This window comes from Marmota flaviventris, chromosome 14 (assembly GCF_047511675.1).
Source record: "Marmota flaviventris isolate mMarFla1 chromosome 14, mMarFla1.hap1, whole genome shotgun sequence".
In the NCBI taxonomy this organism is placed as follows: domain Eukaryota; kingdom Metazoa; phylum Chordata; class Mammalia; order Rodentia; family Sciuridae; genus Marmota; species Marmota flaviventris.
The window spans coordinates 30,163,226-30,307,404 of record NC_092511.1 but is presented as its reverse complement, the minus strand read 5'-3'; the positions used below and the strand labels follow the sequence as shown (position 1 = coordinate 30,307,404).

Genomic DNA, 144,179 nt, shown 5'->3' with positions numbered 1-144,179 from the left:
TTTTAGTACAGCTTATTGGAACTTTCCATCCACCAGGAAAGAATTGGCTGGTGACTGATTATGTAATTATACCTAAATAATACATGAGAAAATAAGGATTTGTTTTATATTTTACTTAACATTTCAGTCAACTTTTCTGAAATATCTTTTCCATAGTTTTATTAGTGCACTATGGTTGGGCATAATGGTGGGGTTAGTTGTTACATATTCATACATGTATGCAACATAATCATACAATTAGGTCAATGTCATTCCCCAGTATTTCTCTTTTCCTTTTCCTCCTTCCTCTTCCTGGTCTCTTTACCTCACTTTACTGATCTCCCTCCAGTTCTCTGAAATATTTATTTGATCAAGTAGTGACACCTATGATAGATAAATCTGGGAATTGGTGGAGTGTTTTTTATAAATCAGATGTGATCTGAATGTTCCCCTACCTAGTCAACCCATCAGAACCAAAAGGTCACATGAACAATGAATATTTACCTCAGACACTTCAACAATGTCCCTTCACAAAATCTTCACCTGGTCACCTGGGAATTGTGATTAGATTTTTTGCATGCTCTTAGAATAAGTCTGCTACTGTTCTGTGGTGGTCAGGTGTCCAGGTGGGAGTCCCCTGTTCCAACCATGTTTGATGCAGGCACTGACCCTGTAATTTCTGACCACGTAATTTCTACTTTGCTTCTCCATCTTGCACAGCTCTTGCTGTACTTGCTTTGCTCTGCCCATACAGAAATGAAGTTAATGCCCCCAGCCCTCTCCATCCTTAACTACCTGGGCCTCAAAAGAGCACTGTCTGCAAGGAGTTTGACAACATAAGCATGAAAGAGTTTCTTCAACTTTTAACTGCTTTTCTCCAAGACTTAATGGGTCCATAGAACAAAACTAGTTGGGGTTAGCATAGAGGTGGAAGGGTAATAGGCCAGGTCTTCCAGCCATGAGCTAGCTATGCCATTAACATGGAGCAAACATGTTTGCATCTTTCCACATGTTATAATTTATTGAATAACAATAAATTCACAGTCTATACCTCTTTTATTGGTTGCATTTCACTGAACCTGATCAGGTGGGTCACTTGATAACCAAAAGCCCAGTTTAATCTTAACTACTAATATCTACACACTCAAATCACACATCACATTTTATACAAATATGTGGAGTGGGTGGGGAAGAAAGGGAGAGAGATAACAGAAAGGCTAAGAAAGGATTAGGGTGGCTGCAGGGGGCTCAGGAGCCTGAACTGAGAGCAAAAACAGAGAACAGACACCAAATGCAGGGTCACTGCAGGTGGTCAGATAAGATGAAGAACTTGTTCAGAGTACAGAGCTGTCAAAGCACAGAACTTATTCTAGGCCAGGGTCTGGACTCTCAGGAGTTTCAGAATGTCACTTTGAGATGTCAGATTGGAGTGGGCTGGTGTGTGGTCGACATGGGTGGAGAAACATGAAGCCAGAGAACAGAAAATCAGAGGTTCATTGTTGCAGTGATTTTCCTGGGCAGGCTTGTGACAAGTGACCAGGTAACAGAATCAGTGCCCCTCTGTGTCTAGTCTCAGTGTGCTCCTCCTTTTATGGGTCTCAGATGAGGGAGTGGCTTCATTTGGTGGTCTGTTGTGTTTGATAAGTTCATGGGCCTGGGTTTTCTGTTATGAGATTGATATGCCACACATTCATGTGCTTCTGATTAATTCCATAAGTTCACAGGTGGTCATTTTTATTAGCACAATTAATTTATCAGTTTGTGCCTTATGGTTTTGCCAGGCAGGTGTGGTTCTTTACTTGGACAAGGTGTACAGTCAATCTACCTTCGCACTTGCACTCAAAATGGAATGTCTTATGGAAAACTACTGCTTTATAAAATGGAACAACTCAGGGCCAGGTGCAGTCTGAAAACTACTGTTCTTTACATCACGGAGTAACTCCGGGCAGGGCACAGCCTGCTCCCCACACTTCCTCTCCACTGTCTCCAGATTCCTGCTCATAATCTTCTCCCTTTTCCTTTCCTCCTTAGTCTACAAATTCCTAATGCCTCTAGGCATAACTCTTCAAGTCAAACATTAAACAGCTCTGTCCTTGTTTATTGATTCAAATATGTGCCCCAGAACAGAAGACAGTGTGTGTCTACCATTCACACGTGCCCCTCTGCCAAGGTTCAGCCCCACTGGGTCACTTGCTTCTCAGAATAACATTATTCAGACGTGCAAAACAAGTTCACCTTTTTGAATGGAGCAAGCAACATAAAGGTTATATGTCAACAATGGTTTTATACTTTCCCATTCCAACAATGTTAGAGTAGCCTACATTCTCTTTTTTTCCTATGTTACATACTTCTATTACTCAGCACATGTTCATAATTGAGGTTCTGATTCTTGTACTCATATCCATTAGAGAAGAGAATGAACACTGTGTTCTGGAAATATTACATGCTGTAATCCTTAATACTTTTTTTAAAAAATAGAATTGGGACTTGTCAAATGTTTTAAGTAACTTTCTCATTGATGCCAAACATACATTTAGCTTACTCAAATCTAGTGTTGGTTATCAGTGATGAAATAAATTATGAATTCATTTTCTTGCATAAAATTTCCTTCAGAATTGGTGATAATTCTGAATTTGGGCAGGCTCCAAGAAGCATTCAGCAGAATGGGAATCATGTCCAATATTAATGAGTCACTCTGTTCTTCTCTCTCTGAATCACATACCAGTTTTTGGTTTTAAAAAAATGATTTCACAATCATCTAAATAAAATTTGATGATATTATAGTGGGAAGATAAAAATCATTTTTAATAATGAAAACATGTAGCAATCTTTAAAGATTAAAACTCCTCAGAAGAGTTCATGAATCAAAACAGTACTCAGGTTTTATTTTAACTCACTTAATATTACTATTGTAAAAAATAGAAGGAGACTTCTTAAAAGAATAATTTTATCATCTTAGCTAAAATGTTCTTTTAAATTTTTCCAAATTTCCTTCCAGCTTTGTCCATACACACATGCATTTTACATAAATGAAGTGGAAGTGTGGAAACATTTGTGACTGATACTATTGGGTGTAGGTGGTGCTACTTGAAACTAGGGGGTAGAGTTCGAAGGCTGTTAAACATTCTACACTGTACAGCTCTTAGCAAAAGATTATCTGGTACAAATTGTCAGTGGTGCCATAACCCTTATATAAACACACACACACACACACACACTCACAGACACACACAAATGTTTTTGTGTTATTAAAAATTATTGTTTATTACAAGGATCTTATAATTATTCCTTAGTACATCTAATCTAGTTGATAATTTAATGATTCCTCTACCTTTCATATCATAGATGATGTTATGCTTATGGTTTCGACAACAGTCTGGATTAAACAAATTCTTCTAAGTAAAATTACTTCGACAAAGTTTTTTATTATTTGTATGGTTCTTATAGTTGGTGTAGCACAGGCCTTATAAACACTAACTTTGGCAAAACACAAAATTATAAACAGTTTATCTGAATTAAAGTCTGCCTGTGATTATAGTTTCTAATGCTATAATTTTCTAAGTGAAAAATATGGTGCTGGGGGAGGAATATAGCTATTGATTTTTATTGATTATGATGATATTATATACTGGACATTGAACCCCGGGGCATTGTACCACTGATCTATATCCACTGTACCACTGATCTATATCTTTTTTGAGACAGGGTCTAAGTTGCCCAGGTTGGCGTCAAATTTGGAATCCTCCCTGTTGGGAGTCTCCCTGAGAACTCCCCCGGGGCCTTTCAGACATGGCAGCAGGCAAATTGCCAGTGGGTGGATAACAAGTTGTTTTGAAAACCTTCTAATTGGTCCTTCTGTCTTCCGCACTCGTGAACAGTTCGTGATCCCCATGAATCTTATGCAGGGTGGACGTGCTTGCACCATAGGTGATGACCTGACCTTTACTATGATTGGCCCCAGGGGCTTCCTGGTTTAAGATAACTCTCACTTTCTATATAAGCTAACACCAGCTTGCAGTAAAGTGCTTTATCTTTGTCACTGCTATCTGAGGACAAACCTTGGCCTTTCACTCCCGCCTTAGCCTCCTGAGTAGCTAGGATTACACACCTGGCCAGTTTTAGCTTTTTGAATAGACAGTGTGATTTCAGGCACAGGAAGGACATATCTTTACCCCTCATTTATGTTACCCATGCTGTTTGAAATGTCATGTAACCCTGAGGGGGAGAAGATATAACAATTGCCTTAGCCTTCTTTAATATAAGAGCACTTGGCATAGACACAGGCAGAGTTGACTCTACCTATGCATCCTTGTGTCGGTCCCCACCTCAGAGTCAGGTTGAAAATGTGTATTCTGTTTGTTGAAAGGAAAGAGAGGAGTAGGAGTAGAAAAACACACAATGACTAACAGAATGTCTTGACTTCACTGGGGCAGATGACAACATAAGAAACTTTGTGTTCCCCCAAAATCACTACACTGAAATTGATTCTTATAGTTTTTATTATACCTAATGATCTAAAGACTTTTACTTTTGCTATCAGACGCTGCTAGAAATATCTGCTAGGGGTGGTAAAATAACAAGAGTCTGGGGGCACAGGGTCTGGCTCTTTCAATCAGGATGAAAAAGCCACTCTTTTTTTTTTAACCCATAAGACTATTTAATTAATGCTTAAATTCTCTGCATGTTATGTGTAAAAATGTCATATTCAGATACACATGCACGATGAGAGGAGTGGGTGGGATTTGTTCTAATGAAAAATAACAAATTTGTTCTAGCTTCTTTAGCTAGAAGCACTGGTTGTTTTATTTAACAGGGATTCAAAGATATTAATAAACCAATGAATTAGACAATGAATTTTTAATAATTAGGGAATATGTGTGTATGGTACAAAAATTGAATATGAGACTATATAGAAGCCAAGCTGTGGTTTCCCAGCAATCCAGATCCACTCCCTGGAGGCTTACCATAGACATGTTACCTGCACACTAGAAACTGTCATAACCAAGAGATCTCAAAATAAGGTGTACAAGCAAAGAAGAAGTTTGTTTCTATTATGTAACATCTGGGAGTGTGTGGTCTAGGTGGGGTGTGGTCACATGGCCACGCTTTACAGTGTTGTGCATGGTAGAAGCGATTTCAGCACACATCAGTACTCCAGCTTGTAGAAAGGAGAAAGAGAATGTGAAGAGCAAGTAAATTGTTTTTCAAGCAACTTAAGCAAATGCACCATCTTTTCTACTCATACTCTATTGGCCACACATAGCTGCAAGGGAGGTAGGGAAATGTAGTCTCTAGATGGGTGGCTTTATGCCTAGCCGAGATTCCATGATTTACCAGAATGGGGGGTCAGATTTTATAGGTGTAGAAGGCTAAGAATGAGAATCAATTATTTCATAAGGTATAAATGATGTTAACTGGATTATCAATCATTGAATCTGTCTCCAAACTGAACTATGATGCCTGGCATATCACAACTAGATCCCTCTAAAATGTCAGAAAGTAAATAAAGTCAACAGCTATTTATGGAAACCTGGTGCCTCATTTCATTTCTAGAGCTCTTGTCTTCTTTAACTCAATTCTGTTCTGATTTATATTTGAATCTTTAAGATGGAGGCTGGATAATCTGGAGCCAGTAGGCAAGCTTCCCTCTTTGCTACAACACCAGGTACAGACAGACTTGTGAAGTAGGTGAAATTTGTCTTTGGCAATCTCTGCTTTCTTCCTCTTTTTTCCCTCTTCTGAGGGCTTCCTTCTTTTCCTTCTCTGAAAGTAGCCTTGCAGTGCCTTTACCTTTCAGAGCCCCACTCTATAGTATACGTAGGACTATCCTCAATGTGGCTACAAAACTCTCTTCTCACTTAGTGTCCCCTAAGCTGGTCAATGGGGCTGGGAAGCATGAGGCAGAGAAGGGATTTGAGGAGTAGTTGAAATGTGTGAAAATAACTCAAAATCTGAATAGGTAGAACTGTTGCCCTATCTAGTTTAAAAGGTCCAGATTTTGTCTTACTATCTGCAGGAGCAACAACAAAAGTTCTATGTCTAAACTGCAAATGTACAAGGTATTCATGCAGAAACATTTGCAAACATTTTGTAAGATTTCCTTCTTTCCTGCAGAAAAGTTGCAACTATGGAAACAGTCACGTAGTTTAACTTTCTCCTCCCTTTGGTCGTTCTGGTGTCATTGGCAGAACAGCTGAAGCCATCTTAGAGACTTTGCTTTCAAGCTGAGATAAAACTCACTCTTAACAGAGATAGGAACAAGGTCAATTGGACTAGCTTGGTCTTAAACACCTCGAAAAACAAGTTACAATAGAATGTGTGATCTACTTAAACCAAACACTCAGTTTCTTTAGGTGAACACAGAGGATAAGGAGGATTCACTCAACAGCCATTTCATTCTTCTTCAACTACTTTCCTGCACGATAGAGACTGATAAGCCAAAATTGTACTCCCTCCAGACTCTTGCAGCTCTCCATTATGTAAATACTTAGGTTCCAACTATAAGAGTCTATGTGTAGTCTGGAAGGCTATTTCTTCTGATAGGCATGTGAAAGGGTGTTTTTGTTCTTACCAGCTTTGTGAATACAAGGAAACAAGGATGGTACATCCATGTTGCCTGTGAAGTTGGTACAATGTGATTCTGGAGCTGGCCTTGGAAGTGGCAGCTTCTGGACCATGGTGGCTTCCAGGCTATGGCTATGGCGTTATAGTGCTGCACCTTTGGCTTCTCAATGAGGAAGAGTTCAGCTCTTTTGGTTCTAGTTCTGAGGCATGGTTTTGAGAGTTACTCCATCAACATTTTCAATTCTTCTTTAAGTGCTTTAATTCTTGCTTAAACCAACTGGGGTGGTTCTTTGCAACTAAGACATCTGCAGAGACATAATTTGCTAAGTTTACATCCTTTGTTTCATGTGTTTCTTTTGGAGCCAGATAAAAAGAAACTTAATTTAGATCAACAAACATCTAGTCAGTACCTAGTGTGTACCAAGCAATGTTCTAGGTGCTGAAGATACAAAGATGAAGGAGCTACACCATTCCCTGTGCTATAGTCCAGTTTAACCCTGTCCATTGTGGACACCACTTATATATGTGGCTCTTGATCATTAGTGTGATCCAGACACCGAACTGGACATTTTATTTAAATTTCATTGCTTTAAATAACCACATGATTGGTGACCACTATATTGTACAGTACAGGTCAAGGTCAAACCAATAGCTGACTTGTGGCTAGTAAAGAGAAGCTGCACAAGTAATGTGCTTTTGTCCAGTTTTTAAGTAAAAATGGCCTATTGATTTTCTGGTTTTAGAGGTGAGGATGAAGAAACTTTTGCACTGGTTTGGGAAAGTAAACAGGAACAAGGGAAACAATTATACAATTTTGTAAAATATGATCTGTGTCATTCAAATGTCCCCTGACATTCAGAATGCAAAAACATTGCCCAGATAGGAAAGGGTCCAAAGCTGAGATCTACATAACCTAGGTTATGTGCTATATTTAGCATCTTTTGTCTTTTATTTTATAGTAGTCTCAGGATCAAAGACTAGGAAAGAGGAATCAGTTTTAAATCAATTTATTTTTTAAAATCAAAAGTACTATCAATTCACATGAGTCAGGGAGAGAAGTGAAAACAATTTAAATATCACTTCTAAGACTAAGATAAGAATTTATCTTATCTGTTAAGAAATATATCTGTTACTATCTGGTGTATGAGCACTGCTAAGAACAATCCATTTTATTTTTTTTAGATATTTTACAACTTTAAAAAATAGGCCAAATGTTGTGAAGGTTGGGGCCCCAAAAAAAGATGTATATGCAGCTCTCAAAGGTTATGCAGTTGTGGTTACACTTGACTACACTGCTGAGTTAATAGTGCTCAAGGCACTTCCTGCCGGGTGCATCCTCCCGGAACTGTGGTTTTTCACCATAACTAACCAAAGGTGGGTTGAATAGAAGGGGCAACAGAGCCACAGTACTCTTTGAGCAATGGACCACTGTGCTCTTTCTTGGGGATTTCTGTTGAACAATGAAAGTGGTATCATCAGAAATAATGCACTCTGGATTTCACAAAAATTCACAGAAATAATTGGTTCGTTTCTGAATAGCTGGATTTCATGTTAAACATGTAGTCTTAATCATAACACACCTCTGTGGCTCTGATCCTTTAGAAATGTGGCTCACAGTAAGGTGTAAAGGTTTTATTTGACTTTTACAGAAAATAAGGCAGGAAAAGTGTTGTACATTCAGTAAAATAGTAGCAATATTGGAGCTGGGAATATAGCTCAGTTGGTAGAGTGCTTGCCTTGTATGCACAAAGCCCTGAGTTCAATCCCCAGCACCCCGCCCCCCATAGTAGCAATATTAGAAATTGAGTTTGGGTATGAAAACCTCCAATTTGCATCTCAAATAATATATCCATCAAAAAATGGTGACACTTTCACTTAATTTCTGGGTCTTTTCTACAGAAAGTAAATTTAAAAATACTAAACCAGTATATTATAGTGTTAATATCCTATAGAAGTGAATTGAATTTCCTTATACAAATAAATATGGTAAAAAGTATAATGTAGTCACCACTTGCCAGAATTAGAACTGTCGGTAGAAATTAGTGAATGAGTTAGTATCAGGATAAATGACTATAAATTAGGATAATATGCCCATGGTAGCAACAAGCACAATAATTATTAAATCATCATTCTTTTGATGAAGAGTATTGGTTCTGCAATCAGATCCTGTAGGTTCCAATCCTGGTTCTCTAGTTTACTAACTGCAGCTCTAAACAGCTTTCTTAACCTTTCCTGGGCTGTTTTCTTTAATTGTATAATGGACAGAGTAACAATAATGTTTCTGGTAGAAGGTTTGTGTCAGAATTTATAGACATGACCCTGTCAGAGGTTAGGCCATTTTAAGTGGTTGCTGCTATTATTTGGTGCTGGGGATTGAATCCAGGGTCTCAACCATGCTAAGCACACCTTCTACCACTAAGCTACACCCCTAGTCTTTTTTGAACAAAATAAAAATATCTTCTGAACAGATACCTTACCCCCATATCAAGGGAATTTCCTTGATAAGCACTCATCCTTCTTTCCTGGTCTTTGATGCTGAGACCCTGTTACCAGCCCTTATTTATTTATTTATTTATTTAGAGACAAGTCTCACTAAATTGCTTAGGGCCTCGATAAATTGCGGAGGCTGGCTTGGAACTTGGGATCCTCTTGCCTCAGCCTCCGGAGTTGCTGGGATTACAGATGTGTGCCACCGTCCCGGACAGATTTTAAACCAACTGTATCCCTTGTTGGTATTTTCTCAAACCATTGCAGCACTTTTGCCCACAACATTTCCTTATCTGTGGCCAGCTCTGCAGCTCCCTCTTTAATACTTCTGTTTACTCCCATTTTATCTTAAACAGTAAATTTATAATTGTTTTTTAGTTCTATTTTGTCAATATATACCAGTAACCTCACACAAATTTGATTATAACTGTGTAATGCTGTGGAAAAGCTTGGAATTGCATTCTAAAATGATCAGCAATGTAAATTATAAAGTACAAAACAATGTGTGTTAAACTACTCTCAGCAATAAGTAGCTTTTTTTTTTTTGAAGTATCTGAAAGAATTAGGCTGGAGAAGGACACAATCCACACTAATAGGAAAAGAAGGCCACATTTAGGAATGAGGGATAACAGAACACAAGAGAAATTACGTTTCTTTAGTTTTGCCAGTTTCTCTCCTGAAAGATATATTAGGCCTTCATTTTGAGGCTGTCCACAGAGGAAGAGAACTGTGGACCAACAGAAAAAAATTGATAGGGTTTCCTTATCTTTCGAAAATCATAAATAGAACATCCAGAAAAGAATCAGGATGAGCATGGCACTTTGTAGGGGAAGTTGAAAAAATTGAAAACTATCATTAAAGGGTTCAGATTACAAAAAACCCATCCAACTGACAGACGCCTGTGAGGAGCATCTTCCTTGCTGATGACTGACGCTCAGTAAATGTCTACAGCTCTTCTCGAATAATCTATTAGCCGCACTGAGCGTCCACGCACTTTATCAGTTTTTGCACACGACCTAGGGTAAGGCTAAACTCTTGCTTTCAAACCCTCTTCTCTCCTCATCCCCTTAAGTTTTAGGGCTGCTATGTAGGGTATGTGTGCAGGATTTTAGAGGTTTCCCCATCCTCCTTTGAAAAAAAGAATAAAAGCATTTAAATTAGCGGGAGGGCGGTTAACTACCGCAGCCCTGGCCCCACCGCACGCCTCGTCGCCACTCGAGATTCACTCACTGGTCGCCTCCCCTGGAGCAAGAGTGTAACAACGCCAACGCCCGCGGGGCCACAACTGCTGCAGAGAGGCGCGCGGCGGCCGTTGCGCTGCCAGGACTCACAGGCTGGCGGAGAATTCTGGAGGAGCTGGGAGCTAGGCACTGCCCCGCCGCGGACGGCTTTTGACGAACAGGTCTTCCAGCCAATTGGAAGCCAGGTCGACTATCTCTCCTGCCAATAAGGAGCGGGACCCGGTTGGGGGGCGCTTTCCGAGGGCTGCGGCTGAATTCAATCCTGCGCGGCGGCAGTGAGGGCGAGGCAGAGGCTAGGCTTGGACGGTGGGGAGCGGATTAGCGGAGGAGGGAAGACCGGAAACCACGGTCGCGTCCCCAGCCTTAGATTTGCTCCCCGGGGCTGGGAGCGGAGACCGAGGAGAAGGGAGAGGCTGAATGTTGGCTCGGTAATAAAGGGGAGCTGAAGAGGCGCTGCCCGCGGCGGGGACTGGCCGGCAGTATCTGAGGCCCGCACCCCAGCGCCAGCCCCACCGCTTTCCCTCTGGTCCCTCCGGCCGCCGCTATGTCCTCCTCCTCCTCCTCCTCCCCCAGGGAGACGAACGAGGAGGACCGGGAGTACGAGAGCCAGGCCAAGCGCCTCAAGACCGAGGAGGGGGAGATCGACTACTCGGCCGAGGAAGGAGAGAACCGCCGCGAAGCGACGCCCCCGGGCGGGGGCGTTGGCGGCCGCCGGAGCTTCTGGCAGCGGGTAATGAAGCGCGGCGCCGCGTCCTGCCTGCCCGGCGGCTCCCGAGGAAGCAGGGCTGGGCGGCTGGGCGGCTGGGCTCCGGCAGGGCCTCGCTCGCGCGGCGTTTTCCTTTTCTGCTGCGCTGACGCGGCGGACCGGCGCCGGGCCCTCTTGGGACTCGTGTTATTGTTTTTACCCGTTTCCTGCATCCCGAGCTCGGGCCCGGCCGGGAGTCAGCTGCCCGGCTCTGAACTCCTGGAGGGTCGCGGGGTGGGGGACGTCGCTTCCGCTGCGGTGGGCTTTGGAGCATGACTTGCTCTTTGTTGGTTAAAACTCTGGCGTGGGCCGCCTCTGGGACCTCTGCTCCCTGGGGCGCCTCTGGCCATAGCATCTCCGCGCCGGGCACCATCACTGGAGGGCTCTGGTCCCATGTGTCCTGAGGAGAGAGCTATTAAATGACAAATTATGCCTTCACGCTCAAAGCTTACTTCCCCTGAAGGTTTCATTAAACCATTTTTTTTTTTTTTTTTTACCTTTGCAGGCCTGGCGTGCATACTTGGCTACAGTTTTGTGATGATGGCTCAGTATATAGCTCGGTTACAAAAATGTGTTGGCAGGTGTTAGTCCACCCTTACTTTAAAGTAAAGCCAATCTTGTTAAGTAATTTTAAGTTTTTCATTAGTAATTTACTCCAAATTTGCCCCGCAAAAGGAGGAACTGAACTCCAGTATATTAAGCACTTTTCCTAGAGTCTTGTCTTTGATGGGGGAAATGTTGGCTAGAAGCAGAAGGAAATGTGCAAACCATTTTATTATCTGTAGCAAGTACTCAGCTTCAGTTGAATGGAGACTTTGCAAACGTTTCTGCCCTTTTTTGGTGCACTTATAGTGTGTTAATGACTTAGATGTTCTTGGAACATTTAGTACGTTTCAATTGTGATTAATTCCAAACTTTAAATGGAACTTACAAATTTGTCCATTAAAGTGATTTTAGTACATTAAAGTGATTTTATCCTTTGTCCTCTGTAAGAGGCAAATTGGAAGACTTTTAAAGCTTTTTTCCTTGGAGCTTGTGTAAAAAAAATTCTGGTCAGCAGTCTCCAGTGTTCTCAAACACGGAAATGTGGCAGATATGATTGATTGCACCACATTTTATTCATTTTTTTTTTTTTTTGCAAGTTAAAAAAGATTTATTGCCAATTCAGGCTTCAAATAAGCCTGGCATGTGGGGCTGTCCATGGTTCAGAAAGCTATCACAGCACGACAGGGTAGTGGACAAATCCAGGCAGCCTGACCTAAAATCCACCTTCTCTTCATCAGATCTCTGCTGCACAAGGCAGCTGCTGGAGTGGCCATTTCTTCAGCATCAGTCTCTCATCTGAAGGGGCTCCAATGCTGGAGCAGGTAGCCTCAAGACCCATGCAGGTCACTGCTGAGAGGCCACCTAGACCTCTTCCAGCACTGGCAGATCTCCTTGGGGCCAGCCACTATGGATTTGGCCCTATGAGGGGAAAATGGTGGTAGTAGAGTTGTCTTGACAGTCTTATCTTGGAGGTTGCAAACTGGTCATCCATGGGCCAGATTTCCCCAGACAAGTACATTTGGCCCCAACAGTGTATAAAAAAGAATAAGTAGTTGCCAATACATAAAAATTGTAAAATTTCATATTTTAAAATCTGCATTTTTGGCCTCTCTAGGGGGAAAAAATGTGACTATCTGGCATTTCTAGACCCAGAACATTTTTATATGGCACTCATTGGCTAGACTGCAATTGCCCCTTATGGACTGAAGTACATCCTCCATTATATCATATCTCCAACTGCAGACTGGAGCTCAGCTGCCTTGTATCAGTGTAGTTATTTATTTATTTATTTTGTACAGTATGAGGAATGCTTATTGTATCCATGGCATGTATTATCTTTATCCAAAGGTCACACCTGGAAGCAGCATGTTTCTAGTGCTCCTTCTTGCTCACGGATGTCTCTTGCTTGGCCCTGAAGCCACCAGAATTGGTGACTGATTGTAAACAACTACAGCATTCCTAAAATAACTCTTGCAAGGAAACCTCAACCACATACACCCTGCCTCTCCAGGATACACTGTGCCCCAGTGTCAGGCAAACCTAGAAAAGAATCCAAAATTAATTACAGAAGTTAATGGAGGAACAGATGGAGATCAACTACTTCAGCCCCTTTACTATAGGAGGGGCTTGGAGTAGGATGAAAAATGTTAATACCCTGAACTCTGCTTTTCAGTTAGTGACAAAAAGAAAGAGAAAGTTAAAAAGGTACTTCTGGAGGCCAAGACTGGGTCAGTCTGAATTAAAGTCCCCAAACATGTTGATTTCCTTTCGTTGGAAATAAAAGAAGCTCTTAGAAAGTTATCTGGATGGGGAGGAGAATGATGTGGCTAGCCCACAGACATCCTGGGCTCTTGGGAACTGCCACACTCACGCTCCCTTAGTTCAGAGCTGCTTGTCCCAGCTTGAAATGTAAGTGGCACATAAGGATATTCAGTGAGGGCAGCGGAATCATCACATAAAAGGGCTTTAAGACAGCAGAGAGTCAGAACTGGGCCTTGGAAATTAGACGAAGGAAGACAAAGGCCTTCCTTCTATCCCTTCATTCTGCTGTGGCTGCTGCCACTTTATTTGCCCTTTAGAGATGCAGAGATCTTGATACAGCCCAGACACTTACCGCCACTGCTCAGGATGCTCTGGATGCCATAGTTCCCGGTGCTGAGCCAGCTGGGAAGCTCCAGGTCAGGCACTGTGAAATCACTCTTGGGCAGCAAGTAGGTGCCTTCCTTGAAAGGACGGTGACAGGGAAGTGCATAGGTGTGCAGGGGCTCTGGGCAGGGCTCCCCAGGGGGAATTACAATGTTAAGCATACCACAGAGGTCTCCACAGGTTCAGCTGCCAAGCCGCTCCACACATGGAATCTTGACCCAGAAGCCAGCCACTTCCTTCTCCACCGTTAATTCTACCTTCCGAGGCGAAGAAGTGAGGGGAACACTGGTCTTGCCCTCGACACTGACAGTCACATTCCCAGGAATGGGGTCAGGTTCCAACATCAGGCTTTTGATCACAGCAGGGTCCTTTCCTTCATCACAGTTATCCCAGGAAAAGCTACCAAGCTGGGGGTATGGTGGGGGCGCTGTTTAGGACTGTGCGCGCCCGGGGCCGCAGGGCCCCCAAGAAGCAAGCCCAGGAAGATCAGGAGCAGAGTACGCATCAAGGGATGCATTGCGAAGGGTGGATCCGCGCGGAGTTAACTCTGCACCACATTTTAAAAAGGAACTTCTTCCTCTGAGAACGTTTCCTTAGCTTTTTTTCTTCTTTTTGATTTTGCACCTAGCTATTTGAAATATTCAGAGTATAACTTTGTAGTGTGAAAAAAGGAAATTCTTCTCAGGAAGTTTTCGTTCAAAATCAACTCTTGTGAAAGTTGGAAATAGGAATGTTGTAACGGATATTTAGGTATATTTAATCAGTATATCTCTTTTGCCAAAAGTCTTGGTTGGGTTTTTGTGCAGCGCCATAAAATGTCTTTAAGTGTCTTGGAATACACTTAAGTCAGTTTATAAAATTTTGTTTTTGAAAACATAAAACGTTAAGCGAATAATATTAAATTGGGTGGAGTAGTGGAAATAGCACTGAGCTAGGACTTGAGGAGGGTCAGGAGTCAGCATACAATTTATGTGACCTTGAAGAAGTTAATTACTGCTCTGGGTTTTCTTAGTCTGAAACTAATGAAAGTTGAACTACATGCCTTCCACACCTGAAGCCTTAGTTAAGTAATGAACTTAATGCAGGTTTTAAATTACCCAGGCAGAAACTAACATGTAGACTGAGTTATAAATTCTAGTTTTTGTTAATTGCACTGCTGTTAAATTTCTTAGGAAAGGTTGAGTTGCTTTCGTTTTACTTTAGAACTAATTCTGTACTGTGGAATATAATGAGGCTTATTTCTCCTGTTTTTAAACATTGTTTTCCCCTGTGAGGGTTTTTATTTTTTTTTTTAACCATTCTAGCTATGGAAACTTATAAAGTAGGCATTCCTTGGATAGAAGTTCACTAGCTAGTGCTTCATCTTGCAAAAATATGGTAATTCATCTAATTGAAGAGAGTTTGGCCCAACCTTGGTGGTCCCTTCAACTTATAGAAGAAATACCTTGGTCAAACTGTTAAAGTAAATGCATATTAGATACGTTGATGGACAATCTTTTCAACTCTAGTTGGAAGTTTGTAAAATACAAAGACTTTTGAAAGATTTACATTGTTTGGCTGTTCATAATTCAGTTTCTGTGAGTGTTTAAATAGTATGTTAACAAAATTTAAAGAGGAAAGTAAATATTTAAGAAAGACTTGAAGATGAATTGATCTTTGTAAATTGATATTTGAAGGGGTATAAGAGTAAGTATTTTAAGTACAAGAAATAAAACACCTTTCAAATTTGAATCTTTGGTACTTATTTTTTATACAGCAAAAACTCCCAAGGTTTTAAATTCACAAGCTTGATTATGGAGGTTCATGCCATTTATTGCAGTTATTTTATTCTTGTGGAGTTGCTGCAGTCTGGCTGAGCACAAATCACGGGCCACTCAAGCAGGACCAAACTTTATTTTCCCAACTCCTGAATGCCACCCACCTAGGCACACCAACACACCAACCGGAACTCCCTCCACTGGAACTTCACCAACACACGTGAACTCCCCAGGAATCCCATGAGAACTCCAAAGTAGGGGCGCCCGAGGCGGACAGCAGGGGTCATACAATTGAATACACAACCTGTTTCAATCCAGCATCATCTTAATGGCCATTACATCTGGGAAAATGCCAGGGGCCGTTCCAACTTGGCTGTGGCTCTCAACATGGAGTAAATAGTGTTCTTAAATTTAGCAGACATGAACTTCAAGATCATATGAATACTTGGTATCCTCTTAATTTTATAAAATTAAAGCATTAATAATATTTGCTTAATGCTTGACCTCCAAATGTTAGGGCGGGCTTCTTGTGGAAAAGCCAGTTGAATAAATTGGGAAGGTGTTAATTTATTTTGGAGACTGTTTTTCAGTCATTCCGTTCTGCTAATTAACCAGCAGAGATTGAGTGATTTGTTTGCTGATGAGGTAAAAATTTAAGTTTCTCAACTTTTAATAAATAGGCTTGCAAGTAAAATGCTAATATAAAATTATAGCTCCTAGGATTTCTACATAAAGGATTATACATTACATAAAGAATCCAGTTTGAATTCATGATATACTACAACACTTGCATAATGTATATTACAGAAATGATAGGACTATTATGATGGCTCGCTCATTGGACGAATATGGAATGGAAGACAGGATAAGATCATTTAGTTGGCTTAACTGCCATAGAAGTTTCAAAAATAGCAAACATGGCAAGTTACGTTCTCTTTTGGGGGACTGGGATACTTAAGAATGTGTACCCCCAGGGCTGGGGATGTGGCTCAAGTGGTAGCGCGCTTGCCTGGCATGCGTGCAGCCCGGGTTTGATCCTCAGCACCACATACAAAGATGTTGTGTTTGCAGAAAACTAAAAAATAAATATTAAAAAAATTAAAAAAAAAAAAGAATGTGTACCCCCTGAAGGTGAATGCTATAACTTGAAGGTGTGTAGCAATAGTGTCCATTATTTCCTCTATTTGCTATAGTAGAGTGAGGGTTTTTAGGGCTAGTTTTGGGAAAGAGTTGAAAAGTAGGTTTTACTATCTTTTGGCTTTAACAAATGACTATCTCTTCATGTTAGTATGTCTAGTGAAAAGAGCAGAGGGTGGGAGTGTGGCTCAGAATTAGAGTGTGAGATTAGCATGCTCAAAGCCTTAGGTTCAATCCCCAACATTGGAAAAAAAGAAAAAGTGCTAATAGAGCCAGTTAGCATAACCAAGGTGGGTTATCTTCCCTCTGTTGCCAACAAGCTTTTTAACTTAACCTGAGACTCGGTGGTCTGTATGATTTTTAATCCATTAAAAACTAGTAATTGAATCAAGAGATCAAAGCCAGCCTTAGCAACGGGTGAGGCGCTAAGCAACTCAGTGAGACCGTGTCTCTAAGTAAAATATAAAAAAAGGCTAGGGATGTGGCTCAGTAGCTGAGTGCCCCAGGGTTCAATCCCTGGTACTCCCCCCAAAAAAACTGTGAAGGAGGTGATGTTATGAAATTAGAGGGGAGACCAGTAGAGGAAAGGAATCAGGCAGAGGGAAAGAACAGGTACCAGGGAATGAAATTGATCAAATTATGTTATGTGCATGTACAAGTATGGAATAATGGATCCCATTATTGTGTATAATCATAATGTACCAATAAAAAATTAATTTAAAAAATTTAATAAATAAATGAATCCTATTCATACTTCAAGGACTAACTGAAAGACACATTCCCCCTGAAGCCTCTCAGGTCACCAGCTCATCAAAATCTCTCTTTTCTGTTAATTTTCCCCTTCCTAATCTGCCACCACTCTTAACTTTCTCCATAATATCCACGCCCCTCAAGTTTAGTTGACTTGACCTTTTAGATGTCTGCCCAGATGACTGTGCTTTTTTTTATTTTTTTTTATTCCAACACATAGCATGATTCAGAGAGCACAGCAGATTCTCAAACACTTACTGTTTGAGTTCCTAAGTATGAATGATGGACAATCTTCTTTAAAACAAAAAACAAAAAAAAATCTTCAGAGGGACTTCATCATATCATATCTACATTACATGCTCTCAGAAACAAATGGTCCAGCCTTCACAGGGCACCGTCTGCTTATATGGGGAAAACAACAAAACTGAATATAGAAAAACTTCATAATTTCACCATCTAGAGTCAACCAGTGTTTAAAATTTAGGATAGATCTTTCTAAACTTTTAAATGGAGAGATTATAGATAGATAGACAGATATTTTTATAGGAGCTCCATTGAGAGATAATTCATATGCTTTACAATTGGACGGCCATATGGAAAAGAAAAAATTAGATCCATTCCTCACACTAAACATGCTAATTTCGAATAAATCGAAGATATAAATGTAAAAATAACACCATACAAATAATAAGAAAAAGTGAAATATTTTATAACCTAAGAGAAGCAAAATCATTCCTAACTATAACTAATAAAGTAATAAAATATTAATAAATTTGGCTCCATGGTAATATAAAAACACCCAAGTAAGATCAAAAGTCAGACAAAATATGGGAGAAATAATTGTAAATTGTATCACAGACAAAGGCTAAAAAGAATTTCTCAGAAGAAAAGCTGCAATAACCCAATAGAAAAATATATGAAGAAGCATTTCACAGAAAAAGAAAAGCAAATGATAATAATTTCACCACTGCTCACAGTAAGGGGTCTCAAATTTAAAGTATGCTGAGAAACCAATTCTTATCTTTTGCGTAAGCAAAAATGCAAAAGCTTGACAATATACTCTATTGGCAAGACTCTGGGAAACAGTCATTCTCCTAAATTGCCAATGAGATTTCAAAATGGTACAATTTCTGTGGAGGAGGATTTTGTAATGTCTAGCAAAACTACATGTGCCTTTTCCCTTTGACCCAACAACCACAGTTTTAGGAGTTTAACCCAAATTTAGCTACCAGAATTGTGAAATGACATGTGCTCAAGGTCGTTCTCTGCAGCAGCACTATCTGTAATAGCAAAGACTGGAAACAAATTTTCACCAGTAGGGGACTGACTGAATAAATAATAGAGAATACACACAATGAATTGCTGTGCAGCTATAAAAAGAATAAGAATGGTCCCCAGAGTAGACTGATAGGTGAGAAATATGCCAGAAGATTATAGCATGCTATCTTTATTAGAAAGGAAGGAGGAATATGAGAATGTATACATATAAACAACCAGAGGGTAAAACTAAACTAATTTTTTTTTTTTTTTTAATTAGGTCTATGATGAGGAAGAGGTTGACAACTGAATGGAGAAGGAGAGAGATATGGAAGTTAAATTTCTCTGCTTATATCTTTTTTATAACTTTTACTTTCAGCCATGTGAATATTTTAGAGTACTGGAAAATCAAAATCTTATTTAGAAAAGGCAGCCCCCTTCAATAAAAATCAAATGGAGACAAATGAAGCTTACACTATATCAAGTTGATTTCATAATCACAGTGAGAAGAATAATTTCAAGTGACTTTAAAATATAGTATTTCAACTGAACACCCCTAGTGGGATAGAGCCTAGGGACAAAAAGAAGCACAAAGAAATCTAAAGCCATTTTTATTAGTCTTCCTAGTTATTCTACTGGACAAGTGATCCAGTTTCTTCAACAAATAAAATGTACAAAAATTAAAATGAAGTGATTCTTTTATGGCTTAGAAAAGACCTAAACCAAAGGCAACTGTAAAAAGAGTTTTGAAATAACAAAGAAAATTGAATTCCGGTATTAGCAGATTTTCAAGAAATTATTAATTTTGAGTATGATTTGACTGAGTTATACTATTTAAAGTTTATTTTATATTATGGTTATGATTTATTATGATGATTTATTTTATTGGTTATTACAGTTACATTTTGTTTTGTTTTAACCTTTTCTCACTTAGAGTCAGGTTTCTCCCTCTATGTTTATTATGTATCTACTGATTGATTTTAAAATTTATTTTTAATTTTTAAGTTAGCCATTAAGCATGGTTCCCTGGCATCTAGCAACGAGGCTAAGTTGTGACTTTAAGAGCCCCTACAGATATTTCTAGGGCCAGGACACTAAGCCTTATATGGCACACCTAAGTCTGAGTTTCCCAGAAAGTGCGAGTGAAGAATTGAAGCCTTAGAGGTAATGACCTTTGTAACAAATATTCTGGTTGATCAAGTGGGTTGAAGTGGAACAACTTTCTTGGCATGTAAAAAACCACTGGAGGCCAACAGCGTGGGTTCTAGAGATTTAATTCCAGCTCTAATACTTCTTATCCTAAGGCCCTGGCCAGTTATTAACCTCTCTATGCCTCATTTTCCCTCTTTGCAAAAAAGGATACGAACACCTACCACATAGGACTGTTATGAGTCTAAGTTAAAACCATGCAAAGTGCTTAGAACAGTGACCTGTACATATGAAACACAAAGTTATTAAATACAATAACTCTTGGGTTTTAGCATCTAATTTTAGAATAAATTTGTGAACCATGTATATTGTTTTTTTTTTTTTATAATTATTTTTGCACCTTCAAACCATTAACATGTTAATGAGGAATAACAAAGCAAAAGATCCTGGTTTCCAGTGTTCTTTCTGCAATGATGCGCCCTCTTCTGGGAGACTCTAGATGGTGACCACTGGGATCTGAAAAGGTGAAGAGGGCAGGCTGTCCTAAAGGGAGACCAGGCCAGGTGCCAAATGGCCTCAAGACACTTCCTCCCTTGGGCCAGGCTAGGCACCCTTCTTTGCCTTTTTACTTACCAGAGGTAACCATTTGCCAAGGGCACACTCATCAAATTGAAGTTGCCATCATTTTTACCTCCCCTGCAGGAAGGCGCTTGTTGGCACCCAGCAGTGTTTGATAACTGAACTAGTGTACCCCGTGAAAGGCCCGCAGTTCCACTTAGGCGCATATATCCAAAAGAATTGAAAGGAGGATTCTGAACAGATATTTGCACATTTCTCCTTCTCATAGCAGCACTAGTCATAATTAGAGATGGAAGCAACCCTGTTGTCCATCAACAGGTGAATGGATAAGCCAAATGCAGTATATCCACACAGTGGACTATTGTTCTGCTTATGGCTGAATAAGGAAATTCTGACACATTCTACGTCAAGGATGAACTTTGAGGACATTAACATTATGCCAAGTGAAATAGGCCAGTCACTAAAGGGCAAATACTACCTAAAACTGAAAGCAAAATGGTGTTTGATGGGAGGTGAGAGGAAGGAGAAATGAGAAATTGTTTCATGGATCCATCTTCCACACCCCCCAGGAGCCCCATACTGGACCTTCTCTCCTGGTAGTATATCCCTTACCCCACCATCTCCCTCCCATCCTCGTCTCCCTGCCCCACACCCCAAGGGCAGGGCAACAGGTCAGAGGGCTAAGCAAACAACCCTTTTGAGCACAGCTCCCTTCTTGCAAACACTTCTCTTTTGTCTTAAATTCCCTGAGATCCCTCACCCCATTCTTTGGATTCAAGAACGTAAGTAAATTTCCCTTCTGTGGAAACCAGTCCACCTTTCTTTGTCAATCCTCTATACCAGCTGCTGACTGGAGGGAGAGGCTTGGATTGGTATCGTGGGGGCCAGTTCTGTCTCCCTCTAAAAGGGGAGAGGTGTCTGGCTGACTCTACTGTCTGGGGATTTACTGATGGCACTCTGAATTGACAGACCATGGGTCCTCACCTTTAAATCCTCACTGAAACTAATCCTATTGTTACAGCAGGTGTCAGAGGAGAGATCACTTTCAATTTTCAAGAATAGGGAATTGGAAAATTTGGTGGAGGGGCAGCAGGGATATTTGAACTGACCCTCAAAGAGTAGGTCAGATTTGGCCAAGTAAAGATTAATGGTCAGAAACTTAAGAGTCATCGGGATAGAGGAAGGTATAGAGGTTCAAACCAAGGGAATGAGCAACCTGCTGAATGAAATAATTATAGAAAACTTTCCAGAAATAAAAAAGGAAACGGATATACAAATTGTAGATGCATACAGGACACCGAGCATACAAAATCACAGTAGACCAACGCCAAGACACATTGTTATGAAGATATCCAATATACAGAACAAAGAGAAAATATTAAAAGCTACAAGAGAAAGGAAGCAGATTACATTCAGGGGTAAACCAATAAGGTTAACAATGGATTTTTCATCACAGACGCTGAAAGCGAGAAGATCCTGGAACAACTTATTTCAAACACTGAAAGACAATGGATGCCAACCAAGAATTCTGTATCCAGCAAAATTAAGCTTCAGGTATGACAACGAAATAAAAATCTTTCATGATAAACAAAAGTTAAAAGAATTTGCAACCAGAAAACCAGCATTGCAAAGCATCTTGAGCAAAACACTACACGAGGAAGAAATGAAAAACAATAACCAAAACCATCAGTGGGAAGTGCCTCAGTAAAGACAGAGGGCGGGGGGGAAGCTAATCATGGAGAAACTATCTTTTTTTTTTAATTTAGTTTAATAATCAAACATGGCTGGAAATACAAACCATATATCAATAGTAACTCTAAACGTTAATGGCTTAAACTCTCCAATAAAGCGACATAGGCTGGTAACATGGATTAAAAAAACAAATCCAACAATATGCTGCCTCCAGGAGACACATCTGATTGGAAAAGACATACACAGGCTGAAGGTGAAAGGTTGGGAAAAAATATACCACGCACACGGTCCTCGTAAGCAAGCAGGGGTGGCCATCCTCATATCGAATAAAATCGACTTCAAGACTAAGTTAATCAAAAGGGATAAGGAAGGACATTATATACTGTTAAAAGGAACCATTCACCAACAAGACATAACAATTACCAATATTTATGCACCAAATAATGGTGCTGCGACGTTCATAAAACAAATTCTCCTCAAGTTCAAGAATCAAATAGACCACAACACAATAATTATGGGTGACTTCAACACACCTCTCTCACCATTGGACAGATCCTCCAAACAAAAGTTGAATAAAGAAACTATAGAACTCAATATCACAATCAATAACCTAGACTTAACTGACATATATAGAATATATCAACCATCATCAAGTGGATATACTTTTTTCTCAGCAGCACATGGATCCTTCTCAAAAACAGACCATATATTATGCCATAGGGCAACCCTCAGTAAATATAAAGGGGTAGAGATAATACCATGCATTTTATCTGATCATAATGGAATGAAACTGGAAATCAATGATAAAAGAAGGAAGGAAAAATCCTACATCACATGGAAAATGAACAATATGTTACTGAATGATCAATGGGTTACAGAAGACATAAATGAGGAAATCAAAAAATTCTTAGAGATAAATGAAAATACAGACACAACATATCGGAATCTATGGGACACAATGAAAGCAGTTTTAAGAGGGAAATTCATCGCCTTGAGGTCATTCCTCAAAAAAAAAAAAAAAAAAAAAAAGAAAAAACCAACAAATAAATGAGCTCACACTTCATCTCAAAGCCCTAGAAAAGGAAGAGCAAAACAACAGCAAATGTAGCAGAAGGCAAGAAATAATTAAAATCAGAGCGGAAATCAATGAAATGGAAACAAAAGAAACTATTGAAAAAATTGACAAAACTAAAAGTTGGTTCTTCGAAAAAATAAATAAGATCGACAGACCCTTAGCCATGCTAATGAAAAGAAGAAGAGAGAGAACTCAAATTACTAACATACGGGATGAAAAAGGCAACATCACAACAGATACTACAGAAATACAGAAGATAATTAGGAATTATTTTGAAAACTTATATTCCAATAAAATAGAAGATAGTGAAGACATCGATAAATTTCTTAAGTCATATGATTTGCCCAGACCTAGTTAGGAGGATACACACAATTTGAACAGACCAATATCAATGGATGAAATAGAAGAAGCAATCAAAAGACTACCAACCAAGAAAAGCCCAGGACCGGATGGGTATACAGCAGAGTTTTACAAAACCTTTAAAGAAGAATTAATACCAATACTTTTCAAGTTATTTCAGGAAATAGAAAAAGAGGGAGCTCTTCCAAATTCATTCTATGAGTCCAACATCACCCTGATTCCGAAACCAGACAAAGACACCTCAAAGAAAGAAAACTACAGACCAATATCTCTAATGAACCTAGATGCAAAAATCCTCAATAAAATTCTGGCAAATTGGATACAAAAACACATCAAAAAAATTGTGCACCATGATCAAGTAGGATTCATCCCTGGGATGCAAGGATGGTTCAATATACGGAAATCAATAAATGTTATTCACCACATCAATAGGCTTAAAGATAAGAACCATATGATCATCTCAATAGATGCAGAAAAAACATTCGATGAAGTACAGCATCCCTTTATGTTCAAAACATTAGAAAAACTAGGGATAACAGGAACTTACCTCAACATTGTAAAAGCTATCTATGCTAAGCCTCAGGCTAGCATCATTCTGAATGGAGAAAATTGAAGGCATTCCCCCTAAAATCTGGAACAAGACAGGGATGCCCTCTATCACCACTTCTATTCAATATAGTTCTTGAAACACTGGCCAGAGCAATTAGACAGACGAAAGAAATTAAAGGCATAAAAATAGGAAAAGAAGAACTTAAATTATCACTATTTGTGGACGACATGATTCTATACCTAGAAGACCCAAAAGGGTCTACAAAAAAAACTACTAGAACTAATAAATGAATTCAGCAACGTGGCAGGATATAAAATCAACACGCATAAATCAAAGGCATTTCTGTATATCAGCGACAAAACTTCTGAAACGGAAATGAGGAAAAACACCCCATTCACAATATCCTCAAAAAAAAAAAAATACTTGGGAATCAACCTAACAAAAGAGGTGAAAGATTTATACAATGAAAACTACAGAACCCTAAAAAGAGAAATAGAAGAAGATCTTAGAAGATGGAAAAATTTACCCTGTTCATGGATAGGCAGAACTAATATCATCAAAATGGCGATATTACCAAAAATTCTCTATAGGTTTAATGCAATGCCAATCAAAATCCCAAGGACATTTCTTGTAGAAATAGATAAAGCAATCATGAAATTCATATGGAAAAATAAAAGACCCAGAATAGCAAAAGCAACTCTAAGCAGGAAGTGTGAATCAGGCGGTATAGCGACACCAGATTTCAAACTATACTACATAGCAATAGTAACAAAAACAGCATGGTACTGGTACCAAAACAGGCAGGTGGACCAATGGTACAGAATAGAGGACACAGAGACTAATCCACAAAGTTACAACTATCTTATATTTGATAAAGGGGCTAAAAGCATGCAATGGAGGAAGGATAGCATCTTCAACAAATGGTGCTGGGAAAACTGGAAATCCATATGCAACAAAATGAAACTGAATCCCCTCCTCTCACCATGCACAAAAGTTAACTCAAAATGGATCAAGGAGCTTGATATCAAATCAGAGACTCTGCGTCTGATAGAAGAAAAAGTTGGCTCCGATCTACATATTGTGGGGTTGGGCTCCAAATTCCTTAATAGGACACCCATAGCACAAGAGTTAATAACAAGAATCAACAAGTGGGACTTACTTAAACTAAAAAGTTTTTTCTCAGCAAGAGAAACAATAAGAGAGGTAAATAGGGAACCTACATCATGGGAACAAATTTTTACTCCTCACACTTCAGATAGAGCCCTAATATCCAGAGTATACAAAGAACTCAAAAAATTAAACAATAAGATAACAAATAACCCAATCAACAAATGGGCCAAGGACCTGAACAGACACTTCTCAGAGGAGGACATACAGTCAATCAACAAGTACATGAAAAAATGCTCACCATCTCTAGCAGTCAGAGAAATGCAAATGAAAACCACCCTAAGATACCATCTAACTCCAGTAAGATTGGCAGCCAATATGAAGTCAAACATCAACAAGTGCTGGCAAGGATGTGGGGAAAAGGGTACTCTTGTACATTGCTGGTGGGACTGCAAATTAGTGCGGCCAATTTGGAAAGCAGTATGGAGATTCCTGGGAAAGCTGGGAATGGAACCACCATTTGACCCAGCTATTGCCCTTCTCGGACTATTCCCTGAAGACCTTAAAAGAGCGTACTACAGGGATACTGCCACATTGATGTTCATAGCAGCACAATTCACAATAGCTAGACTGTGGAACCAACCCAGATGCCCTTCAATAGATGAATGGATAAAAAAAAATGTGGCATTTATACACAATGGAGTATTACGCAGCACTAAAAAATGACAAAATCATGGAATTTGCAGGGAAATGGATGGCACTAGAGCAGATTATGCTAAGTGAAGCTAGCCAATCCCTAAAAAACAAATGCCAAATGTCTTCTTTGATATAATGAGAGCAACTAAGAACAGAGCAGGGAGGAAGAGCAGGAGGAAAAGATTAACATTAAACAGAGACATGAGGTGGGAGGGAAAGGGAGAAAAAAGGGAAATTGCATGGAAATGGAAGGAGACCCTCATTGTTATACAAAATTACATATAAGAGGTTGTGAGGGGAAAGGGAAAAAAAAACAAGGAGAGAAATGAATTACAGTAGATGGGGTAGAGAGAGAAGATGGGAGGGGAGGGGAGGGTGGATAGCAGAGGATAGGAAAGGTAGCAGAATACAACAGTTACTAATATGGCATTATGTAAAAATGTGGATGTGTAACCGATGTGATTCTGCAATCTGTATTTGGGGTAAAAATGGGAGTTCATAACCCCACTTGAATCTAATGTATGAAATATGATATGTCAAGAGCTTTGTAATGTTTTGAACAACCAATAAAAAAAAATAAAAAAATTAAAAGATTAATGGTCAGGGGAGGGGGAAGGGGAAGTAGAGGCAAAGGTCCAGAGTCAAGAAGTGGCAGGACCCGTAGGTAATGCTATTGAGCTGCATCAGAAGTGCCTGAAGGAGGATCCTAGGGATGAGGTGGGAACGTGCTCAAATATGCCCAGGGTTCTATTTCACATTGCATTTGGCTCAGTCTGAGCTCAGTGTGTCCCATGATACTTTGAGGGGATGAAGACAGCTGTGCAGCCATTCTCAAGCCTGGTGTTTGGGTTAGCACAGGCAGATTAAGCTGAGAGCCCTAAAGTTCACTGCGGCTGGTAAGGTGCTGTTTGGAATGGCTGTCCGTCTAGAAAGTAGAGTGCATTTGTGTAATAAAATTAGTAAAATTCTTCTGCAGCTGACCGCATTATCCCATGGGCTGTGTGCAGATATGCCAGCTGCTTCTCCAGGCATTCTGAGCACTCCAGAGGATCAGTCCAGCCTCCCTAGAATTCCCATGACTGCACAGTACAGTCACAGCAAAGGGAGGTCTACTCGAGGAAACAGGAAGCAGTAGTTTAGCTCTGGTCATTCACTTTCCATGTAACACTGGACAAGTTATTTAGTCCCTGAACCTCAAATTCATTAGAAAAAAATGGGTGATTACTATCTGACCCTGATATAGGTTCAAATCAGAAAAGTAATGTGCATGAACATGCAATGAAACATCAGGTGACACACACACACAAAAGGAATAGTGACAGTGATGTGCACCTTTCTTTGCTGAAGGCAGCATTTCTACTCCTCTCAAGACCCAATAGCAAAAGGAAGCAGAAAGCATTTATGTTCCCAGGAGGACAGAGGCTATGAAGATGTGATAAATAACAGCATTGGCTTAAAATAAATATCAGTGTCACAAAAACACAGTTTCCAGACCCCAGATGTTTTGGGTCTGTCCTTTCTGTTCCACCTCTCTGTTCTTCATTTCTATGGTATCTATCACCATGGTTTCTAGGTTCTCAGATCAACTCATTATGCTTAAAACAGAGACATGTGGGAAGCCGTATTATTCCTCTTCTAAAGCCTTATCCGGGAGCTGAGCTTGAGTTCAACAAGGTGGAACAGGCTCCTTGGATGATGGAATCTTGAGAATTACATGGGAGAAGAAAAGAAAGCACCAAATAACTATCAAATGCCCACAGGGTGATTGTCTTATTAGCTGCCTGGAGATCCTGAGTAATGAGTCTCTGCTCCTTGCCCTCAAGGACTTAAAGCCTCTAAGGCAACAGCCAACTCTTCACACATAGGACTAGCATAGTACATTCAATCACACCAGAGTTTGTCCTTGCAAAGGTGATAGCTTGTCTCCAGAATAATAACAGCTCACTTCCATAGCAAATTCAGTCTCATTTCATACTGTACCATGGTCAAACCAAACCAACAGAGAAAAGTGAGCACTAAGGAGATGTGTTAAGGGGAAGGACTAAGGGAGGCACACAGAGCTAAACAGATCTAACTCATCACAGAAAACCCCATTTGAGCCAGGATTCTCAAAAGTCTCAGATAATGTCCAAAGAGGTCAGATCTTGGTTCTATTGCTCATTCTGCTACCACTTCAACGGATAATCTAAAATAATTACTTAATCTCGTCTGATAAATGTGCAGTCTTTGGAGCTGGCTGCATGAGCCACAAATCAGGACAGTAATAGACAAACATTTTAATGTTATTTGTACAAAAGAAGAGGCCTTCTAGGAGGTGTGGAAAGAACATAAGCCTCCTGGAGTTTCTGGGACATAAATTGTTCATAGACTCAGTCACTGACAAAATATTGAGAACAGAACTATCCCAGATAGCCTGGGGCAAGGGATTGTAGAAATGGGCAGCCTTCTACCTAGAATAAGCCTTCCCAGTGCACTGCCACATGTTCAGCAACACCTTCTTAAATATCTCCAGTGAGCTAGTTTTAAAATGAACATTTTATTTCTTTACAAACCCTTGTGTTGAGGGCTGACTTTCAATAGATCACAGCAAGGGAGCAGCTCTGCTCTGAACAAAACCCCGACCCAGGAGCAGGGTTAGGGCCAGAGTCCCCACAGAGGTGCATTTCGTGGTGGGTGAGAGGACAGTCCTTTTCCGGCCACACCCTATTTCCCAGGACCAAAGGCTCTGGGCACTGGTGGACATAGGCCGCCCACCCAATGGGGAGCTACTTTTAATATTGAGGCAAACACCTGCTTCCTAGAAACTTATTTGTCCATCTCAATTTCACTCTTTACTCCCATACAGGGTAAATAGTATCTCTTACACAAACATTGTAAATATTTAAAGGGAGATTGGTCCTTGAAAATCTTCATTATTCTAAACCAAATGGTTCCTTCCATTGCTTCTTGGTTTCCGGGCCTGTGATCCAGGATGCCCTTTAACCATATTCTAGCAGATCATGCATCTATCTGTCATGGCACAGTGTAGCCACTAAGGGACCTAAAGGCTCCCTTAATCCACCCTAGCTGAGAAGGCAGCAAATGCCTAGCCAAGGGTACAGAATTGGACATTCTCTGGCCTCTTCCACTCTCCTTCTTATCTATGCCTTGCAAGCATACACCTCTGGTCTTGTCAAAATATAACAGAAGCTGCCCCCTGAATGGAGAAGGCACCTGAACTTTAGCAGGACCAAGGTGAGGCTAAGTAAGTAAAAGAGATATTGTGGTTGGCCTAGAGAGAATGCTATAGGCTATTTACCCAGGCCTTCTCACCGAGGTGGAAGGGGGAGGTCAAAGGAGGCCAGCATGGCTTTTTGCCTGCCTTTGGCCTGGACTTACATTTAAGGAGAAAAGAAAACTTGAAGCTCTTCCAGCAAGGAGGGCTGGCAACATTTAGCCACCTCCATCTCCTTCCAACAAACTAATAGCAACATCCAACAAAGAGTAAACATAGTACAATGAGATTATTATAGCTCTTGGCCTGAGTGCTGTGCTTCTACTAAACCAAGCAAAACATTGCATTTTCCTTTTGAGCCAGTGTTTCTATTGGCTCATGTTGAAACTATGGATTACAAGAAAAAAAAATATTTCCTAAATTAAACGATACCTAGATCCTGCAAGGTTTAGGATCAGGAGATGTGAAAAAAGGAAGGTGTGATAATTCAAATAGCCCTGACTTAATCCCTAGCCTTTAGGTTCTCTCACTTCAGTTAGCAAATCCATACCACACCAATACCCAATGTTTTTAGTCAACTATTCTGCTCTGAGACTAAAAGACCCAACCAAGCAACTGTAGAGGAGGAAACATTTGAGGGCTCACAGTTTCAGAGGTCTTCGTCCATAAAGACCAGCTCCATTCCTTGGGACTCAAGGTGAGGTTGAACATCAGGGAGGAAGAGTGTGGTGGAGGGAAGCAGCTCACATGGTGATAAGGAATTAGAAAGAGAGAGACTACAGAATGGGGAAAAAAATCTTTACCACCCATACCTCAGATAGAGCACTAATCTCCAAGATATATAAAGAACTCAAAAAATTTAACACCAGCCAAGTGTGGTGGCACACGCCTGTATCCCAGTGGCTGGGGAGGCTGAGGCAGGAAGATCGCGAGTGCAAAGCCATCCTCAGTAAAAGTGAGGCACTAAACAAATATCAGTGAGACCTGTCTCTAAATAAAATACAAAATAAGGCTGGGGATGTGGCTCAGTGGTCAAGCACCCCTGAGTTCAATCCCTAGGGCCCACCCCCACCCCCGCAAAAAAAAAAAAAAAAGCCCACAAATAACCCAATCAATATATGGGCTAAGGAACTGAACAGACACTTCACAGAAGAAGAAATACAATCACCCAACAAACATATGAAAAGATGTTCATCATCTCTAGCACTTAGAGAAATGAAAATCAAAACTACTTCAGTCAGAATGGCAATTATCAAGAATACAAGGAATATTAAGTGTTGGTGAGGATGTGGGGGAAAAGGTACACCCATACACTGCTGGTGGAACTGCAAACCAGTGCAACTACTATGCAAAGCAGTATGGGGATACCTCAAAAACTTGGAATGAAGCCACCTTTGACCCAGCTATCTTACTCCTCAGTTTATACCCAAAGGTCTTAAAATCAGCATACTACAATGATGCAGCCACATCAATGTTTGTAACAGTTCAATTCACAATAACTAAACTATGGAACCAACCTAGATGCCCTTCAAGAGATGAATGAATAAAGAAAATGTGGTATATTTACACAATAGAATATTATTCAGCCTTAAAGAAGAAGGAAATTATGGGATTTGCAGGTAAATGGATGGAACTCAAGAATATCATGCTAAGTGAAATAAGCCAATCCCAAAAAACCAAAAACCAAATGTTTTCTCTGATAAGCAGATGCTGACCCATAGTGGGAAAGAGGGGAGGGAAGAATGAAGAAATTTTGGATTGTGCAGAGGGGAATGAGGGGTAGGGCTGTGGGGATGGGAAGGGCAGTAGAATGAGACAGACATTATTACCCTACATACATGTATGATTACACTACTGGAGTGACTCTGCACTACATACAGCCAGAGGAATGAGAAATTGTACTTCATTTGTATATAATGTGTCAAATGTATTCTATTGTCATGTATAACTAATTAGAACAAATTTAAATAAATAACTAAAAAGAACAAGTTTAAATAAATATACTTATTTATTTAAAAATAAATTTATATATATATATATATATATATATATATATATATATATATATATATATATATATATACGTATAGCCCTGGCCCCAATGAACCACTTCCTTCAGCCACACCCCACCTTCCTCCAGCTTCCACTCAGTTAATCCCATCATGGATCAATTCATGATTAGATCAAGGCTATAATCCAATTGTTTTTCCTTGCATTGTCACACGTGAGCATTTGGGAGACACCACATCTAAACCACAATACACTACGATAACTATGATGTTAAAGTTGTACTCATAGTCCATTCAGGTTGCCATAAAAAATCATAGACAGCATGGCTTATAAACAGCATAAATTTATAATTTTCTCACATTTCTAGAGGATGAGAAGTCCAAGATCAAGTCCTAGGAATTTTCCTCATAGGCAGACATCTTCTCATGTAGCCTCAAGTGCTGGAAGGAGACAAGCTAGCTCTCTGGAGTCTTTTTATAAGGGCATTGATCCCATTCATGAGGGCTCTATCCTCATGACCAATCACTTCTCAAAGGACCCCTCTCTGTCTGTTACCATACCACCATGGACTTGCCAGATCTTATCAAAAGCCCCCCCCCCCTTGTAATGCTATCACCTTAGGGGTTAGAATTTCAACATAGAATTGGGGGAGGGGACACAAACAGACCATGGGATAGTCTGGGTGTAAACATTACTCCTTTCACCCATTGGGTTTCTCTAGGCTCTGCTAAGCCTCAGTGGCTTTCCCAGCATGAAGCTTGGCTCCAAAATAACTAATTTGCCCCCACAGTTCACAGATCCTAACCCAATTCACTGACTACCTGAGAGAGCTACTCCCTTGACCAAAAGATGTGGCATGAGTTTTTAGTACCCTCCTTGGCTTCCTCATTTCTACCTGGAGCGAAATATCTTCCATCCCAACCCCCAGCAATTCCCTCATTGGCAATCTTGACATCCTCAACTTCCAGTCGTATGAGACCACTCATTCTCTGACTGTCCAAGTTTTCTTGCTCAGATCAAAGATGTGAATTTGAGAAATGTTCTTCCTCCTTGGTGGAGTAACAAAACAAATGACTTTACCCCTCAGATAGAACCTGGCTTCCTCGTGGAGAGATGTGTCCTTAAACACAATAACACAATTTTTACAAAGTAAACCAGTTGGCCAATGCAGCCCTTGGTCCTGGAATCCTCCTTGGACTTGGGTACTTACTGTAGTATCATAAGACTGGTCTTTCCCTTGGAGGGGTGCCTTCTGTCCGTGACATCCAGGACCTGCCACATATGACTGGGGGTGCTGGAACAGCACGTGACTTGTCGCCTGCATGCTGAAGAGGGCTCAGAGAAGAGCTTCCTTCAGGATGTGCTTAGTGGGATGGCAATGTAACCCACAGGAAAGGAAGGGAGCATTGCCATAGAGAGCTGCCTCGACCTCAGGTAGCCGATGAAATCTTGCAGGCTCACCTTGCACAAGTGGAAAGTTCCGCAGGCCTTACCCATCTTCTTGGCACTATGGGAGAAGGAAAGTTGGTACCTAGCCCCCTGCTCTGATGGGGGCTGCCCCTTTTGCACCATGAACACTGTGCCCCCTGGCAGAGCCCAGAGATTCTCTTCCACGTCTACATTTGTGTAGTCCTCCTCCAGCAGCAGAGCAAGGCTTGTCTGCCAGCCTCAGGGTGTCCAGGCTTTGCGGAGAAGGCCTCAGACCCCGCCCGGCCTCAACCCCCTCTGGCTGGCCCTGCTCACTGACGACTTCTTAGCGCCAAGGCTCATGACACTTGCGTTCTTCACAGGCCCAGGATGGCTCATTGCAAGGGGGGCGTGACATTAAATAAAGTAATTACAGCTTTAATATGGTTTCCGACAAAAAGGAAGGCTACAAAAAAAAAAAAAAATACACATAGGCTTATGTACAGAAATACACTGATTTTAAGTACTTGGAGATGTAGACGCGCCCATTTTTGAAGTCCATAGACAAAACGCCTCTTGTCAACCGAGTCCCCGCCACATTGCAGATGGAGTTCTGGCTCTGCTACCAAGGAGGCAGGGGCGGGAGCTGGAGATCCGCCAGGCGCGGGCGGAGGGAGTCTCCTTCGCGCTCCTGGCAATGAGCCCCCGGAGGCCTGCGACACGCGGAGAAGATGAAGGACGCGTCTGCCTCGGGCTTGTGACTGCGAGGCCTCGGGACAGCCCTGCTTCGTCCCCGGGGAAGACCAGGCCAGTGGGCTCAGCGCCGCAGGAATGCGCAAGAGTCACCTGGGTACCGCGCGGCAGCAACGCCGGCCGCCCGCCCGCGATCCTCACAGCCAGGGCGGCGTCCCAGCCGCGGAGGTCTCTTAGCTCCTGTGCGCGATCCGGCCCCGACCACTAGGTGGCGGCAGAGGCCGCCAGAGCGCGGCTTGTAGGCGATCAGGGTTCTGAGGTTCGGAGAACCCAGGACCGAGAACTGCAGGAGGCTGGGGCACACCTCCTTTTTTTGTGCCCAAAATGCCCTGGCCCGGGGCCAACGTGCACAGGCGCCTTCAGTAGTATTGCCAGGGAAAGTTGTTGGCCACAATAACACAGAACAGCATGGACACAGGTAGTAACAGAGGGGGTTGTTTAAGGAGGAGCACGAGTTCTGGAGTCTAAAGGGCTGAGTTGGAATCCTGCTTGATGACCTTGTGCACATTGTTCAACTTCCAATTAATACCACAGCCTCATCTGCAAATGCTGATAATTTATTTAGAACTTTCGTCATGGGATGATTGACAGAAACTAAATGAGTTGATATACTACTTGTGTGTGTGTATAGATATGTATATATAAATTATGTGTATAAATAATAGTTACATGTACATATAATTATATAAATATAAAGTATAGCTAACATTGATATGCTAGGCATGTACATAATTTTATATATAATCATAACTTTCCCTGGCACTCAAAAAATAGAATGGCTGTGGGATGGTAATGTTTTTTGCTGAATTGCTAATTTTAAAAAAACATTTCATTCACAAAAGAAATTCGGTCACACTGTTGGGGTTTTGGGGATTAACATTTTATATGGAAATTTTTAATTGTTTATGAAAGTTGAGGGAACAGCATTATGAACTCCCCTAGGCCCATCACCCAGATTCAATCATTATCAACAGCTAGCCAATTCTATTCTGACTATACCTCAAACCCACCTCCACCAGCCTACTGGATTAATTTAAAGCAAATCCCAGATCTTGAATGATTTCATTTGTGAATATTTGACCATTTTGCAGTATTTTTTAAGCTCAGTGTTTATCTCAAATTGCGTCTATGTACAATCTATTTTATTCATCAGCCCATAAATTTCCCATGACACTGAAAACCTTGTCCACACCAGCTTTTGACACAGAAATTGAAACTGAACATTGAGTCAGTTATGAAAAGTTAGAACTGCAGTTTCTTTGCTGGAAAAGTATTTCCATTTCTTGTGGGATCAAGGAAGGGAATTTTGTAATTCATCTCTAGTTCACCCACAGTGAGATTATAGAGGGGGATTTTGTATCCATGTTGACATGCTAGACTGAATTATTGCATGCAGGGAAGGAGATTTCTGCTAATTTGTCAGATCTGCCGCAGTCTGGCTGGGCACAAATCACGAGCCACTGAAGCAGGAACAAATTTTATTTCTGAACTCTACTAGCACACTCCACACAGGCTCCCGCGAAATCTGCGGAACGCCAGGCGGCTCCTCCAGGAACCAGCAACCAGAAATCCGTCCTCCAGCACTTCCCCAACCAATGGGAACTCCCCGGGAATCTCCCTGAGAGCTCAACTGGAACTCAACATGAACTCCACCAGAACTATGCCATGCGTCATCCCGACTCGGTTGTGGCCCTCAACACAGATCTCTGTGCTCAGAGCAGGAATGATCCGTTTTAAGAATGAAACCACTTCTCCGGACTCTTGAAAGTTTTAGGATATACATCCAACACTTCAGGGATAATCCATTGTCTTCCTAACATACTCCTTACACGGTGCCAATGTCACTTTCACACTGAAAATTCAACCAAATGTTTTTCCTTAAGTAATTTTGGAACCACATTAACATTTTAAGTTATTGCACACACACAACCTGCCTCATATTCCTTACATTAAAGAGCCCTTTGGGACAAGAAAAAGATGGAAAACAAATAATAAGATTCTCATTCAACTATATGTTTTTGAAATCCAACACTGCCACTGTGTCCTTACATACTGACTGGTGGACAAGGCCAATGTGACTGGACGCAGGACTAAGCTGGGATATTTTTGTGCTTCTTTCCCAGTAAGATAACAGCAGTGTCAGATAATATTGATATTGCTGTAAATAGCACACGTTCACAAAAAAAGATGTACAGTATTTAATCCTCACAATTGTGAAGTTGATAGCATACTCATTTTACAAAGTACATGAGAACTAAAATGCAAAGCAGTTTAAAAATACACAAATGCATATACATTTTACTCTAATTTGTAGTTTTTTAAAAAAATTTGTTATATATGACAGCAGAATGCATTACAATTTATATTACACATATAGGGCATATTTTTCATATCTCTGGTGGTACACAAAGTATCTAATTTGTAGTTTTTAAAAGACTGTATTCTCTCACTGGTTGATGAACCTTGGTGCTGTTTTCTTATTATATTTATAACTAGGCATCTGTCTTTCTCTTATTCTCAAAACAGGGAAAAAACCTGACAATGTGATATCAAGCAGAGAGACAGTCTAGGTCTATTACTTGATTCCCCATTTCTTTCATTCTCTCTTAGCAGCTTAAGAATTATCAAGCACAATTATGCTTGTGACACTAGTGACCCCCTGATCAAACCCAGGGACTTGCACTGGCTAGGCAAGTGCTCTGCCACTCAACTATAACCCCAGCCCATTTTTTAAAATTTTTACTTTGAGTCAGGGTCTCGCTAAATTTCCCAGGCTGGCCTCAAACATGCTGTTCTAACAACCTGCCTCAGCCTCCTAATTAGATAGGATTAAGGGTGACCCCACCATGCCTGACTGGGTTAAGATTCTGATATTATTGCCACAGTCTTGATCTCTTCTACAACATCTGCAGTTAATTAACATGTTTGTTTTTTTTGCCTTATTTACAAACTACCTGGGGTTTCATTTGCCTGTTTTTTTTTTTTTTTTTTTTTCCATATAAATACTCCAGGTACAAAGACTTTTTTCTAAGTGAGACTCTGAAGACACAATGGGTACTATTAAATATAGAATTTAGGAACTATCTTAGGTAGAACTGGTGAAAAGGAGTGGTTGTAAAACAGCTCTTGACAGCAATGTCACCATCATCTCCTCCTTGGAGTCATTTGCCCACCAACTGACGGACGAGGAACGCCCTGTGCTGCCTAGTAGTCTACAAGTAACATGGAGAAGAGAGCTCAGCATCATCCTTCCCATTTGAAGCCAACCTCCTCTTGTGACTGCAAAGCACTGGCAACAATCCACAAGTGGAGATGTTAGGAAGCCTGGATTCATGGGTTAGAAATGGGTATCCCTTTGCTGACTGCTGCACTCTAAAGAAGGTCTGTTTCTCTTCTGTCCAAACCAGCCCCAACTGCATATCTAGAAATGTCCGGAACTTTAGTATTTCTTTTTTATACCTTGTTGCGTTAAGATTCATTGCATAGGACATGCTGCAGTAGCAAACCTGTAGCATTTACTCTTTGCCTGTGTCCAGCCAGAACAATTGTGTTGCTTATGAAGGTGTAGAACAATTTCTGTGTCAGTCAGCAAGAACCACAGGAGCTGTGGAGTCCCCGCACCTCCTAGGTCTGCCTAATTTCTTAGGTTCTCTTGCACTGCCATAGGGCTATCTTCCTAAAATGCCCATTCTCCTTGGGCCATTTCTCTCTCAGGAATCTACTATAGCTATCTATTGCTTACTGGAAAAGAAAGTATGAACTGTCCTATGTGCCCGGGGGTGCTGGGTGATTTTACACTGTAGTCAAGCCTGTGAGCTAAGTGATATTATCTCCATTGCTCAAATGCAGATTCTGTAGTTCAGAGACGTTAAGAAACTTATTTCAAGTCATACTCCTAAGCAGAAAAGTGAAGATAGATCCTAAAGTCCACATTTTTCCTCACACCGAGTGAATAGGATGGAATACAGATTGGTAAATCATCCTGGAATTCAAGCATTTCCTTATTTATCATCACCTCTTCAACATTCTCTGGCCCTCAAACACTTTCCAAAGAAATGCTCTACCACAGATCATTCCTGTAAGGTCCTTGTATACCTTGCTCCCTTAGGCAGTGAAGAAATCCATATTTACCATCAAGTTCAAAGTGTACAAATATGTAAATGACTTTTTCACAACAAGTGGGAAGTAAACAGCAGGTGAAATCTGTTGCCTTCAACCCCACTCCACCCATGCACCTCAGTTCCTACCTCTTGTCAGTACCCTTCAGCCAGAACCCACCAGGAACACACCTGTAGTCTGACAAAGTTTGGTTTATTAATGACCTTTTGCAATGACAGAGATGCAGGCACTCAGTAAAAGTGTGTTGAAAAGGGTTCTCCACGCTTGCTAGCTTGTGTTAGCTGACTCTGGGGAAGGTTTAAGGAAGTAGGACTTTGCTCTGGATTGGATATTGTCAAGAAGCAGGTATGATTCTGATGGGTACCTTAACTCTTATCTAGAAGGCAGGAGGAAGGAAGGAAGCTCACTGCTTTTCCAATTATATGGAAAAGTAGTAGTCCCTTCTATTACCCAGGATAGGGAATTTGGGGATCATTTTTGTGGTTAGGATAACTTCTTTGTTTTGATCATGGTCCTACATGATCGTAGAGTGGCCTTGTTTCTGTCTTAATTCATGATGTCATGGAGTGGTTCTGTCTGGTGTTGATGTTCTGTGAAATTATATTTAACAAGAGTATATGACAAAAACATAACCATACTCTTGATATTACGGTTTATTTTCATTTGACAATATATCTTCTATACCTTTCCAAGTTAATACATATAAATGTGTTCTATTTTATGGCTGAAAAAATATTCCATAGAATAGATGTACTTTATGAAATCAATCCATCATTAATCATGAGTTATGGTTTTATCTTATGGGCTTTGTTTTGCTAATTGTTTAATCTGGGCCACTCTTGTTTTTGGTATAATCTCCTAATAACAAAGACCATGTCTTAAATACTAATTTCCCCCTAAAACCTAACACATCACTGCCTATTCATGTCATGCATTGGACATGACACAAAAATTCTTTTAATTTTGGAAATGCTCATCATGTTTTCTGATTTGCTAAAAGGAAGACAGTTCGTGGCTCGTATTTGACACATTTATTGAACAGAAGGAGATAATTTTTTAAGATTTCCTAATCCCATACAGTCCAATTTTTCTCCTTATACTCAATCTCCCTCCCAATCCATGCATCATGTTATCCCACAATAATACCCTTATTGTATTACCACACCAATTGTATTACTGCAAAAATCTTTTAAATTCTATCTCTGCAACTTAAAATAATTTTCAAATTAGTTTCAGAGCAAGGCTGCCTAATCCACACCGTCAGTTTAAAGATGACAAAGTGAGGTCTGGAGGGATTAATACCTTGGCCAAAGTCACATGGCTACTGAACAGGGGAGCAGGAGGTAGGACGAGAGCTACTACCTGGCACAGTTTCTCCAGGGAGTGGGAATGACTGGGGCACAGCACATTAGCAATGGTAATGTTTTTTGTTTGTGTGTTTTCTTTTTTGGTACCAGGGATTGAACTCAGGGACACTCAACCACTGAGCCACATCACCAGCCCTATTTTGTATTTTATTTTTAGAGACAGGGTCTCACTGAGTTGCTTAGCACCTTGCTTTTGCTGAGGCTGGCTTCAAACTTGAGATCCTCCTGCCTCAGCCTTCCAAGTCACTGGGATTACAGGCATGTGCCACCATGCCCAGCTTGGAAATGATATTTTTATTTGAGAAGAGTTTAATTTCTTTTCAGTCTTTGATGGATAACTGATTAGTGTCACTTGCTACTCACCAGTCTAAAGAAGGAACTCTCTGCCAGACCCCAAGTCTACAACCTGCTTTCCGCCCAAGGTGTGCTCTTGCCCCAGAATGCCCTATACTGTGCATCCAGCAGCTGATTGAGACATGAATTTTCCTCTTTACTTGTACTCCCACTCCATTCTTGGCATTCCAGTGTACCCTGGCTTGAAGTTGTGGATGCTGGTTATATGAAGGTTATATATCCATCAGGCTCAGCCAGAGAGGAAACCTTTGTCAGAAGTTGGCCCAGATTTGTAGGGCCTAAAACCTATAAATTTTTTTGAGACCATCTTTAATGGGAAATAATATCTTTTTCTTCCATTTATACAGAAATATACAAACATGTTGCATGGTCCCCCTCTCTGTGTCTTAAAAAGGGCCAGGCCCTGAAAGGTGAGGAGGTCTGAAGCTTAATTTTCTTTAGTTTTAGAGTCAAATTGCCCCTGGGCCTTATATAGAGTACAGTAGAACACACTTGGCGCACCCTTTCTGATCCCTTTCATGTAGGGACAGAGCTGCTAAGACCCCTCCACGAGGTCTACAGCAATTAGAAGTCCCAGATATTCAGGACAGTCTCTATTTGGATATTTTATCATGTATTAAATGATGCATATTTTCAAAAATATTATACATATGTGTGTATACACACACACACACACACACACACACACACACATATATATATATATATATATATATATATATATATATATATATATAAATTTGTAGCTGTGTAGATGGACACAATACCTCTATTTTATTTATTTTTATGTGGTACTGAGGATCAAACCCAGTGCCTCCCACATGCTATGTCAGCGCTCTACCACTGAGTCACAAACCTAACCTTGATGCATTTTGTCTATTCAAAAAATTAGGTAATTATGTTAAAAGACTGGATTGCAAAAGAAAAAGGAAAAAAAGCAAGCAAAGCAAAATAAATACAATCAACCCCCAAATATAAGTATAAATAACAATGGAGCTATTCCCTCTGTCCCTCTGGATGTTTTGCTTTCTATCTCAGAATGGAAAGAGCAAACTCAGGAAGGATGATAACAGCACCCAGCAGCTTCAGAGCACAGAAGAGTCTATCTGCTAAGAAAACAGCAGGAATCTTTAGAAGGAAGTTATCTTTCCTTATTGGGTAGCAATAATTATGCTGCCAAGCAAATCTTATCTTCTAGACTCACATTAGATAAGAAATAAACTTTACCTGGCAATTCTGTCACAATTTAAAACGTGAATATGTTGTAACTGACAATTTCCAGTTCAGGGAGTATCACGAGCATATAATGGATGTTGAGAAACTATATACAAAAACCCATCAGCATGGGATTAATTAAATAAACTACCACTCCTTCTCATAATGATGCTGTACTGTAATGAAAAACAGTAGTAAAAAGGAGGTAATTTTCCTTTTTGACTGTGTCTTTTGTAATAAGCATGTCTTTTATAATCAGAAAAATCAAGGAAGCCATTTTCATTTTACTCATTTAGATGAAATTTAGAATAGTAGTAAACAATATGACCTTGGGAACCCAATTGGCTGGGTTCAAATCCCAGTACCATCCCCTTGTTCAACCTTCAGAAAGTAGCTTGAAGCCTCTGTTCCTCAGGTTCTTCATCACTAAAAAGAATTTAATAACAATACCTATCTCATAAGGCTGCTGGAAGGATTAAATAAATCAATATATGTAAAATGCTTAGCTGAGCATGATGGCACATGCTTAAGGAAGGCTGATGCAGGAGGATCACAAGTTCGAGACCAGCAATTTAGCAAGGCTCTCAGCAACTTGGAGAGACCGTGTCTCAAAATAAAAAGCAAAAAAGAGCTGGGATTGTAACTCAGTACCCTTAGGTTCAATTTCTAGTGCCTTCATAAATAATGCTTAGAGTCTACCTGGCACACAACAGCTGATTGATATGAATTAGCTATTATTATTTCATTTTGGAAACACAAAAATTATTTAGTGATTTCTGTTTAGACTGTGTCAAAATGTCTCTGATGTCAAAACAACTGATTTAAATGTCAATAGTCAAAGGAGAGAGACAGGTTTAAATATTGGAAAGGAAGAGATAGCATAGAACTATTTGTAGATGATAGAATTGCCTACCTAAGAAACTTCAAGAGTTTCTGAAAAATTACCAGGACTTTGGCTAGGCATAGTGGCATAGGCCTATAATTCCAGTGACTTGGAAGGCTGAGCCAGGAGGATTGCAAGTTCTATTGCAAGTCTCTGTTTCAAAAAATAAAAAGGACTGGGAATATAGCTCAGTGGTAAAATGTCCCTGGGTTCAATATCTAGTATATACCAGGATAATAAGAAATATACACACACACACAAAGACTAATAAGAAAATTCAGTAGAATAAAGGAATAAAAAAATTCTGAATTCAATAGTCTTATATAATACTAGCAATAACTAGTTAAGAAAATATAATAAAAAACAAAGTTCCAAATATACATCTTATATATGTATTCCAAGAATAATAAATTTCACAAGAAACAAACTCTACAAAAATAAAACCAGGAAAATATGCTGAAAGACTTAAAAGACTTGACTCTCCCAGATAGAATAATTAAAACTATATAAAATAAATTTATCTAATATTAAACCTAATGCAATTGTAATGAAAGTTCTAATAGGGCTTCTTGTTATATACATTTGTCAAGTTGATCCTTAAATTATTTAAAAGAATAAGTACTCAAGAATAGACAAGACAAATGTGAAAAATAAGATGAGAGTAGCTTACTCTGTCAGATATCAAAATAACTGTAGAGATAATCAATAAAATGGTTTAGAGAATACAAACCCAGACCCAAGCAGAGCAGGGTTATTCAGGACACTGGTTAAGACAATTAGTGTGCATACATAAAAAATTTAACTTAGATTTCAATGTTACACAGTACATAAAAATAAATTCCCAAAGCTGATCAAAAAATCTGATATTTAAAAAAAGAAAGTATTAAATATAGGGAAATATTCATAGAACCTTGGAATAAGTTTTGCCTTTCCAGTCAAGAGTTATAATCTATAATTCTTATGATCTGTTTTTAAAATACTCATATACACATATATCTAGATAGGCATATGGGAGTTGGGATTATAGTGGACTTTCATCATCTGTTTGGATTTTGGAGGTTTTAAAATTTTGTATGATTACTTTTGAAATAAAAAAGAGGCTAACAAAAACCAGTGCTGTAATTTGTGTCTGTAATGACCACCTAAGTCCTGTGTGTTAAAAGCTAGGTCCCCAGAGTGGTGCAGTTGGGAGGTGGAAAAAAACTTTAAGTGGTAGGGTGTAGTGAGAAGTCTTCAGGTCATTGTGGGGCATGCTCTTGAAGGGATCCTAGCCCCTTCTTCCTCTCTTTCACTTTGGGCCCATGAGATGAGCAACTTTGCTCTGCCACATACTCTCTCCACCAGTAAGTACATGCCACCTTGCCACAGATCCAAAAGCAATAGGCCGTAGACTGAACCTCCAAAACAGCAGGCCAAAACAAACCTTTTCTCTATATAAGCTGATTATCTCATGTATTTCTTATAGTAATGGAAAGCTGACTAATACAAAAGGCAAACAAAAAGTATACCATGTACCCTGATGAAATATATGAAAACACTCTCAGAAGATACTAGCATAGGCACAGCAAGGTATATAAAGTGCATCAAAATTTCTGGAGTATCAAAATTTGTCAGTCTTAAAGTTGTCACTACATGGATATAATTCTTGATGCACTTTAGATTGTGGGTGGTTCTCAAAAAAAAGTCATTCAGAATTGGCCCAACATTCCAGAAAATGTTGGACCAATCTACAGAGCAGTAAGATATGATCCAAAAACTAGGGTTTCCCTATCTTTATATTTTACTTTTGTTTTAGTGCCATGACAATGTGCTTTCATATTTAAACTGTGGTCAATAAAAGCCTTCAGTTGTCCAGTGAGGCTTCTGCTAGAAAATGAAGCAACGGTATTATTTTTCTATTCTTGCCACAACAAATTACCAGAAACACAATGGCTTAACACAAATCATTCCCCTATAGTTATCAGAAGTCTGAATTTGTATCCTGGCTAAAATCAAGGTGTCTGGTCCTTCCTCAAAGCTCTAAGGAAGAGTCTATTTCTTTGTTCATTCTGATTATTGGCAGAATTCAGTTCCTTGAGTTTAGAACTGAGATTCCCATTTCCTTGTTGTCTGTCAGCTGAGGGCTGATGCCAGTTTCTAGAAGTCGCTCTATTTCCTGGTTTATGGCCCCCTTCCTCCATCTTCAAAGCCAAGAACTCCAGGACAAATTCTCTTCACACTTCGAATCTCTCCTTCTTTTGTTTGCTCTCTTCTCTCACCAAAGATTGGAAAGGTTCTCACTTATAAGGACTCATATGATTAGATTGGGTCCACCTGGATAACCCAGGACACTCTCTCCATCTAATGGTCTGAAACCTTACATCTACAAAATCCTTTTGCTATGGAAAATAATTATAGGTTCCAAGTATTAGAATGTGAATATATTTGATTGGAGGGCACATTATTCTAGGGGTTAGTAGTAGAATAAGTGCTTTGGAACCAAACCTTAGGGTTCAGAATTCTGGTTCTATCACTTATTGACTGAGCAATCTTTAAACAGGTTTAATTTCGTAATATTTATAATAATGATCTCGACCTCATCTGTGTTAGCTTCCCATTGCTATGACAAAATACCTGAGATAATCAACTCATAAGGAGGAAAGGTTTATTTTGACTCATGATTTTAGAGGTTTCAGTCTATGGTCAGTTGCCTCTACCTTTGGGCCTGTGGTGAAACAAAGCCACTCCCCTCACAGTAGCCAGGAAGCAAAGAGAAAAATACAGGAAGGACCCAAGGTCCCAATATCCCTTCAAAGGCACACCCTCAATGACTAAGCTTCTTTCCATGGGGCCCTACCTCCTAAAGATTCCATGACCTCCCAGACCTCCTAATAGCACCACAGACTAGGGACTAAGCCTTCAATGTCCTTCAATCCTTTGAAGGACAATCAAGATCCAAACTAGGGCTGGGGATGTAACTCAGTGGTGCAGTGCTTGCCTAGCATGTGTAAGGCCCTGGGTTCAATCCTCAGCACCCTGACCCCAACACACACAATGCAAACTATAGCATCATCCAACTATCATAATTATATAACACGCACATTTAGCAGGATACCTAACATGTAATTAAACTTAAATGAGGAAAACTTCTTTTTAAATATTTACTTTTTTGTAGTTGTACACAACTTTTATTTTTTATTTATTTATTTTTATATGGTGCTGAGGATCAAACCCAGGACCTTGCATGTGCGAGGCAAGCTCTCTATCGCTGAACCATAACCCCAGCAACCCCCCCCCCCCCAACTTTTCTTATCTCAGATTTCATATTGCTATTTGCAATCCAGGGCTGCAGTCTGTTAAGATAGTGTTTAATCTTGATTCTGTGATCTTCAGTATTATAACTTCCTTTAGATTTGTGGTATCTTCCTCCTGATAAGCATGCTTGCTCTTTCATCTCAGTCATAAAGTTAGGCAAAGTTAAGCTGTGATTTCAATATCACTGGAAACAGCTCCCATCTGTGAAACCAACTTCATGGAAGAGACCCTGACTTATATGGGTGAGGTGCTGAGAATAAAGAGAAAAGAAATATGAAATTTCCTGCTCCTGTTGAGCTTTTAGGCTAATACCTATTTCACACATGAGAAAAAAAAATAGGGTCACTGTGATGATCCCCAAGCCTACTCTAGGCCACTCATTTTGGGTTTAAATGGATAAACTAGATTAATAAGGGAGATATTAACATCCCTATTTTATGAATGAACAAACAACTGATGTTCAGACCATTTTAAAGGACTTGCTCAGGTTCTAACAAGAACAGAGTAAGGATATAAATCTAGGATTTCTGAGTCCAAGTCATATGCTCCTTCCTCCTCAGTACTCTTTCTTCTAAGGATATGAAAACCAATATGGAAAACAGCTTCCTATGCATATTCTAAAACTGGAGTGGGGTCTGCACTGACAAACAGTTCTGCTCACCACATCTCAGACCCTAAAAAGCACCACAGGGTAGGTGATTAAATGATGGAAGACATTCTGGGGCTTTGATGAAAGAGGATCAACTTAATTATAATAAACAAGGAAGAAGAAGAGGAGGAGTAAGAGAAAGAGGAGGAGAAGGGGGTAGAGGTGAGAATGAAGTGGGTAGTGGGAAGGAGGAGGAAGAGATGGAGGGAAGGAAAGGAAAGGAAATTGGGACTCTTCAGCCCAGAAATATTATAGTTGAAGAAAAAAAAAATCTAACCCAGACTGACAGACAGAACTAAGATTAACAGGGATTATAACTTTTTAAATTTCTATTAAAGGACTTCTTCATAGAAAACACATTGATCAAATTCTACTTCCACAAAGTAGTGCTGGCCAAAAATATCCAGGTAGGTAGTGAGTTCCTAGGAGAAAAAAATAATAAATTGATTCATTAGGAATTAAATTGTTTTACCATATGTAGTCTGCGAAAGGGTTATGACCAAGGGGTTATCATGTCAAATAAGCCATAGATGTGGCCTACATAATATTAAAATCCAACATTGTGACTGAAAAACTATATTCATTAAAAAAATCTCTATATATATATCCCGGTTTTATAAGGGATCTCCATTTACTACTGCCATGACCTTCATGGCAGTTAATTCAGGAAACTGGAAGAAGGGTGATGGGGCATTAGAAAAGACAGACACACAAGGAGAGAAAAAGCTAGGGGCTTTTGCACTTTGGTGGAGTGTAATGAACATGAGCCAGCTCAGGACATTTATTATAAGTTTTATCATTAAAAATGTTATCGTGAGAAAGTTTCTTCAAAGCCAAGCGGAACCAAGGTCATAAGTGAGCAATGCGATTATGATGATCAATCAGCTTGTGCCCATAACTTTCTACAGGCATCCCCAGCAGTTGGTGTCCAAACCTCAAGGTCAAGAACTAAATAGCTCTGTGCCTAGCACAGAACCTCCTGTTGGGTGTCACCATAGCAACTGGGCGGTCTCCACCTGTGCCTTTGCACCAAGAGTTCCCAGGAGAGGCATCACTTGTTACAGGACAGTTCAAGAACCATAAGTCAGTCACAGCTCCTGACATGCTACAAACTATGTATACAATTTTAATAAAAGTTCTATAATAAATTTCCCTTAAACCTACTAGTTAAAATGAGTATTAACTTTGCCTGCCTTTAAAATTTAAGAGAAAAAAGAAAAGAAAAAGAATTTAGGAGGACTTTTAGTGATTATATGAATGAGGCGTAAAGGCTTAAAAGAAACAAAAAATGGTCCAGGTAGGTTGTTAATAATTTGAATCTTCAATTTGTTTTTTAGTCCCTAAGCTATACTAGTTTTTAATCTATAAAATCCATGTGTATTGCTGAAAAAAATCTCAATTTGACCATGGGTTTTCAATGGCAATGAATGGGTTCTGGCACTTGACATTTTCTTTCAAAATGTCAACCCCAAGGTAATATGGAGGGTCTCTGGAATGGAAGCTCCCTTAACCCTTCTGGAAATTTGTATTGAGCATCACCAAAAGTACTTTTCTATATAGTTTCACTATGAGATATATTAAGTATTATTATAGTTCTCATTTCATCAAAAGGAATCTAAGGCTTCAAACTTACCTTAACTTTTAAGTTAAGGTAGATGGGGGTAGGATGTAGATTGGGTTGCTTGCAAAGGGGAAGGCAATCATAGTGCTGGCACACTGGGCTAGCACAGTTCATTCATAGCAGAGCAAGCCAGGTCTTACAAGTCCTAATTACACAATGTTCTACTATCCAAGTTACTGGGAATTAATTTTTACTCATTCCAAACAAACTGAATATATTTCTGTCCTTTCTGCACATTATCTTGGGATACATGTACCTGTGCTCTAACCCATTAAGTCCCAAGTTTTCAATTCTGTATTTGAATGAAATGGCACAGGTGCATTAAAATAGGCTAGAATTATAATATAGAGTTTATATATCAATTAATATCATTATACTAGGACATTGGGACAAGAGTGTGTCAACTGAAAAAGACCATTCTGTGATATATCTAGTCACCTGTCTAACCAGCACAGAGGTGAGAATCTTTGGAAGCTGGCAAGATATGCACATGACCAAAATAGGAATTTGGGTTGCTATAGTATTATTTCATTATAGATAGTAAGCTGTCTACTATTTAATGGAGTCATTTTTTAAATGCCTATGTCACTTCTTATCATCACCTAATGGCCAATGTCAATGAAATTTTCTTGTGACCACTAATGCTCAATTGAGCTTTATCTCAAAGTCACATGACTGGGGGTCGAAGAGAGAATCAAAGTTCTAACTCTTGTGGTTCTTTTTCCCCCCAAGTCTTGAGTTAGAATATGGAATACCTCTGACATTTCTTCAAGCTCTGAATGGCTAGTCCTTAAAGAGCAGAGTTTTCAGGAAATCCAAACTCAACACCCCAGTGTGCCAGCACTATGGATGTTTCCCCCCTTGTAGCAATCCAACCTATAATCCTGTCCCCATCCACCTTACCCACAACCTGAATAAGAAGGTTGGTGTCATTTAGGAATTCTATGGGGAAAACCACTGCTGCTTAACAAACCTCAGCATGCTTCCCATATGCTGGGTTGAAGTTCCCCTCTAGATTTATACTAGCTTTAAGGATCCTCACATGAGCACTTTTCATGATGCAAGGTACTGGCAGGCAGCCTGATCATTTATTTACTGTTACTACAAAAAGAAATTGACTAGGGCTGGGGATGTGGCTCAAGCGGTAGCGCGCTCGCCTGGCATGCGTGCGGCCCGGGTTCGATCCTCAGCACCACATACAAACAAAGATGTTGTGTCCGCCGAAAACTAAAAAAGATAAATATTAAAAAAAAATTCTCTCTCTCTCTCTCTCCCTCCCTCTCTCACTCTATCTTTAAAAAAAAAAAAAAAGAAAGAAATTGACTAAATAATTATTAAATTGATCCATTTAAGAAACCTAATTCATTAAGAATAAAAAGTTTACTCTGGAGTTTTTACCTATTTTATCTAAATAATTTCAATAGCCCCTTTCCATATAATAACTGCTGAACCAGATAAATAATATCATCATCAAACAGAATTGAATTCTAGAACCAATCATTCCATTTAAGCTAAACCCTACATCATACAGATGGGGAACTAGACCTAGGAACTGAGCTGCCCGTGACCAAATGGAATTGATGACACAATCCAAGTACTGTCCCTCACAGTCTCTGCCCTTTCCCCTACATAGTCACATCTTCAATGGGGAAGCATTGTGACCCATCACACACCTCTGGGTTACAGCTCCATCCAATGTGTCAAAACTGGTGACAAGTTTGAAGATGGAACTCCAAGACGTTTTCCCTATGCATTTTCAGTGTCTTGCTCTACAATTTATAAACCACATGGTATTCATTCACATATAATGGTAGTAATTCTCCAAAGCAGTAATTCTTTCTCAGAAACATAAAAATAACCCGTTTTATTGATTCTGAGACTAGTGTTTGGAGCAGAAACTGTAGAGGACCAAAAGTAGTTATTACACAGGAGGTACAACAGGTATGGAATTACTTTAGTTTTTTTGGTCAATTGGTAGAAATTTTGGCCCAAGTCAATGATCACATTAGGCCTTTGTAAAACAAGCTTGGATGTTTTGATAAAAGTTCTGTAAATGTTATTTTTATAATAGTCTAGCAAGAAAAGTTCTGCTAAGTTTGAGGCCATAGATATTAGTTATCAATTCTCTCAAATATCTTCTAGTAGGCAGAAACCACCTCAGGCTTTATTGTATATATTATACAGGCACATAAAAACAAAAATGCACTGCCATCTCATTTTTGATTTTAAAAATACTCCCAAAGGCTTCTGAAGAATTTGTAATGCATTACACTTTTTTTTTAATGCACTGTTATCCATATAAACCAGTCTCTTATTGAATTCTTAAGATTTTTAATGCACACATGTATATTGGAATATGGCTCAAAGTCTACATGAACTGGGTAGTCTGGATAAAACAGTCCCTGTATTTTTCAAGAAATATCTTGTTCATGAATATGGTCTCCTACAGGATGAGGCCCAATGCCTGACAGTAGCTCTGAAGTAGTCAGAGGAGTCCCAGCAGAACCTAAACTGAGCAGAGATTTTTTGTGGTTTAGGAATACAGAGAAACTCTAGTTTCTACTCACAAATCATTCCCTCACCCTCTAATTTCTTTCCTAACTGTTCATTGTGCATAAGACCCTGGTTGGCCCTCTTCCCTGGCTACAATTCTTTTGTTTCAGAGTCTGGGGTGACAGACAGTAGTAGTAGTCAGTCACCACAGCAATATAATCATAAACCAGACTTAGAATCACATCTGTAGGTATGGAAGTGAACTAATACAGATTCACCTTATACATCTTCCTCAATGTTACTCATCAACTACATTAAAGCTCTGAAGCACTGCATGGGTCCATTTAAATTAATGGATTCTTGGTTTAGGTTGTTACTTTAAAAAATTATTATTGTAGAAAAATTCACATAAAATTACCATTTTAAAGCATACAATTCAACAGCATTTAGTACACTCAGTGTGTACTAAACAAGTACAAAAACAAGGTGAGATTTAGGCAACTAGAATTAAAATATACTGATGATCAAACTAGTTTATGCTTAAGGTGGTTTCTACATGCTAAATCCTAATTCAGGGTCTCTTTAGTTCTACCCTGTGTATGTTCTTCACTGCAAGAGCAGTTCCTCAAGTTAGCAAAATGGCTATAGCAATCTCAGGCCTCACCTTACAGATCTCTACCTTACGGAGAGCATCTTCTCATCCTGGGCTTATCATTTTGTTTGTGTGGTGTGGAGGAAGGAACCCAGGGCAACCTGCATTCATCATGGACACACCCCTAGATCCACCCCAACCACTCTTCAACAAATGTCCTAGGCATCACTATTTGATCAACCTAGGTTACTAGTTCAACACACAGATTATCCTGTTTAAGGCAATGGTTCCCAGCCCAATCTGATATTTTTATGCTCAAATAATATTCCTACAAAATTTAACTACAAACATAAATTTGAAGAAAAAAACAAATACCTTAGTTGATAATATCAGGGAGAAATAAACTTGCATGGCTACAATAGAAGACAAAGAGATGTGAGAATTTTCATTTTCAAGTGAAAACTGACCCTGTTTATTGTAATAGCAACTCCAATACCACTTCAATTAAAGTTTTCCAAAATGGTGAACCTTGAAACATGTTCCAAACTAAACAATCCTTTTTCCTTGATTTAAACAGTAGTTGTATTGCTAGAAAATTCGATGTACTACATGTTAAAATCATACAAAAGGACTGAGAGTACAGCTGTGGTACAGCACATGTCTAGCATGCATGAGGTCTTGGGTTCAATCTTTCAAGCAACAAAAAATCCAGAAATATTTTGTTTGTATATACAAAATAGGTTCTAGGATCAGATCATTAGGTTCTTTACTTATATGAATATCTGATGGGATACTTGAAAGTCATGAAAGACAAGGGAAAATTTTTCTTCCTGGTCTTTGCCCATCAATGTTGAGTGTCTTCCTAACACTATAAAAGAAAAAAAGAAAGAAAATTCTTACAAACTATCAAAAAGCTTCCTCCACCTCCAGAGGCAGCACATCCATTAAGAGGTACTTGGCCAGAATCAAGAGTCAATCAGGCTCCCTCAAATCTTCATTTCTTCTACAAAATGGAAGAATAGAATAGCTGCAATAGTTGAAGAGCTAACAATATCCACCACAATTAACTTCATTTGTAAATTAAAACAGAATTTCAAGTGTTCTTTCATACCTTTATGTTGAAGCCTATTTTGCTAGTGACGTACATTATATTTGTTCAAAACTTAATGTAATTTACACCTTTTAAGAAGGTCACTACAAAACATACTGGTTTGGTTTTGTACTGGTTTAACACAGGGGTGCCTTACTAATGAACTACATCCCCATAAACACCCTCCCCCCACTTTCTGGAGACAGGTTCTTGTGAAATTACTGAGGCTGGCCTCAAATTTGCGATCCTCCAGCTTTATCCTCCCTGATTGCTGGGATTATAGGTGTGCGCCACCATTCCTGTTAAAATTCATTGTTCTAATCAATATTTGAATCTATTTGGTTTAAAGTTCCAGGAAGAAACAAGGATACTATGGATTCAATATCTACTAGACTTAAAATCCCAAATAACTTCTTTGGCTTAAACAGGAATCATGTTTGTACAATTCACTTACATTTTGGCTGACACAGGAAATGAGAGTAGAAACAAAAGCCCATGAATGTAATTTTTTTTCACCTAACAACTTGATTTATAAGGCTTCACTCTATGAATAGATCTGGAGTACTATGAATAATAATAATTAAAAAAAAAAACTACTTGTCATGTGGACCTTCAATGGACTAAAAGTCTCCTGAGCCAAACAGCCATATGACAAAAACTAATTGTCATCCCCCACCCGCTTCTTAGTTCTGTTCTGGAAAACAGAACAGGAACAGATAACTAAATCATACTAGGATGCTGGAAAGATTCATGTCAGCTGGAGTTGCAAATATTTTATTTTGTGGGGTACCATCCTCATCAGCAGAGGCTTTTAAAGTGCAGCTCATATTCTAACTCAGTATGGCAGATTTATTATCAGATATGTAATAATATTTGGATATGGAGATGGGATTTTAATATTAAAAAAAATAAATTCCAAGCTAGCACTTTTTTTAAACAGCTCTAAAATCTGCTCTTTCACTTTCTTCTAAAAGCAGAAAGATAGCACAAGAAGGAATGCTGTTATCAAGGCCAAAGACAAAGGGTGTGTTCACAAAGCAAATTCCATTCACAGCAGAGATGCACAAGTAAACAAGACATTAGGGGCAGCAGCAGTACAGGGCTTACACACCAGCACACATATCAGAGCAAGGTCCAACCTACCAACTATTTATTTGTAAGGAATTCACTTGTCATTTTGCTGGGAAGATCATATCTAAAAGTCAATGCCACTTAAAGCAAATCTAAATTCAATAAGCCCTGCCAATATCCACAGGTTTATTTCCTAGACTCCTAGGCACAAAAAATCTCTTTAAAACTTATAACCTGTATCATATTTCAGAAGCAGGGAAGAGAAGTCAGCTATTACACAGATCTCTACAAGTTTAACCTTTTAAAATTAAGATATTTCAATTTTGCAACAAAGGCCAAAAAAAAAAAAAAAAAGCATTAGAAAAAACACTTGGTTTACTGTAAACTTAGGTATTAAACTGGCAATGAATGAGAAACACACATTATCTGGTATCATACATGTACAGTTCACACACAAGAACCTTTGGTCTAACTTACTGGTTCCATGATAAAGGCCAAAAATATTTCTAGATTGAATTTAATTTTTTTCTAGATCTTTAAAGGGTTAATTAAAAGGACACTGATCTAACAACTGTCACCAAAATCCAAGTGAGAAACAAATGATAATGTGTATTTAGTTTCCTAAACTTTCTATTTATCAGCTCTTAAATTAAAAAAAAAAAAAATTCAGTTGTAGATGGACACATTATCTTTATTTTATTTATTTTTATGTGGTGCTGAGGATTGAACCCAATGCCTAATGCATGAGAGGTAAGCATCCTACCACTGAGCTACAACCCCAGGCCTGGCTCTTAAATTTTTAAAAACTCTTGCCTCATTTTAAAAGACTTAAGATTTTTTATCTTAAAGTTAGAAACAAAAATTTTATATGAAGACCTAAATGGAACTTTTATTTTCAAACTTGTCTCAAGATGATGACAAACTGCTATTTCCAACTCTGGACTTCATAGTTGTTATAAATAAGTGACATATTCTCCCTTCTTTAAAGATGAAAACAAAACGACTACATCAGTTTTCTATTATTAAAAAGCCATGAACTCAATAACAAGTGTGATATGGTCTTTTAATACCAAGTTTAGTCTTTAAATCTTACTTGCCTACATATGAGATTTGAAAAAAGAGAAAGAAACAGATTCAGTGGGAGAATGTTTAATAAATGGTGTTGAGACAAATAGCTATCTGTTTCAATTAAAAATAAAATTAGATCCTTAAATCTTGCACCATATATAAAAATACATATATTATGATGGATCAAAGAGTAAAAAATAAAAATGCAAATACCCAAAACTCTACACACAATTTTAGGGGGCTATAGTCTCTCTAAAGCCCACCCATGGATCCCAGACTATTATATAGAAGAGGAACTGTTAACTAATTAACTTCTATTAAAATCTCAAACCAAACATTAGATGCATCTTTAAGATTAAATCACATGCAACAAATGAAGATAACACATTAACTCATTGTTATAACTTTATAAAATCTCCAAACTGGAACTAGAAACAGAAGCATGTCAATACAAATGAACAATGACTGAAAAAAAAAATACACCAATTTAAATAAGTTTGAGTGCAGACTGTACAAGTGTATCCATGTCTATTATCTGTTAGCCTTTTAGAAATATAAAATCAGCTAAATCTGTAGTACTTAAAGGTCAACATGTGCAATGGTATTCTCAAACTTGATTAAAATAATAAATACAAGTCATGTTTAATATGAGTAACTGCAACATACTTAAACATCTAAACATATCATAGGAATTCTATATTAAAATGCAATACTTTCACCTGCATTAGTCTCATACACAATGGAAAAATACTTGCAGATAATTAGCATTAAGAATGCAAATATATTTTTACTGTGGAAGAAAAATTATAGTAATAAGGTTAGAAATCATATATTTGCATAATCTACAATGATGCTGTAGACAGTCTACATTATGATATTCTATCCTGAAATGAAAAACAATATTTCAGTTTACAACAAATTTACTCAAGGCAAAATATTTTATTACAGAACAAGATTTTAAAGTAAGCAAGGCAACATTAGATCAACCAGTTTTTTTTTAATGAAGTGTAGTTTTAAAACTGTAATAAAGATGAACATAAATTCTAACATGCTCTTCTCTTCTTATAAATGGGATGATGTAGAAAAACAAAGCTTCAAAGTATATGGATTGGATCCATCTGTAAAAATTTAAAAATCAAAGTTAATTCAACATCACATCTTGAATTAGCAGAGAAAATAAAGAAGGAAAATTTGTACTTGCTCATATTTACTAAAGCTCCATGAGGGACTGTACTTTGTTCATTGCTACATTCTTACTGTTCCAAGCATTTAGAAGGCACTGAATTCTTTTTTAGTAAATTAAAAGCTAAATATTCACAAGACACTTCAGAGGATAAAAAGATTAATAACTGTTACTGTTTCCAAGGAGTTAACAATCCATACAATATCTTGAATATCTCATGTAACTTTAAAACACTGTTAAAACTTTCTATCAAAAATTAAGCCTGACTTACTATTTAAAATTTTGTCACTAAATAAAAAATGATAGGAGGTATTTCTCTTATTTTTAACTTATGAAGGAAATTTTCAAATATACATGAAAATATATATTAGTTCCACAAGTTTACCACGTTGCTTTAATAACTGTCAACATTTGGCAGTATTATTTCATCTACCTACCCCTCACTTGCACTTTTGGGGGCAGGCTATTTTTAAATACTACAAATATATATTTATTATTTATGTTTATAAAATATAAATATATATTTATATTTCAGTTTTTTACAGACCTTTATATAATTTATTTATATGCAGTGCTGTGAATCAAACCCAGTGCTTCACACATGCTAGGCAAGTGCTCTACTGCTAAGCCATAACCCCAGCCCCTTAAAAATATCTTAACATACATTATTCTACCCATAAACCCTTCAGTGTGTATTGTTTTTCATGTGTCTGTTGTTTTGTTTTGTGGTAGGATCTCACTATACACATATATAGCCTAGGCTGAAGTTCAAGTGATGCTCCCACTTCAAGCCTCACGATGGAATTACAGGTGTGTGCCACCATGCCCAGAAGCATGTAATGTTTTTCCTTAACTACCATTCATTAGTATACCTAGTAATTTAATTTTCCCTGTTATTTTATTTTTTGATTTTATTATTTTTTTAAATACACAACTTTTATTTTTAAGAAGTGAAATTTTAATACCCTATTTAGATCCAGGATCAAAGTAAATTATACAGCACACAGTTTCAAAATTAAATTTAAATCTTTTTTTTTGTGATGCTGGGGATTGAACCCATGACCTTGTGCATGTGAGGCAAGCACTCTGCCAACTGAGCTACATCCCCAGCCCTTTAAATGTTCTTTACATGGCACCATTATGTTGACAATAAACAAAGAGAACGACAGTTTCACATGAAACAAATTAAAACAATGGAATACCATTTTTTTCATCTATCATACTGATAAAATCCAATGGGTATTTTCACAGGCCACAGGTGTTAATGTACACAGGCACAGCCTTTCTAAAGAGCAACCTAGCAACATTTTATCAAAAATATAAACTTTAGGGGCTGGGGATGTAGCTTAGTGGTAGAGTGCTTGCCTAACATGTGCAAGGTCCGAGGCTCCATCCCCAGCACTGCCAAAAAGTAATAATAATATTCCAAACTATCATTCATGGTTTATATTTCACTATCATTCATATGTTTATGCTCTTATGAGGATTATCAAAATATAAATTTTAATGTCCTACATTAAAAAATTGGTCTATAAATACAAATTTAAAAGTGTCACTATAGCCAGGAGTGGTGGTGCACACCTGTAATCCCAGGGCTTGGGAAACTGAGGCAGGAGAATCACGAGTTCAAAGCCAGCCTCAGCAAAAGTGACGTGCTAAGCAACTCAGTGAGACCCTGTCTCTAAATAAAAATATAAAATAGAGCTGGGGGTGTGGCTCAGTGGTCAAGTGCCCCCAAGTTCAATCCCCAGTGCAAAAAAAAAAAAAAAAAAAGTCACTGTAAGCATTCTTATTACCAACAGAAATAACTCTGCTTGTTTCACCAGAGTTTTTGTCAGTGGAGAGATGGGCAAAATAAAATGTGGTACATGTCTATGAATAGCTATGCTGAAAATGTTTCTAAAAATTTAAAAAGCAGCATTGTATGTGCCAATAAAGAAGTAGCTCTAAGACATATTAAATGAAAACAGCAAAGCATAGAAAAGTTATGTACAGAAGAACTATGTAAATTTTTTATAAGTAAGATGTTATATGCTGAAGAGGTAGAAGAAGGAGACCAAAAAAGGACGGAAGTTTAAAAAGCTTTAACTTTTATTTTGCACCTTTATGTACTGACTTTTCTAACATTACATTACTTTCCTTCAAAACAATCAACATGGATATGGAAGGCAGTCTCCCTGATGGCCCCAAATGATCCCTACCTCATGGTATTCATACCCTTATATAGTCTCCTCCTAAATTGCACCATTGTCTGTGTGACCCAAAAGAATGCAAAATCAAATGATGGCAGGTCACTTTCAGCATGCAATTATTAAAAACAAAAACAAAAAACATCCAGAAAAACAAAACAAAAAACCCATACGTTTCTCTTATCTCTCTTTAATCACTCACTCTGAAGGAAATGAGCTACCAAAAATAGGCCAATTATGGCTTCAATGGACCTGCAAACATGAGTGAGCATAGAAGTGAATTTTTCAGCCCTTGTCAAGCCTTGAAATGACTGAAGACATTGACCTCCATTGTTGTCAATGTCACCTCCATTGACAACAATGGAGGTCAAGAGGATAGGAGCTATTCCCATATTTAACCATGAGACAAGTATCCAGGTGAAATAAAGCCAGATTATTAACCCTCAGAAAATTAAGATAATATGTCTGCTGTTTTAAGCTGTTAAATTTTATGGTCATTTGTTGTACAGCAAGAAATAAATAAAACAGGGTTTAGTTGTGGGATTCTATGCCCCCGCCCCCTTTTACCTTATTTGTAGTTTCTCTGTTTTTAAGGGGGGAAAAAAACAAGCAAACAACAACATGGGATGGGGTAGTACGCATACATAATACCATATACAAGGTCCTGGGTCTACTCCTTAAGCACTGGGGAGCCAAAGGGCGCAGCAGATCAAACAACCCATTAAAAACATCTACTAAGTGTTACTTTAAAACTACTGGAGGGCTGGGGTTGTAGCTCAGTGGTAGAGCACTTGCCTCGCATGCGGGAGGCCCTGGGTTTGGTCCCTAGCACTCCATAAAAATAAAGATTAAACAAACAAACAAACAAACAACAACAACAACAAAAAAAACTGGAGATATACCTCAGTTGGTAGAGTGCTTGCCTTGCATGCACAAGGCCCTGGGTTCAATCCCCAGCAAAACAAAAAAAAAATACTGTCAATGTTTCTGAAGGTAATTCCCAATAAATAATTAGGATACACACACACATAAAGGAACGTACTTACTTGGGACTCTTATCTGGTAGTGATTAAGTGCAGTAAGGGCTTCCACTGCATCAGTTTTGCATTCCCATTCCAACAGCCCAGAAAGTGTTTTGGCAGAAGCTTAAATAAAAAAGGAACACAAATCCAGTTGTTATTTTCCTGTCATCAATTTATCCAGAAAACTTTGAAAGAAGGAATGTTCACTTACGTTTTGCATCAAACACTTTATATTTGATGAATGTAAGAACTTCATGGTCATTACACAACTGCCAAAGAAAGGTAAAATTTCATTAAAAATATGGCCAGAATAATATCCCCCCCTTTTTTTGTGAGTTACCTAATTGCTCTGTAATTATTCTTTTCTTTCTTTTTTTGTCTCTGAAGTCTTTATTCATTAATTCATCAGACTTTTATGACAACAATGGAGGTCAAGAGAATAGGAGCTACTCCAAGTTTGGGTAGGGAGCCCCTCCCCACCTTAAAAAAATAATGAAATTCTATAAACTATGTAAATAACTTTTTTGGGGGGGGGGATACTGGGGATTGAATTCAGGGGCACTCAACTACTGAGCCACATCCCCAGCCTTATTTTGTATTTGATTCATGCTATACACTAAAACCACAGATTTGTTAATTGAAATATATATTATCCGAGTTGACTAGGATTTATCTAGTACCTAAGGTAGGGAAGAGAGTTACAGAAAATGTTTCCAAAGTATTTCTACAATAGGGAAGAAGTTAAGAATGTATAAAATGTTATGGGTGAGATTTAAGGTCATGATAAAATAACTTTCTGAATGCAGGAGTAAGAGTATCCCCTTTTAATTCTAACTTGCAAAAAGACTGAATCACAAATAAATAAAAGACTTAATCACAAATTCCTAATGGATACCAGAAGAGTATAAAGGTCAAAGAATAAACTATATGCCAAATACCTCCCCCAAAAAGAAAAGAGACTTTAAAGTGAGGCTAAAATATGATATAAATTTAATGCCAGGAAATGGCAACATTCTACACACATTTGCATTTCAGTGCCTACCTTTGTGAAGGTCTCTTCTGTGACACACAATGGAACATTATAATAATGCAGCACACATGAGGGTGGTTGGATAATATTCTTAGAAGCTTGGCCAGCACTTGTAAAGCGATTATTTTTGCTCATTGCAAAATCTTTGTAGCTACTTGTACCATCCTCCAGCTCAAATATCTGACTTGGAACAACTGAATGTTGTTTAGATACACTGAAGATTGGAAAGGAAAAAGATACATAAGACACCTCGTTAGATAAAAAGCAACAGGTAGTATCAAAATGCTTGTATGTACAGCTATTTAAATATAGTACAGTCTTTGCTTGGTAGCCAGAGAATTGGTTCCAGAACCCCTCAAGGATAACAAAACCTGAGCATGCTCAAGTCCCCTATAAAAGACGGTGTAGTGTTTGCATATAACCTATGAACATCCTCCCATGTACTTTAAATCATCTCTAGATTACTAATACAGCATAAATAGTTGTTAGACTATATTTAGAGAATAATATTTTTTAAAACAATCTGTATACATTCAGTGTAGACACAATTTTTTTCCCAGATATTTTCAATCTGTGATTGGCCGAATTAGTGGATACAAAATTGTATTAAAATCTCTCTTACAGTTTAGGCACCAATTTGGAAAGAAAATCTATTGATATACTTTCATATTAGGTAACTAACAAAAAAACTTGCCTATTTTAACATGTTCTTTCATGATCACAAAACTAAAAATTAGGTATTGTAAACAGAATATGAATTATATAACCCTAAACTTGTCTAAAAGGATAATGTTACCACTGCTGCTAGTTTCATATGTGCTCTCTAAAATATTCTAAAGTTGAAATAAATGTCTCTAATAAAAGACAAGAATTTTAAAAAAATTTATCACTTAAGATAAATAATTACCAAACATTAAGTCTTTTCCCAAATAATTTGACATTATTAAGGTGTGTGACAGCTCTTTCTACAGCATACTCATCACCCATTTCTACCAGTGCTGTGCCAGGAATAGTCTTCATAAACTTTACCTGTAAATACAAAAATCCAAAAAGTGATCATTTAATTCCCTTTTACATAAAAGAATTTTAAAAAGATAGTATGATTTAATTGGTTAACCATTCAGCCATGAGGCACCCTTAACTTTTATCAAAATCCAATAAAGTTGAAAACTGTAATTCTACTGTATAGCACAGTGAAGAGCACAGACTTATTTATTAATTCTGTGATTTGGGAACAATTCACTTAACTTGTCTGAACCACAAACTGTCCTGTAAAATTAACATAATGGTAATATCTAGGACTCATTCTACACTCATCAATATTTATTCATTCAACAAATATCAACGTGTTCTTATAAGTACAGTGCTAGGTACTGGCAATTTAATGGTGAACACAATCTTCTTTTTTTTTTTTTTTAATTTTTTATTGTTGGCTGTTCAAAACATTACATAGTTCTTGATATATCATATTTCACAATTTGATTCAAGTGGGTTATGAGCTCCCATTTTTACCCCATATACAGATTGCAGAATCACATCAGTTACACATCCATTGATTTACATATTGCCATACTAGTGTCTGTTGTATTCTGCTGTCTTTCCTATCCTCTACTATCCCCCCTCCCCTCCCCTCCCCTCCCCTCTTCTCTCTCTGCCCCCTTTACTGACATTCGTTTGTCCCCCTTGTATTATTTTTCCCCTTCCCCTCACTTCCTCTTGTATGTACTTTTGTATACCTCTGAGGGTCTCCTTCCATTTCCATGCATTTTCCCTTCTCTCTCCCTTTCCCTCCCACCTCTCATCCCTGTTTAATGTTAATCTTCTTCTCATGCTCTTCGACCCTACTCTGTTCTTAGCTACTCTCCTTATATCAAAGAAGACATTTGACATTTGTTTTTTAGGGATTGGCTAGCTTCACTTAGCATAATCTGCTCTAATGCCATCCATTTCCCTGTAAATTCTATGATTTTGTCATTTTTTAATGCAGAGTAATACTCCATTGTGTATAAATGCCACATTTTTTTTATCCATTCATCCATTGAAGGGCATCTAGGTTGGTTCCACAGTCTAGCTATTGTGAATTGTGCTGCTATGAACATCGATGTAGCAGTGTCCCTGTAGCATGCTCTTTTTAGGGCTTTAGGGAATAGACCGAGAAGGGGAATAGCTGGGTCAAATGGTGGCTCCATTCCCAGCTTTCCAAGAAATCTCCATACTGCTTTCCAAATTGGCTGCACCAATTTGCAGTCCCACCAGCAATGTACAAGTGTACCCTTTTCCCCACATCCTCGCCAGCACTTGTTGTTGTTTGACTTCATAATGGCTGCCAATCTAACTGGAGTGAGATGGTATCTTAGGGTGGTTTTGATTTGCATTTCTCTGACTGCTAGAGATGGTGAGCATTTTTTCATGTACTTGTTGATTGACTGTATGTCCTCCTCTGAGAAGTGTCTGTTCAGGTCCTTGGCCCATTTGTTGATTGGGTTGTTTGTTCTCTTATTGTCTAATTTTTTGAGCTCTTTGTATACTCTGGATATTAGGGCTCTATCTGAAGTGTGAGGAGTAAAGATTTGTTCCCAGGATGTAGGCTCTCTATTTACCTCTCTTATTGTATCTTTTGCTGAGAAAAAACTTTTTAGTTTGAGTAAGTCCCATTTGTTGATTCTAGTTATTAACTTTTGTGCTATGGGTGTCCTATTGAGGAATTTGGAGCCCGACCCCACCGACTGTAGATCGTAGCCAACTTTTTCTTCTATCAGACGGCGCGTCTCTGATTTGATATCAAGCTCCTTGATCCATTTTGAATTAACTTTTGTGCATGGCGAGAGAAAGGGATTCAGTTTCATTTTGTTGCATATGGATTTCCAGTTTTCCCAGCACCATTTGTTGAAGATGCTATCCTTCCTCCATTGCATGCTTTTAGACCCTTTATCAAATATAAGATAGTTGTAGTTTTGTGGATTGGTTTCTGTGTCCTCTATTCTGTACCATTGGTCCACCCGCCTGTTTTGGTACCAGTACCATGCTGTTTTTGTTACTACTGCTCTGTAATATAGTTTGAAGTCTGGTATCGCTATACCGCCTGATTCACACTTCCTGCTTAGCATTGTTTTTGCTATTCTGGGTCTTTTATTTTTCCATATGAATTTCATGATTGCTTTCTCTATTTCTACAAGAAATGCCGTTGGGATTTTGATTGGCATTGCATTAAACCTATAGAGAACTTTTGGTAATATCGCCATTTTGATGATGTTAGTTCTGCCTATCCATGAACAGGGTATATTTTTCCATCTTCTAAGATCTTCTTCTATTTCTCTCTTTAGGGTTCTGTAGTTTTCATTGTATAAGTCTTTCACCTCTTTTGTTAGGTTGATTCCCAAGTATTTTATTTTTTTTGAAGATATTGTGAATGGAGTGGTTGTCCTCATTTCCATTTCAGAGGATTTGTCGCTGATATACAGGAATGCCTTTGATTTATGCATGTTGATTTTATATCCTGCCACTTTGCTGAATTCATTTATTAGCTCTAATAGTTTCTTTGTAGACCCTTTTGGGTCTGCTAGGTATAGAATCATGTCATCTGCAAATAGTGATAATTTAAGTTCTTCTTTTCCTATTTTGAACACAATCTTCTTGAACCTAACAGTCTAGTAGGTAGATCAGAAATTTCAAAGCAAATAATAACTACGAACTATACGGAGTTCTGTTAAGGTAATAAACAAGATGCTATAAAATATAAAACAGCCTGAGATAGCATGGTCAATAGGAATTGCAACGTAAGAGCAGTTTAAAAAACAAACAGTATACTTGAGTTTTCATAACATCTTGGGCAGAGATCATACGTATCTCTCGGTATTCCAATTTTAGTATTTAATGTTGTAAAAACTAGGTGAAAGAAAATGTGATAAATATTTCAGCATAATGCCTAGTCCTTAAGAAGTCCCTAAATAATTAAGTACCACTATCATACATGATGCCTTGAAAATACTTCTTTCTTACATGTCTACCTCAAGGGAATACTGAGAACCTATTTATAAGACATATTCAATTATCAGATTTATTTCCATTAGTTTATTAATGTTAATGTGACATAGTGTCTTTACACTACATCTGTACTTAGAAAAAATTTAGTAGCAATATTTTTCAGCTTATTTGAAATCATTCTTCTTGTGGACAAAATTCTCCCTTGATTTAATCCAATTATATACAAAAAAATCTAATAGTGACTAAGTGTATATACTTCTTATACTGGTAAATCTCCCCAAAAAAGTCAGGAAAAATTAACTATTTCTAGGTCTTTAAAGGATTATGATACCTTGAGTATAATGTGTAATAATGTGTCATTTTAATCTTAAAAATATTTGAGATGTGGAGTAAAAGATATTAGAATTGTCCGATAACATGCAGAAAAACTTAAGTTTTATTCAAAAAAGCAATTTGGGTTTCTCAATCACAAAATTACTTCCCAACATAAAGACAAAGATCAATTAAAGATGTAGATTAAACTGCCTGAGTATGGTTGTCTACATAGCTGAAAAGCACAAACAGAAAAATAGTACTGTAATAAAATATAAAATACACATTAAGCCCATGGAAACATGCAGTTCCTAAACTTTAAAACAACCTGGTCTAAGAAAAATGTCTGTGAAAAAAAAAAACTTAATCTATTCTCCCCAACGTTATCAAATCTACCCCATTATATAAGCAGTTACATAAGCAGAAATATCCAAAGTGCTGTCCCTCAGACCAAATGTGGAATTTTATTTCTCTTCTATTTTTTAATATAATTAAATAATGAAGAAAAATGTTGTTTCAGAATTCAGAAGAGTTCCTTCCAGATCAAGGAGACTTGAGAATTAGTGAACTAAAAATAAAAACTAAGAGTACCAACTTTTCAAGTCATGCTCTCCTCCCACACACTTGTGACTCACACGCTTGTATTCTCTTTTCATTGTGAAAAGAACATTTAAAAAAAGAACAGACAGAAAACAGCATTACTACAGTATTAAAACATTCTATCAGAGTAGGTCAGTTTCCAGTACTGATGGAGCACACTGGTCCCTGGAAGATATTCATACCATTGTTCAGGAAGTACATAAACCTTAGAATTCTCCCAAAATGCAAGACTTCTGCACAAGCTCTTTAGACATGTTTATTTATACCTAGCTCTGTGAAAGTTAACTGCCCTTTTAAATTCTATAGTTCAACATGGTAAGTGCTAAAATTTCTTTGAAGTGATCAAATATACAGATATAACTTGACTAATAACAGACCCACTGTTAAAATTGTTACTTATATCGTTTAAGCAAACTTAGAAGTCTTATCAACACAGCAGACTAGAGAAAATCAGTTGTCTACCCTCATCATGTAATTGACTTGGAGTTGTAGCTTGCTACCACTTCACAGCATTATAAAAACAATATTATACTACATATCACTAGCATGGGAAAAGATGAGAAATCAAAATTTGATGTACTATTTCTATTGAATGCATATCACTTTCACACCATCGTAAAGTTGAAAAGTCCTAAGTCAAGCACTATTAGTTGAGAACTATCCATAAAGGGTTTATGGCCAGAATATTCTAGTAGCTGATTAAATTACTGCTTTGAACTTCTATATTAGTTATTTAAAAAAAATTTTTTTAGTACCAACAACTTATACTTATCATTTAGCAACAAAAAATAATTTCTGAAATTCATACATAATGGATTTTTAGCTTGTGTGAGTCACTCCTGAAAAAGACTTGGATGCTTCTGATATAAGGAAAAGACATATATTGAATGTCTCTTCAGAATGACTACTAAATACTCTAGCAAAGAAACTAACATAAAATGAAACTCACCTTTTCAATATTTCCATATAAGCAGAATAGGTTGAAGACTCTTGAACAATTCATTTTTAGTTGATGTAATCCACTAACCATTACAACTGAACCAGAGGGATTTCCTCCATGCATATAAGAAGAAGAAGCCTGTGGTAATGGATATGCAACAAGCTCAGGTGTATCTCGAGAGCCCATTCTGTAACGACTTGGTAAGGGCAACAGTGGACCATGGGATCCTAAAAAAATGACCAAAACAAAAAACAAATAAAACACATACACATAGTTCCATTTGTAAATACTTCAATAGATGAACGTCAGATAAAACAAAAGGATGTTTTTTTCGCCCCCGTTTTAGTGCTATAGATTGAACCCAGGGCCTCAGACATGCTAGGCAAGTGCTCTACCACTGAGCTATACTCCCCATCTCCCCAAAATAAACTCTAAATATTACCTAGTTTTACATACATCCAAAAACATAAAGTGTATGAGTAGGAATAAATAAACTGTGGGAAATTAATAAAATCTTCATTTGTATTGGATCCAATATACACTGATCTGTACCTATATACACAGGCTACCATTTTTAAAAATATAAATTTATAGCCTAACAAAAAATTATATGGGATTAGGCTCTGGGGTTGGGGGGAGCCAATGTAAAACTCTGGGCCACTGTATGTAAATTATGCCTCAAATTTTAAAAATTGCCAATGTACTATAAAAAAAGTATACAGTAAAACCTAGGAAGTAATCTCTATACAGATATAACAAAAGAGCATCTTTAGTTCCATAAAAAGTTGTCTCCTTGTATACAATGCACAATAATGTATTTTCAGGTTAGTATTCTATTCTAATTTTGTTTTAGGAAACTAAAACCTGTTTGGCATCTAATATCGGTGTCTTATCATTCTGTAACCTCCATTTTTAAAAAAAACACCATCAAGAACCCAGCAGGAATTAATATCTGAATATCTAAAACTGATGTCACAGAAACAGAAACATACAAACCTACATCCCAAACTAAGAATCCCTCAATAAGACTGAACTTGCTAACTTTGGTTTAAAACAATTATATCTTACTTTCCCATCTACAATTTTTAAAAAAATTTTCTTGTTACTTGAAGTAACAACAACAACAAAAAACTAGAGTGTAAAATAGAATGAGTGTGTGTGGCGAAACAGTGATACTAAAAATTGGCATAGAGCACACTTACAGTAACAAGAGGCAGAATAACTCATAAGTATCAAGTAAGATAAAGACATGTAGCTTAGAAACATAAGCCCTACATATCTCAGGTACTCCCGAGAAGTGATTATAGAAGCACAGTCTGGATGTACGAAAAGATCCTCCTGATGTATTTAAAAAACAACAACAACAACAACAAACTAATACAAAAACTCAAGTCCTTCCCTTATTTCTCAAGAAAAGAATGTAATGCCACTGACTTTCATTCTTACTTAGAACTATTTATTGTCTACTAATTGAGTACTAAGATCTACAAAATTTGATATCCATAAAATGCTATTAGAGATTATGGTGAAGTTCAATTTTCAGTTATCCTAAATACAACTGCTATTTATAGCAACACAGCAACACTACTGAGCATACATATACAAATACAATGTGAATTTCTGCAACTTTGGAGAATACTTATCAATGCATCATCAGTGTTACCTTAAATTGTTCACTTTTTAAAACTGCTCTTACAAGTGATAGCTTATCAAAACAATTTAATATAGCTTGTGGTGTATAAACTACTAGCTATTATACATATTTTGGCTTCTAACTCAAGATGGTTATACCATGGTTCAAATATCAATCATTCTTCCTTTTGCAAAAGTATATATTCCTATTATATTGCCTCCCCGTCACTGCCATTTGTTTTACTCCTCACTATAATCACTTTTTTCATGAAGTAGAAAAGACCTGTAGTCGAAAACTTTACTCTGCTTAAGTTGGCTAAAATCTAAATACTTTGAGATCTACTGTTCTAGGTAACAACCAAAGTGAGTACAAGAGAATAAATCATGCTTGTAATTATGACCTTGAGCCATCAGAATTAAAATTATGTTTGTTATCTACACTGTTTAAATTGTTACTTATATCGTTTAAACAAACTTAGAAGTCTTTAAAAAGCTTGCTATACTAAATATATATCAGGTATTTAAAAAATCCACTTATGTGAGGAAATGCTATATAAACAGCATTACTAACATTTTGAAGGCATTTCTCATTTTTCAAAACTTTAAAAAAATCTTCAGTCCAGAAACCACATCAAAAGATGCTAGCAATTAATATACAAACTTTTCTTGGGCTCATAGTAAGTATATTGATATTCACTTTTTCTAATGTTTAAGTATAAACTTCTCATCTGTTCATCTCATAGGGCTAGACTTCCCAAATTGAAAAGATTTAAAGAATTGTGACAACATAGATTTTATATTGCTATAATAAACCAATGAATATGCTTAATCTAATGAAACCTATGGGTCTTGACTCAATTTTTTCTACTTCCTCTTTCTTTTAGACTATTACAGGAAAAGCCACTCATGATGTGACCCCAAAATGCAAACAAAGCTCTTCTGCTCTTCTCTTGGCTAACGGGATGCTGTTAAGATCCACAAAATTTGTAAAAATTTTTATCAGTACCACTCATCCATTTCTTCCTACTTCCTCATCTTACTTCTTCTCTACCACTTTTTATTCAGACTCTGTTTCCTCTTTTATACTCCTAGGAGATAGAACAAATTAACTTCAGAGTTCAATGCCTTAATAGACACAGCTCAGAATGGATGCCCTGACACAACCATCTCCCCTCAGGACTCTCCAGAACCTCAATGATCTCTATTTAACAACTTGTCATTCCAAAGAATTTTGCCCTTCTCTTTATATAAGCCTACATTTTAAAATTTACTCCCACATACAATAAATCAGGACATGAAATTATCAAAGAATTTCACAGTAGGCTGTTTTTTAAAATAAAAGGCTCTTGTAGGGCATGTAATATATTGTTTATATAATTTTTCAGTAAAACATTTTGTAAAGAAACAAACTTGAAAACCTATACTATGAAAATAATCAGTTTTAACACTCAACAGTAAAGTTCCTTTTCCTTCATTTATTCTTTCAGTTTTTCTAGTCCCCTTTGGCAAAACATTCAGACAATTTTTAGCTTTTCATTTGACTGCCATTGACATATTTAACTCTACAACTATTCTACAAACTAGTAATTAGCAATTTTTGTAACCTTCCATTACGCAAAGCACAACAGGCTCTCAGCCAAGTGTTTCTTTACTGCAGGACCAGAACCACTCAGACAACCATATTTAATAGTAATTCTGTTAGACAACAACTAATAAAAATGATTAAGGAACACACTCACTAAAACTTGTACTAAGACTTCCATTCTGTGACATACTATTTTGACATATAGCAGATCATTTCAACCTTCTGTGCCATATAGACTACTAGGGAACCTTGAACATAAATATATCACACATGATAAGGAATAATAAAGCTCACACCTTCACACCTAAGAATTGTCATTAAATCAAATACATAAGCAATTTGAAAACATTCAGTACAACAGACATCAGGAGTTTCTCAATGAAAAATCCCAAGAGTACTTTTCAGCAATTTATATTTCCTCCCACTTTGTCTTGTATTTTAGCTGTAATGCACAGAATAGGCAGGGGCAAAATAACTACCACTAAAAACTAAAAAAATACTTGAAAACAATTTATATCAAGTTAAGTCTTATCAATAGCAATCTGCAACATCTACATGGAAGAACAACAGTTTGAAGCCTAATTAAAAAAAAAAAAGATTATTATTCTAGGTTTCATAATCTTAATTATCAACACAGCAAACAAGAGCTGAGAAGTTTTAAAAGGGGAATTAAAACTTAAGCAAACCCAAATACCAACAGTAGAACTAAAATCTAAACAGAAGCAAGCTTTGTCTTTGACAAATACCCCATTCTTTTGCCTCTATTACTCAAAATTTCTCTTTGCTCATAACTACTGAAGAAAATAAACCTACTGATCAATATTCCTTTTTGGTCCTCATTCTGGTCAAAGCCCATTACAAATCAAAATCAAACCAAACAAAATATAATGGCAAACAGTTTTCAATCCCCAACCAATAGCTCTCAATTTATCTCAATGACTATTTGGTATATTAATATCCTAAGAAAACAAGGGATTTGGGACAACTTCTTGGGAGTACATTTTAAGGAACTGATCCCATATAAATCAAATCAGATGAGCAGGAAAAATTCAGAGACAAGAAATGTGCCATTCTTCATCAGAAATGCAAAAATTCTAATAGTTCATCTGTACTACCCTCCTTCTGCCTTGACAAACTTACCATAGCCATCATGTCTAAACGAAGAAGGGTGTTCTCCCAAAATGGCTTGTCTCTGGCGACCCTTTCCTCTATCTGACACAAAAGTAGAAACATGGTTTTAACAATTTTGATCCAAGTACTTCACAGAGTTCTCACATGGGAAACACCCACTCAAAACATCCATTATACTTCATAAAAGAAATGTGACTCCTGGTTAACTTTAAACATCCATTCATATCCAATTTAAATACAAACACCAAAAGTTTAAGAAAATAATTCTATCTAACAAATTCCACTTAACTTGAAAATATCTTTTTGGCAAATGCCAAATACAATCACACTTCAAATTTAAGGGAAGAATAGATACTTTGCAGAAAATGAATGTACACAATGCTAGAGGTTGACACTGTACAGAAGGTTTTACCAATACATGTCTTTAAAACAAGCTTTAAGTGCAGTACTTTTGAAAGACAGTACCTGAATCATACTATTAGCTTCAACAGCAACACATTTTCAAAGTGGGCTTCTTTCAAGAAGTTTCAGCATAAGCCAACAACAACCTGTATTACATGGTTTCACAATCAGTAAACACAGAGTATTTATATGTATATACACATATTTACAAACACCTACTGACTTGAGAGCTGAAAATTTTCACGTCACTAACTCATATTATCTCATAGATAGGTCATTGTCTATAGACCTTAACACCAGGCAGAACTATGAGCAACCCCCAAACTTTTAAGTATGCCAAGATAAAACTAACCAAGGGGGCTACATTATTGGATGAGAATACTACAATACTCTAAAGGATAATTTTTATTCTAGCTACATTTTCAGGAAAGGCATGCCAATTTCCCCAAATCTCGAGGCATCAATAAAAAATTAGTTGTTGAGATTTCTAAAACAGCACTTCCTATCTTAAATAGAGAATTAAAAAAAAAATCATTGTACAATACTTTTTAGAAAAGTCTGCTGATCATTCTAATCTTTGAAAATTCAGAGGGAGCTTTTCATATATCCTTAGTCACCTAAACAAATCAGGTTTATGGGAGATGAGAAATAGTTTAATATTCACTTCAGTCTAGTGAAGTATAGTTTTAATTACCTATTCTAAGTTATCACAACACTGAAAGGGACTAAGGAGATCATCCAGTTCAATATAAAAACATCCCTATTATTTGGGACCATTTAGCCTCTGTTTACCCAATATCAGTAAACAAAACAACTTACTACCTTCCCTTATTTTTTCAAATACCCTATATTGTGGGAAAATTAATTTTTATATTGAGTAGAAATTGACACTTTACCCACATTCTAACGTTTGTAACCTCATAGTCTTTGAAAACTCTTCTAAATACCTGAAAAGCTATTGTGACCCTTCCCTCATTTTCCCAAAGCATTGTTTCTCCAGTCTAAATATTCAGTTCTTTTTTTTTTTTTTTAAATCAAATGGCATCCACCATCTCTCATCATTTAAGTCTGAATCATCTTGAATCAATTCAGTCTGCCAATTCCTTCTGGTACTGTTCCTTTACTTAAGCATAGCCATCAAACACTAAATACAATTCCTTATATACTCCAGGAATATTAAAACCAAAACCACCATAATGTCTTCATGGCTCAATTTTATTGATAAGTTAACAGTGCTATAAAGGAAAGAAAACTAGGTTGAGAACCAGAAGATTCCAACTTAATCACTAATTTGATGTGTTGTCACAGAAACAATCTTCATAAAATGAAGGAATTAAGAGTAGATGATTTCCAAGGTATCTTTCAGTCATACATTATTTTTAATAATTCATTACTTGAAGTATATTCTACCTAAAACGAAGTCACATAAAATAGAAGCAGAAGAATCCAACACTGAATATATCAGTCTATAATAATTAGGGCTGAATAGGATATTTTTAAGTGAAAAAAAAAATGTAAAGAGTTCTTTTTTTTATAGAAAAAGATATATAATAAAGGTATTTATTTGGACAGAACAGATAAACAGGTTCAATGATCTATCCATTTGAGTGCAAGCTAAGATCACTACAGAAAAAAAAAAAAATATGAAAACTGCCATAGGCTTGCCAGAAAATTACCTGTCTGTAAGAAATTAGAAGACAAGAGCTTTTCCCTTGAAAGCATCAAGAAAATTGTTTTCATCCTTTAATTAATTGTATTTCACTATTTGTATTATCTGCCTTACACATTTCTAAACAGATTATCTGACTAAAAATGTGTGAAAAACTATGCTGGTTTTATGTAAACTCTAGACCTTTTAAAGAATACATATAAATGTTGTTAAAATCTAAAAATGTTTTGAGACAATAAGAAAAATGCAACCAAAAAAGCACTACACTTCAAATAAGTAAACAAAAATCAAAACTCAGTGTTCAGTAACTGACTATAAGCTGACAGAAGTGAGAGATTTCTCATCAACCACTTGCCTTGTTGTTTGAGTACTAAGGCTTTGTTTTCCAATATTGGATTGAACTGAACCAAGCCTAGGCCAAGCAGATTTCCATTAAGTAGTGAAAATCTGGGGGTCTAGCCAAAGCTTCATTAAAAAACAAACCTATTTACAACCCCATGCAGAAGGCAAGATGATTTTCCAGAAATTGTGAGTTAAAGAAGCCAATCATCCCAAAGACCTAAATATTTGAACATGCAAAGGATCATCACATTGTCTTTTTTTTTTTTTTTTTTTGCTAAACAGTACGTGCACTAAAGCGTACCCACTGCCCAAGATATTTTGGATGCCATGATTTTTTTTTTCTAGTTGACTTTTATACATACTCATCTTGAGTTTTTCCAACACATGGTTCAAACACAGATATTGTAGTTGAGATGTAGCCAATACTGCAGCCCCCTTGTTTTTACAAGATCCACATTTTAATTTGTATATTCCAGAATTGCCACACAGTTAGTTGAACAATTTTATGAAATTTATGCTCATGAAATTTAGCATTTATAGGCTATAGATGAATATGCATCTCAAATGAAATGCTCTCATTTTTTCAGATTTATCAAGTTTAAATATATTCTACCTTGAACAGACATGTTACTTTCACCTATATTTGAAATGTCAAAATTTCTAGTTACACAAATTAACATAAGTGATAACCTTAAATTGTTACAAAACTGACAACTTATGAACAGTCACTTTACAAAAATCAAACCACACAGAAAAACATCTTTTACATATAATGCACCTCTTCATTATGTTAGAATTCTGTTCAATGACCACAATTGAGGGGGGAAAAAAGTATACTTAAGTGCAGCAAGTATGCACCTCTCTTTCTTTTTGGTATTTTTTGGGTGCTGGGATCAAACACAGGGCCTCGCACATGCTATGCATGTGCTTTACCATTGAGCTCTACCCCCGGCCAAGTGTGCACCTTTCTAATCCACGTATCTTTAGTATCTGTGTGGATTGGTTGAGCATCATCAATTTCCAAGATCTGTTGATAAATTGGCCCTGCTTATTTGCCAATTAACAACTTGAATCTAAGCTGAAAACAGTTACAGTAATGGGCATCAAGATTTACAACATTGTAGATAAAAGTCTAGTTTCCGTTGGTGAAAAGTCTAAAATTCTACAACTGAAAACTTAAGGGAAATCAGACCAATATATACATACAACTTGAATAAATGGGCACAGTCTATCATGGTGTTCATCCCATGCAAGTCTGAAGTACTGTTAAGTGTCCTTCTTTAAAAACTTGGGGTGATGGTGCATGCAGTATGCAGTCAAGGTGAATTGCAAGTCTGAGTTTTTTCAGAGGGCTTTTTGCTGATGCCGATGTTGTGCATGATGAAGTGTAGAGTCAGCCTGTTGGAGTCCTCTATCCTTCTTAATGCCTCGTCCAGCTTGGGGGAAAAGTCCTTTCCATAGAGAAGCAGTGTGCAAGTTTGCAGTTTGTAAGGAATATTCTGAATCAGTTTTCTCTCCTCCAAAGAGAGAGAGCTGCTTGGAGAAATGCAAGTCCTTGAACTGCGGGCGTGCCTGTATGTGTGGGCTTCTTGTTGAACTAAATATAAATAGCTCAGTACATACCAGTAGGGGGCACTAATGTTCAAGGTTATTTTCCAGCATTACATGGTCTTTTGCAACAAAAGCATTCACCAACCAAATTTTCATTTGAATTAACTAGCTCATCTCAGGAACAGGAATCTAACTGCATGTAAAATTTGTCAGCAGATGTAAGTATATTCTAAAATGCATAGAATACCTACCTCGTCTTCCCAAATATGGTTTAGTGTAGTCCCAACTGTCATTGTCATTCCTAATAACATTTAGACGAGTTGGCTGTCAAGATTGAAAATAAAGTAAGTTTAAACTGTATTTCCCAAAGCATAAATATTTCTTTGGTAAAGTATTGGAAAAATATTTACCCTTGCATATTCAATTTTTAGTGTGCAACATCCAGCATATATATCTGCTCCATTGAGTGCTGCCTTAGCTTTCTGTGCACAAAGGACTGATTCGAACATAAGCTCTATTAAGGAAATTTGGTTCAAAGTATCTGATATTTAATCATTCTTCACTATCAAAGAAAAGGTAATAAAAATAATCAGAAATAACTCTTTAATTCTAGAAATATTTTGCCAAATAAAATTTCTAGACAAATTTTGATAGAATTTATTTTTAATATCAAGAGTACCAAACCAAACAAAACAAACTATCCATAGTAATCCTGCTAAGTAGACTTTGTAAATTGGGGAATGAGCAGAAAAACATTACAAAGAACCAAAGTAATACAAAAATGAATAACAAAAAAATATATATATGTGTGTATGTATACACACACACACATTTTTTGGTACTGGAGATTTAACTCAGCACTTGACCACTGAGCCACATCCCCAGTCTATTTTGTATTTTACTTAGAGACAGGGTCTCACTGAGTTGCTTAGTGCCTCACTTTTGCTGAGGCTGGCTTGAACTCTTGATCCTCCTGCCTCAGCCTCCCAAGCCACTGGGATTACAGGCATGCACCATCGCACCCAGTGCAATTTTATATATTTTTGAGAAGGCAAAGTTTTATAATCACTTGACTAGTTTTACTGGTTTTTAAAAATTATTGAAGTTCACAGTTTAAAAAAAATCAAATCAATAAAGCATATGAAAAAGACCAAAAGCAAAAACATTTTACCAGAAGCACGCACTGCTAAAGATTTCACTGTATAGCCCTACCTTTTCTATGCATGCCCATACACAGATAGGTGGAGGTTTTTTTTTTTTTTTTTTTAATGAGCTTGTATTGTATATACCATTTTGCAACTTGCTTTTTTCAAAGTATAAAAAATTCAACAAAGTAGATTTTCCACAAAACCATGACTACTTAAAAGGTTCAAAAGAAAGGTAAAAAAGACTCTAGTGACTCTAAAGTTTTGCTACTTCCAAACTATTTTAAGAGGAGAGTCAGTGAAGTTCATTAGGGATAAACTTCAAAAGGTTGAAGTGTACCAACTGCAAAAAATAAAAATATATTTAAAAAAAAAAAAGGTTGAAGTGTACATATATAAACAGTGATACTGCACAATGTGAGATGAAGTATATAATGTTTTATGGCACCAAGTTATTCTTATCAAAATGGTAAAATTCTCTATGGGCATGCAGTTTCATTTTTAAAATCTAAGCCAAGTAGACTTTTGTAGGAAGAAAAAGTAAACACCTTTTGTCTAGTAACACTTAAGTAGAAAACAGTAAGATCTAATATGAATTACACAGTAATCATATATATTAATATCAAATTAACAAATAAAGGATATTCAACCATTGCTTGTATTCCATTTCTCTTGAATATAACAATGCGTTGTACTTTCCCAACAGGGTTGCATACCGTATACAAAACATCCTATGAAAAAAAAAAAAGATTTCTTCATATTTTACTTTCAGAAAAAAAAATTTAAACCATACTCCATTTTGTTTTATCTAAAAACCAACAATTTTCAAGATGTCATTCTTATTAATTATTGATTTTTTTTTTAAAAAATGCATGGTGTTGGAGATGGAGCCCAGGGCCTCCTCACACATGCTAGGGCAAAGTGCTCTACTACTATGCTATATCCTCAGCTCCTAAACTAATTTTTCAAAATTAGTTTAAAATTTTTTAATAAATTTCAAGTCATTTCCTCACCTATACAATATACCAACATTAGAGGAGTTCCAATGAAACATTTGAGAAGCAGTATGCCTATTTTATCTCATAAAAAAATAAATAATGAGAATTCATTTTAACAGTTGACTAAAATAACCTCTGGCCAAAACATAACTAATAAACCAAAACTGTAACTAATTGTTATTTTTCCAAATGCAACTCTGAAGTATTTAATATTATCATCAGTTGAATTATAATAATAAATACTTATTAAGGGAGGATTAGAACTCTGATATTCGTTTTAAGGGACAATAGCTCTAAAGACAAAAGGAAAATCATTCATATAGTGTTGTATGTTACCAAACAAGATGCCCAAGTCATCTAAGAGAAATCTCAATACACACTGAGGAATAATTATTCAATTTTCAAGAAATTTCTAAGCAGTTGTAATTACACGGCTGTATTGTTAGGCACTAGGGATTTAAAAAAAAAAAAAATCAAAGTACATAATACCAAATTAGTTTTATTCTTTTTCCTTAAACACCAAATGCTATAAATATATGTATACTATTATTATATTAATATTTTTAAATACACAATGTCTAATTAAATGTAAAGAGTTATCTTATGCTTAGCTTTAAGTTCATGTCCCCACATCATATGCTCATGCTAGAAATCATACCAACTAAAGGTTCCCTCACTGTGATATTCTAGTTATTATAAAAATCAAGGGTCACTGTCACTAGTTTACTATGAAACAAACTTGATTATTAAGAATTCAACTGGTTCAGCCACCATTTGACCCAGCTATTCCTCTTATTGGACTATATTCAAAGGACCTAAAATAGCATACTACAGGGACACAGCCACATCAATGTTTATAGCGGCACAACTCAAAATAGCTAAACTGTGGGGCCAAACTAGATGCCCTTCAGTGGGTGAATGGATAAAAAAATGTGGCATTTATACACAATGGAATATTACTCAGCACTAAAAAAGAACAAAATCAGGCATTTGCAGGTAAATGGATGGTGTCAGAGAAGATTATGCTAAGTAAAGTTAGCCAATCCCCAAAGCAAATGCCAAATGTTTTCTCTGATATAAGGGGGAAGACTCAAAGTGGGATAGGGAGGGAGAGCATGGGAGGAAGATTATTTCTAGATAGGGAAGAGGGGTGGGAGGGAAAGGGAGGGGGAAGTGGAATAGCAAGGATGGGGGAATATGATGGTCATCATTATACAAAATGCATGTATGAAGATTTGAATTTGGTGTCAACATATACAAGCAGAGATATAAAAAATTGTGGTATGTGTATTAAGAATTGTAATACAAAAAAAAAGTACATGTATGATGGCATAATTCAGCGTGAACATATATATACACAGAGTTACGAAAAATTGTGCTGTATATGGGTAATAATGAGTGTAATGCATTCAACTGGTTCAGGACATGAATCCTTTTTAAAAATTCTACTAATAATTATACCTTTTAAAAGGATTACAGGGGGGCTAGGGCTGTGGCTCAGTGGTAGAGCACTTGCCTTTCACATGTGAGGCACTGGGTTCAATCCTCAGCACCATAGTAAAAAAAAAAAATGTAATAATAATAAAAGGATCACAGGGAGTTTTGAGTAAATCAAAGTAAGTCAATGATAGCTTGTTAAAAACCTATCTCAAAATAACACAATTATGTGCATCTTACTGTATTACTGTCATTACCTGGTAGATGCTCTTATACATATTCTAGCATATGAGTAAAAGAGATTTCCTGGACCATTTCCAGCAAGTCTATTTATAATCCCATATTATTGGAAACAAAACTGATACATGATAAGTAATAAAAAATTTTAATGTGCCTATTTAATTATGACAACTGTGCTTCTGATCTTTTTGGCTTCAGTGCTATTTTTTCTCTGTTCACTAAACTTGATAGTTAAAAAAATTAATATTAATAATTTTAAAAACGATTTTAAAATATCTAGCTGGCTGATAAGAAAAATACAGGTTAATCACTGTAGAGGCAATTTGTCATACATACCACTGTAATTGGATAAAGAGGATTCTGAATTGACAGCAAGAGAACTTTGTTGCCTCCTGATGGATCATCAGTATTTCCTGGCCGAGTGATCCTTTTACTTGTAGAATAGTTGAAAAAAGCCTGTTGGCCAGCAATGTACACAGGTTCATCTGCAGCAAATGTCACACATTCTTTGGCACTATCTATGTTTTCAAATTCCACAAGAGCCTGCCGTTTAAATGGCATCATCATCACATAGCTGAAAAGAAAAGTGATAAGGAAAAGAAGGGAAAAAATCCAAATATAACAAGTTCAATTAATATTACTTACTCAGTTAAGAACAGACTTTAACAAAAAATGTGGCAAATCATACCGATTAGTATTCTTTACTGTCTACATCCAACATAAGTCGACCCTTAATCATCCAAATTGTGGTATGCTAGGGAGATGGAATACATTTGAAGCTTGTCTCTCCAGGATAGAAAGCTTATCCATCTCTTGCCTTCCTCAAGCACAATTCCCTGTTACTAGTTACTAATGACACTATACAGTTTATTCTTCAGGCTACTACTCCCTAGCAAATATCAAGATAGAAAATATCAGGTTGACAGGCAGAACCTCTACTTAAATAGCAGAATTTACTACTACCACTCTTGGATTTTCCAAATAAGTGCGCACAATGGTAACAAAGAATTGACTACACTTTTCTTATTAAAAACAGAGCCAAAAAAAAAAAAAAAAAGCAACCTTAGACTGATAAAGGTTCACATAAATAATCTCCAGAATACTTTTAAACATCAAAAATCCATGAAAAAATATTCACTAGAATATAATAATCATGGCTGCCTAAGGGCAGGAGCATGAGGCATTTACTTTCATAATATATTCTTTGGAGGGGAATATATTTTAACACATGAAATGAATAATAAAGTGAAGAAAGAAAAATGAGAAATCACAGCACAACAGCGCAAACATGTTCTCTATTCACAGGAACAAGAACCTTAAAAATGTTTTAAAAAATAACTAAAAATCAACCATGCTTTTTAAAACAGCAGAGGACAGAGAAATCACATCAGGTCATTGACCTCACTGCTTTTAAATCACATATCCAGGACCTACAACTTCATTTTAAAAACTGACAAATAATAAGATATTAGTAAGAAACAGACCATCTACATTCCAGGAAATTATTCTCATAAATCAGTTTCCTCATTTACAAAATTTGGAGAACTGTTGTTAAGAGTAGAGTTACTACACAAAAACTGCTTAACTGAGTACCTGTTACACAGTAGGCCCTTAAAAGATAATTACCTTTTTTGGTACCAGGGATTGACCCAGGGAGCTTAACCACTGATCCACATCCCAAGCCCAATTACCATATTTTACACAGACCTTGCCTCATTCATCTTTACATATTCAGAGGCTAAAAACAGAGCCCAGCACACAACAGGTATTTAATCAATATTTGTTGGTCTAGGAGGCTTGTTAGTTATACCCACCCACATTATTCAAAATTAAAGAAGTATATATACTGAAATAGTAACGCCAAGGACTTGGAAGATTTATCAACCATAAATGCAAAATATAAATCCCAAGAGAGAAAACATTACTTTTAGAAAGACTCCTCAGTGAAATTCTAAAGTCTTGCACAAGAAAAACAGAAAACCCTGGAATTAGATCTATGCTAAAGAAATTGTCTCAAGGAGAATGTATGTTCTTTTCCAAAAAAAAAAGATCAGTTTAATATATAAGTTATATTACCAAGAAAATATGTTAATAATGCCCCTCAACAGAAAAATTATAAAGGCACAAAAAAATTATTGGCTTAATATAGACTTGATCATAATAAAACTGCTCTCTATAACTAAAAGAAGTAAACTAAGCACAAAAAGTGAAAAAGGTTACCCAAAAAAGTGGCATTATATGAAGATAGAAAAGGGGAAAATTTAAATATTACAGACATTTTAGCATGTGCTTAAGTTTGCTGGTGCAAAATTTTAACAAATCTTAGAAAAGCAATATGAGATAAAGAATGAATGACCAAAGAGAAATGGAAGAGAAACAAAAAGGTTAAGGGCATAAAAGGTCAATGCTTTCAACTCCATACCTTGAAAACTGTTACTAACTTTTAAACAAAAATACAGAAGGCAACAAACTAGGTCCCGAAAATTTTGTCTTAACTAGCATAGGTCATCACTATACAACATCATTTCCTTTTTGACAGAGGAGAAGGGAGGGAAAAAAAGACAAAAATTTTTAAATATCCTTTTGGCTATAACAAACCTGCTATAATAGAAAAAAGACAAAAAGGTAAAAACACAGCAATTTTATTATTCTGACATAAAAAGTCTTAATATATTGTTATTCTGATGTTGCCAATTCTTATTTCCTATGCATCTAGTTTTTAGGTATAAACTTTATATTGAACTTGATAATTTACCCGACATGAGCAGTTTCTACAATCTTTATAATTTCACATTACAACTAAATAAACACATTAACGAATAGAGAAGTATGCCTATAATCCCAGCTGATCCAGAAGCTGAGACAGGAGGATCTCAAGTTTGAGGCCAGCCTCAGCATTTAAAGAGACTCTGTCTCAAAAAAAAAAAAAAACCACAACCCAGTACAGCCCCCTCCACACACACACACACACAAAAGGCTTTATAAATAGAGTAATTTTAAAGCAAAACTCCTACTCCTGATTGGAGCTGTTCACAGTTCTTTTCAGCTTTAACAGTCACCTTTTATTCAAGATTATTTCATTCAATTGACACTCCTCTTATACTTATTTATGTCAATTAAGCTCATATACACTAATTGGTTCTAACTATTTCATAACTTTTCTATCCACATAATACCAATCCTGAGGGCAGAATGATGTACTATACAAATTAAATGAGTGACATGCATATACATTGGACAGTACTAAGGATTCAGTATCAAATAGTCTAGAATCTAGAATGGGCCAGCCACCCAAGAAATGATTCAAGTTACTCAACTAATTAAACAGTTCTAATTCCTTAATCCCCTAAACTCGCATCATCATTCCAATTGACATCAAAATATGTAAATAGTTATTTCCCTACAGTTACCAACAAGTCATCAACCTGCTTTCTGATATCTGCCTGAATTTTTCCTGGCTTTAAGAAAGCTCCCTGTGTTTCTGGTTAGTTTTCTCTTTCTTTCTTTCTTTTTTTGTTACTGGGAACTGAACCCAGGGCCCTTACTAAGGTACATCCCCAGCCCTCCCTTTTTATTTTGAGCCATGGTCTCCCTAAGTCACTGAGGTTGAACTTGTGATCTTCCTGCCTCGGCCTCCTGAGTATTGAGATTACAGGCATGCACTACTACGCCTACCTAAGAAAGCCCTAACTTAAAAAAAACTCCAAATATATAAGGAGAGAGGGAAAACAAACCAGAGAGATCTGCATCTTTATAACTCCACAGGATAATATCCCACTTATACAATGATTAGAAGATGCTTAGAAAAGGATTAGTGTAGTGCCAATATATAAAATTGAAGGTCTGAGGAATTGACTTTAACATGTAACTCTTCAGAGTTAATTTCCAATATCAACTCCAAATGACAAAACTGATAGTCATTTTAGTGATACTTCAACATACAGGCGTTACCATTCCCATATGAGTTCTCAATTTACATCTCTAATAATAAACAATCTGTACAGCAGTTTTTGAAGTAAATAAATTGCACATAAAAGGTGTGCCAAGGTCTGGGGTTGTGGCTCAGTGGTAGAACGCTCGCCTAGCATGTGTGAGGCACTAGGTGCGATCCTTAGCACCAAATAAAAATAAATAAAGGTATTGTGTCCAACTACAACTTAAAAAAAATATTTATTTATTTATTTATTTAAAGGAAAAAAAGGTGTGCCAAGTCAGTCACCAAAAAAATCAATAAAATGATGCCTTGACGGAAGGTGTCACATAATGCTATATATCATTGATCACACACTTAATCTATTTATACATTACCCTTCCAATATTCAAAGTTTTCATAAAATATTTCACAAAATAGATTTTATCGCTAGGTGCAGCAGAGCACGCCTATAATTTCTTCTACTTGGGAGGCTGAGGAAGGAGAATCATAAGTTCAAGGCCAGCCGTAGAATGTTAAAAGAACTGGGCATGTACTTCAATGGAAGAATGCCTGCCTAGCATTAACAAGGTACTGCATTCAATCCCCAGAACCAGAAAAAAATAAAATTGTTAATAAAATTGAAGCAATCAAGCTGTCTCAGCAAATACAATGAAATTTCTCTATTTACATATTTCAACTTGGTCTGTGCCTTCAATGCCAATAACAAAAACCCCAAACACATTCATCAAGAAAAAAAATAATAAGGCTGAGATGTAGCTCAGTGGTCAAGTGCTTACCTGGAGTACATAAGAACCTAGGTTTGATCCCCAGCACAAGAAAAATTTAAAAATAAATCAATTCTAGATTATCTACACTAAGAAGAGAATAACAACCAGACATATTCCAAAAATAATTTAGAATTTGAGTGTCTACTTTTGGCAGCAGATTCACTTTTCTAATTATGTTTTCACTTAAAATTTTACATGCAACCTTGTTGAGAGATTGAGAAGTGATCATAGATCCACAATAATATACTTAGCATCACACCAGGAAGATTTAAAATAACAAGTCTAAGATTGAAGGATGTAGCTAAGTTGTCAAGCTTTTTCCTAGCATACAGAACGCCCTGGATTCATCCCCCAGCACTGAGGGGGGTGGGGAGAATTGATAACAAGCTTAAAAGGCTCCAAAGAAATACAGTCATAGGCAAATAATTCATACAGTGCAAAACAAACAAGCAAAGCTTATTCTACCATACTGTTTCCAACTTAAATGAAGTCCTTATTGTTCTTACCATATTGTCCCAAATTTTTCCAGAGCCTCCACCAGGTCTGCTTCCACCACGGATTCACAGAGCCCTCGAACATGGACAACAGGTGAAACAGAAACTTTATGATGACTTCCACCTGTCTCCTAAACAGAAAAAACAGTATCTAGTTAATAGTTAATAACTTTTCAGTCTAAATTGCATCTTTTATAGTAAACTCAACACTGTATTAAAAAGTAACATTAAAAATAAAATTCCAAAACCAAACTAAAATTCACAAGTTAGCAAAAGAACTTGAGAATAAAATCATTACCTGAATATTTGGCTTAAAATTTTAATTCCTAAAAAAGAGCATTTTATCTCAATAAAAAGTACAAAAAATATTTAATAACTTATTTCAAGGAAATCGCAAAAAAAATTTCAGCATACACACAAGGCAAGCTATGAATAGAAATTAATAGTCATAATTTTCTAAGTTTTACCTCCGTAAAATCAAAATTTCACAGTCCAAATGAAAAGTTATAATTAAAATTTTGTCCTTAATATATTATTACATACTTCATTTTTCCTGTAACATAGTAAATTTGTATAATCTTTTGCTCTTGTTTAATCGGTTACCTAGTTCCACTATATATTAACTTGAAGCTATTCACTTAGCACACATGACAATTTAAATATATAAGGTACCATATGTGCTGATTAACAGGGAATAATCAAAACTGCAGCCCTCCTGGGGTTTTAATGGAGTATTTTGTATATTTGAGTGTGTCTAGTAGGAATTCCCAAAATATATACAATTTTAAAGTTTATAATAAAATGCAGTATCTACAAGCATTACTTTGAAAATGCAAATAGGTCTCATTCACCGAATCCGAGTTCTATTAAGACAAAGATCTATATTACAAATGACACCAGGCACTTTTTTTCATCACCACTTCATATACAACTTCTGGATTCATACAACATAATCTATTAACTTTCATTTCTCCTATGAATAGACCAATCTAAAAGCACTGTTTTAAGAAAATTAACTCCTTTTAAAGCTACTTTAAAATACTTGACAATTTTACTTGTTTTGTACCAGACACACTTAACCACTGAGCCACATCCATAGCATTTTTAATTTTTTTAGTTTGAGACAGGGTCTCACTAAAGTACTTAGGGCTTCATTAAGTTGCTGAGGCTGGCTTTGAATTTGCAATCCTTCTGCCTTGTGTACCACCACACCCAGCTCCAATTCTACTTTCTACAAAGACTGTTAGGAAATATATAAAAATGGCAAGTGCTGCCAATAAAGAGAATGTCAGAGGATAAAGAAACTGATTTAAATACATAAAATATCACAGGACTACTCTTATGCTATTGTCAAATTCAACAAATAAATTCAGTCTTTTGCAAACACTAATTCAATCCTTGAAATTTCACTTAAATTTCTATGTTTGGTCTTTTCTATGGTTAAACAAATAGTCATTAAATGTCACTAAATTAGAAATTACTCATTCTGACTGTACCCTAGGTATACCAACACCCTCAAGTAATATTAATAAACAAGACTCTACAAGGTGAAACTCAACATCAGATATACTTTATCATCATTAAATTCTTAAATATATCCAGGAAGAGAGCACTAATAATATTTTCTTAATTTAGAGCATATCTTTAAATAACAAATTTAACTCTCAAAATAGATAGTAACTACAAATTATATCTAAGACAGTCATTTCTTGCAATTCTTAGAAATCAGCTGGCAAAGATAAAAGGACAATAAAAAACTATTGGCCTGGACTCTTCAAAAAGCTAGTATCAAAATATAGTGAAAAGAAGATTCTAGATTGAGACTAAGGAGACCAAACACCAAATGCAATAGTAAGACTTCATTTTACACTAAGTAAAAAATGCTATAGAAGATAAACAATGAAGAATTCTGAATACAGGTAGGACATTAGATTTATCTAATATAATATGTATGAAAACAGTTATGTAAAATAATATCCTTATTCTTAGGAATGTTGAAGTATTTAGGGATGAAGTAGCATGATGTCTGGAACCAATTTCAAATAGTTTGGGGTAGGAAGTATAAACACAGCTATGCAGATACAGATAGGTAAAAACCCTAAATGGCAAAATGTTCTTAAAAACTGCTGAATAAAGCTAGGGTTGCAGCTCAGTGGTAGAATGCTTGCCTAGCACATGTGAGATACTGCGTTCAATCCTCAGCACCATATAAAAATAAATAAATAAAGGTATTTTGTCCACCTACAACAAAGTATTCTTTTAAAAAACTGCGGAATAGCTGGGCGCAGTAGTACATTCCTGTAATCCCAGTGACTGAGGCAGGAGGATCCCCGAGTTCAAAGCCAGCCTCAGCAAAAGTGAGGTGCTGGGCCAGGGTTGTGGGTCAGTGGTAAAACGCTTGCCTAGCATGCATGAAGCACTGGGTTTGATTCCCAGCACATTAAAAAAATAAATAAACAAACAAAAAGTGAGGTGTTAAGCAACTCGGTGTGACCCAGTCTCTAAATAAAATACAAAAAACAGGACTAGGGATGTGGCTCATGGTCAAGTGCCCCTGAGTTCAACCCCAATACCCCAAAACAAAAACAAAACTGAATAAAAAGTTTAGGGGTATATGTAATAGAAGATTTTATATAGTAAAAAAGTTACCAAATTATGTAATACTTAAGACCTACAAAGAAGGCATTAAGAATATTAAAAAACCCCATGAGCCCACCACCTACTTTAATAAAACATTACTTATCAATTGATCACATCTCCTCCTCTTCCCTTCACATTATGGAGTAATCTCTATCCTGAATAGTGCTAAAAAAAGGTGACTACTTTTCAAAGTAGTCTTTCTCACACACACAAAAAAAGGGTTATAGAACCAATTTAAAAATCCCTCAAAAGAATTCATTTTAACATTACCAAAGTCATTTCCTAAAAGCTGGACGACATGGCAATGCTAATTACTCTGATATGGTACACTGCATACATGTACCAAATTATCACATTGTGCCCCATAAATATGTACAATTATTACATGATAAATTTTTTTTAAAAAAAGAATTTACAACATAAAAAAAAAAAACGGAAAATATTAAATGTAATCAACATGGTACTTGCGGAAAGATGTGATTTTTCTCAACCTCAAGGCAGAAGACATATCCTCACACCTTGTATTTTACTTATTCCCATTCAACAAATCTTCTATTCATGAGTTTATCTACTTTGATATTTCCCTAACTTGAAACTGTGTCCTCCTTTATTTAACAAAAAGTTTTCTAGTTCTTTCTGTATTAAAAAAATTTAAAACTCTAGGGTTGTTTCAAATGTAAAAGATATATTAAAGATGTCTTTTCAAACTATATTTATACTTTCCCCTCCAGATCATTTTTTGTGTCCCTCACCCCACCCCCACCCAAAATACTAGCATTCTTTTTAAATCACTATTTTCTCTTCTTGTATTATTTATACACTGGAGACAAGAAATCTAAAAAAATCACTGGGAAAGCCTATTTAATCTACCCTAAATTTACTTGTTATTTTTCATGATGCTGGGGAACCTAGGGCCTCTCTTACATGCTATCCCCAGACCGAAAATAACCTCTTTTAAGAATCATCCTATGCCATCTGATTCCTAAACTGGTAGATAACTCGGTATTACATATATACTATATACATAATAGTATTTCAGTCATTTTTTTCTCCAGCTTATGGAGTCATTTTTAAATCCTTTCTCATACAGAGTCCTTCTACTTCAAATGTTTAGGTATTTGGGTCTGCTGGTCTATTATGATCTATTATTTACCAGACTAGAAACAATATTCCAGGTGTACACCCAAAAAATGAAAGTATGCTTGCAATGTACATTTTTTTTCCCAATTGTATATCCCTTCTTTAAATAAATGAGTCAACTATAATGGAGGCATTATTTGGTTTCCACTATAGGATAGAGACAAAAACATCCAGCCCCTCAAAGGCCATCTCAAAGACAAACCAATAATACCAATCATAAGATCTAATTTTAACTGCTGCCGACTGAAGACCAGTCTCTACTGCAGACAAAAGAAGCTCAATAGAGTACAAACTAAGCTTCTATCTGAAAGAAAAGACAAGAATCCATTAACACGTCTTTGTAAGCAAGAACTAAATTCTAAACTCACAAAGGCTAGGCATAATGTCTTTAAAGCTTTTTTGTTTTCCCTATATCTCTGTGCATAACACATGCTCAAGAACTACTGAACATTTTTTTCTTCCTCCTGTATAGGATTTTAAAAGACTAACCTAAAATTCAGTACTTCATTCCCTGGCATCAAACACCCACAAACACAATGCTAAATGATAATCTAGCCTCAAGACAATCTATCATACTTTAAGAAAATTCTTCATAATCTACAATCCAATCTGTCTTTTGCTATTTCCCATCCAAAATGGCTTTTTTGAGTCAAAGACCAATATTCAAATCTTTGGACAATTACTGACTCAATGATCTTAGGATAGTTATATTACCTTTCTGTACCTCAATTGCTCTGCTAAAAAACAACAAAAACCCACAAATTCTTTATCATGCAAAACTACAATAAATAATTCAAACATAAAAAATGTCAAACAGTGCTCGATATAGCTATTGAACACTCAATAAATGATAGTTGGCACCCGCTATCTTCACCTACATTTCCATCTTCTAATCTTCTAATTATTTGCAATTTCTTAAATCACACCCCAGTTTACCCTTAAACTAAATATCCTCCAGATTCTCCTGTTACACTTATGAGTTGATTTTAAGTGCCTTCTCCATTCTAGTTATCTTTCTCTAGATACATTAGATTTCATCAATATAGTACCAAGAAATGAGTATTTCCACATGTGAGACTATTACCTCCCTCACTTCAGGCACTTATATAGGTCAGGACAAAATTTGCAAGGAGTGCTGTAAATATTAATTCATACTACATTTTAAGCTAATCTACATTTTTTTTCTTCCTAAATAATTTTATCTCTTTATTTGATTGTCTTCTCTTTCTAAAAAACAATGTAACAGACCCAAAATATAGAAAACTATCCAAGCTTTTAGGTACATTTAATCACACAACAAAATTAAAAAAAAAAAATGATTAATATATATATATTTTTAAAAAGCCTTTATTATTATTTGCTTAGATAGTAGAAATCATTTGGTTTTGCATATCTACAACTCCTTGCTCCTCCTGGTTAAAAAAAAAAAAAGGGGGAGGAGGGGGTGGTTGAGGATACAGCCTAATAGAAGAGATCACCTAGCATCAGTTGGGCCCCGAGTTCTGAGTTTGATATCCAGCAATACAATGTATACAACAAAAACCTCAACTCAATGTTATCCCACCAACATTTTTAATCACACAATCATGCCTCTCCAACTTCAGAGGAAGCCCAGCATTAAGGGAAGGAGGGCAGTCAAAAGTGGCCTCCCCAGAGGCACTGGACCACTGATCCCAAAGAGGATAAATAAGGACATTTAGAGAGAGAAAGGGTACTGTTTGCTAGCGTTAAGAATCTAAGTCTAGCTTAACCACCACAGAATAAAAACAGAACTGAATCACAAAAAGAGAATCAAGTCCTTATGACATCCAACCATGCCTGAAACTAATGCCATTATTTGGCTTTTCCAGTTGCGTGGGCCAAGAAATTCCCTATTCTCTCTTGTTTTTTGTTTTGTTTAAGCTCATCTGAGTTGTCACTGTGGTTGTATCTACAAGCCCTGAAAGTTGCATTTCAATTTCATAGAGGTTAAAAAGGCAATAAAGGCAGCAGCATCACAGATTTCTGGATAATGGGATATTATATCTCATCACTGAGAATGGCACCTGGCTCAGGGCAGGAGCTCAAGGACTACCGAGGCACTGGACCACTGAGCCACATCCCCAGCCCTATTTTGTATTTTATTTAGAGACACGGTCATACTGAGTTGCTTAGCGCCTCACCCGTTGCTAAGGCTGGCTTTCATCTCTTGATTCAATTACTAGTTTTTAATGGATTAAAAATAATACAGACCACCAAGTCTCAGGTTAAGTTAAAAAGCTTGTTGGCAACAAAGGGAAGATAACCTACCTTGGTTATGCTAACTGGCTCTATTAGCACTTTTTCTTTTTTTCCAATGTTGGGGATTGAACCTAAGGCTTTGAGCATGCTAATCTCACACTCTAATTCTGAGCCACACTCCCACCATCTGCTCTTTTCACTAGACATACTAACATGAAGAGATAAGTCATTTGTTAAAGCCAAAAGATAGTAAAACCTACTTTTCAACTCTTTCCCAAAACTAGCCCTAAAAACCCTCACTCTACTATAGCAACTAGAGGAAATAATGGACACTATTGCTACACACCTTCAAGTTATAGTATTTACCTTCAGGGGGTACACATTCTTAAGTATCCCAGTCCCCCAAAAGAGAACATAACTTGCCATGTTTGCTATTTTCGAAACTTCTATGGCAGTTAAGCCAACTAAATGATCTTATCCTATCTTCCATTCCATATTCGTCCAATGAGCGAGCCATCATAATAGTCCTATCATTTCTGTAATATACATTATGGAAGTGTTGTAGTATATCATGAATTCAAACTGGATTCTTTATGTAATGTATAATCCTTTATTTAGAAATCCTAGGAGCTATAATTTTATCTTGGCATTTTACTTGCAAGCCTATTTATTAAAAGTTGAGAAACTTAAAATTTTTACCTCATCAGCAAACAAATCACTCAATCTCTGCCGGTTAATTAGCAGAACGGAATGACTGAAAAACAGTCTCCAAAATAAATTAACACCATCCCAATTTATTCAACTGGCTTTTCCATGGGAAGCCCTAACATTTGGAGGTCAAGCATTAAGCAAATATTATTAATGCTTTAATTTTATAAAATTAAGAGGATACCAAAGAGTATTCAATAATATGATCTTGAAGTTCATGTCTGCTAAATTTAAGAACATTATTTACTCCACAAGAATAAAATAACTGCAATAAATGGCATGAACCTCCATAATCAAGCTTGTGAATTTAAAACCTTGGGAGTTTTTGCTGTATAAAAAATAAGTACCAAAGATTCAAATTTGAAAGGTGTTTTATTTCTTGTACTTAAAATACTTACTCTTATACACCTTCAAATATCAATTTACAAGATCAATTCATCTTCAAGTCTTTCTTAAATATTTACTTTCCTCTTTAAATTTTGTTAACATACTATTTAAACATTCACAGAAACTGAATTATGAACAGCCAAACAATGTAAATCTTTCAAAAGTCTTTGTATTTTACAAACTTCCAACTAGAATTGAAAAGATTGTCCATCAACATATCTAATCTGCATTTACTTTAACAGTTTGACCAAGGTATTTCTTCCATAGGCTGAAGGACCACCAAAGTTGGGCCAAACTCTCTTCAATTAGATGAATTACCATATTTTTGCAAGATGAAGCACTAGCTAGTGAACTTCTATCCAAGAATGCCTACTTTATAAGTTTCCATAGCTAGAATGGTAGAATGGTTATTAAAAAAAAAAAAAAAACCTCACAGGGGAAAACAATGTTTAAAAACAGGAGAAATAAGCCTCATTATATTCCACAGTACAGAATTAGTTCTAAAGTAAAACGAAAGCAACTCAATCTTTCCTAAGAAATTTAACAGCAGTGCGATTAACAAAAGCTAGAATTTATAACTCAGTCTACATACCTTAGTTTCTGCCTGGGTAATTTAAAACCTGCATTAAGTTCATTACTTAACTAAGTCTTCAGGTGAGGAAGGCATGTAGTTCAACTTTTAGTTTCAGACTAAGAAAACCCAGAGCAGTAATTAACTTCTTCAAGGTCACATAAATTGTATGCTAAGAGTCCTGACCCTCCTCAAGTCCTAGCTCAGTGCTATTTCCACTACTCCACTCAATTTAATATTATTCGCTTAACGTTTTATGTTTTCAAAAACAAATTTTTATAAACTGACTAAAGTGTATTCCAAGACACTTAAAGACATTTTATGGCGCTGCACAAAAACCCAACCAAGACTTTTGGCAAAAGAGATATACTGATTAAATGTACCTAAATATCCGTTACAACATTCCTATTTCCAACTTTCACACTAGTTGATTTTGAACGAAAACTTCCTGAGAAGAGTTTCCTTTTTTCACACTACAAAGTTATACTCTGAATATTTCAAATAGCTAGGTGCAAAATCAAAAAAAAAAAAAAAAAAAAAAAGAAAGAAAGAAAAAAGCTAAGGAAACGTTCTCAGAGGAAGAAAAAGTTCCTTTTTAAAATGTGGTGCAATCATATCTGTCACATTTCCGTGTTTGAGAACACTGGAGACTGCTGACCAGAATTTTTTTTACACAAGCTCCAAGGAAAAAAGCTTTAAAAGACTTCCAATTTGCCTCTTACAAAGGGTAAGGATAAAATCACTTTAATGTACTAAAATCACTTTAATGGACAACTTTGTAAGTTCCATTTAAAGTTTGGAATTAGTCACAATTGAAATATACTAAATGTTCGAAGAACATCTAAGTCATTAACACACTATAAGTGCACCAAAAAAGGGCAGAAACGTTTGCTTCGCTTTTGTTTCCTTAATAAAGTCTCCATCCAGCTGAAGCTGAGTACTTGCTGTAGATAATAAAATGGTTTGCACACTTCCTTCTGCTTCTAGACAACATTTCCCCCATCAAAGACAAGACTCTAGGAAAAGTGCTTAATAGACTGGAGTTCAGTTCCTCCTTTTGCGGGGCAAATTTGGAGTAAATTACTAATGAAAAGCTTAAAATTACTTAACAAGATTGGCTTTACTTTAAAGTAAGGGTGGACTAACACCTGCCAACACATTTTTGTAACCGAGCTATACTGAGCCATCATCACAAAACTGGGTAGCAAAGTATGCACGCCAGGCCTGCAAAGGTAAAAAAAAAAAAAAAAAAAATGTTTTAATGAAACCTTCAGGGGAAGTAAGTTGTGAGCGTGAAGGCGTAATTTGTCACTTAGTAGCTCTCTCCTCAGGACCGATGTGATGAGAGCCCTCCAGTGATGGTGCCCGGCGCGGAGATGCTGCGGCCAGAGGTCCCAGAGGCGGCCCACGCCAGAGTTTTAACCAACAAAGAGCAAGTCATGCTCCAAAGCCCACCGCAGCGGAAGCGACGTCCCCCACCCCACAACCCTCCAGGAGTTCAGAGCCGGGCAGCTGACTCCCGGCCGGGCCCGAGCTCGGGATGCGGGAAACAGGTAAAGGCAATAACACGAGTCCCAAGAGGGCCCGGCGCCGGTCCGCCGCGTCAGCGCAGCAGAAAAGGAAAACGCCGCGCGAGCGAGGCCCGTCCGGATCCCAGCCGCCCAGCCCTGCTTCCTCGGGAGCCGCCGGGCATGCAGGACGCGGCGCCGCGCTTTGTTACCGGTTGCGAGAAGCTCCGGCCGCCGCCGCCGCCATCGCCCCCGCCCCGGGGCGTCGCTTCGCGGCGGTTCTCTCCTTCCTCGGCCGAGTAGTCTATCTCCCCCTCCTCGGTCTTGAGGCGCTTGGCCTGGCTCTCGTACTCCCGGTCCTCCTCGTACGTCTCCCTGGGGGAGGAGGAGGAGGAGGACATGGCGGCGGCCGGAGGGACCAGCGGGAAAGCGGTGGGGGTGGCGCTGGAGTGCGGGCCTCAGATACTGCCGGCCAGTCCCCGCCGCGGGCAGCGTCTCTTCAGCTGCCGGGCCGTCCGCGGGGGGCGCGCGCCCTAAAGCCCGGTGGCTGAGAGCTCGGGCGGGCGGGCTGAGGGGGGAGCCCCGGGAGGAGGCTCCGGAGCGGCCGCTCCCCTTTATTACCGAGCCAGCATTCAGCCTCTCCCTTCTACTCGGTCTCCGCTCCCAGCCCCGGGGAGCGAACCTAAGGCTGGGGACGCGACCGTGGCTTCCGGTCTTCCCTCCTCCCCTAATCCGCTCCCCGCCGTCAAAGCCGAGCCTCCGCCCCGCCCTCACAGTCGCCGCGCAGGATCGAATTCAGCCGCAGCCCGCGGGAAGCGCCCCCCAACCGTGTCCCGCTCCTTATTGGCAGGAGAGATAGTCGACCTGGCTTTCAATTGGCTGGAAGACCTGTTCGTCAAAAGCCGTCCCCGGCCGGGCAGTGCCTAGCTCCCCACTCCTCCAGAATTCTTCGCCAGCCTGTGAGTCCTGGCAGCGCAACGGCCGCCGCGCGCCTCCCTGCAACCGTTGCGGCCCCGCGGCCGTTGGCGTTGTTACACTCTTGCTCCAGGGGAGGCGACCAGTGAATCTAGAGTGGCGACGAGGCGTGCGGTGGGGCCAAGGCTGAGGTTGTTAACCGCCCTCCCGCTAATTTAAATGCTTTTATTCTTTTTTTCAAAGGAGGATGAGGAAAACCTCTAAAATCCTGCACACATACCCTACACAGCAGCCCTAAAACTTAAGGGGATGAGGAGAGAAGAGGGTTTGAAAGCAAGAGTTTAGCCTTACCCTAGGTCGTGTGCAAAAACTGATAAAGTGCGTGGACGCTCAGTGCGGCAAATAGATTATTCGAGAAGAGCTGTAGACATTTACTGAGCGTCAGTCATCAGCGAGGAAGATGCTCCTCACAGGCGCCTGTCAATTGGATGGGTTATTTGTAATCTGAACCCTTTAATGACAGTGTCTCAGTCCTTGCCCATTTAAATGTTTTCAACTTCCCCTACAAAGTGCCATGCTCATCCTGATTCTTTTGTGGATGTTCTATTTATGATTTTCGAAAGATAAGGAAACCCTATCAATTTTTTTCTGTTGGTCCACAGTTCTCTTCCTCTGTGGACGGCCTCAAAATGAAGGCCTAATATATCTTTCAGGAGAGAAACTGGCAAAACTAAAGAAAAGTAATTTCTCTTGTGTTCTGTTGTCCCTCATTCCTAAATGTGGCCTTCTTTTCCTATTAGTGTGGATTGTTTCCTTCTCCAGTCTAATTCTTTCAGATACTTGAAAAAAAAAAGCTACTTATTGTTGAGAGTACTTTAACACACACTGTTTTGTACTTTATAATTTACATTGCTGATCATTTTAGAATGCAATTCCAAGCTTTTCCACAGCATTACACAGTTATAATCAAATTTGTGTGAGGCTACTGGTATATATTGACAAAATAGAACTAAAAAACAATTACAAATTTACTGTTTAAGATAAAGTGGGAGTAAACAGAAGTATTAAAGAGGGAGCTGTAGAGCTGGCCACAGATAAGGAAATGTTGTGGGCAAAAGTTCTGCAATGGTTTGAGAAAATACCAACAAGGGATACAGTTCGGTTTAAAATCTGTCTGGGTCGGTGGCACACATCTGTAATCCCAGCAACTCCAGAGGCTGAGGCAGGAGGATCCAAGTTCCAAGCCAGCCTCCGCAATTTAGCGAGGCCCTAAGCAATTTAGTGAGACTTGTCTCTAAATAAATAAGTAAATAAATAAGGGCTGGTAACGTGGTCTCAGCATCAAAGACCAAGAAAGAAGGATAAGTGCTTATCAAGGAAATTCCCTTGATATGGGGGTAAGGTATCTGTTCAGAAGATATTTTTATTTTGTTCAAAAAAGACTAGGGGTGTAGCTTAGTGGTAGAAGGTGTGCTTAGCATGGTTGAGACCCTGGATTCAATCCCCAGCACCAAATAATAGCAGCAACCACTTAAAATGGCCAAACCACTGACAGGGTCATGTCTATAAATTCTGACACAAACCTTCTACCAGAAACATTATTGTTACTCTGTCCATTATACAATTAAAGAAGACAGCCCAGGAAAGGTTAAGAAAGCTGTTTAGAGCTGCAGTTAGTAAACTAGAGAACCAGGATTGGAACCTACAGGATCTGATTGCAGAACCAATACTCTTCATCAAAAGAATGATGATTTAATATATTGTGCTTGTTGCTACCATGGGCATATTATCCTAATATAGTCATTTATCCTGATACTAACTCATTCACTAATTTCTACCGACAGTTCTAATTCTGGCAAGTGGTGACTACATTATACTTTTTACCATTTTTATTTGTGTAAGGAAATTCAATTCACTTCTATAGGATATTAAAACTATAATATACTGGTTTAGTATTTTTAAATTTAATTTCTGTAGAAAAGACCCAGAAATTAAGTGAAAGTGTCACCATTTTTTGATGGATATATTATTTGAGATGCAAATTGGAGGTTTTCATACCCAAACTCAATTTCTAATATTGCTACTATGGGGGGCAGGGTGCTGGGGATTGAACTCAGGGCTTTGTGCATACAAGGCAAGCACTCTACCAACTGAGCTATATTCTCAGCCCCAATATTGCTACTATTTTACTGAATGTACAACACTTTTCCTGCTTTAATTTCTGTAAAAGTCAAATAAAACCTTTACACCTTACTGTGAGCCACATTTCTAAAGGATCAGAGCCACAGAGGTGTGTTATGATTAAGACTACATATTTAACATGAAATCCAGCTATTCAAAAACGAACCAATTATTTCTATGAATTTTTGTGAAATCCAGAGTGCATTATTTCTGATGATACCACTTTCATTGTTCAACAGAAATCACCAAGAAAGAGCACAGTGGTCCATTGCTCAAAGAGTACTGTGGCTCTGTTGCTCCTTCTATTCAACCCACCTTTGGTTAGTTATGGTGAAAAACCACAGTTCCGGGAGGATGCACCCGGCAGGAAGTGCCTTGAGCACTATTAACTCAGCAGTGTAGTCAAGTGTAACCACAACTGCATAATCTTTGAGAGCTGCATATACATCTTTTTTTGGGGCCCCAACCTTCACAACATTTGGCCTATTTTTTAAAGTTGTAAAATATCTAAAAAAAATAAAATGGATTGTTCTTAGCAGTGCTCATACACCAGATAGTAACAGATATATTTCTTAACAGATAAGATAAATTCTTATCTTAGTCTTAGAAGTGATATTTAAATTGTTCTCACTTCTCACCCTGACTCATGTGAATTGATAGTACTTTTGATTTTAAAAAATAAATTGATGTAAAACTGATTCCTCTTTCCTAGTCTTTGATCCTGAGACTACTATAAAATAAAAGACAAAAGATGCTAAATGTAGCACATAACGTAGGTTATGTAGATCTCAGCTTTGGACCCTTTCCTATCTGGCAATGTCTTTGCATTCTGTATGTCAGGGGACATTTTAAAAAAACAGATCATATTTTACAAAATTGTATAATCGTTTCCCTTGTTCCTGTTTACTTTCCCAAACAGTGCAAAACTTTCTTCATCCTCACCCCTAAACCCAGAAAATCAATAGGCCATTTTTACTTAAAAACTGGACAAAAGTACATTACTTGTGCAGCCTCTCTTTACTAGCCACAATCAGCTATGGTTTGACCTTGACCTGTGCTGTACAATATAGTGGTCACCTGTCATATGTCATTATATAAAGCAATGAAATTTAAATAAAATTTCTAGTTCAGTGTCTGGATCACACTAATGATCAAGAGCCACATATATAAGTGGTGGCCACATTGGACAGGGTTAAACTGGACTATAGCACAGGGAATGGTGTAGCTCCTTCATCTTTGTATCTTCAGCACCTAGAACATTGCTTGGTACACACTAGGCACTGACTAGATGTTTGTTGATCTAAATTAACTTTCTTTTTATCTGGCTCCAAAAGAAACACATGAAACAAAGGATGTAAACTTAGCAAATTATGTCTCTGCAGGTGTCTTAGTTGCAAAGAACCACCCCAGTTGGTTTAAGCAAGAATTAAAGCACTTAAAGAAGAATTGAAAATGTTGATGGAGTAACTCTCAAAACCATGCCTCAGAACTAGAACCAAAAGAGCTGAACTCTTCCTCATTGAGAAGCCAATTTGATTTACTCCTCACTTTAATTTAAATGAGATTATTTTAAAATATAATTCCATTTTTCAAATAACTAAACAGATATGTCACCTTTTGTGTACTGGATATATCAAAATGTATATGATTTAAATTTTTAAGTCAACCCATTGTAATAAATATGATAGAAACATTTTAACAAAAGATTTCCTACTGTGGATATTATCAAAATTCCTTTACAAAGCAAGTAGGTTACTCTTTGACTTAGCTTTAATCACACCATTATAAGAAACTCAGTATTTACACTGAACTGAGGAATTAGGCAAACAAAAATTGTTTTCTTGAAAGATGCTACCATAAAATAACATATAAATTTAAAAATAAAGATGCTATAATAACCACTTGGTGTCAAAAACTGTGGGATAGAGTTACTATTATTACTAATTATAAATAATCAGAATTGTGTAGTCTTTTCTATGTACAAAACAGTGTCACATGTATTATCTTGCTTGATTCTCACAGATACCATATAGGGTAGACAGTAGACAGGGCAGGTTCTTACTATCTCCTTGGCAGATAAAGCTTAAAGGGACTAATTTTTTTGTCTCATAAATTCTCTTCTACTTTTCACTATAACTAGTAAAATCATATAAACTATCTGTGATGATGATATTGGAATTGGAACTCAGTTTTTCTGCCCTATTTGCATGTATCTATTTTTAAATAACTTATAATTTGTGTGAACTACAATTATTGTTTTATGCCTCTGGAAAAAAAATGTACCTCATCACCTCTTAATAAAAGTCCTTCAATCAATAAATATTTGCTAAAATATCAATGAATATATGAGTAGTTCTGAAAACAGAATAGACAATATCAGTAGAAGTTTATTTGCAAAGAACCACCCCAGTTGTTTTAAGCAAGAATTAAAGCACTTAAAGAAGAATTGAAAATGTTGATGGAGTAACTCTCAAAACCATGCCTCAGAACTAGAACCAAAAGAGCTGAACTCTTCCTCATTGACAAGCCAACAGCTGCAGCACTATAACGCCATAGCCATAGCCTGGAAGCCACCATGGTCCAGAAGCTGCCACTTCCAAGGCCAGCTCCAGAATAATCATATTGTACCAACTGCACAGGCAACATGGATGTACCATGCTTGCTTCCTTGTATTCACAAAACTGGTTAAGAACAAAAACACCCTTTCACATGCCTATCAGAAGAAATAGCCTTCCAGACTATACATAGACTCTTATAGTTGGAACCTAAGTATTTACATAATGGAGAGCTGCAAGAGTCTGGAGGGGGTACAATTTTGGCTTATCAGTCTCTATTGTGCAGGAAAGTAGTTGAAGAAGAATGAAATGGCTGTTGAGTGAATCCTCCTTATCCTCTGTGTTCACCTAAAGAAACTGAGTGTTTGGTTTAAGTAGATCACACATTCTGTTGTAACTTGTTTTTTGAGGTGTTTAAGACCAAGCTAGTCCAATTGACCTTGTTCCTATCTCTGTTAAGAGTGAGTTTTATCTCAGCTTGAAAGCAAAGTCTCTAAGATGGCTTCAGCTGTTCTGCCAATGACACCAGAACGACCAAAAGGAGGAGAAAGTTAAACTACGTGACTGTTTCCATAGTTGCAACTTTTCTGCAGGAAAGAAGGAAATCTTACAAAATGTTTGCAAATGTTTCTGCATGAATACCTTGTACATTTTCAGTTTAGACATAGAACTTTTGTTGTTGCTCCTGCAGATAGTAAGACAAAATCTGGACCTTTTAAACTAGATAGGGCAACAGTTCTACCTATTCAGATTTTGAGTTATTTTCACACATTTCAACTACTCCTCAAATCCCTTCTCTGCCTCATGCTTCCCAGCCCCATTGACCAGCTTAGGGGACACTAAGTGAGAAGAGAGTTTTGTAGCCACATGGAGGATAGTCCTACGTATACTATAGAGTGGGGCTCTGAAAGGTAAAGGCACTGCAAGGCTACTTTCAGAGAAGGAAAAGAAGGAAGCCCTCAGAAGAGGGAAAAAGGAGGAAGAAAGCAGACATTGCCAAAGACAAATTTCACCTACTTCACAAGTCTGTCTGTACCTGGTGTTGTAGCAAAGAGGGAAGCTTGCCTACTGGCTCCAGATTATCCAGCCTCCATCTTAAAGATTCAAATATAAATCAGAACAGAATTGAGTTAAAGAAGACAAGAGCTCTAGAAATGAAATGAGGCACCAGGTTTCCATAAATAGCTGTTGACTTTATTTACTTTCTGACATTTTAGAGGGATCTAGTTGTGATATGCCAGGCATCATAGTTCAGTTTGGAGACAGATTCAATGATTGATAATCCAGTTAACATCATTTATACCTTATGAAATAATTGATTCTCATTCTTAGCCTTCTACACCTATAAAATCTGACCCCCCATTCTGGTAAATCATGGAATCTCGGCTAGGCATAAAGCCACCCATCTAGAGACTACATTTTCCTACCTCTCTTGCAGCTATATGTGGCCATATGACAAAGGTTTTGACAATAGTGTACGAGTAGAAAATATGGTATATTTGCATAAGTTGCTTGAAAAAAAATTTACTTGCCCTTCACATTCTCTTCCTCCTTTCTACAAGCTGGAGTACTGATGTGTGCTGAAATAGCTTCTACCATGCACAACACTGTAAGGCATGGCCAGGTACCTGGATGCTTTCTATGGAATGTGACCACACCCCACCTAGACCACACACTCCCAGATGTTACATAATAGAGACAAACTTCTGCTTTGCTTGTACACCTTATTTTGAGATCTCTTGGTTATGACAGTTTCTAGTGTGCAGGTAACATGTCTATGGTAAGCCTCCAGGGAGTGGATCTGGATTGCTGGGAAACCACAGCTTGGCTTCTATATAGTCTCATATTTTCCATTTTTGTACCATACACACATATTCCCTAATTATTAAAAATTCATTGTCTAATTCATTAGTTAATTAATATCTTTGAATCCCTGTTAAATAAAACAACCATTGCGTCTAGTTAAAGAAGCTAGAACAAATTTGTTCTTTTTCATTAGACCAAATCCCACCCACTCCTCTCATCGTGCATGTGTATCTGAATATGACTTTTTTACACATAACATGCAGAGAATTTAAGCATTAATTAAATAGTCTTATGGGTTAAAAAAAAAAAAGAGTGGCTTTTTCATCCTGACTGAAAGAGCCAGACCCTGTGCCCCCAGACTCTTGTTATTTTACCACCCCTAGCAGATATTTCTAGCAGAGTCTGATAGCAAAAGTAAAAGTCTTTAGATCATTAGGTATAATAAAAACTATAAGAATCAATTTCAGTGTAGTGATTTTGGGGGAACACAAAGTTTCTTATGTTGTCATCTGCCCCAGTGAAGTCAATACATTCTGTTAGTCATTGTGTGTTTTTCTACTCCTACTCCTCTCTTTCCTTTCAACAAACACAATACACATTTTCAACCTGACCCTGAGGTGGAGACTGATACAAGGTGCTCTTATATTAAAGAAGGCTAAGGCAATTGTTACATCTCCTCACCCTCAGGCTTACATGACATTTCAAACAGCATGGGTAACATAAATGAGGGGTAAAGATATGTCCTTCCTGTGCCTGAAATCACACTATCTATTCAAAGAGCTAAAACTGGCCAGGTGTGTAATCCCAGCTACTCAGGAGGCTAAGGCAGGAGGATCCCAAATTTGAGGCCAACCTGGGCAACTTAGACCCTGTCTCAAAATAAAAAAGATATAGATCAGTGGTACAATGCCCCAGGGTTCAATGTCCAGTATAATATCATCATCATCATCATCAACATCATCATCATCATCATCATCATCAATAAAAACCGATAGCTATAATCCTCCCCCAGCACCATATTCTTCACTTAGAAAATTATAGCATTAGAAATATAATCACAGGCAGACTTTAATTCTGATAAACTGTTTATAATTGATGTGTTTTGCCAAAGTTAGTGTTTATAAGGCCTGTGCTACACCAACTATAAGAACCATACAAATAATAAGAAACTTTGTCAAAGTAATTTTACTTAGAAGAATTTGTTTATTCCAGACTGTTGTCGAAACCATAAGCATAACATCATCTCTGATATGAAGGGTAGAGGAATCATTAAATTATCAACTAGATTAGATGTACTAAGGAATAATTACAAGATTCTTGTAATAAACAATAATTTTTAATAACAACACAAAAACATTTGTGTGTGTGTGTGTTTATATAAGGGTTTTGGCACCACTGACATTTTGTACCAGATAATCTCTTGCTAAGAGCTGTACAATGTAGAATGTTTAACAGCCTTTGGACTCTACCCCCTAGTTTCCAGTAGCACCACCTATACCCAGTAGTATCAGTCAAAAATGTTTCCACACTTCCACTTCATCTATGTAAAATGCATGTGTGTATGGACAAAGCTGGAAGGAAATTTGGAAAAATTTAAAAGAACATTTTAGCTAAGATGATAAAATTATTCTTTTAAGAAGTCTCCTTCTATTTTTTACAATAGTAATATTAAGTGAGTTAAAATAAAACCTGAGTACTGTTTTGATTCATGAACTCTTCTGAGGAGTTTTAATCTTTAAAGATTGCTACATGTTTTCATTATTAAAAATGATTTTTATCTTCCCACTATAATATCATCAAATTTTATTTAGATGATTGTGAAATCATTTTTTTAAAACCAAAAACTGGTATGTGATTCAGAGAGAGAAGAACAGAGTGACTCATTAATATTGGACATGATTCCCATTCTGCTGAATGCTTCTTGGAGCCTGCCCAAATTCAGAATTATCACCAATTCTGAAGGAAATTTTATGCAAGAAAATGAATTCATAATTTATTTCATCACTGATAACCAACACTAGATTTGAGTAAGCTAAATGTATGTTTGGCATCAATGAGAAAGTTACTTAAAACATTTGACAAGTCCCAATTCTATTTTTTAAAAAAAGTATTAAGGATTACAGCATGTAATATTTCCAGAACACAGTGTTCATTCTCTTCTCTAATGGATATGAGTACAAGAATCAGAACCTCAATTATGAACATGTGCTGAGTAATAGAAGTATGTAACATAGGAAAAAAAGAGAATGTAGGCTACTCTAACATTGTTGGAATGGGAAAGTATAAAACCATTGTTGACATATAACCTTTATGTTGCTTGCTCCATTCAAAAAGGTGAACTTGTTTTGCACGTCTGAATAATGTTATTCTGAGAAGCAAGTGACCCAGTGGGGCTGAACCTTGGCAGAGGGGCACGTGTGAATGGTAGACACACACTGTCTTCTGTTCTGGGGCACATATTTGAATCAATAAACAAGGACAGAGCTGTTTGATGTTTGACTTGAAGAGTTATGCCTAGAGGCATTAGGAATTTGTAGACTAAGGAGGAAAGGAAAAGGGAGAAGATTATGAGCAGGAATCTGGAGACAGTGGAGAGGAAGTGTGGGGAGCAGGCTGTGCCCTGCCCGGAGTTACTCCATGATGTAAAGAACAGTAGTTTTCAGACTGCACCTGGCCCTGAGTTGTTCCATTTTATAAAGCAGTAGTTTTCCATAAGACATTCCATTTTGAGTGCAAGTGCGAAGGTAGATTGACTGTACACCTTGTCCAAGTAAAGAACCACACCTGCCTGGCAAAACCATAAGGCACAAACTGATAAATTAATTGTGCTAATAAAAATGACCACCTGTGAACTTATGGAATTAATCAGAAGCACATGAATGTGTGGCATATCAATCTCATAACAGAAAACCCAGGCCCATGAACTTATCAAACACAACAGACCACCAAATGAAGCCACTCCCTCATCTGAGACCCATAAAAGGAGGAGCACACTGAGACTAGACACAGAGGGGCACTGATTCTGTTACCTGGTCACTTGTCACAAGCCTGCCCAGGAAAATCACTGCAACAATGAACCTCTGATTTTCTGTTCTCTGGCTTCATGTTTCTCCACCCATGTCGACCACACACCAGCCCACTCCAATCTGACATCTCAAAGTGACATTCTGAAACTCCTGAGAGTCCAGACCCTGGCCTAGAATAAGTTCTGTGCTTTGACAGCTCTGTACTCTGAACAAGTTCTTCATCTTATCTGACCACCTGCAGTGACCCTGCATTTGGTGTCTGTTCTCTGTTTTTGCTCTCAGTTCAGGCTCCTGAGCCCCCTGCAGCCACCCTAATCCTTTCTTAGCCTTTCTGTTATCTCTCTCCCTTTCTTCCCCACCCACTCCACATATTTGTATAAAATGTGATGTGTGATTTGAGTGTGTAGATATTAGTAGTTAAGATTAAACTGGGCTTTTGGTTATCAAGTGACCCACCTGATCAGGTTCAGTAAATGCAACCGATAAAAGAGGTATAGACTGTGAATTTATTGTTATTCAATAAATTATAACATGTGGAAAGACACAAACATGTTTGCTCCATGTTAATGGCATAGCTAGCTCATGGCTGGAAGACCTGGCCTATTACCCTTCCACCTCTATGCTAACCCCAACTAGTTTTGTTCTATGGACCCATTAAGTCTTGGAGAAAAGCAGTTAAAAGTTGAAGAAACTCTTTCATGCTTATGTTGTCAAACTCCTTGCAGACAGTGCTCTTTTGAGGCCCAGGTAGTTAAGGATGGAGAGGGCTGGGGGCATTAACTTCATTTCTGTATGGGCAGAGCAAAGCAAGTACAGCAAGAGCTGTGCAAGATGGAGAAGCAAAGTAGAAATTACGTGGTCAGAAATTACAGGGTCAGTGCCTGCATCAAACATGGTTGGAACAGGGGACTCCCACCTGGACACCTGACCACCACAGAACAGTAGCAGACTTATTCTAAGAGCATGCAAAAAATCTAATCACAATTCCCAGGTGACCAGGTGAAGATTTTGTGAAGGGACATTGTTGAAGTGTCTGAGGTAAATATTCATTGTTAATGTGACCTTTTGGTTCTGATGGGTTGACTAGGTAGGGGAACATTCAGATCACATCTGATTTATAAAAAACACTCCACCAATTCCCAGATTTATCTATCATAGATGTCACTACTTGATCAAATAAATATTTCAGAGAACTGGAGGGAGATCAGTAAAGTGAGGTAAAGAGACCAGGAAGAGGAAGGAGGAAAAGGAAAAGAGAAATACTGGGGAATGACATTGACCTAATTGTATGATTATGTTGCATACATGTATGAATATGTAACAACTAACCCCACCATTATGCCCAACCATAGTGCACTAATAAAACTATGGAAAAGATATTTCAGAAAAGTTGACTGAAATGTTAAGTAAAATATAAAACAAATCCTTATTTTCTCATGTATTATTTAGGTATAATTACATAATCAGTCACCAGCCAATTCTTTCCTGGTGGATGGAAAGTTCCAATAAGCTGTACTAAAATATTCTGATATTGAAGGGCATTTAAGACGAAAGCTAGTACAGAGTAGGCTGGGCACTGCAGCCAACAGGGACATCCTTTACCATTATCCAAGGCCATCTTCACATCTCCCAGATTTGTTTTTTCTTTTGTGGTTCTGAGGGTCAAACCTAGGGCCTTGTACATGCTAGGCAAGCACTTTGCTGCTGAGCTACACCCCAGCCCCACAGCTATCAGATTTTCAAGCTGGTATTCATGAAGCCTAAAGAGTAAGCCTGTGATAATACCACTTCTGCAGGTTCCATGATCATTACTCCAAGAAATTTACTTACCACTGCATAGAACAAATGGTTCTGTGTTGATTCTGAAAGTTAAAATTGTTTTGTATTGACTGATGTGTTATTCTCTGTCAGGAACCATGCTGGCCAGCACACAAAGGCAGGATTCTAGTCCATCCACAGTAAATGAGCCTATAACAGATAACTCATTTTTTTAACAGTCTGATCCCTACATTGCTTAAGATAGAGCTCTTCTCTCCCATGAGGAACCCAATCCCCATGTATCAAATGAGGCTGAAATCTCCACAAGGGACACAAGGCAATCATCACAAGAGTGGGCAAGTGACCCAAGCGAATCGACCAGAGTTCCCCATTTCCTGGCTTCATTGATTACTTCAGAGATATGTATGTGATCAAGCAGAACATTATCAGAATTACCCCCAGAAGTTTCTTGTTTGTTAGAGCTATTGGGAAAGACTGTAGTCTTTATGGGTGTGCCAAGCTAGGAATATGGGACAGAAGGAAGCTGCAAGTGATCAGAGCCAGGGAAAAGGCAAACATATTTAATGCTATTACTTGAGACCTTTGGTCTAGCTATGTCTGAAGTCACCTCCACACTGATGTCACCTTTTATTTTTCTTTTTTGCCATTTATGTTTTCCTTCTACCATCCACTCAGAAGCAGTAGGCTTAATTGTTTAAATATATATCAATTTACCCAGCTCATCTAGAATAAAATCCCCCCATTTTCTGGTTTCTTCCAGGCAGCATTGAAACAACTGATAAGACAGTAAGAATATGCAAGCACTTGACTTATTACCTTTGTTAACTTTGACCCAAAGTTAGGGAGACAGACAACAGGTAGGAGGTACCTACAATCACTCTCAAGCCAGCTGGGTCTAAATTATCTTTTTTACAGAAGAATTTCACTGAAATTCTTTTCCCTATGATATTACTATTTTTCTGTGATCAAAATCACTTTCAGAACTCCTTTCTGGATAGTCCCCCAAGGTCAGTTACCTTGACTACCAATCATTTTGCCCCTAATTGTTGCTTGCTTCATTTGCATGTGGTCTTGTCATTATCTTCAAGAGGGTGTTCCATTGCCAGAACCACTAGAAGGGGGCAAACCAACTCAACGTGACTTGAATGAAATTTAAACCACACCAAGTTGATTTCCCACTGTATTCTTGCTCCCTTTGCTCTGTGTTCACATGTCTATGGACGTTTTGCAGTTCCTACCCATTTCTTTCCTTGTGTGTCTCTCTTACCAAAATTTCTGGAAGACATGTTCATTTGGCCCTAAATTTTTAAATTTGACTCAGTTTCTTTCTACAAACTAACCTAGATTGCTTTTCTTCCCTCTAAATAATAGACTCCCTCTCTGAACTTCTTCTGGAAGCTTTTCTTCCCTCTACATTATAGACTCCCTCTCTGAACTTCTGTAGGAAGCAAGAACTGCAAAAGGTAGACGTGAAGTATGACTCCAAAATGAATGAGATTGGAGGACTGTGTGGAAAATGGTTGGACCTCCTGTCCCAAGCACTCTCTTAAGCAACTGGATAAGTATTCCTTTCTTGGCTCACTGCTCCACAACAGAAGGGGAATTCATACATATTTTAACTAAACTAGACTCTGGACTTGGATACTAAGCCACAGAGAAAGCAAAGACAAATCACAGAGATGAAAACAGGATTCTTACGTAAGAGACTGCACGCTGAAACCATAGAGGGTTTTGTTGTTGTTCTTTTTAGATATACTGAACCATGGAGGTTTGAGGCATGTTGTTTTCCTGCTCCCCGAATCCCAGTAACCAAGCATACACCTATGCCCTTCCCACCCAATCTATGAGATCCCTCTCTGGAGAAACCAGACATTCTCAGGAAAAAAGACCTTTAGACTATGATATTTTAGGTTCCCCAATAATAAGGCTGGTTAATCTCCCAGTTATTCTACAGAAAAAGAAGTCCTTTCAGCAACACTCCTTGCCAAAGTTTCCAAGGAGCTTCAGTATGAGTCAGTCTAAAAATTTAATGGCTGGTCAAGCATTCCAGGTATTCGAAGAAAGTCTGCAGCACAGAAATCAGACCCCAAAGCAAAGAAAAATGAAATTCGATCTCATAAGCCAGAAAGTTCTTGACATGAGAAAGAATCAACTTAGTCATAATTCCTGTTCATGAGGCTGTTTGATCAGAAGAGTTAGCCTTACCATGTGCACACTCTCATATAAATTAGAATTCTGTTCAACCACAAGTAACAGAAAATCAGACTATGGTTGAAATAACTAGAAGTTTATTTTTGTCACAGAACAAGAAGTTGGAAGAATCCATTGGAATTTTAGGAATCATATCCTGTTCAAGTCTACAGAAGGAAAGATGGAGTCAAGGTTGGTGCCAACATATCTGTCTCCACTGTATCGCCTTACTGGCCAGAACCATGTCACAGGGCCTCACATTTGACTGAGAAATCTATGCCTGGTTAAGCCATTGCTGCCCAAACAGAATTAGGGTCATCCAACCAAAAGAAGAAGAAAACAGTCACCTAATAGTTAACTAGCAGTATTGATCACAGCTTCAAACCGTATTGCATACTGGGATGTACAATTTCATGGAACTTGGTACCTAGCATAAAGTCATAAATGATTTTTAGGTGGCAGTGTATCAGAGGAAAGACCTGAAAAATGTTTGTGAACTTAACAGTGGAGATTCTATTGTCTTTATCTTCCAAACTATAGAGTTTAGTCTATTTCTGACATCAATTAATTGTTTTTCCTGTAATAATGCCTTGGAAGAATCTGTATAGCACAAAGTATGAGGTGAAGACAATTTCATTCATGTAGCATTTTCCACTCTCATTGCCTGCCTCTGACTTTAGCTTTGAATTTCTACACACTTCATTGTATAGGGTGAACATTGGCTCACCAATAACATCAAGAACAGCACAACCATGCTTGTCGTAAGAACTTTCAAAGGTGAATATATGCAGTTAATATCTATGTAAATTCCAAATGTAGCTACAAGAAGCATACTGTAGGTTCAAATGTGAACATTGTGCATCAACAGCTCCATTCTCTTGTTCAACAAACAGGCTGTGGTGAAATCTCATTCAGCTGTATCCTGCTGGAACTCTATTGCAGAAATCTTTGTTTTATTTCTATTAACAAGGCCTTAGAATAGTGCCTGGGAGATAATAGGGCCCAGTAAATATTTGTTATTGAGTGAATCTCTTTACTTCTTTTCTCTTTACCTCCCTATTCCACTTTCCATTTCTTTGCAGAAGAAAATTACAAAGTGTCAGACACATAAGGGATTTTTGCCACAAAAAATAGAACTGCTCCCAGTTCCTGTTCAATGTTATAGTATTTCCACTTTTCACAATCAGTAAAAGAGTATTATTAGTCATATACAGGTAGTTGAATGTGTAGGATTTTTAAAATCATACCTAAAAGATATGATGAAAGAAAATAATTTGCAGAGTATTTGTTTGCTCCTCCTGCTTGTAAAAAGTATATTTGTCATGGTTGTTTGTAAACGGACCCTTCCTGACCTCTGCCACAGGTAACTGCTTCTACATTCTTTTGATGGAAGTTTTAAGGCAGGGAATGAGGTGGTGAGGACAGACTGTGTTTAGAAGACAAAGTGAGACACAGGTTTGAAGCAGGACGTTTTAAAGAGCCTCGCTTTTTCCCATTCTGTTTTCAGTCCCTACCAGCCACCCACTCATCTTGATCAGCTCTATTGGCTCCTCAAGAATTATTTACTAATTGTCCTTCATGTACAACGCACGTACTAGGTATGTCAGAGAATATGAGCAAACCACAGTCCTCATTTGTCCTCTGAGAGATAATCTCGAATAAATAAAATATGTACATATTGTGGGGTGGCCAGCACCTCGCCATGGTAGTTTCCTGCTCAGAAGGTTGTGAGCAGGAGAGTCTGAAATAATTAGTGAAGAAATAAGAGACAGTGACAGAAAATAAGTTCAAGAAGGGGAGCTCCTGATAGCTCCTCCAAGTCCACACAGGAGCTGGAACTGAATGATTAGAAAATGGCTCTGTCTGGGCTGGGGTTGTGGCTCAGTGTTAGAGCACTTGCCTTATACATGTGAGGTATTGGTTCAATCTTCAGCACCACATAAAAATAAATAAAATAAAGGTATTGTGTTCATCTATAACTAAAACAAAACAAAATTTAAAAAAAAGAAAGAAAATGGCTTGGTCCTTTAATTAAGAAAGAGTACCTCAAAGGCAGGGATAAGGTTTCAGGGATAAGGTTTTCAGTCTTGCTTCATGGTGTCTTGCAGTCAACAGGTTGATTGGTATCTCAGCAAGCCATACCCATCTCTTGCTGTATGGAACTTGTGGCAGAGCTGAATAGAAAGTCACATGTATTGGGCAGTCTCAAACCAGCAGAGATGCTGCTGGGAGTACCCAGATACCAGACTTTCCCATCCAATGGCTTCCATTCCAAATTGGGTTCACACACATTTCACTAGTGGCTTCTGGTATGTACACAATTATGATTTTTTAAACTTGCTACATTAAAAATGTCACAAGAGTTTTAAGACAGTCAATCCAAGCTTTTATAAGGTCCTATCTCCCAAATGCTATGGAAGCATCTGTTATATCCCAAAAGCAACTTGCATTAGGATTAGTGATTTGTTATTTAAAGGAATATGTCAATAACCATTAAAGATACAAAGACCAAATATGGAAAAATGAAAATGATTTATTAGTTAGTTGTGGAATTATGGGTAAAATTTCTCCCAATGGTTTTAATTGACATTGCCATTATATAATGGTGTCTTGATATTTTTTTCATGTTTAAAAGAAAAAGGTTAAATTGTTCTCATAGACAACTGAGCTCTAGGGACTGATTCCCAAGTTAGCCCAGCTGAACTCTGAATTAATCTCTTGAGGATCTAAGAACTCATAGAGTCCCACAGAACATTATCAACTTTACATCTTCATAGCAACATAGTTTTAAACCCTCTCAGGATTTTTATATATCATATAACATGAAAGACAGTTTTATAGTGCTGAGAGTCAAATCTTTAAAAGGGAAGTGCTCATAGAACTGTCTTTTTGGGACTATTCATGAGATTTTTTTCCCTCCATCTTTTTGATGTTGATAACAGTCCTGTGTGGGTCCACTGTCAGTTATCTAGACAGGAAGTAGTATTAGGTAAACAGATGTTGTCAGTAGTATAATCTACTAATTTACCATGATCACTACCTGATTGCTTACATTTAACACTTACCATCTGAGCCAAGGTTCCTACAATTTTGTGACTATAGTAATACCAGAATACAAGCCTCTTAGCCTTTAGCAGCCAGTAAACCTCTCCTGTTAATATGAACAGAAGTGTTTCTGAGTCTGTGTGGCAAGTCATGTTAAAGTGATGTTCTATGATTCTTGGTGATATCAGAGTCTCCTTGTGTCATTCTTGGAGAAAAGGAGGAGAGCAAAACACCATGTCCCTGAAGTGTTCCTCTCTGTTCCTAAGAACATGGCCAGTTAAGGGAACAATAAGAGCCAGTCGGGCCGGAATATCCAGATAAATACTATCTCAAAAGGTACTGGCTTTCTCTTATGTATGCTGGGAATTAGGGCAAGTCAGTGTTACGTGTGGAAAACTGCTGTTTTGCATGCACACCAAGCTCCTAGCTGATCATACAACAGGACAAGGTGAACTAATCTAATGTTATCACTGCCTCTGTAATCTAGCTAATAAAACTTCTCTCTCTGCAGTAACTGCTATTGAGATACACACTGCAGAAAGGATAAGTGCTCATCCTGCCAGTTGCCACAGCATCATGAGGGACAGAAGTGCTACTTTCTGGCAAAGCCCTAGAGGTAATGTGAGAAACAGAGGTGCTACTTGTCCATCCTGTCACCACTAGACCTTCTTGGAAGCATTTTTCAATAAAGCTTGTGTCTCACATTTCATCTCCTCATTTCTTCTTTGGTCTCAGCAACCTGTCCCACCGCCGTAGCTCAACTGGGCTATGGATACTATAGTCCTGTACTTAGCTTAGTGGCAGCCTGACTGGAAAAAATTAGTAATAATAACAGTAACATTTAAGTTTGAGAACATACTGCATGCCAAGCAATCTATTAAACTGTTTACATTTGTTAACTCATATAGTTCTTACAGTAACCTTAGCAAGTAGGTATTCTTGGTGTCCTGTTGTACCAATGAGGGCAGTGAGGCTAGGAGATTAAATAACTTGCCTAAAGTTACATTCTAATAAATTGATTGTTAGAATCAGATTTTCTTACAATGCAAACAAAAGAAAACCACTTGAGCTAAATTAAACTCCCACTCTAATAGGAAAAGGGAATTTTAGAACATAGGGATGTTACAAGAAACCCCTGGGTCAGAAAGGAACACCATCAAGAAGGATTAGAATCAGGAAATGGAAATCCATGGGTGTCACTGTGAATGCCAACAATTCAAGTGTGTGAGGGTACTTTTGTGGTTAAAAGTTATCTCTCCTCTCTCTCTCTCTCTCTCTCTCTCTCTCTCGTTCTCTTGCCTCTTTCTCCGTATAATTTCTTCTATTGCATTTTTTTCCTGTGTCAAGCACACACTCTGCTTCTCCATACATGCATGGCCAAACATAATTGTGTCATAGCCTTTACTTGTTCTAAACCCAAGTAGTTACATTTCCAAATATTAGGAGACAGAATCTGATTAATGTTGTTTCCTCTTCTAATCTAACCAAACATGTCCAGTCAGTCATACTATACCAGAAGCATGAATGTAGACACATTCCTGGAGGAAGTTCTCAGTGAAGGAGTCCTGCTGTCTGGGCAGATTCCTATAGGTTGTGTACTCCAGAGCTTAAGATTGAGTTAGAATCTGGGTTTTTCTGCAAAGCCAGAGTTCTTAACCACCATATTATTCTTAAAAATAAATAAATAAACAAACAAACAAACAAATAAAATAAAGAAAAGAAAAAGAAATTGAACACCTATAGAATTTCCACATTGTTAAGATCACGGAAAACAGTGTATTTGTGACGTTTTATTTTTTAAGCTGGGTAGAGATTCACTGTGCTATATTCTATATACTATTTATATAAAATATTTCCTAATTTAAACACAATTTAAGACATTGAGATTTTAGGTGAAAATTCAAACACTGACCAAGGACTTTCACTGTTAGCTATACAGTGACCTAACTGTTTAGGGTACCTCTCTGGTAAAGACCCACATAAAAATGCTGGATAATATATTTTTAAAAAACAAGCAAACAAAGTGTTCTTTAAACGCAAGGTTGGTCTGGCTGGAATATAAAGCAAGTCCCCCGGGGAAAGGGAGAGAAACATCTACAGAGGTAACAGGTAACTGAGTGTTTGCCCTAAGGGCATCTGCTGATCCCTGCTGATCCAGTGCTTAATCTTCAATAAATCTAAATCATGAGAGCAATAGGAGAAAAGCCTGAGTCTTTCCAAAGGTGAAGGATCAAAGCAGAGACCTCTAGGACTTGGGGTATGGCAACTTGCTTGAGACCCTCCACTCAATACCCAATGCAAAAATAAAAAATTAAAAAAAAAACATAGCAGAGATCCCCACATGAAGTTAGAATGTTCTAAAGGTGACCCACTAATGGATGATATAAGGGAAAATCACCCAGCAGAATGATGTGGAAAGATCTGTATCTATTTCAGCTCTGAGAAATCTTGAACACCAATGATGTACTGGCACATGGATCCTGGACATTCACACTGCTTATATGGCCTGAAACACCTCAATCTGAAAATTTAGCTTAAGTGATCCTAGATTGTTAATGCCCCAAAGCACAGGGCAGGTACAAAGAAATTCCTTTGATAGGGCACACTTTAAAACCAGGCTTAGGGGGCAGGGTTGTGGCTCAGTGGTAGAGTGTTTGCCTAGCATGCACTGGGTTTGATCCCTGGCACCTCATTAAAGAAATAAAACAAATAAAATAAAGGTCCATCTACAACTAAAAAAATATAAAAAAAAAGCTTAAAGAATTCCCACAGTGTTCCAAGGAACCCAACTTCACAACAAAAACCATAAAACACATGAAGAAATGAACTACGTTATGCAAGAGACATCAGAAACAAGAATCAGCAAAATCAGATTGCAAAAACTTTTGATATTGAAGTTATAAATTATAGATTTATAAGTATATAAAAGATATTTACCATTGAAAATGTGAACAGAATATAAAAAGTTACAAAGCAGATTTAACAAATAACTTAAAATTTAAGTATTAATGAGTTTATTAAATATTTTAATGATTGAAATTAAAAACTGTGTAGACTAGTTAACACATTAAAAATAGATCAAAAGAGAAACAGTAAATTAGAAAACCATGGTTCAGATATTGTTCAGAATACAACACAAAGAGAAAAAAGTTATCTTCAAAGAAAATGCTCCTGGGCAGGGGTTTTGGCTCTGTGTACGGGCCTGACATGCACAAGACCCTGGGTTCAATCCCCAGCACTGCCAAACACACACACACACACACACACACACACACACACACACACACATACCATAAACAAAAACCCTCTAGGTGATATATTAAAATTATCTCTACTAAAATCAGGAATGAAAAATGATACCCTCACTGGTATCATATCTATCAAATATTGTTCTAGGGGTATATTCAACCCAAGGAGACAAGAAAGAAGAATTGTAAAAATAGAAATAAAACTGTTGTTCCTCAGACATGATAGATGATAGACTACAGATCATCAGTTACTAGAATAAATAAAAATTTGGCAAGATTTTTGGAAACAAAATCAATTCATAGATACCAACAGCATTTCCATAAAGTTTGATAAATAATATATTTTATTTTTAAAATACCATTTAAAATAGCAATTAAAACTATAAGGTATCTAGACATAATCTAGTAAAGCATTTTGTAATAACTATATGTAAAACAATATGGTACTGTGTTTCCTATTTTTGTTATAACAAATTACTACAAACTTAATAACTGGTTTATTTGTTGCAGTTCTGGAGATGGGAACCCAGGGCCTTGCACATGCTAGGCAAGCACTCTCTACCACAGGGCCATATATATCCCCAGCCCAAACTCAGTGTTTTCAAACAATACAAGTTTATTATCGTACTGTTGTGGAGGTCAGAGTCTGAAATGGTCCTGTGGTTAAAATGAAGTAGACATAGCTGCATTCCTTCCACAAACTCAAGAGGAGAATCTTTTCCACTGCTTTTTCCAGATCCTTCAGGATGCCTGCATTTCTTGGCTCCTGGCTCCTCCCTCCATCTTTCAAGTGCCTCACTCTAACCCCCACTTCTTTTGTCACAACTCCTCTCTGACTTTGACCATCTTGTCCTCCCTCTTATAAGAACTTTGTGATTATCCCACCTGGATAGTTTAGTTGGAACAAAATGTGCCCACAAATGTGGGCCCTAGGATGTGGATGTCTTTAGGAAGTCTTACTGTCTACCACAAATACAAATGGAAAGATATCTTTTCATAAATACAACATCATAGGGATGTAAGTTCTCTCAAACTTATTTATAGATTCAATGCAATTCTGAATCACTATCCTGTCAGGTTTTTTCATTGAACCTTACAGGTTTCTTCTAGTGTTTATATGGAAGAGCAAAGTGTCAAGTATAGCTAAGAAACATCTGCAGTAACAGTACAGAGATTTACTCTACTAAATACTAAGACTTATTATAAAACTATAAGACAATGTACTATTAATGAAACACAAGTTGCAACCAGTCATAGAAGCATACACAGTCTGGTTACATTTACACAAAAGTTGAAAATAGGAAATATCAAGCAATATATCGTTTAGGGATACATATGTATATGGTCAAGCTATAAAGAAAAACAAAAAATGAAATTCAAGACTTTGTAATCCAATTGTTGGAAAGGACAAGATTGGAGATATGCACACAGATATCTTCAAAAGTATCATGATGTGCTATGTCTTAAGCTGAGTGGGGAAAATAGAGCTGTTAAGTTTATTATTGGTCATTAAGCTGTATTATATTCTATATACACAATTTTGTTTGAATAATGTTTTCATACTTTTTCAGAACATGATTGACAAGTCTTATCAAGAAACTTTAGTAAATTTTTAAAATAGTATTTTGGTTTTAGAATACTGAAAGATGACAATTCACAGTGAGATAATATGCAAAGAAAATTAAGCTACTAAATACTCTCTAAAGACTGTAATTCAAATTGCTAATTCTAATCTAATGCTTGGTGAAAGCAGCTGTAGTTCCTCTTCATGGAATTCACCCACCTTCTCATGATGATTACAAAGCCTCCCCACCAATTCTATTATTTAATTTATAGTAATCAATGCTCAGGTTTTTTTGTGTTTAAACTTACATGGAAAGGACAAAATCCTACTTACAGGAATCTTTTTAGATTTCTTCAAAATGTATCACAAATATCATTTACAGTGCAAGCTACAAATAAGATGTATTCTTGAAGGAAAACTTCTAAATGAAGCATGAGATAGTCAGTGATGCCAAGAGTGGTTATACATCTAACCCAGGAGAACTAGCAGTACTCTGATAACTCTGTTTTAATGTAACAACCTTCTCCTTGGTAGTTGAATTCTTAGATCTTACTATACTACCAGCTAAATATATACTTCATTACTTTGGATATAAGACTTTCATCTTTTTGGATGTTTATCAGAAATTACTAAATGCTGTAACAAGAGGTTTCATGGTAGAAATCCTAGGGCTACTTCTGGTTGTAGTGGTGTGCCTAAGGTTTTGATGGGTGATACAAAGGCTAGAGACAGAGATGACAAAGCACATCTATCCCTGTTTTCTGTGACACTTTTATTTATTCATCATTTTGCATCAATCATGACAGATTTTCCAAAGTTTCTCCCATCTTTGTCTAAAGCTTTCTGGACCTGCAATTTAGATTGGTGACAAATATACATCCAATTTCCTATTCTAGACATCACATGTTTTAAGATAGTCTCATATTATACAAATTGTAATAATATATAGAAAACAGATACTTGTGGAAACCAAAACACAGTCACCTGAATGTCATCCAGGTCGTCTTCTGAAGTCAGGGAATCTTCTGGAGTATAAATAGAATCCAACTTGGCAGGAGTTAATGTCATCTTTTGTGAATGACCAATATTTGATGGACTAAACATACTTTGCCCTGTCTCAGAAGTAGTTTTTGTAACTCCAGCCAGATTATTCTGCATTACTGAAATGTCTGGCGGTCTTCTTGAATTTCAAGGTGTTGGTATGAGCCCTGGGAAGGAAACGTCATCATAGGTACTTTTAACTAGTAGAAAAATTTTCACTCTTTATGAGCTGGTACAACTGGTCATGGTGATGAACCACATGCAAGTAAAGGCAATCTCATTTCCATTACTCCTGCTGAAGAGCTACTAATTGATGGAGGTTGTGGAGTCATCAATTAGTAGTAACTGGACATGGCAAATCCCCCATTACAATTCTAGATAAGAACTGGGAATCAACTCCTGACTTTGGAGAGTTGATTGGTTCAGCTCCATGGAACCTGGGGTTCCATGATAAATGCTACCATCACGGCCACTACGAAACATCCTGGGATTTGGAGAGCAGGCTGTGCCCTGCTCAGTTACTTCATGATGTATGGAGCAGCAGTTTTCAGGCTACGCCTAAACCTGTGTTACTCCAGTGTATAAAGCAGTAGTTTGCCATAACCCACTCTATTTTGAGTTTAGGTGCTGAGGTGGAGTGACTCTACAACTTGCTTGTACAAGTAAAAAACCACCATCTGTCTGGTACAAACATAAGGCACAAACTGATAAATTAATAATGCTAATAAAAATGACCACCTGTGAATTTATCAAATTAATCAGAAACACATGAATACATGGGCATATCCAATTCAGACTGGAAAAACCAGACCTATGCACTTATCGAACACACTAGACCATTGAATGAAGCAACCCCCTCACTCCAGGTCTATAAAAGGAGAAGCACTCCAAGATGGGACATGGTGGTACCCTAACATTATCACCTGTTTCTTCCCATGAGCTTTGCCCAGGAAAATCACCACAATGAACTTTCAAATCTCTGTCCTTGAGCTTCAGCAGAGTGCAATTTCTGCAGCATAAGCCACAAAAAGCTGCCATCCCAAGCAGATACACTTGAGACTGCAATCAGTCTAGATCTTGGCCTAGAGTAAGTTCTTTGATTGTGACAGCTCTGTGCCCTAGACAAGTTTTTCAAATGGTTCTTAATCTTATCTGACCACCTACAGTTACTCTTTGCATTCATAATTGCTCTGCCTTTGCTCTCAGGTCAAACTCCTGTATTCCTGTGGTTGCCTCAACCCTTTCTAAGCCTTCCTGCAACTTATATATATCATTGTGTAAAGTATGATTTGTGATGTGTTATAGATATTAGAAATTAAGATTGGCATAAAAGAACTTGTACTTGCCTGGCTTATGACGACCAGGTGACTCACAAATATTTAGTGAACTGCCAACTGATGAAAGTGGTGTAGCCCATGAATTTATTGTTATTCAATAAGTTGACATTGTGGAAAGACACAAACCTGTTTGGTCTATGTTAGTGACATAGATTGCACTCATGACAGGGACTTTTCCAATTTTAAAAAATTATGGAAACTCCTATATTTTTAATTTAAAAGGTACTTTGAGTTATTTCTAAACACATGTTCAAAAACAAGTTGGAAATGCATAAATAGTATAGAGTTAAGGACCAGTATTATATTTAATTCACATAAGTTGATTCAGTAAATAATAAAAATGTGTTCCAAAAATGATAAAAAAGAGTCATGAATAGACAAATGCAAACAAGAGGAAGTTTAATTAGCAAGTAAATATATGTATTTTTAAAAAAAGTTTACATCAACTTAATAGTTAAAAAATTAATTAAAAACTATTAATCCTGGCTGGATGACAGTTCAAGTCTCCCAACTCCTGCTGTGGGTTTGCTTGTTTGGTCTCCATTTCTCATACCTCACTGCTTTATCTGGCAACAATCCAGCTTTTAGTTCCTTGCTGAAGTCTGGGAAGGCAGGTTCCTTAAATTTTGTCTGGTTAATATGGAGTATTCACAAGCTTGATTTAGTGCTGAGGTTCGAACAACTTAAGTCTCTGTTTTAAAACTGAAGCCACCACATCCCAAGCAAGAAGCCCTGTACATTGCCATACCTTTTCTGAAGACTAAACTGAATGCAGTTTAATCTGCCAACTCCCTGTTTTTCCTCCTACATCTTCACTGCCCAATGCAGGTTTACTTGGGTTTTTGTAACTGATATCTAACTTGTGTAATAAAAAAAAAAATTAAAGACTTTTGCCTTGGGAAAAATCTGGCCCAATGTTCTGACCAACAACTCTGAGGAAGGAAACACAATAGAAATTCTACACTTCCAGGAAAGGTGTTCCATTGAAAAGGTGAAGTGTGGTAAAGGTCAGGAAGTAAGTGAGGCAAGGATACATAGGCTTCTGGAATCTACAAAGGAAGCATAAGTCTGCAAGTTGTAAAAAGAAAAAAATTTTCAAATGTAATCTCAGAATAACCATTAACTTTTCAAAGTAATAAGATTTAGCAACTGGACCAGTAATCCCAGTTAAATCAAAAGGATTTCATATCCAACAAGACCCTGTTTCATAAAATAAATAAATAAAAAGGGCTGGGGATGTAGCTCAGTAATAGAGTATTGAAGCTGGTCTAGAAAATCAGGATAGGGTCCTGTTCCCTCAGTGTTGAAGATTGCTCTTGAACACCCAAAAAATGCAGGATCAAGAGCAAAAAGTTTTATTTAAAGAATAGGGGAGAGAGAGAGAGAGAGAGAGAGAGAGAGAGAGACTGAGACTCCTCTGGAAAGGAGAGTGTCCAGAGCTAATGCCACGAGAAAGTGCCCCTTTTATAGATTTCCGTTTTCCTTTCTTCTCCGTCCCCTCTCCTCTTATTTTGCCTACATGACCAAAAGGGCAGGATGAGAGCCATACGGGGGATATCTCTGTATTTTCCATATCTGACTAGAAAGGCAGAAAGGGGTACTCATTAAAAACTTCTTGATGGGAGGAACAATTCCCTGGAGGCAGGAGACCTTGGCAACAGGTGAGGAGGAGGAGGAAGTGTTCTGGAATTCTGTTTGGGTATTCTGTTTCCTTTTGAATCAACCCCCATCTTCCTGATCCAATACTTCACTATCTATACTTTTTTTTGGGGGGGGGGTGTACGGGGATTGAACTCAAGGGCACTCCAAGAACCACATTCCCAGCAAATAATACAAAATAATATTTTGTATTATTTAGAGACAGGGTCTCATCGAGTTGCTTAGCACCTTGATTTTGCTGAGGCTGGCTTTGAACTTGCGATCTTTCTGCCTCAGCCTCCTGAGCCACTGGGATTACAGGCATGTGCCACTGTGCCCAGCCTCATTATCTACACTGACTGTCATTTGCCCTGGTCACGATCCCCTCTCTGATTAAGGGAACTCTTACTGCTCTAAAAGGAAATGAGTAATAACCACTTTGGCTGCTTCAGGATGAGAGGGGGCCATGTGGGGCAAGCAGTTTGGGTTTCCCTTTTAGAAATGCTGTGGGTGGGTCAGTTGAGGGGTCTGTGGGGAAAGTCTGGTTTGGAAAGAACAATTTGTAAAGTCATCTAAGATGTGGGTGCTTCTATGAGAGAAACAAAAAGACATGAGTATTGGAATGCATTTAATTCAAAATAAAGGACAAAGAGTCTGGGACATGTCAATGAATATCATGATGAGGATAGAAACCAGGAACTTTTACCAGGAGATGCAAGAGCTAAAAAATTGTTCCCATGATAAGGGTAATGAGGAAATGACCTATTTGGGGATATTAAGGATATTAGTTATATTCTCAGAGTTGTCAGGAATGAAAACACAATACAGTCTTAATAATGTCACAGATGCCCCATAAGATGTAGGTAAGATATCTAATGTCATCTGATTTTTGTAAAATGCATTTTTTATTGGCATATCTTCTATGTTTAGTAAAGATCCCTTTATTTACTGTCACTTAGGGCTAGCAAACAGATCAAGTCTGTCTATGTAGGAGGTTAGGAAGATTTGTAGGCCCTAAATTGATTTAAAAAAGCTGTTGACTCTGATAGTTTCTTGATAGTTATTAGGCACTCCTGTCTAGGAATCCCTCTTTCATAGCCTTTAATCTTACTTACTCTTGGTGGGGCTGACACAAGTATATATCTTAAGTTACATTACATTTTAGAGTATAGTTTTATACTCTAAAATAACAGTTGTTGTTTAACCAGTCATACAAATCCTAATTCCTTTAAGACTAGTTTCTTTAAATGATAAATTTAACAGATACAAGTCTTTTCTTTTAAATGCCCAGGTATGGCTGTTCTTTGGCTGTAACTTATTTTGCTAGGTATTTAAGACCAAGCTGGTCAAATTGACCTTGTTCCTATCTATTGTTAAGAGTCAGCTAGCTGAGTTTCCTCAGGGGGCACTCTTGGGAACTTGTGAGCAGCCTCTTGGCTCCTCTAGTGCCATCTTCCAGGATAGGTCAGGGTCTTGTTGACCACATGGCTTTCCTTGGAAGCATTAGGAACATTTCCTTCTCCAATGACCCTCCTCTTTGCAGCATTTGCACTGGTCAGCTTTCTGTTCTCCAGGGTCTCTTTGATTCCCCTGATCCAGGAGATCATGTGACCCAGAGTTACAAAGTACTTAGAGAAGTCCCCTTGTTCCCTGAGTCCAAGCTGACTCAGAGGGCAAGAGCCAAATATTGGCTATTTTCTTCTTGGCTCTTTTACTTCCGTTAGTCTCTAAGTTTTGGTTTTAAACATCCAGCAAATCAGTTTCACCAGTTTTAAACCAAGAGTACTAGGTTTTATCTTTAATGTCTATAACTTTGTAGTTATTTCCCCTTTCATTTAATTGGGAATCAGTATTAGCCTTACATCCTGTCTTTCCTATAGGTGATGTCCTATTGTTTCAAAGTAACTCAGGTTGTTATATTAGAAGTTACACTTTTTTGAGCTGGGGCTATAGCTCAGTGGCAGAGCGCTTGACTAGCATGTGTGAGGCACTGGGGTTCAATACTTAGCACTACATAAAAATAAATTAAATAAAGGCATTCTGTCCGTCTACAACTACAATATTTAAAAAAATTTATATTTTGCAATATAATAACTAGACAATGGTTCTAAAATTTATAAGGAAAATACAAAATAAAATTAATGAGAACAAAAACTTTGAGTTTGTATAATAGCTATGAACTAAGAAACATAATTTTTATAATCCCAAATCTTTACTTCAAACTTCAGTTAGAGGAACACCAGCTTGGTAATATATTCTTCTGAATCTTATGTTTTGAAGACTTGCATACTTGGAAGACATGAATACATTTAGTAGACAAAGATATATTTAGTAAACAAAGAAGCCAATTACACTGATGTTCTTATATTAACCAAGTTTAGCTTTTAAAGAAAAAAATTAGAATCTATAGTATAGTTTTATACCCTAAAATAACAGTTGTTGTTTAACCAGTCATACAAATCCTAATTCCTTTAAGACTAGTTTCTCTAAATGATAAATTTAACAGATACAAGAAATTATCTTGATAGATAAAAGCAGATTAATCTACTTCAAAACATAGAGGATTAAACTTTGGTTTATATCAGTACTTTAGGAAATATTTGACTTTAGGAAAAAGCTTTAAATAACTTTAACTGGTTGTATTAATTATGTATAACCAACTTAATTACACACAAACTTTTTGGGATTTACCCTCCACAAACCCTTTGCAACTTAGACATTCTACAACTTTTTGCTTTACCATACAAAGACTTTCTCATCCAGAAACATTTCTTTTTCCTTCTATTTTCCATACTAAAATATATTTCCATATCTAAAACCGGTCGTGGCAGTTGGGCTCTGAGGGAATTCCTGAAGAGCTCGTATGGTGCAGAGTGTGTGTTCTAAAAATAAAGTTCTTTTCTGCTTGATAAGTGGCTCGTGAATTGTGCCCAGCCAGACTGCGGCACAGTAGGGCATTTTAACCATTATTTTTCCATTTCCCCAGTCGGTAATCAGACCAGGTTTTGATGCAGAAAATTATGAGACATATTCTCCCATCAATACTTTTAAGGACGAGGTTCTTTTCTGAACAACAACATGAACTGCACAAAAAAGAACAGAACCCATAAGTGCCTGCACCAAGGAACTGTCTCTTTGGCTGGAGGATGTCTCCCCAGTGCTAGACCCTCTAGTGGCCACCAGTTTCCATCCCTCCTTCCATGGATGAACTCTGGATTTAACTGCTACATCACCAGTGTGGTCATAACCCCTGGGCTTTTTCATGGGTGGCTATGAAAATGACGCAAACCTCAGATTATCCATCCTTACCGTGTGATTTGTAATCCCTGGGAGAACATGGGACCCCCTTTTGTAATGAATCTTGATCTGTTTGTGTTAATGAACTTTTTTGGGGGGTGTTGAATTTGGCCTCACTTAGAATGGAGGCTCATAGTTGAATTTAATTTACATGTTTGGCACAATTTGAGTTTTTTAAACAAGGAAGACCTTAAGCCTGCACATAGAAGCCTCAGATTATTTCCTTCCTTTTTACAGAACAGGCTGAGCATATTAAAATTTATATTTCCCTCTGATGGCCATGATTCTCTATCAGAGAGTTTGTATGGAGACCATGTTTGGCAGCAGCAAAACACTAGGGGGAAAAGGCTGGAAAAAGAGAAAAAGAGTTTATGCTCTCTGTGGGCCAAAGGAATGTTCAGAAGGCTGAGGGTGTAAATCTCCCTTTTTGCATTCAAAGAAGCTTGCTGACCACACAGGAGCAGAGAAACAGCTATGGGAATCCCTTCTGTCTTGTAAAGGCTTAATATGCAAACAAAGGGAACCTAGGCATTTCCTTATGTCTCTATGGCTGGAGTCTGATCAGTGAGTGGAGGGGAGAAATGAACACAGGAAAGTGTAGTTTGGCTTCTACAGAGGTATGTGTCACGGGGGCTTTTGCTCAGGGCAACTTGATCGACCACCCATAAGGGCAGTCGGAGAAGAGGTCCAGGGAGAAATCTTTACAATTAATTGGAGAGTGGCCCCGGCCAGAATCTCGCAGTTGTTCCAACCCTTTGTCCATCTCCTTGCATCCAAATGCAGACCAGCATTAGAGACACTGTGTCAGGACAGATATGCTCCAAGCCTGGATTGGATAGTGAGAAATAGCTTTGGCAAAACTCAACATGCCTGACACGCAGGACAGGGATTGGTAGCCACCTAGGCCATGAACTCTGTCACCCTAGTTTTGTAGAATGGCAGCTTGCATGAACTGCACTTAATTAGCCAACAGATGCCCATTATTGTCCTCCAGAAAGAAAAGAAAGTGGCAGAAAGGTGCACCTCAGAAAGATGCGCGGTATAGGGGAGCTTACCTCCAGGCCTCAAGCGCTATCCCAGAGAGCCCCCCCAAGAAATGCAGAGGCAAGAGCAAAAAGTTTTATTTAAAGCATAGAATAGAGAGAACGGGAACTCCTCTGGAGAGGAGGGGGTCCAGAGCTGGTGCCCTGAGAGTGTAGGGCGTGTCCTGCCCCTTTTATAGATGTCAGGTTTTCTTTCTTCTCCTGTCCCCTCCTCCCCTGCCTACATGACCAAAAGTTCAGGGGGGTACCATTCCCTATTTTCCATATCTGCCCAGAAAGGCAGGAAGAGGGTACTCTTTAACAACCCCGTCTTGGGAGGAACAATTCCCTGGAGACAGAGGACCTTGACAACAGGTGAAGAGGACCTTGACAACAGGATGTGCTCTAGAAGTATTAGCATTCTATTTCCTTGACCCATCTTCTTGACCCAATCATTCATTGTCTACACTGACTGTCTTTTTGCCTGGTCTCAGTACCACTGAGTTCAATCCCCAGTAAGGCAAAAAAAACTTATTTAAATTTAGCATCAACTAATCAGTAACAAAATAATAGAAATCCAGAAATAATTGGCCCAAAGGATTAGGTACTTTAAGATGAAATCGTAAAATCTCAAGATAAAACAATTTCCCCTTTGACCTCATTATATCCTTTATCAGGTGAAAAGCTCCTAAAAGACCAAGAAAGAAGCCAGCTGTAGCTTTGCCCTGAGTTTGACCTTTCTCAAAGCAGAATGTGGTTTTACTAAAATAAGAAAAGGATCTATCAAGTTCATTCTGTATTTGATTGTTATCTTACAAAATTTGGCAGGAGTTTTGCCCTGAACCTTCAAGCAACGCAGGACAATCCATGGAGAGTTTGTTTAAGCAGGTGCCACTGCTAGTGAGACATAATATCATTTTTGGAAACTTCATTGTTTAGTGAAACCACAGTTTAGTAATGTTTAGTTAGATTTTTTTTTAAATAGGGTAATTCAACTAGTTTCCAAAGGGCATTTTTTTTCCTAACATAAAGACTCACTAAAGGAAAATTTTACTGAAAAAATTCTGTTGGGGGAAATTTCCTACGTGGTGTAAGTGACCTTCCCCTCATTTGTCAAATCTTTATTATTTTTTTACGGACCAAAATCTTTTGAGCTTTATACATTGGGAAGAAGGAAAGAAGGAAGAATGGAAAGGAAGGTTTAAAGAATTCTGGGATTGGGAGAGGGAGGGTACATAAAGACTGCCCTTAATTATGGTAGGGTTCATCTAGGCAAAATTGCAGGGAAGTTCCTTTCCTTCTGCCATCAGATCTCCCAGTATCCTTTCTAACTTATCTGTGTCATAATTTTTAAAACTCGTGTTCCCTGCCAGATGTCAAACATGGAAAATTATCTAATAAGTCATCATTTTGATGATTTACCTTTCCAAGGAATATTCTGATTTCTGAAAACCAACGTGAACATAAGTCCTGATATTTTAGAGACTATGAAAAGCTGGTGGGAGCCCCTTATTAGGAACTCTGGCCCACAAAACCCAAGCCAGTCAAATGTGCCACATACTCAAGGTCAGTCCCAGAACCTCAAAATGCTCCAGGAAAAGAATTTTGAATATTTCTACCTTTGATGATTTCCTTGGGATGGTCTAAAACTAATAATGGAGGAAGAAAGAAATGGAGGGATAAAGAGAGGGCAGGTGGAAGACAAAATTAAGGAGGGAAGAGGAGAGAGGATAAAAAACAGGAAAGAGAGACCAATGGGTGTCCAGGTAATGGGTAGACTGCTGTGCATCCTAGAAAAGAAGGGTATTAGGAAAAAAAAATATAATATCACCTTAGAAAATAACCAGATTTTTGAGGGACAAAAGCAAAGATTATCCTAAAAGCATATGGCAAATATCTGGCCATGTGATTAAAATATCCCTGAACATTTTTGGCTTAGCTGGGTTAGATATTTTTTTGAGTGTATAATTTCAACAAAAATTCTCCTCCTTGATGTTTCTCAATCCTGTTTGTATCCACTTAAGTTCTTGGTGTTAGTTTTGTGTCTGAGTCCTTTTCTTTGGGAGGATACTTCACTATCTTGGGATCCCTGAGTCAATAATAGCATAAGCCTCAGGACACAGGGCAATCAATGCTGCCACCACAGCTAAAGAACTCACCTATGCTGTAAAACTGTACCTAAATTTTTTTCTTTTAAAATTTAAGTCAGCATACTATAGTAATATATGCATATCTAAATTTATAGCTGCACAATTCACAATACCAAATCACGGAACCAGCCTAGGTGTCCTTCAATGGATTAACGGATTAAAAGAAAACATGGCATTAAAAAAAATTAATAGTTGTAGATGGACAGACAGCATGCCTTTATTTTATTTATTTATTATTTTTTTATGTGGTACTGAGGATCAAACCTAGTGCCTCACACATGCTAGGCAAGTGCTCTGAGCTACAGCCCAAGCCCCACACAATGACATTTTATTCAGCCATAAAGATAAATAAGATTAGGTCATTTGAAGGAAAATGGGTAGAACTTGAGAACATTACATTAAGTGAAATAAGCCAAATTCATAAAGTCAAGTGTCATATGTTTTCTCTCATATGTGGAAGTTAAGGAAAAAGGAAAATAAAAATTGGGGGCAGGTGAGATCTCATGAAAATCAAAGGGAAATCAGTAGAGTAGAGGAAAGGCACAAGGGGGAGGGAGAAGAAGAGAGGAATGGGAAATACTGGGGAAGGATATTGACTAAATTATATTACTATATTGTATGCATATATGAATAGATAAAAACAAATCCCAGCATTATTAATAATTATAATGTACCAATATAAAATACAGAAAAAACAAATTTGTCTTTTAGAGTTTGAGTGATGGATCGTTGCATTATGATGTCCTTGAACACATCTATATTATAAGCATTCATAAATACCTCCTCCATGGTAAGCAGTTCAATTGCCCTTTTTTCCTGAACTCTTGAAGATTGAGGTCTGTTGCCTGGTTTAAAAGATCCTAAAATGTGAATCCAGTGTCAGATGTCTTATGTCTTACAGGCCAAAAACAATAGAAAACACATCCAGGATTTTCTTTGGAGGAGAATGAATATAATTCTGCTATTATCCTTAATGAGGTATTTTTTTTTGTCCCCAAGAAAAGATAAAAAAAGGAATTCTGATATAGATAAAATGTTTAAATGAGAGGGGAAACTGAAAGCATTCAAATCACTCTGAAACTAAATAATGGTAAATTATAACAGCTTCAAACAATTACTTAGTTCTTAGGAAAAACATTTACCATGGCAACCACTGCATCAAATTGCTCTTAAACAGGTCCCAAGCCATATACATACACATACAAAAAAAAAAAAAGAAGATGAAGAAGAAAGAAAAAATGTATCTCCTAGATTCACCAATATCTGTTCAGTCTGTAGGCAAGGAGGTAGTCAATAGCAGCATGGTTACACAAACATTATTACATGCACACCACACTTTCCTCCTGACATCACAATTCATTCATACCATTTTATAGATGTGCTCATGATGGTGGGACCAGTTTGATTGTCTTCATCTCCTTTCTGACATTACAATCGAGGCTCCGGGACTATTTGACATTGAAATAGGTTTTAGTAAATAGCATGCAGGGATTCTTCCTTCCAGAGGATCACTCAAATAGTGTTACTTTCCTTTTAATCAACCTGTATTGATTGTACATGTTAATGGAGTTTAAAGTGATATTTCTATACGTGCATATAGCACACACTGATCAAATCCAACCACCCAGAGTTGGGAATGTAGCTTGGTCAGTGGTAGAGCACTTGCCTAACATGAGCAAGGCCCAGGGCTCCATCCCAAATAACACACACACACACACACACACACACACACACACACACAATAAATAAATAAATAAATAAATAAATATACTGTCCTCCTACCCTTTTCCACCCCTTTCTCCTCTTCCCAATCATTATTGTACTTTCAGGTCAACTTATTTTAGCTTCCACATCTGAGAGAACATGCAGTACTTGTTCTCCCATGTCTGGCTTATTTCAGTAACATGCTGTCTTAAATCCATCTATTTGTACAAAGTACATCATTTCACTTTAGACTGAATAATACTCCATTGTGTGTATATACCATGTTTTCTTTATTCATTCATCTATTGATAGATCAATAGTGTCAACATTCTTATTTTCCATACTTTGATTTGATATTATAAATGAAAATATGCAAGGATCTTAAGAAAATAATCTTACATGTAGACAAAGATACAAGAATGAAGATAAACAGCACAGCATATAATAGCCAAAGAACTAGAACATGCTCTGACTCTTATATCTTTATTAGAACAGCATAAAAATAATCAGAATAATGGGTTAAGACCCTGAATTGGGGAGCCAGGCTAACTGACTTTAAGTTCTGGCTCTGCCACCTTCTAGTTGAGTGACCTCTTTTTCTGTTTCTCAACTGTAAAATGGGGATCATAATACCCATATGTAGGCATTATATGTTTCAGGAATCAAATAATAATTTATTTATCTCCTTCTTGGACAGGATAAGTGTGCAGTGTTAGTGGCATATTCACAGTTTTCCTTCGTAGAATATTTACACAGCAGATGGAGAAAGAAGTCAGATGTGTGGGAGACAGGACAAAACTGGAGTTATAGATTTGGGAGTCATCAGTTGAAAGGCAGACTTTTGAGTTCATAAAAATTGATAAGCACTTGCAGGCAAAGCATAATAAGAAAAAATAGCATTGTTTGAACCAGCATGTCACTTCCACTCCAAGTAGAAATGTTAGAGAAGCACTCACAACATGACGTACAAATGTATATAGCAACATTGTAACTGTAAAATGTTTTTTAATTGATTTTTTAAAAAAGTAAATAACAGCAGAATGCATTAATTTCCTATTACACATATACAGCACAATTTTTCATATCTCTGGTTGCATATGAAATATGTTGACATCAATTCGTGTCTTCATACATGTACTTTGGATAATGATGTCTATCACATTCCACCATCCTTGCTAATCCCCTACCCCTTCCCTTTCCCTCCCACCCCTCTGCCCTATCTAGAATTCATTCATTCCTCCCATGCTCCCCCTCCCTATGCCACTATGAGTCAGCCTCCTTATATCAGAGAAAACATTCAGCATTTGTTTTTTGGGGGTTGGCTAACTTCACTTAGCATTATACTGTAAAAATTTTTAAAATCAACCATATTTCCATCAACAGGAAAAGGGATCAATGGATTGTATATAGGATCCATGCTGAACTACACACCACCAGAGAAACTAAACTTAACAACATGAGCCAATCTCACAAATAAAAATTCAAGCAAAGAATCGGGTTGAAGATGACTATTTCAATTATGTAGCACTAATAGAACTGAGGGAAAGAATGGCTTCTGAGATACAAGAATAAACCTGAAATTATATTTAAAATATTATTGATTGCTAGTTTGTTATTAATTTTAGTGGTATTTATGGCATAATGCATAAAGGATTATTTCTTTTTTTATGATTTGCTGATTTGGTTTTAAGAGTGAACCAATTTTTAATTTGTTGGTTGTCAACATTAAGCTATCATATTATCATTCCTTGATTTCAGGAAATACAAGTGTTTAGGAGTACAATGTCATCCTGTCTACTACTCACAAGAGATTCAGGGAGAAAGCATTTAGTTATTTATTCATCTACATTGATATTACTCTGAGAAATGGGGAAGGCAGACAGGATGAAGAAAATATAGTAAAATATTCACAACTACAGACTATTATCCAAGAAATTATGTATGCGATTCCTACAGATTTTCTTCATCCTGAAGTTATTAAAATAAAAGCTTCCAAAGAGAAATATAATTTTCCAGAAATAATAATACAAAATTATCATCCACTAAGTGAAATCAACCACGGATCCATACTAATACGATGAATAAAGAAATGGAAATTTTGATGAGGAAAGCAGATAGCTATATAGTCTCCAATTGTCTCTCCACAAAACACTCAAGAATTAGAAAGCGAAGGATCAACATTTCAGAAGAGAAACCCAGCAGATACCACCTCCATTGATCAATGTTAACACCATCAAAAAGGAGGAAATCAAAATTATAGGTCACATGAGAGGATGCAATGAAAAAAAATTGCTGAATCTCTTCTGGGAGGCTTTTCTCCCCAAACATAATGTCTGATCATGATGAAACATACCAGAAAAATACAACTGAGGGACATTTTACATAAATTCTATCTTAGAAGACTGAAGGTAGTGAAAACTGAAGGTTGTTTTCTCTCGTTTTATGTGAAATCTAGGGAGAAAAAAGAGTAGCAGAGAGACTATTAGAGAAGAAGGGGATGGAGGGGAGGGGGATATGAGAGCAGGAATGGCCAAACTGTGATGTGCATGTACAACATGGCACAACAAACCCCATTGTTCTATATAATTGGTCTGCACTTAATAAAATTCCAAAAATCAAAAAATTAATTGCTCATTGAAAAAGAAAAAGATTCTCAAGTAATAAATTTCCTTGAATAATTCATGATAGAGGTGGAATATAAAAACTAAAAATTAGAATGAGACTTGAAAGCATATTATGGTTAAGGAAAATAAACCAAATTCAGAAAGTCAAGGATGGTATGTTTTCCCATGTATGTGAAAGCTAACAGAAAAAAAGAGAAAAGAAGAGGGAAAGGGACCTCATCACAATTGAAGGAAGATCAGTAGAGTAGAGGAAAAGGGTCAGAGGAAGGGAGGCAGGGATGGAAAGGGGAAATACTAGGGAACAATATTGACCCAATCATATGGTCATATACATGCATGTACGAATACATGACACTGAATCCCACTATTATGTATAATTACAATACATCAATAAAAAAATATGGGAAACAGAGCTCTTCAAGATTATTTGTTTTGGATGCTAGTACCCACAATTATCCAATGATCTAAAATGTGATATAATCTAACCTCTATTATTCTAAGTTGTATTGTTATTTTATAAGAATTTATTGACTTGATAAAAATCAACTGTTCTCCCTTAAATTGTCTAGCTAATGCCCTCTTAATATTTGTATTAACTGTCCATCTATTTACTTATTTAACAATTAAGATTTTTATTAATTATACACATAAAATTCACAGCTTTCACAACAGTAGTTAATTATAACATATTCTTCTTGTACAAATAAATTTGTATCTGCACTTCAACCTAGGGTAGAATTTCAACATACAAAGGCAAAGATTTTTCACTCCAAATCACATCTAGAATGCTTAACTGCATTTGAAAATGGCCTACCAAGGTATTAACAATAAGTCCAAACAATGTGCTTTATTTGTATAACTGACATTGCAGCACTGAATAACTATGATTTGCCTATACAATCACATGAGCCTTGCTGGCATCTTGATTCCTGAACCAGGTGCCACAGATGACACTTAAGTGGCTGTTCCGCTGTTTAACTTCCCAAAGAGGCAAAGCAGTATTTCCCTCATTTTGAAAAGTTAAAAATATGCAAACAAACAATTTTGTTTAGGCATCATATGAATTTGTGTCACAATTACAAAAGCATGTCTGAGAACAGGCACGAAACAAAGGCATGAATCTGGTTCTTTTGGGGGAAAGGTAGGAACACAGTAGAAGACAGATACGCAGAAAGGCCAATTGTGTCTCTGATATTTGTTCTATTTATTTATGGTACTGAGGATTGAACCCAGGTGTGCTTCACCACTGAACTTGTACACCCCCAACTTTGTGTGTGTGTGTGTGTGGTGCTGAGGATTGAACCCAGGGTTTTGTGCATGTGAGGCAAGCACTCTACCAACTGAGTTATATCTCCAACCCCTTATTTTATTTATTTATTTTTTTTGAGACAGGGACTTACTAAGTTGCCAAGGCTGGCCTCCAACTTTCAATCCTCCTGCCTCAGCCTCTGAATTAGCTGAGGTTATAGGCACCATCACCATACCTGATCATAGATTATTTTTAATGGGGAAACAGGTACAATGTGTCTTTCTGTTACAGCAAAAGAGAAAAAAAAATAGCTAAGTGTAAAGAAAACAGTAGTTTGTGATTGAAACCAAATGAATGACAATCAAAATCTCTAATTCTCAGGGTAAAATCTCCACTTTAAGTAGTATGTTAACTCAATCCCCCAAACCAGCTTGTTTTGATGTTCCCTTACTTCTGTTTAGGCACAGTTTTTTTTTGGTATTACCTGGCATGATTATTACCCCCTCCACAGCTTCTCAAACCTCTGATGAGGCCTTGGACTGGGAAGCCTTTGGTTCTAGTTGTTTGATGGTACTAAGTAACTGCCTAATTTCCTGCTTTATCTTTTATCTAGATACACTCACAGGTACAAAGCAAATGTTGCAACAATGAAAACAATCACTCTGGGTCTTAGGCCTATTTGCTGAATTTTATTTCAGCAGATTATCTCTTGCAATAACACTCAGAATGAGCCTGGGCTGTAGAGATACAGCAGTCAACTGACACCAGTTGACACTGTCACTTAGCAGCTTGTATGGGCCTGCTGAGTTTGTTTTGTTTTACATTAAAGCCTTCCCTCTAATTTGGATTTGATTTTGAAGTTTTTGTAACTTTAGACCTACTTTATATCTCTATCTCTCTCACTTACCTTATAGGAAGGCTGAAACATAAGACAGCCAAGATTTAGAAAACAGCATGATTATTGAGGACAAAATGAAGAAAGGGATAAGGCGTCAGAGGGCTGGGGATGTGGCCCAAGTGGTAGCGCGCTTGCCTGGCATGTGCGCGGCCCGAGTTGGATCCTCATCACCACATACAAACAAAGATGTTGTGTCTGCTGAAAACTAAAAAATAAATATTAAAAAAATTCTCTCTCTCTCTTTAAAAAAAAAAAAAAGAAGTTCTGCTTCCAGGGAATACAATATGAAATCAGCCCCTTCACAGAAAATTCTACAAGCAGAGATGAATCACCTTTCACGACACATGTAAATCTAAGTACCCACTCTGAAGCTCAGTGGTGTCATGTTTTCTATTAGCCTCCCAGCAGAAAGTCAGGCTTTTAAAAACATTGTTCTCCAGAACAGAGGTCTCTTGGATTTGAGCAGTCTGTTAGCTGAAGCATTTAGGCAGGAAACCACGGACAGACTTGAGTTTTATCATTCTCTCTCCCCGTGTCCCATCAAAGTCCTTCTTTGTTATTTGCCTAATGATTAATCTAACCCAATACTGCCCTGTGGTGGACATTGGAGTTTGGCAACCCAAGCCATTTACATTGCCTTGTTTTCTCTCTCTCTCTCCTCTCTCTCTCTCTCTCTGTTTTTCTCCCCCCCCCCCCCCCCCCACTATAGAGCAAAATACTCAATTTCCTTTCTGACTGTGAGAGGTGGCTGTAGGCTTCTGTCCTGGCCCAGGTGGTGAAGCAGAACTCTCCTAGGTATCCCTTTGTGGATGAAGAAGATCAGATACATCCACAGGACCCTTCTGTTCCGTTTTCCCCTGTTGCCTCTCCGCCTTCTTCTTGCCTAGAAAACCGATGTAAGGCCTAGACATGCAACAACCAATTAGTGACATGAGGTGACAAGTATGAGGATAAAAGCCATAAAGTTCAGAAGGGCAAAGCAGAAAGACTGAAAGAGCCCTGGTCCTTATGAGCATTTCTCAATAATTGCACCAATGCTGGACTTTGGGATTTCCTACTGTGCCAGTGCTGGACTTCTGGATTTCCCATCACCTAAAACTTTGTCCCATTATGTAAGAAAATAGAACTCTTTTGTTAACCTACTGCTACTTGCTGTTGTGAACAGGTATCCCAGTTACTTGCAACCAAAAGCACTCCAACAAGCCAATTATAACACTTTCGTATGTTAAAATTATTAAAATATGGCAATGCCCATGGGGATTTATTTTAAGGTTCAGGGACTGCTTCTTGTGCAAGAAGAGACCGCTTATAGCTAATTGGGTTTTTAATTACAGTTATTGAAGAAACAGTTTTTTCTTGAATTTTAAATTCACAATATTTTACATTACTTATAATCTGCACCATACCAGAGATTTGTGCATAGAGGGGAAAAAAAGAAAAAAATTGCTTCACAGAAAAGCATTTCACAGAGTTAGGCCTGAAAGAATGCAAAGAGAGGAAATCCAGGCAGATGAAATAGCACACAGACTCAGAAGCATCAGAGAGTATTTGTGTTGGATGGGCGTGTAAGGCAGGAGAAACGAAGATGACGCTGGAAAGGCAATTGATGCCAAGTTGTTTAAAGTCATATATAACCAGACAGCAGGTTCCAGTTTATCCTATACAACACAGGAAGCCCCGAGAGGCTTATAATGAAAAGAGTCACATGATTATATAGGTATTTTAGGAAGAGGCTCTGCAACTGTGAGAAATATAGATTGAAGGAGCTCATAGGTAGAGTAGCTATTTGAAGACTACTGCAGTGTAATAGAGAAGATAAAGTCTAAACAAAGAGAAGATCCCATTACAGATGCTGTGACTGACCACCAGGACAGGGAATCAGTGGAGGACAAAGAGGCTCAGGGTCCACCGTTAGGGCTAATAGGAAGCCAGATGTGCAAGGGACATAGAAACATGGCCAAGGATGTTAGGGATCATGTGAGAACCGCTGCTGGCTGAGGGTCAGAAGCCAGCAGAGCACACAGTGGAGAAGGGAGCAGAGAAGGCAGAGGACCACACTCTTCCTGCTGTGACAAATACTCACAAGCCACCCTCTCCCTCCTTCCTCCATACATCTGCTCACTATGTTAGGAAAAGGATCAGGAAGAGGGAAGGGGTTATTTGAAAGTTACAGTACTTTTATTCAAAAGAAACTGAAAATCCCCAAAAGAATCATTCCAGTTACCAGATTATCATGATTTAACCCATTATGGACATTTAACTAGCCTCCAATATCTTCATCCCCAACTAACCAAGTGAAGAGGGGCTCAAGAGAAAACTGAATTAGTTGAGGACAAAATAATAGGAAAATCCACTTTTTCTGTACTAAAAAAATTGTAGCACAAGAAAATTTATATATAACTGATACAGAAGCTTAGAAAAAGCAGAGTTGAAAATACAAACATCAGCTGATTATACCCAGCACTGTCCAGGGGAGGCTCTGAATCCTGTGGGCATTAGCAATCTGGTCATCAGAGAACTCCCACTTGTGAGACACGTCCAATTCCTTGGGCCTGCTTCTTGCCTGCTCTTGGCTCCAACCCATGCTTGTCAAATGTCCCTAGATTGTTAATTCATCTAATTCATGATCATCTGTTTTTCAACATTAGAAAGGGGAGGTAAGATTATTCCAGAACCTGGAAGAGGACAATCCCTTTTAAAGAAATACAAGCAGCCTTCCATAGCAGCCTGTTCTGCATTGTGGATTCAACCAATTGTGTATCAAAAATATTTGGAAAAAAATTCTGCATTAGAAAGGGGAGGTATTCTGCATCTGTATTGAACATGTATAGACCTTTTTTTTCTTTCCATTATTCCCTAAACAATATAGTATAACAATTGTTTACATAGAATTTATATTGTGTTGGACGTGTTAAGTAATCTAGAAGTGATTTAAGATATAAGGGAACATTGCATAGGTTAAAAGCAAATACTATACCATTTTATATGAGAGACTTGAGTGTGGAGGGGTTTTGACACAGTAAGTCCAGTCCCCCATGGATACTAAAGGAAGGCTAAAGAAAATGTTTTATTTTATTTATTAGTTTTTTAAGAAAATAACTGATATTAGTCTCCCTAAGCAGGACAAATCCTGGCATAAAGACAAAACTGAGTTTCCTGCTTCAAAGGCGAAAGACCAGGCCATGCATGAACTCAAGGGCACACTATCACCCTGGTGATGGCTTGGCCAGTTTCCTCTGGCAACACCACTACCTTCCTGTGCTGTCCCGTCCAGCAATGTCATGTCACACTGCCAGCTCCACCTGGGATGGACAAAGAACCTATGTGGAAGCGGAACACAGTCCTGCCAAGTGCACGTTTCCCTGAGCTCTGGTACTTGCTCCATGACACACTCCAGGTGTGCCGGTCAAGCTGTTCACTCAGTGACTCATCCCTGAACCACTTTCCATCACCTGTTCAACTTCCCTCTGACTGACTCTCAATGTTCTCACTGCTGATTGTTGTATTCCTCTCCTATTTGTTTCCTCAGTGTTCCCATTGGATCTGAACTTGACTGACTCAAAAAGTATTGGCTGACATTTTATTTCAGTCACTCTCCCTCCACCCCAACTCTAAACAAAAGGGCTACTGTCCCACTAGGGAGACCTGCACTAGACTTATAAGCAGGACTTAGAATCATAGAACCATTTGTGACACACTCCCCATGTGACAGTCAAAAAAAACAAAACAACCAAAACTTCTAAATTCTAGCTGCAGTGACACAGGCCTGTAATTTCAGCTACTTAGGAGGCAGAGGCAGGAGGATGGCAAGTTAAGGCCAGCCTGGACAATTTAAACCCTATCTCAAAAAATAAAAAAGGCTGGGGAATAGCTCACTGGGAGAGCTACCCCTGGGTTCCATCTTCTTCACAGTAAAAAAAAAAAAAAAGAAAAATAGAAAGGATCAGCAAGGTAGACGCAGCATAAGATATAAAGAAGCTTTGGCTGGGCTCTACCTCAGGGATCTAAGATCAGCACACTTTGCAATATGGCAAAGGAGCATGGGGCAGAATTGGTGATTTCCGGGGGGCCGGGGGCGCTCTGAGAAAGAGCTCAGTGAGTGGGGTCTGTGAGCTGAAGCTTTCCACTTTTAGCCTCACACAGTTACCTGCCAGCATGGCTATTCCGGTGGCAGTGCTTGTGGAAGGATCGACACCACACTGTGGCTGCAGCAACTCAGCTCACAACCAAGTCACAGCAGCTCAATATGTTCCCATTTCATTATGTACTATTTTGAGGTAGGTGTTGAAGCCAGACTGGCCTGACTTTGAGTGCCAGCTGTGTCTCTTTGGCCCTGGTCTTTTCTGAGTCTCAATTTTCTCAGCTATGAAATGACAAGCATTGTTACCCCCACAGATAAACCACAAGTGTCAGTCAGCTTTTTGTTGCTGTGGCAGATACCTGAGAAAAACAACTCGGTGGAGATTTATTTCATTTCACAGTGTCTGAGGTTTTGGTCCATGGTCAGTTGGCTCCATTGCTTTGGGCCTGAGGCCTAGAAGAACATCATGGCAGAAGGAAGTAGCAAATGAAACCTGCTCAGCTCATGGCAGCCCAGCTGAGAGAGACAAAGGGGTTCAGGACAAGATATATAGTCCCCAGCGCTTATGTCCCAGTGACCTACTTTCTCCATGCCCCACCTACCTTCAGTTTTCACACATCCCCAGTAGTCCATCAGCTATCAGTGCATAATCTACTGATGAAGTCACAGCCCTCATGATCCAATCACTTCCCAAGAGCCCACCTCTGAACATTGCTGCACTGGGGACGAGGTAGGCCTTCAACACATGAACCTTTGGGGGACATTCCAGATCCAAACCATAAGACCACATAAAAATGAGTAACACGCATGTCACCTGACACACAGTAGACACTGATCCATGTGAATTCTGATTTCTTTTCCTGAGAGTACAACCTGAGGCAGAATCTTCAGGATCCCAAAGAAGATCTGCTTCTCTTAATACTGCTCAGTGATAAAAGTGTCTTTTACATACCAATAGGATGATTTATAATGAAGGAGGGCAGCAGTATCTTCAGGATGGAGGCCGATCACCGGAAAAAACAACTTTGTGCTCACAGTGTTAGTATTTTCAGGTAACCTTTGCTGGGAGTATAGTTATGAAACATTTGTTCATATTGTTTTGATTACCTTAATATTATTATCAAATGACAATAAATGCTGTGGGACTTTTTAATTAAAAGAGAAAAAGTGGGGAAACCCAGCAAGGCCTGTCTGTTAGATTCGTAGGCCTCTCTGGAAAGCATTTCTTCCATCTGGGCATGGGGTAGAACCCCTTCTGAAATGTCTGATCTACCATCAGACAACTTTGTCAGAGTTTCTTTCTGACCAGTTCCAAGACAGAAAGGTAAGGGAAGATTGGAATAATATTTTCAGGCTTTATGGATTACTTTGGGGAAAAGAGGTTCTGGTTTCCATGCCTTACCTTGAGGAAGAGAGAGGAGAGTAGGAGACAGGGCAGAAGTAGGTCAAAGAGAGAGACTTTGCTTTTTTGAGATCTGCTTCTGATATCCAAATGATATTCCATACTTTGGAATATTATTTTCTGAGCCCTAACAAATGACTGGACACACAATTGGTTTGTAGAATTGGTTAGTGTATCGAGAAATGACACACAATTGATGTCAGAAAAGATAAAGCACTCCACAGAGGCCCTGTCACATTTCCTCTCCTCCTGACCTCACCTGGCCTTTGTAAAAGCATGTTTAACTTTATAGAATGTGGTTAAGCTGAGAAATGTTAATTCCGCTGCAATTCTCTGACCTAAATTCAGTGCAAGCCTTTTGAAGAGGAGTAGAAATGGGGTTTCCATTTCTCTGTTTAAGCTTACCTCAGGGAGGACCAGATTTGTCCGCCTTCTGACCCAGACTTTGAATTATAATCCATACCATGCTTGGTGAAAGGATCTTGACTGTAGAAGAGGGTGCAGCCCCTTTAATAGTCTAATTTTATACACTGACTGACAGCCTTGACTCTGGCTAGACTTTGTCTGAGCTGCCTGTTGGCCTTTGAGCTTGTCTACCAGACCCCACTTATTCTTTATCCTAGTTCCTCTTAGCTATTTATCAGTAGTCAAGCCTTTCCTAGAGCCCCCCAACATTGCTACAATAAACTCACTCAACCATTTTCACTCAAATGTGCCCGAGAAGCCCAGGCCCTAGGAGCCCAGGAAAACAAGCCAAAAAGGCTTATTATCCTGACCCTTGTGCTTGATGTTGCAGCCATGCTGCTGTCCTGGTGTTTATTGTTAAATTCTATCTCCTCACTCTTTACTATCACTCTCCTTTCTTTCCTTCTAAAGAGGACACACAATCTCACCAATCAATGCTACCTGACTTAGTCCATTAATGCTGCTATAACAAAAATACTGGAGACTGCATAACTCCTAAACAACAGAAATTTATTCCTCACACTTCTGGAAATTGGGAAGTCCAAAGATCTAGGTGCCTATAAGTTTTGTGTCTGGTGAGGGCTGGGTCTCTGATTTACATTACAGAATGTATTCTCACATTACAGAAGAGATCAAAGGGCAAAATGGCCTAAGATATTCTCTTTGGCTCTCTTGTAAGGCACTTATCCTCAATTATCTCTCCAAAGATCCCATCTCTTAATACTACCACAATGGGGGTAAATTTCAACATGAATTGTGGAGTGACACATTAAAACCATCTTGGAGCTGGGCGGGGTGGAGCACACCTATAATCCCAGCTGCTCACGAGGCTGAGGCAGGAGAATCACGAGTTCAAAGTCAACCTCAGCAAAAGTAAGACACTAAGCAACTCAGTGAGACCCTGTCTCTAAATGAGACACAAAATAGGGCTGGGGATGTGGCTCAATGGTTGAGTGCCCCTGAGTTCAATCCCTTGTAACCCCCCCCCCAAAAAAAAAAAACCATTCTGGGGTCCCTAATGACATAACTGAAACCATTCAAAGAGGTCTCCTTCCTTTTCTGTTTTTATATGTGGTGTATCTTAGTAGGAACTCCCACTGCTTGGATCCCACTTAGAATAAAGTTAACCTGGTTGTATTAGTCAGCTTCTTGCCAGTATAATAAATACTTGAGATAATTAACTTATAAAGAGAAAAGTTTTATTTTGGCTCATAGTTTTGGAGATTTCAAAACTATACTGTTGCTTTTGGGTCTGTGGCAGGGAAGCACATCATGGCTGAAGTGCATGGTGGCGCAAAACTGCTCACTTTATGGCCAAAAAGCAAAACAGAGGAAGAGGAAGGAGCAAGGCCCCACCCCCCCATATCCCTTCAAGGGTATACCCTCAGTGACCTGAAGACCTCCCACTAGGCCCCACCTCTTAAAAGTTCCATTATCTCCCAATAGTACCTCACTGGGGACCAAACCTTTACCACATGAACATTTGGGAGACACATAAAATCCAGACTATAGAAGTGGATTGAATGATTGTCTCACCTCCCTGCAGGGAGAGAGATGTGATTAACTTGGTAGAAGATGGCACAAAATCAAGGGATATAACTTGAGGCCCAATGTGCTGTAGAAGTTCAAGTGGGATTAGCCAGTCAAGTGCTTCTACTTTGAGCAAAGTTTTATGTTTTCCAGGGAAAAGTTTCCCTGGGACTAGAAAGCTATACTACAGAACTCCCATGAACTAGTGGAAAGCACCTGCCAACTGCCAAGTTCATCCCTGAAGACCTCAGCTACATAATACTTGGGTGGTATCCCAGGTTGCTCCCAGTCACTCTGGATAAGGAAATTCCTTACTGTACCTATGCTGGGTGAGAGATGACTCCTTGAAAGCCCTTCCTCCATTTCAGTCTCAATCTCTCCTTCCAAGACACAGACAGCCAAGTTCTGGGCTGACCACCTTGGATTTTCCATGTCCTTCATGGTATCCAATTCTGTGAAGGTTGGGAACAAATCTCATGTGGCTTGGATTTTTCTGTTGACAGGCTCATCACCAAAGTGGTTCCCACACTGTACTACTACCTTCTAGGCATAATGACTCTATCTAGGTTCTTTCAGGCTTTCCCTCTTTGATTCTCCAAGTCTCTAGCCCAACATGCAGAAGTGAATCATCATCTGTCACAGGTTCTCATTATGTATGAAGGATAGAAGGAATGTCAATCCTCCAAGTTTCCAAGAAAACATGTATTTAAATACTCTCAATTTTTGATAGAGTGTAGCAGAGTACTGCTTATTCCCCAGTTTTCTCCTTCATACTATATTAATAGAATGCCTAAAATAAAGATTATACATTTTCAACCTTACTCTGCAGTTTAAAATGATTATTTTAAGAAGTTCTGGCCAACAAGTATGAGGGGGAATGATGTATGGAACTCTCAGGATATATCCTTAAGGAAGGGTCATGCCCTTTCTCCAACATTCCTTCTCCCAGTGTCCTCTCTTTCCATTCTGCTGCTCTGACTGTAGACATGGAGGTACACTTTGTTAACCAAATGTACTTCAGATTATATTCTATGGATGGTTATACAACAAGTTAGAAGGAACTTAAATGACAGCCCAGATGACATTAAGCAGAGCTGCCATACCAGTCTTGGACCACCTGCGGAGAGAGTTGATCTGCCAGGGTCCTGGATATCCCTGAACAACTTTTCGGATATACCAAAAAAAAATGAAATATTTTGATGACTCTTTAGTCAGCCATTTATCAGGGTTATGTTTGCAATGAGCAGCCATGAGGTATGAGGTAACATCTTTTACTAGACAAAGAACTGGCTTTCTTACCACTCACCATAAAAATGGTAGATTACAACTGTAATGCTAACCTATTATGTGTTCCACCTTAGCCCTTCCACATGGATCTTGGGGGACAAGGGGAGATAGTACCAATATGATGAGTATACTTCTCACTATGCATTGAGTAATAAAATCCTTTGTTTCAGATTCAGGAGTCTTGTGTCTTCTTCCAGCACCCATGAACCAGTAATTTATGAGCTTGCATGTAGGGTCGGATTCACCAGATCTAACTACCTCTAGATTATTTTAGAGAGAAATCAAATTGCATCTCTCTTTTTTTTTTTTTGAGAGAGAGAGAGAGAGAGAGAGTTTTTTAATATTTATTTTTTTAGTTTTTTTCAGTGGACACAACATCTTTATTTTATTTTTATGTGGTGCTGAGGATCGAACCTAGTGCTCCGCGCACTCCAGGCGAGCACATTATCGCTTGAGCCACATCCCCAGCCCCAAATTGCATCTCTCTTTAGCCCCTGTTATTTTGGATTTCTATTACAAGTAGCCAAATCTAATCTAATCAAAGAATAACTTTTCAAAGTTCTTATTTGACAAAAAAATCATGCTTATTACATCTTTTTAAATGTTTATTTTTTATTTATTTTAATTAGGTATATATGACAGCAGAATGCATTTTGATTCATTGTACACAATTACAGCACAACTTTCATTTCTTGGTTGTACACAATGTAGTGTCACACGGTATGTGCAGTCATACATGTACCTAGGTTGATACTCAAATGAAGCCAAATATAATCCATTTAAAACCAGGAAATTAAACAATGATAAATGTATGCTACTTGGGACCTCTTGGGAAAGTGTCATATGAGAATTAAGAGGACCATATCATTCATGGTTCCTGTGGTTAGCAAATATCAAAGGCATTGTTAACTTGAATCAAGCTGTTAAAATTATGCAAGTGACTTCTCCACATTTGAATGACCCAGTTTTTTTTAGTTGCTTAAACATTATTTTCTTTCAAGTATTATATTCACCAATACCTCAATATAAAATTCTATATTACAAGAAATAGAATCCAAATGTACTTGGAGAACAGATTATTTGACCTACCGGTTCTGAGAGTTCTTCTTTATGTGTTTGGCAGCTCATATCCTTTGTAAAACAGCAGAAAAACTGAAAATATTGAGAAAGGCTCAAACAAGTTTGCATCACTACCTCGTTAATCAGGAGATCAAAGATGAAACAAGAGTAAATGTGAGGATGTGTCAATAACCTGCAAATGAACCACTGACAAAATGTTGAAAGCTCTTCCATGAGACATGGATGTGTCAAAATATTTTTAATGCTTAATTTCTCTACAATAATTTCTTGTGTTTTTTTTCTTACTTCCAACATGTTCACAATTCTTAGCCCCATCATTCTTCTTTTGGAAATTAAGCAGTGATAAATGTATGCAACTTGGGACCTCTTAGGCAAGGGTTATATGAGAATTAAAAAAAGACCATATCATTTGTGGTCCCCTGGTTAACAAATATCAAAGGCATTGTTAACTTGTTTCTGCATTCTCAGCACCCATTCTCACTTTGGAAATAGCAATTCACACTTTGCCTTAGGGAATCACTCCCCCCCACTCCCAATCCATATTGTTGGATGAAGCTGATTCTATCCTATGAAACACCAGGTAATTGGTTTATAAAAGCATCTAATCCAAGTCTGCCCAAAGATGTTCAATTTGGGGACTTCTGTTGCTACTATTAGAAGTGGAAAGCTTGTTTTATACTGAGATTGCAAACATAGGATAATATAAACCTAGGGATGCTAAAATCATTAGGTAAAAAGAGCAATTCTGAAATTAAGGCCAATGTATCAGAGAACAAAACCAAGAGGGCAAGAAAAAACAAGTCCTACTGATACAGTTTTAGCCTAGATCCATCCATGCCTAACGACAGGACTTTTCACTTTGTTAGCCAATAAGTTTCCCTTCTTGCCTAAATCAAGTTGGAGTTGGTTTATAACTTTTGGAACTAAAAGAATACTGACTCTTGAAAGTATTGTTGTCAAAAAGGACACCTACAAGTGACTATTCCTTCTGTATAAAAGCAAAGAATATGCTTAGGCTAGTTGTTGCTCCAGAATTTCTATAAATAGGAAGAGTTAGATGCTATAATCAAATCAGAGAGGACTGAATGAGGGACTTGTTTAGAAGCCATTTATAAAATTGGTTAAATATCTATTATCATAACAAATAATAGGAGTAAAAAAAGCCCAAAGGCAACATCACTGACTCAAACTAAGAAAAAGTCAATCAACATTGTTTCCAAAGCACTAACAGGGTCATATATATATATATATATATATATATATATATATATATATATATATATATATATATATATATATATATATATATCAATGCCTACCAGAGAGGCAGGATGATATAGTGCTATGGGTTCAATTCACAGCTCTATAATTTACGGAACTAAATAATCCTGGAATAGTGATTTAAATTCAGGAGGATACATTTTCACTTAGATAATGGAGATCATTTTACAGCTATTGTAAGATTAGATCCAAAATAAGTAAATCACATAGCACATACATGTGCATACATATATGATATTCTTTGAATATATTAAGAGCTTACCTTCTGCCTTAGCAGTAACAGATTCATGAATTTTTAATAGATGCTAAAATGATTGGTTGAGGTTTATGAGGTAGCAGAAAATGATATGACGTATTGAGCATCTAGGAGCTGTTTAAAGGAGATCAAAACATCAATTCAGTAAACTGTAATGCACAAACCTGGATTGGATCCTTAGCTACATAAAAAAGTCACTATAAAAGACATTATTGAGGAGAATGACCAAAGTTGAATATACTACAAATTAGATAATTATATATTTAATATTAGATTTCTAAAATTTTATAATCATTCTGTGATTAGGCAAGAGAATACCCTTGTTCTTAGACAATAGATGCTTATTATATTTTAGGGGTGAAGGGTTATGACTTCTTTTACTTACTCTAAATGGCAAAGAATAAGGAGGATAAGGAGAAGAATAGTAATATAATTACAGAGCAAGAGGAAAGAATTCAAGTTAATCTTAAAAATTGGCAAATATATGTTTAGAGTATGTTTCTCATTCTTATAATTTTCTGTAGGTTTGAAATTCTTCAAAATAAAAAATAAGGTGAAACAGAAACAAATTTTAACTTAAAATTAATAAATTCCAGATTCTCCCTTTGATCCAGCAATTCTAGTAGGAATCTATTTTACCTCTATTCCTATCTAACTACATAAAACAATATCTACTTGGGCATCCATGATCAAATTTCTTATAATCCCAAATGCTGGTAACAACCTGAATGTCTATTAATAAAAGATGAATAGTGGTACATCTACTAAGTGGAATACTCTGCAGTTATTATAAGGATCAAGTTAGTCTACAAAAAATGGTACAAAAAAAATCTAAACTCGGGCTGGGGTTGTGGCTCAGTAGAGTACTTGCCTAGCATGTGTGAGGCACTGGATTCAATTCTCAGCACCACATAAAAATAGATAAATAAAACAAAAAGGTCCATCATAATTTAAAAAGAAAGAAAGAAAGAAAAAAGAAAAAAATCCAAACTCTGTAGTGGAGTAACAAAAGACAGTTAACAGAAGAGTTAAGTATAATATAATTTTGTTTTATCAGCAATCATATGTTATATTCAAATTTGGTTATTTTCCAAATTATTTTTATGTCAAAATTAATGCATACACATAATTGAAAAACAAGTACTATTAAAATAATTATACAATAGTCTCTTTTTCTACCTTTACCCAGCTATTACTCTCGCTCATCTCAGATAGTTATTTTTAATTCTTTCAGCTGCTTATGTTTTCAAAGAGGCTATACATGGCCATGACATTCAAAATATTTGACAACTAGGAAAGTGTGGGCCTCTGTAAATCATAACCCACTATGACTGGCTGGAGAGTACTTCATGCTGTTGTGTGTCCTGGAGGGGTGTGTGTGTGTACATACGTATGTGTGTTTTATGTGTGTGCTGAACACATCTCTTTGTATAGGCATGATAATTTTCTGGGAATACATGCAAGAATCCATTAATAATGGTGGTAGGATAAACTGAGAACCCTAATAAATACACATAAGGGATCATATGATTACATTTGAACTAAGGACAGAACTGCTGTGTTACTGGATGGCAAATGCAAAGCAAGGTTCTGAAATGATTTTTAGAAGGGATATTTATTAAGCTGTGCAAAAGAGGCAATTGGTTGGGGAGAGGAACTCTGGGAGAAAAGAAGATCCTTTCAAAATATTTTCAAGTTCCTGAGTGCTGTGTGATTTTACTTCTTTCCTGCTTTCCCACAAATCTTAAGCAAACTCTTTCTTATTCATTGTGGCATTGGATCTATTTTCTAGGAGCAGATGACTGGATATTTGTGACCTCAAGCAGTGGCTTTCAGGGGGGAATCATTTTCCATTCTCTTTGAGCTTCCATTCTTTTGGCAGGAGATGCGTCTTAGTACATTTTGTGAAGAGATAACAAAACGCCATACACTGAATACTTTTTAAGCAATAGAAATTAACTTCTCATGTTTTTGAGACTGGGGAGTCCTAGACAAAGGTGCTGGCATCTGGTGAGGAACTTTTGGCTGCATCATCCGATGATGGAAAGTGGAAGGGCTAGAGAAGGCAAGGAGAGAGACAAAGATTAAACCCATAGCCTCAGGCCTTTTTATAATCAGCACGAATCTATTTGTGAAGGTGGAGCCCTTGGGACCTAAATACCTCCCATTAGGCCCTACCTCCCAACACTGTTGTACCAGTATTAATCTTCCAACACAGCTTTTTGGGAGGCAAATTCAAACCAGAGTAACCTATGATAATAAATAAATTAATATGAAGTAGGTCCAGAGGTGATGAGTGCCTTGTTTCTAGGACTTGTGGGTGCTAAGGACTAACTCTTCTTCTTGGACCCTTCTTTTCTTAAGTAAGTAAATGTAATAACCTCGTGAGCCCATCATGAACTAATTCAAGAAACCATGCTTGGTGCAGTAGCACACACTTGTAATTCTAGCAACTTAGAAGGATCATAAGTTGGAAGCCAGCCTGGCCAACTTAGAGTCTATTTTAAAATATAAAATAAAAATGACTGGAAATGTAGCTCAATGGTAAAGCCCTCTTTGTTTTTCTGTGTGTTTTGTTTGTTTGTTTTAAATTATTTTCAGTGCTGAGAACTGAACCCAGGGGTGATTTACCACTGAGCTATATCCCCAGCACTTTTTATTTATTTATTTTGAGATACCCTCCCTCCAGGTTGCAGTAGTTGGTCTTGATCTTGTCATCTTCCTGCCTAAACTTCTTAAGTAGCTGGGATT

At 37.6% G+C, this 144,179-nt stretch overlaps 1 protein-coding gene and 2 pseudogenes across 2 annotated transcripts; all 3 read right to left on the bottom strand.

Moving 5' to 3' along the window:
• Positions 1–13,625: 13,625 nt before the first annotated feature.
• On the bottom strand, positions 13,626–14,224 carry LOC114081355 (ganglioside GM2 activator pseudogene; annotated as a pseudogene).
• A 38,098-nt stretch (positions 14,225–52,322) lies between these two features.
• On the bottom strand, positions 52,323–91,507 carry Hnrnpll (heterogeneous nuclear ribonucleoprotein L like). 2 transcript variants are annotated; one of them, XM_027922893.2, is made up of 13 exons: positions 90,990–91,507; positions 81,616–81,734; positions 76,745–76,982; positions 74,379–74,464; positions 72,999–73,095; positions 72,840–72,912; positions 68,634–68,705; positions 64,286–64,503; positions 59,348–59,469; positions 58,453–58,654; positions 57,622–57,679; positions 57,435–57,533; positions 52,323–54,134 (listed from the first exon to the last, which is right to left on the bottom strand). In XM_027922893.2, exons 1-13 carry the CDS (start codon positions 91,176–91,178, stop codon positions 54,079–54,081), a joined length of 1,629 nt encoding a protein of 542 aa, XP_027778694.1. In that variant the 5' UTR covers positions 91,179–91,507; the 3' UTR covers positions 52,323–54,078. The 2 variants fall into 2 exon arrangements, with proteins under 2 accessions (XP_027778694.1, XP_027778695.1); XM_027922894.2 differs by lacking the exon at positions 68,634–68,705.
• Positions 91,508–113,705: 22,198 nt separating this feature from the next.
• LOC114081354 (nucleoporin NUP35 pseudogene) lies at positions 113,706–114,591 on the bottom strand (annotated as a pseudogene).
• Positions 114,592–144,179: the final 29,588 nt, after the last annotated feature.

Bases quoted from the DNA above. Each gene is read 5' to 3' on its own strand.
- Hnrnpll (XM_027922893.2), bottom strand. From the start codon at position 91,178: ATGTCCTCCTCCTCCTCCTCCCCCAGGGAGACGTACGAGGAGGACCGG. The intron at 73,096-74,378 runs ATATCCTTTATT...AATAGAGCTTAT, and splicing joins GGAATACAAGCAATGGTTGA to GTTCGAATCAGTCCTTTGTG. The intron at 59,470-64,285 runs GTGAGTTTCATT...TTGTATTTACAG, and splicing joins TATATGGAAATATTGAAAAG to GTAAAGTTTATGAAGACTAT.